Raw genomic sequence first — 144,179 nt, forward strand, 5'->3', positions numbered from 1 at the left:
GGGCGGGGAGGAGTGGGGAGGAGCGGGGAGTGGCAGTGAGGGGCGGAGAGGGGCGGGGAGGAGTGGGGAGGAGCAGGGAGGGGTGGGGAGGATCGGGGAAGGGCGGGGAGGGGCAGTGAGGGGCAGGGAGGGTGCGGTGAGGGGCGGGGAGGTGCGGTGAGGGGCTGGGGAGGAGTGGGGAGGAGCGGGGAGTGGCAGTGAGGGGCGGAGAGGGGGCGGGGAGGGGTGGGGGAGGAGCGGGGAATGGGTGGGGAGGGGCGCGGAGGGCGTGGGGAGGGGCGGTGAGGAGCGGGGAGGGGAGGGGAGCAGCGGGAGGAGTGGGGAGGGGCGGGGAGGGGCAGTGAGGGGCAGGGAGGGGCAGGGAGGTGCGGGGAGGGGCGGGGAGGTGCGGTGAGGGGCGGGGAGGAGTGGGGAGGAGCGGGGAGTGACAGTGAGGGGCGGAGAGGGGCGGGGAGGTGTGGGGAGGAGCAGGGAGGGGCGGGGAGGAGCGGGAATGGGTGGGGAGGGGCGCGGAGGGGTGGGGAGGGGCGGTGAGGAGCGGGGAGGGGAGGGGAGCAGCGGGGGAGGAGTGTGGGAGGGGCGGGGAGGGGCGGGGAGGAGGGGTGAGGTGCGGGGAGGGGCGGGAGGGGCAATGACTGACAGTGGGGGGACATTGCGGGGCAGGGATGGCAGTGGGAATAATTTTCAGCTGCAACACAGGAAGGATGAGGTGTCTCCTTATTGCCTGTTGAAACGCCCGCCTACTTTGGGTCGGGGTGACAACACAGCTCTTCGTTCAGGACGGACCTGTCCAAACAGCTTTTTTACGATAGATTAGATGAAAGCTTTAATCAGGGCCTCATCCATCAGACACTGGGCCGAGATCCAACTCTTGACAATGTTGCCTGGGGCCCCGAATGTCAGGGTAGTCAGTGAGAGCGAATGCATTACTTTTCCCTCCAAGAATCATGACGATCTGGAATAAATTACAGCTTAATTTAGCAAAGGCCGCGTCTGGGATTTTGCCTCAAGATTCCCCAGCCTAGGATTGGCCCTTTTGCAAGCAGTTGGCCTGGTGATCAGGTTCCAGCCTGTGCCCGAACCTTAACCTCACCGAGGGTGTCGGCCGTGGCTCAGGGGGTCTCCCTCTCGCATCCGAGTCAGAAGGTCGTGGATTCGAGACCCCGATTCCAGAGACTCGCGCCCCCGTAATCCAGGCCCGACACTCCCCCGGTGCCAGGACTGAGGGAGCGCCACATTGTCGGAGGGGCGGTACTGAGGGAGCGCCGCACTGTCGGAGGGGCGGCACTGAGGGAGCGCCGCACTGTCGGAGTGGCGATACTGAGGAAGCGCCGCACTGTCGGAGGGGCAGTACTGAGGGAGCGCCGCACTGTCGGAGGGGCGGTACTGAGGGAGGGCTGCACTGTCAGAGGGGCAGTACTGAGGGAGCGCCGCACTGTTGGAGGGGGCGGGGGTACTGAGGGAGCGCCGCACTGTCGGTGGGGCGGTACTGAGGGAGCGCCGCACTGTCGGAGGGGCAGTACTGAGGGAGCGCCACACTGTCAGAGGACGGTACTGAGGGAGCGCCGCACTGTCGGAGGGGCGGGTACTGAGGTAGCGACGCACTGTCAGAGGGGCGGTACTGAGGGAGCGCCGCACTGTCGGGGGGGCGGTACTGAGGGAGCACTGCACTGTCGGGTAGGGGCGGTACTGAGGGGAGCGCCGGCACTGTCGGAGGGGCGGCACTGAGGGAGCGCCGCACTGTCGGAGGGGCAGTACTGAGGGAGCGCCGCACTGACGGAGGGGCGGTACTGAGGGAGCGCCGCACTGTCGGAGGGGCGGGTACTGAGGGAGCGCCGCACTGTCGGGAAGGGGGCAGTACTGAGGGAGCGCCGCACTGTCGGAGGGGCAGTATTGAGGGAGCGCTGCACTGTCGGAGGGGCGGTACTGAGGGAGCGCCGCACTGTCGGAGGGGCAGTACTGAGGGAGCGCTGCACTGTCGGAGGGGCGGTACTGAGGAGCGCCGCACTGTCGGATGGGCGGTACTGAGGGGAGTGCCGCACTGTCGGAGGGGGCGGTACTGAGGGAGCGCCGCACTGTCGGAGGGGCGGTACTGAGGGAGCGCTGCACTGTCGGAGGGGCAGTACTGAGGGAGCGCCGCACTGTCGGAGGGGCAGTACCGAGGGAGCGCCGCACTGTCGGAGGGGCGGTACTGAGGGAGCGCCGCACTGATGGAGGTGCCGTCTTCAGGATGAGACGTTAAACCCGAGGCCCCGTCTGCCCTCTCAGGTGGATGTAAAAGATCCCACGGCCACTATTAGAAGAAGAGCAGGGGGGAGTTCTCCCGGTGTCCTTGGGGCCAATATTTATCCCTCAACCAACATCACGAAAACAGATGATCTGGTCATTTATCACATTGCTGTTTGTGGGAGCTTGCTGTGCGCAAATTGGCTGCCGCGTTTCCTACATTCCAACAGTGACCACATTTCAAAAAAAGTCCTTCATTGGCTGTGAAGGGCTGTGGGACGTCCTGAGGTGGGGAAAGGCGCTGGAGAAATGGGATTTATTCCTGTCTTTCCTTCTTTGTCTTCCTTTCCGTCCTTTCTCTTTCCTTTGTTCTCTCCCTCCCTCCCTGTGCTCGCCATGGAGGGAGTGCAGCGAAGATTCACCAGACTGATACCTGGGATGGCAGGAATGACGTATGAGGAGAGATTGGGTCGATTGGGTTTATACTCGCTGGCGTTTAGCAGAATGAGAGGGGATCTCATTGAAACTTATAAAATTCTAACAGGACTAGATGCAGGAAGGATGTTCCCGATGGTCGGGGAGTCCAGAACCAGGGGTCACAGTCTAAGGATAAGGAGTACGCCATTTAGGACTGAGGTGAGGAGGAATTTCTTCACCCAGAGAGTGGTGAACCTGTGGAATTCTCTACCACAGAAGGCAGTGGAGGCCAATTCATTAAATATATTCAAGAAGGAGTTGGATATATTTCTTAAGGCTAAAGGGACGAAGGGATATGGGGAGAAGGCAGGGACAGGGGACTGAATTTGGACGATCAGCCATGATCTCATTAAATGGCGGAGCAGGCTCGAGGGGGCCGAATGGTCTACTCCTGCTCCTATCTTCTATGTTTCTATGTTTCACCCCTCACTGCAACACTCTGATATACCCCACACCCCTCACTGTAACACTCTGATATACTCCACATCCCTCACTGTAACACTGATATACCCCACACCCCTCACTGTAACACTCTGATATACCCACACCCCTCACTGTAACACTCTGATATACCCCACACCCCTCACTGTAACACTCTGATAACCCCACACCCCTCACTGTAACACTGATATACCCCACACCCCTCACTGTAACACTCTGATATACTCCACATCCCTCACTGTAACACTGATATACCCCACACCCCTCACTGTAACACTCTGATATACCCCACACCCTCACTGTAACACTCTGATATACCCCACCCCCTCACTGTAACACTCTGATATACCCCACACCCCTCACTGTAAACACTCTGATATACCCCACACCGCCTCACTGTAACCACTCTGATATACTCACATCCCTCACTGTAACACTGATATACCCCACACCCCTCACTGTAACACTGATATACCCCACACCCCTCACTGTAACACTCTGATATACTCCACATCCCTCACTGTAACACTGATATACCCACACCCCTCACTGTAACACTCTGATATACCCCACACCCCTCACTGTAACACTCTGAAAGACCCCACACCCCTCACTGTAACACTCTGATATACCCCACACCCCTCACTGTAACACTCTGATATACCCCACACCCCTCACTGTAACACTCAGATATACTCCACACCCCTCACTGTAACACTCTGATATACCCCACACCACTCACTGTAACACACTGATATACCCCACACCCCTCACTGTAACACTCTGATATACCCCACTCCCCTCACTGTAACACTGATATACCCACACCCTCACTGTAACACTCTGATATACCCCACACCTCTCACTGTAACACTGATATACACCACACCCCGCACTGTAACACTCTGATATACCCCACACCCCTCAACTGTAACACTCCTGATATACCCCACACCACTCACTGTAACACTGATATACCCCACACCCCTCACTGTAACACACTGATATACACCACACCCCTCACTGTAACACTCTGATATACCCCACACCCCCTCACTGTAACACTGATATACACCACACCCCTCACTGTAACACACTGATATACACCACACCCCTCACTGTAACACTCTGATATACCCCACACCCCTCACTGTAACACTGATATACACCACACCCCTCACTGTAACACACTGATATGCCCCACACCCCTCACTGTAACACTCTGATATACCCCACTCCCCTCACTGTAACACTGATATACACCACACCCCTCACTGTAACACACTGATATACACCACACCCCTCACTGTAACACTCTGATATACCCCACACCCTCACTGTAACACTCTGATATACCCCACACCCCTCACTGTAACACTCAGATATACTCCACACCCCTCACTGTAACACTCTGATAATACCCACACACCCCTCACTCTAACACCTGATATACACCACACCCCTCACTGTAACACCTTGATATACACCACACCCCTCACTGTAACACTGATATACCCACACCCCCTCACTGTAACACCCCTGATATACACCACACCCCTCACTGTAACACTCTGATATACCCCAACACCCCTCACTGTAACACTCTGATATACCCCACACCCCTCACTGTAACACTCTGATATACCCCACACCCCCTCACTGTAACACCCTGATATACACCACACCCCTCACTGTAACACCCTGATATACGACCACACCCCTCACTGTAACACTGATATACCCCACACCCCCTCACTGTAACACCCTGATATACATCACACCCCTCACTGTAACACTGATATACCCCACACCCCTCACTGTAACACCCTGATATACACACACCCCTCACTATAACACCTGATATACCCCACACCCTCACTGTAACACTCTGATACCCACCCCCTCCTGTAATCGATAACCCCACACCCCTCACTGTAACACTCTGATATACCCCACACCCCTCACTGTAACACTCTGATATACCCCACACCCTTCACTGTAACACTCTGATATACCCCACACCCCTCACTGAACACCCTGATACACCCGACACCCCTCACTGTAATACTCTGATATACCCCACACCGCTCACTGTAACACTCTGATATACCCCACACCCCTCACTGTAACACTCTGATATGACCCCACACACCCTGACTGTAACACTCTGATATACCCCACACCCTTCACTGTAACACGCTGATATACCCCACACCCCTCACTGTAACACTCTGATATACCCCACACCCCTCAGTGTAACACTCTGATATACCCCACACCCCTCACTGTAACACTCTGATATACCCCACACCCCTCACTGTAACACACTGATATACACCACACCCCTCACTGTAACACTCTGATATACCCCACACCCCTCACTGTAACACTGATATACACCACACCCCTCACTGTAACACACTGATATACACCACACCCCTCACTGTAACACTCTGATATACCCCACACCCCTCACTGTAACACTGATATACACCACACCCCTCACTGTAACACACTGATATGCCCCACACCCCTCACTGTAACACTCTGATATACCCCACTCCCCTCACTGTAACACTGATATACACCACACCCCTCACTGTAACACACTGATATACACCACACCCCTCACTGTAACACTCTGATATACCCCACACCCCTCACTGTAACACTCTGATATACCCCACACCCCTCACTGTAACACTCAGATATACTCCACACCCCTCACTGTAACACTCTGATATACCCCACACCCCTCACTCTAACACCCTGATATACACCACACCCCTCACTGTAACACCTTGATATACACCACACCCCTCACTGTAACACTGATATACCCCACACCCCTCACTGTAACACCCTGATATACACCACACCCCTCACTGTAACACTCTGATATACCCCACACCCCTCACTGTAACACTCTGATATACCCCACACCCCTCACTGTAACACTCTGATATACCCCACACCCCCTCACTGTAACACCCTGATATACACCACACCCCTCACTGTAACACCCTGATATACACCACACCCCTCACTGTAACACTGATATACCCCACACCCCTCACTGTAACACCCTGATATACATCACAGCCCCCTCACTGTAACACTGATATACCCCACACCCCTCACTGTAACACCCTGATATACACCACACCCCTCACTATAACACTCTGATATACCCCACACCCCTCACTGTAACACTCTGATATACCCCACACCCCTCACTGTAACACTCTGATATACCCCACACCCCTCACTGTAACACTCTGATATACCCCACACCCTTCACTGTAACACTCTGATATACCCCACACCCCTCACTGTAACACCCTGATACACCCGACACCCCTCACTGTAATACTCTGATATACCCCACACCGCTCACTGTAACACTCTGATATACCCCACACCCCTCACTGTAACACTCTGATATACCCCACAACCCTGACTGTAACACTCTGATATACCCCACACCCTTCACTGTAACACGCTGATATACCCCACACCCCTCACTGTAACACTCTGATATACCCCACACCCCTCAGTGTAACACTCTGATATACACCACACCCCTCACTGTAACACTCTGATATACCCCACACCCCTCACTGTAACACTCTGATATACCCCACACCCCTCACTGTAACACTCTGATATACCCCACACTCCTCACTGTAACACTCTGATATACCCCACACCCCTCACTGTAACACTCTGATATACCCCACACCCCTCACTGTAACACTGATATACCCCACACCCCTCACTGTAACACTCTGATATACCCCACACCCCTCACTGTAACACTCTGATATACCCAACACCCCTCACTGGAACACTCTGATATACCCCACACCCCTCACTGTAACACTCTGATATACCCCACACCCCTCACTGTAACACGCTGATATACCCCACACCCCTCACTGTAACACTCTGATATACCCCACACCCCTCACTGTAACACGCTGATATACCTCACACCCCTCACTGTAACACACTGATATACCCCACACCCCTCACTGTAACACTCTGATATACCCCACACCCCTCACTGTAACACTCTGATATACCCCACACCCCTCACTGTAACACTCTGATATACCCCACACCCCTCACTGTAACACTGATATACCCCACACCGCTCACTGTAACACTCTGATATACCCTACACCCCTCACTGTAACACCCTGATACACCCCACACCCCTCACTGTAACACTCTGATATACCCCACACCCCTCACTGTAACACTCTGATATACCCCACACCCCTCACTGTAACACTGATATACCCCACACCTCTCACTGTAACACTCTGATATACCCCACACCCCTCACTGTAACACTGATATACCCCACACCCCTCACTGTAACACCCTGATACACCCCACACCCCTCACTGTAACACTCTGATATACCCCACACCCCTCACTGTAACACTGATATACCCCACACCCCTCACTGTAACACTCTGATACACCCCACACCTCTCACTGTAACACCCTGATATACCCCACACCCCTCACTGTAACACTGATATACCCCACACCCCTCACTGTAACACTCTGATATACCCCACACCCCTCACTGTAACACTCTGATATACCCCACACCCCTCACTGTAACACTCTGATATACCCCACACCACTCACTGTAACACTGATATACCCCACACCACTCACTGTAACACTCTGATATACCCCACACCCCTCACTGTAACACTCTGATATACCCCACACCCCTCACTGTAACACACTGATATACCCCACACCCCTCACTGTAACACTCTGATATACCCCACACCCCTCACTGTAACACTCTGATATACCCCACACCCCTCACTGTAACACTCTGATATACCCCACACCCCTCACTGTAACACTCTGATATACCCCACACCCCTCACTGTAACACTCTGATATACCCCACACCCCTCACTGTAACACTGATATACCCCACACCCCTCACTGTAACACTCTGATATACCCCACACCCCTCACTGTAACACTGATATACCCCACACCCCTCACTGTAACATTCTGATATACCCCACACCCCTCACTGTAACACTCTGATATACCCCACACCCCTCACTGTAACACTGATATACCCCACACCCCTCACTGTAACACTGATATACCCCACACCCCTCACTGTAACACTCTGATATACCCCACACCCCTCACTTTAACACTCTGATATACCCCACACCCCTCACTGTAACACTCTGATATACCCCACACCCCTCACTGTAACACTGATATACCCCACACCCCTCACTGTAACACTCTGATATACCCCACACCCCTCACTGTAACACTCTGATATACCCCACACCCCTCACTGTAACACTCTGATATACCCCACACCCCTCACTGTAACACACTGATATACCCCACACCCCTCACTGTAACACTCTGATATACCCCACACCCCTCACTGTAACACTCTGATATACCTGACACCCCTCACTGTAACACTCTGATATACCCCACACCCCTCACTGTAACACTCTGATATACCCCACACCCCTCACTGTAACACTCTGATATACCCCACACCCCTCACTGTAACACTGATATACCCCACACCCCTCACTGTAACACTCTGATATACCCCACACCCCTCACTGTAACACTCTGATATACCCCACACCCCTCACTGTAACACTGATATACCCCACACCCCACACTGTAACACTCTGATATACCCCACACCCCTCACTGTAACACTGATATACCCCACACCCCTCACTGTAACACACTGATATACCCCACACCCCTCAGTGTAACACTCTGATATACCCCACACCCCTCACTGTAACACTCTGATATACCCCACACCCCTCACTGTAACACTCTGATATACCCCACACCCCTTACTGTAACACTCTGATATACCCCACACCCCTCACTGTAACACTCTGATATACCCCACACCCCTCACTGTAACACTGTGATATACCCCACACCCCTCACTGTAACACTCTGATATACCCCACACCCCTCACTGTAACACTCTGATATACCCCACACCCCTCACTGTAACACTCTGATATACCCCACACCCCTCACTGTAACACTCTGATATACCCCACACCCCTCACTGTAACACTGATATACCCCACACCCCTTACTGTAACACTGATATACCCCACACCCCTCACTGTAACACTCTGATATACCCCACACCCCTCACTGTAACACTCTCATATACCCCACACCCCTCACTGTAACACTCTGATATACCCCACACCCCTCACTGTAGCACTCTGATATACCCCACACCCCTCACTGTGACACTGATATACCCCACACCCCTCACTGTAACACTGATATACCCCACACCCCTCACTGTAACACTCTGATATACTCCACACCCCTCACTGCAAAACTCTGATATACCCCACACCCCTCACTGTAACACTCTGATATACCCCACACCCCTCACTGTAACACTGATATACTCCACACCCCTCACTATAACACTCTGATATACCCCACACCCCTCACTCTAACTCTCTGATATACCCCACACCCCTCACTGTAACACTGATATACCCCACACCGCTCACTGTAACACTCTGATATACCCCACACCCCTCACTGTAACACTCTGATATACCCCACACCCCTCAGTGTAACACTGATATACCCCACACCGCTCACTGTAACACTCTGATATACCCCACACCCCTCACTGTAACACTCTGATATACCCCACACCCCTCAATGTAACACTGTGATATACCCCACACCCCTCACTGTAACACTCTGATATACCCCAAAGCCCTCACTGTAACACTCTGATATCCCACACCCCTCACTGTAACACTCTGATATACCCCACACCCCTCACTGTAACGCTCTGATATACCCCACACCCCTCACTGTAACACATGGATATACCCCACACCCCTCACTGTAACACTCTGATATACCCCACACCCCTCACTGTAACACTCTGATATACCCCACACCCCTCACTGTAACACTCTGATATACCACACACCCCTCACTGTAACACTCTGATATACCCCACACCCCTCACTGTAACACTCTGATATACCCCACACCCCTCACTCTAACACTCTGATATACCCCACACCCCTCACTCTAACACTCTGATATACCCCACACCACTCACTGTAACACTGATATACCCCACACCCCTCACTGTAACACTCTGATATACCCCACACCCCTCACTGTAACTCGCTGATATACCCCACACCCCTCACTGTAACACCCTGATATACCCCACACCCCTCACTGTAACACTCTGATATACCCCACACCCCTCACTGTAACACTCTGATATACCCCACACCCCTCACTGTAACACCCTGATATACCCCACACCCCTCACTGTAACACTCTGATATACACCACACCCCTCACTGTAACACACTGATATACCCCACACCCCTCACTGTAACACTCTGATATACCCCACACCCCTCACTGTAACACACTGATATACCTCACACCCCTCACTGTAACACTCTGATATACCACACACCCCTCACTGTAACACTCTGATATACCCCACACCCCTCACTGTAACAGACTGATATACCACACACCCCTCACTCTAACACTCTTATATACCCCACACCCCTCACTGTAACACTGATATACCCCACACCCCTCACTGTAACACACTGATATACCCCACTCCCCTCACTGTAACACTGATATACCCCACACCCCTCACTGTAACACTCTGATATACCCCACACCCTCACTGTAACACTGAAATACCCCACACCCCTCACTGTAACACTCTGATATACCCCACACCCCTCACTGTAACACTCTGATATACCCCACACCCCTCACTGTAACACTCTGATATACCCCACACCCCTCACTGTAACACTCTGATATACCCCACACCCCTCACTGTAACACTCTGATATACCCCACACCCCTCACTGTAACACTCTGATATACCCCACACCGCTCACTGTAACACTCTGATATACCCCACACCCCTCACTGTAATACTCTGATATACCCCACACCCCTCACTGTAACACCCTGATATAACCCACACCCCTCACTGTAACTCTCTGATATACCCCACACCCCTCACTGTAACACTGATATACCCCACACCCCTCACTGTAACACTCTGATATACCCCACACCCCTCACTGTAACACTCTGATATACCCCACACCCCTCACTGTAACACTCTGATATACCCCACACCCCTCACTGTAACACTCTGATATACCCCGCACCCCTCACAGTAACACTCTGATATACCCCACACCCCTCACTTTAACACTCTGATATACCCCACACCCCTCACTGTAACACTCTGATATACCCAATACAATACAATACAATACAAATCGCTTTATTGGCATGATAAGGTACATCTTATGTTGCCAAAGCATCAAAATACATTTATGGTTGAACACATAAACGCGGTTCCATTCATACAGTGTATAAACAGGTATATCCCTGAGTTTATAAATATATTTTCGCCTTGTTTATATATATCTTGTCTTAGTTTACTGGTTGTCCCTCTGTTCATGGCAAGCTGTAACATAATGTGCCGCCAGTGTTACACAGCTTCTCTCCTCCCCCAGTAGGAATGGGAGTTTTTGGTTGTCAGTCAGATTTCTGAATTCAGGGCATATTTGTGAGAATTTTTGATAGAAATTCTCTCTGATGCCCTGATATTTTCCACAGGCTGTGAGGAAGTGCATCTCTGTCTCAACCACTCCCTGACTGCAGTGAGAGCATATCCTGTCTTCTCTTGGCAGCCTGGTCTGCCTGTGTCTGCCTTTTTCGATCGCTAGGCTATGTTCGCTAAGTCTGTACCTTGTCAAGGTTCTTCTCAGTTTGTTATCCTTTACCATGGTCAGGTAATCAGCTATGTTGTATTGTCTGTTTCGGGCCAAGTAGCAATTGAGTTTGCTTTGGGTTTTTGTTGTTTCTGCCCAATATGACAGATATTTTTCCTTTTGCTTAGCGACGATTGTGTTGGGTCGAATTCTTTGTGTTACCCTGTCACTGTCCTGGGGCTGGTTATTGTTAGTATTGTTATTAGTTACTTTATTGAGTCCCAGGACTAGTTGACTGAGGGTATTCTTCTTTATGGTCAGCTCTTGGCATTTCAGGGCGTCGTAGTGATAGCATTGGGGATTGCTCATTTGTAGGTGATTCCAAAATTTGGTGGCTCTTTTTTGGATAGTGATTATTAATGGGTATTGGCCTAGTTCCGCCCTGCATGCGTTGTTTACTGTTTTCCTTTGAGTCCGGAGGATACTTTTACAGAATTCCGCATGTAGGATCTCAATTGGGTGTTTGTCCCATTTTGCAAAATCTTGTTGTGTTAGTGGTCCCCAGACCTCACTGCCATAGAGTGCAATTGGTTCAATTACTGATTTGAAAATTTTGAGCCAAATGCTAATTGGGATTTCTATTTGGATTGATTTTTTGATGGCATAGAAAGCCCTTCTTGCTTTCTCTTTCAGTTCATTCACAGCCAGTTTGAAGTTTCCCGTAGAACTGATTTTTAAGCCCAAGTATGTGTAGTGAGTGGTTTGTTCAATTTTGGTTGTTCCTACTGTGAAATTTATTGTGGGTCCATGTTGTTTGGATCTTTGCTGGAACACAAGGACTTTGGTTTTTTGGGGATTTATTGTCAGGGCCCAAGTCTGGCAGTACGACTCCAGCAGGTCCAGGTTCTGCTGTAGACCCTCCTTAGTTGGTGACAGCAGAACCAGGTCGTCGGCATAGAGGAGGAATTTAACCTTGGATTCATATAGGGTGAGGCCGGGTGCTGTAGATTGTTCAAGTAGTTTTGCCAATCCATTAATGTAAATATTAAAGAGTGTCGGTGAGATTGGCGAGCCCTGCGTCACCCCCTGCCCCTGTGGGAAGTATTTTGTTTGTTTGTCTCCAATTTTAACTGCACATTTATTGTTTGTATACATTGATTTAATTACATCATATGTTTTACCTCCTACCCCGCTTTCGATAAGTTTCAGGAATAAACCATCATGCCAGATGGAGTCGAAAGCCTTCTGGAAATCTACAAAGCATGCGTAGATTTTGCTTTTGTTATGGTGAACGTGTTTGTCAATTAGGGTCTGTAGGGTGAAGATATGATCGGATGTTCTATAATTTGGCAGGAATCCAATTTGGCTTTTACTCAAGACATTGTGCTCTTCAAGGAAGTTTATAAGTCTTTTGTTTATGATGCTACAGAATACCTTCCCCAGGTTACTGTTTACACAGATGCCTCGATAGTTGTTTGGGTCGATTTTGTCCCCACTTTTGTATATGGGTGTTATGAGTCCTTTGTTCCAGATGTCAGGGAAATAACCGACACTCAGAACCAAGTTGAAGAGTTTTAGGATAGCCAGTTTCAGTTTGTCGTCTGCGTGTTTAATCATCTCGTTTAGTATGCCGTCTGTCCCGCAAGCTTTTCCTGGTCGCAGGTCCTTGAGTTTTTCAAGAAGTTCTTTTTCTGTTATTATGGCGTCTAGCGGGTTTTGGTTATCTTTTATGGCCATTTCAAGCTTTTCAAGTTTTTTGCGTATTTGGTGTTGCTCTGGTCCTAGTGTGTTTTTCTGGTATAATTTTTCAAAGTGGTTTACCCATGTGTCCCCATTTTGAATGGACAAATCGTCGTGTTGTTTTTTGTGTAGTGTTTTCAAGTTGTCCCAGAAACAATTCGACTCAATGGATTCCTCCATGGAGCTGAGTGTATTCTTAATAAATTGCTCTTTTTTGGTCCTGAGTGTGTTTCTGTATTGTGTTAGCGTCTGACAATAAGTAAGGCGTAATTCCTCGTTTTCTGGATGTCTGTGTTTTTGGTTTGATAGTTTTCTAAGTTTTTTCCTCATGTTATGGCAATCATGGTCAAACCATTTTTCATAGTTTTTTGTTTTGGGTTTGTTCTTGCGAGCTTTCAAGTTTGCATTTGTTGCCAAATTATCAAAAATATTGTTTAGTTTACTAACTGCCCGGTTTACGCCTTCTTTATTGTGAGTGTATATGTTATCCAGAAAGGTGTCTAAGAGAGCTTGAGTTGATGCATTGCTAATTGTTTTCTGGTATTTTTCCGTGTCGTTTTTGGCCCATCTGTACGATTTTTTGGTGTTGTACAGTTTACTGGGTTGTATTTCTATGTTGTTTGTTTCTGTCTTTTTGAGAAACATAGTAATTTGACTGTGATCTGACAGTGTTGTTTGTGGTTTGACTGTGAATGCTCTGAAAGAGGATGGGTCCAAGTCTGTAATCATAAAGTCTACTGTGCTGCAGCCAAGAGGTGAGCAGTAGGTCGATCTTCCTAGGAGGTCTCCTATGAACCTACCATTGACCCAGGTTTGTAACTCTCTGACATACACCACACCTCTCACTGTAACACTGAATGACCCCACATCCCTCACTGTAAACTCTGATGTACCCCACACCCCTCACTGTAACACTCTGATATACCCCACACCCCTCACTGTAACACACTGATATACCCCACACCCCTCACTGTAACACTTTGATATACCCCACACCCCTCACTGTAACACTCTGATATACCCCACACCCCTCACTGTAACACTCTGATATACCCCACACCCCTCAGTGTAATACCCTGATATACCCCACACCCCTCACTGTAACACACTGATATACCCCACACCCCTCACTGTAACACTTTGATATACCCCACACCCCTCACTGTAACACTCTGATATACCCCACACCCCTCACTGTAACACTCTGATATACCCCACACCCCTCAGTGTAATACCCTGATATAACCCACACCCCTCACTGTAACACTCTGATATACCCCACACCCCTCAGTGTAACACCCTGATATACCCCACACCCCTCACTGTAACACTCTGATATACCCCACACCCCTCACTGTAACACTCTGATATACCCCACACCCCTCACTGTAACACGCTGATATACCCCACACCCCTCACTGTAACACTGATATACCCCACACCCCTCACTGTAACACCCTGATATACACCACACCCCTCACTGTAACACTGATATACCCCACACCCCTCACTGTAACACCCTGATATACACCACACCCCTCACTGTAACACTGACACACCCCACACCGTAACACAATGATATACCCCACACCCCTCACTGTAACACTGATATACCCCACACCCCTCACTTTAACACTCTGATATACCCCACACCCCTCACTGTAACACTCTTATATACCCCACACCAGTCACTGTAACACTGATATACCCCACACCCCTCACTGTAACACTCTGATATACCCCACACCCCTCACTGTAAGACTCTGATATACCCCACACCACTCACTGTAACACTCTGATATACCCCACACCACTCACTGTAACACTGATATACCCCACACCCCTCACTGTAACACTCTGATATAGCCCACACCCCTCACTGTAACACTCTGATATACTCCACACCCCTCACTGTAACACAGTGATATACCCCACAACCCTCACTATAACACTCTGATATACCCCACACCCCTCACTCTAACACTCTGATATACCCCACAACCCTTACTGTAACACTCTGATACACACCACACCCCTAACTGTAACACTGATATACCCCACACCCCTCACTGTAACACTGATATACCCCACACCCCTCACTGTAACACTCTGATATACCCCACACCCCTCACTGTAACACTCTGATATACCCCACACCGCTCACTGTAACACTCTGATATACCCCACACCCCTCAATGTAACACTCTGATATACCCCACACCCCTCAGTGTAACACTGATATACCCCACACCGCTCACAGTAACACTCTGATATACCCCACACCCCTCACTGTAACACTCTGATATACCCCACACCCTTCACTGTAACACTGTGATATACTCCACACCCCTCACTGTAACACTCTGATATACCCCACAGCCCTCACTGTAACACTCTGATATACCCCACACCCCTTACTGTAACTCGCTGATATACCCCACACCCCTCACTGTAACACCCTGATATACGCCACACCCCTCACTGTAACACTCTGATATACCCCACACCCCTCACTGTAACACCCTGATATACCCCACACCCCTCACTGTAACACTCTGATATACCCCACACCCCTCACTGTAACACTCTGATATACCCCACATCCCTCACTGTAACACACTGATATAACTCACACCCCTCACTGTAACACTCTGATATACCCCACACCCCTCACTGTAACACTCTGATATACCCCACACCCCTCACTGTAACACACTGATATACCCCACACCCCTCACTGTAACACTCTGATATACCCCACACCCCTCACTGTAACACTGATATACCCCACACCCCTCACTGTAACACTCTGATATACCCCACACCCCTCACTGTAACACTCTGATATACCCCACACCCCTCACTGTAACACTCTGATATACCCCACACCCCTCACTGTAACACACTGATATACCCCACACCCCTCACTGTAACACTCTGATATACCCCACACCCCTCACTGTAACACTCTGATGTACCCCACACCCCTCACTGTAACACTCTGATATACCCCACACCCCTCACTGTAACACTCTGATATACCCCACACCCCTCACTGTAACACTCTGATATACCCCACACCCCCCACTGTAACACTCTGATATACCCCACACCCCTCACTGTAACACTCTGATATACCCCACACCCCTCACTATAACACTCTGATATACCCCACACCCCTCACTGTAACACTCTGATATACCCCACACCGCTCACTGTAACACTCTGATATACCCCACACCCCTCACTGTAATACTCTGATATACCCCACACCCCTCACTGTAACACACTGATATACCCCACACCGCTCACTGTAACACTCTGATATACCCCACACCCCTCACTGTAACACACTGATATACCCCACACCCCTCACAGTAACACGCTGATATACCCCACACCCCTCACTGTAACACTCTGATATACCCCACACCCCTCACTGTAACACTGATATACCCCACACCCCTCACTGTAACACCCTGATATAACCCACACCCCTCACTGTAACACTCTGATATACCCCACACCCCTCACTGTAACACTGATATACCCCACACCCCTCACTGTAACACTCTGATATACCCCACACCCCTCACTGTAACACTCTGATATGCCCCACACCCCTCACTGTAACACTCTGATATACCCCACACCCCTCACTGTAACACTCTGATATACCCCACACCCCTCACTGTAACACTCTGATATACCCCACACCCCTCACTGTAACACTCTGATATACCCCACACCTCTCACTGTAACACTCTGATATACCCCACACACCTCACTGTAACACTCTGATATACCCCACACCCCTCACTGTAACACTCTGATATACCCCACACCCCTCACTGTAACACTCTGATATACCCCACACCCCTCACTGTAACACTCTGATATACCCCACACCCCTCACTATAACACTCTGACATACCCCACACCCCTCACTGTAACACTCTGATATACCCCACACCCCTCACTGTAACACTGATATACCCCACACCCCTCACTGTAACACTCTGATATACCCCACACCCCTCACTGTAACACTCTGATATACCTCACACCACTCACTGTAACACTGATATACCCCACACCCCTCAGTGTAACACTCTGATATACCCCACACCCCTCACTGTAACACACTGATATACCCCACACCCCTCACTGTAACTCTCTGATATACCCCACACCCCTCACTGTAGCACTCTGATATACCCCACACCCCTCACTGTGACACTGATATACCCCACACCCCTCACTGTAACACTGAAATACCCCACACCCCTCATTGTAACACTCTGATATACCCCACACCCCTCGCTGTAACACTCTGATATACCCAACACCCCTCACTGCAAAACTCTGATATACCCCACACCCCTCACTGTAACACTCTGATATACCCCACACCCCTCACTATAACACTCTGATATACCCCACACCCCTCACTCTAACTCTCTGGTATACCCCACAACCCTCACTGTAACACTCTGATATACCCCACACCCCTCACTATAACACTCTGATATACCCCACACCCCTCAATCTAACTCTCTGATATACCCCACACCCCTAACTGTAACACTCTGATATACCCCACACCCCTCACTGTAACACTGATATACCCCACACCCCTCACTGTAACACTGATATACCCCACACCGCTCACTGTAACACTCTGATATACCCCACACCCCTCACTGTAACACTCTGATATACCCCACACCCCTCAGTGTAACACTGATATACCCCACACCCCTCACTGTAACACTCTGATATACCCCAAAGCCCTCACTATAACACTCTGATATACCCCACACCCCTCACTGTAACACACTGATATACCCCACACCCCTCACTGTAACACACTGATATACCCCACACCCCTCACTGTAATACTGATATACCCCACACCCCTCACTGTAACACTCTGATATACCCCACACCCCTCACTGTAACACTCTGATATACCCCACACCCCTCACTGTAACACACTGATATACCCCACACCCCTCACTGTAACACTGATATACCCCACACCCCTCACTGTAACACTGATATACCCCACACCCCTCACTGTAACACTCTGATATACCCCACACCCCTCACTGTAACACTGATATACCCCACACCCCTCACTGTAACACTGATATACCCCACACCCCTCACTGTAACACTCTGATATACCCCACACCCCTCACTGTAACACTCTGATATACCCCACACCCCTCACTGTAACTCGCTGATATACCCCACACCCCTCACTGTAACACCCTGATATACCCCACACCCCTCACTTTAACACTCTGATATACCCCACACCCCTCACTGTAACACTCTGATATACCCCACACCCCTCAGTGTAACACTCTGATATACCCCACACCCCTCACTGTAATACTCTGATATACCCCACACCCCTCACTGTAACACACGGATATACCCCACACCCCTCACTGTAACACTCTGATATACACCACACCCCTCACTGTAACACACTGATATACCCCACACCCCTCACTGTAACACTCTGATATACCCCACACCCCTCACTGTAACACTCTGATATACCCCACACCCCTCACTGTAACACTCTGATATACCCCACACCCCTCACTGTAACACTCTGATATACCCCACACCCCTCACTGTAACACACTGATATACCTCACACCCATCACTGTAAAACTCTGATATACCACACACCCCTCACTGTAACACTCTGATATACCCCACCCCTCACTGTAACACTCTGATATACCCCACACCCCTCACTGTAACAGACTGATATACCCCACACCCCTCACTGTAACACTCTGATATACCCCACACCCCTCACTGTAACACTCTGATATACCCCACACCCCTCACTGTAACAGACTGATATACCCCACACCCCTCACTGTAACACTCTGATATACCCCACACCCCTCACTGTAACACTCTGATATACCCCACACCCCTCACTGTAACACTCTGATATACCCCACACCCCTCACTGTAACACTCTGATATACACCACACCCCTCACTGTAACACACTGATATACCCCACACCCCTCACTGTAACACTCTGATATACCCCACACCGCTCACTGTAACACTCTGATGTACCCCACACACCTCACTGTAACACTGATATGCCCCACACCCCTCACTGTAACACTCTGATATAACCCACACCCCTCACTGTAACACTCTGATATACCCCTCACCCCTCACTGTAACACTCTGATATACCCCACACCCCTCACTGTAACACACTGATATACCCCACACCCCTCACTGTAACACTCTGATATACCCCACACCCCTCACTGTAACACTCTGATATACCACACACCCCTCACTGTAATACTCTGATATACCCCACACCCCTCACTGTAACACACTGATATACCCCACACCCCTCACTGTAACACTCTGATATACCCCACACCCATCACTGTAACACTCTGATATACCCCACACCCCTCACTGTAACAGACTGATATACCCCACACCCCTCACTGTAACACTCTGATATACCCCACACCCCTCACTGTAACACTCTGATATACCCCACACCCCTCACTGTAACACTCTGATATACCCCACACCCCTCACTGTAACACTCTGATGTACCCCACACCCCTCACTCTAACACTCTTATATACCCCACACCCCTCACTGTAACACTGATATACCGCACACCCCTCACTGTAACACTCTGATATACCCCACACCCCTCACTGTAACACTCTGATATACCCCACACCCCTCACTGTAACACTCTGATATACCCCACACCCCTCACTGTAACACTCTGATATACCCCACACCCCTCACTGTAACACTCTGATATACCCCACACCCCTCACTGTAACACTCTGATATACCTCACACCCCTCACTGTAACACTCTGATATACCCCACACCCCTCACTGTAACACTCTGATATACCCCACACCCCTCACTGTAACACTCTGATATACCCCACACCCCTCACTGTAATACTCTGATATACCCCACACCCCTCACTGTAACACTGATATACCTCACACCCCTCACTGTAACACTCTGATATACCCCACACCCCTCACTGTAACACTGATATACCCCACACCCCTCACTGTAACACCCTGATATAACCCACACCCCTCACTGTAACACTCTGATATACCCCACACCCCTCACTGTAACACTGATATACCCCACACCCCTCACTGTAACACTCTGATATACCCCACACCCCTCACTGTAACACTGATATACCCCACACCCCTCACTGTAACACTCTGATATACCCCACACCCCTCACTGTAACACCCTGATATAACCCACACCCCTCACTGTAACTCTCTGATATACCCCACACCCCTCACTGTAACACCCTGATATACCCCGCACCCCTCACTGTAACACTCTGATATACCCCACACCCCTCACTGTAACACTCTGATATACCCCACACCCCTCACTGTAACACTCTGATATACCCACAGCCCTCACTGTAACACTGATATACCCCACACCCCTTACTGTAACACTCTGATATACACCACACCCCTCACTGTAACTCTCTGATATACCCCACACCCCTCACTGTAACTCTCTGATATACCCCACACCCCTCACTGTAACACTCTGATATACCCCGCACCCCTCACTGTAACACTCTGATATACCCCACACCCCTCACTGTAACACTCTGATATACCCCACACCCCTCACTGTAACACTCTGATATACCCCACACCCCTCACTGTAACACTCTGATATACCCACACCCCTCACTGTAACACTGATATACCCCACACCCCTTACTGTAACACTCTGATATACCCCACACCCCTCACTGTAACACTCTGATATACCCCACACCCCTCACTGTAACACTCTGATATACCCCACACCCCTCACTGTAATACCCTGATATAACCCACACCCCTCACTGTAACACTCTGATATACCCCACACCTCTCAGTGTAACACCCTGATATACCCCACACCCCTCACTGTAACACTCTGATATACCCCACACCCCTCACTGTAACACTCTGATAGACCCCACACCCTTCAGTGTAACACTCTGATATACCCCACACCCCTCACTGTAACACTCTGATATACCCCACACCCCTCACTGTAACACTCTGATATACCCCACACCTCTCAGTGTAACACCCTGATATACCCCACACCCCTCACTGTAACACTCTGATATACCCCACACCCCTCACTGTAACACTCTGATAGACACCACACCCTTCAGTGTAACACTCTGATATACCCCACACCCCTCACTGTAACACTCTGATATACCCCACACCCCTCACTGCAACACGCTGATATACCCCACACCCCTCACTGTAGCACTCTGATATACCCCACACCCCTCACTGTAACACTCTGATATACCCCATACCCCTCACTGTAACACTCTGATATACACCACACCCCTCACTGTAACACTGATATACCCCACACCCCTCACTGTAACACTCTGATATACCCCACACCCCTCACTGTAACACACTGATATACCTCACACCCCTCACTGTAACACTCTGATATACCCCACACCCCTCACTGTAACACACTGATATACCCCACACCCCTCACTGTAACACTCTGATATACCCCACACCCCTCACTGTAACACGCTGATATACCCCACACCCCTCACTGTAACACTGATATACCCCACACCCCTCACTGTAACACCCTGATATACACCACACCCCTCACTGTAACACTGATATACCCCTCACCCCTCACTGTAACACCCTGATATACACCACACCCCTCACTGTAACACTGATATACCCCACACCCCTCACTGTAACACTCTGATATACCCCACACCCCTCACTGTAACACTCTGATATACCCCACACACCTCACTGTAACACTCTGATATACCCCACACCCCGCACTGTAACACACTGATATACCCCACACCCCTCACTGTAACACTCTGATATACCCCACACCCCTCACTGTAACACACTGATATACCCCACACCCCTCACTGTAACACACTGATATACCCCACACCCCTCACTGTAACACTAATATACCCCACACCCCTCACTGTAACACACTGATATACCCCACACCCCTCACTGTAACACTCTGATATACCCCACACCCCTCACTGTAACACACTGATATACCCCACACCCCTCACTGTAACACTGATATACCCCACACCCCTCACTGTAACACCCTGATATACACCACACCCCTCACTGTAACACTGATATACCCCACACCCCTCACTGTATCACTCTGATATACACCACACCCCTCACTGTAACACTGATATACCCCACACCCCTCACTGTAACACTCTGATATACCCCACACCCCTCACTGTAACACTCTGATATACCCCACACACCTCACTGTAACACTCTGATATACCCCACACCCCTCACTGTAACACACTGATATACCCCACACCCCTCACTGTAACACTCTGATATACCCCACACCCCTCACTGTAACACTCTGATATACCCCACACCCCTCACTGTAACACGCTGATATACCCCACACCCCTCACTGTAACACTGATATACCCCACACCCCTCACTGTAACACCCTGATATACACCACACCCCTCACTGTAACACTGATATACCCCACACCCCTCACTGTAACACCCTGATATACACCACACCCCTCACTGTAACACTGATATACCCCACACCCCTCACTGTAACACTCTGATATACCCCACACCCCTCACTGTAACACTCTGATGTACCCCACACCCCTCACTGTAACACTCTGATATACCCCACACCCCTCACTGTAACACTCTGATATACCCCACACCCCTCACTGTAACACTCTGATATACCCCACACCCCTCACTGTAACACTCTGATATACAGCACACCCCTCACTATAACACTCTGATATACCCCACACCCCTCACTGTAACACTCTGATATACCCCACACCGCTCACTGTAACACTCTGATATACCCCACACCCCTCACTGTAATACTCTGATATACCCCACACCCCTCACTGTAACACCCTGATATAACCCACACCCCTCACTGTAACACTCTGATATACCCCACACCCCTCACTGTAACACTCTGATATACCCCACACTCCTCACTGTAACACTGATATACCCCACACCCCTCACTGTAACACTCTGATATACCCCACACTCCTCACTGTAACACACTGATATACCCCACACCCCTCACTGTAACACTCTGATATACCCCACACCCCTCACTGTAACACTGATATACCCCACACCCCTCACTGTAACACTCTGATATAATTTTTTACAATTTACAATTTAAATCGCTTTATTGGCATGATAAGTTACATCTTATGTTGCCAAAGCATCAAAATACATTTATGGTTCAGCACATAAACGCAGTTCTATTCATACAGTGTATAAACAGGTATATCCCTGAGTGTATAAATATACATTCGCATTGTTTATATTTTTTTTTTTCTTAGCTTACTGGTTGTCCCTCTGTTCATGGCAAGCTGCAACATAGTGCGCCGCCAGCGTTACACAGCTTCTCTCCTCTCCCAGTAGGAATGGGAGTTTTTGGTTGTCATTCAGATTTCTGAAATCAGGGCATATTTGTGAGAATTTTTGGTAGAAATTCTCCCTGATGCCCTGATATTTTCCACAAGCTGTGAGGAAGTGCATCTCTGTCTCCACCACTCCCTGACTGCAGTGAGAGCATATCCTGTCCTCTCTTGGCAGCCTGGTCTGCCTGTGTCTGCCTTTTTCGATCGCTAGGCTATGTTCGCTAAGTCTGTACCTTGTCAAGGTTCTTCTCAGTTTGTTATCCTTTACCACACCCCTCACTGTAACACTCTGATATACCCCACACCCCTCACTGTAACACTCTGATATACCCCACACCCCTCACTGTAACACTCTGATATACCCCACACCCCTCACTGTAACACTCTGATATACCCCACACCCCTCACTGTAACACTCTGATATACCCCACACCCCTCACTGTAACACTCTGATATACAGCACACCCCTCACTATAACACTCTGATATACCCCACACCCCTCACTGTAACACTCTGATATACCCCACACCCCTCACTGTAACACTCTGATATACTCCACACATCTCACTGTAACACTGATATACCCCACACCCCTCACTGTAACACTCTGATATATCCCACACCCCTCACTGTAACACTCTGATATACCCCACACCCCTCACTGTAACACTGATATACCCCACACCCCTCACTGTAACACCCTGATATACACCACACCCCTCACTGTAACACTCTGATATACCCCACACCCCTCACTGTAACACTCTGATATACCCCACACCCCTCACTGTAACACTCTGATATACCCCACACCCCTCACTGTAACACCCTGATATACCCCACACCCCTCACTGTAACACTCTGATATACCCCACACTCCTCACTGTAACACTCTGATATATCCCACACCCCTCACTGTAACACTCTGATATACCCCACACCCCTCACTGTAACACTCTGATATACCCCACACCCCTCACTGTAACACACTGATATACCCCACACCCCTCACTGTAACACTGATATACCCCACACCCCTCACTGTAACACACTGATATACCCCACACCCCTCACTGTAACACTGATATACACCACACCCCTCACTGTAACACTGATATACCCCACACCCCTCACTGTAACACTCTGATATACCCCACACCCCTCACTGTAACACACTGATATACCCCACACCCCTCACTGTAACACACTGATATACCCCACACCCCTCACTGTAACACACTGATATACCCCACACCCCTCACTGTAACACACTGATATACCCCACACCCCTCACTGTAACACTCTGATATACCCCACACCCCTCACTGTAACACCCTGATACACCCGACACCCCTCACTGTAATACTCTGATATACCCCACACCGCTCACTGTAACACTCTGATATACCCCACACCCCTCACTGTAACACACTGGTATACCCCACACCCCTCACTGTAACACTCTGATATACCCCACACCCCTGACTGTAACACTCTGATATACCCCACACCCCTCACTGTAACACGCTGATATACCCCACACCCCTCACTGTAACACTCTGATATACCCCACACCCCTCAGTGTAACACTCTGATATACCCCACACCCCTCACTGTAACACTCTGATATACCCCACACCCCTCACTGTAACACTCTGATATACCCCACACCCCTCACTGTAACACTCTGATATACCCCACACCCCTCACTGTAACACACTGATATACCCCACACCCCTCACTGTAACACTCTGATATACCCCACACCCCTCACTGTAACACTCTGATATACCCCACACCCCTCACTGTAACACTCTGATATACCCCACACCCCTCACTGTAACACTCTGATATACCCCACACCCCTCACTGTAACACACTGATATACCCCACACCCCTCACTGTAATACTCTGATATACCCCACACCCCTCACTGTAACACTCTGATATACCCCACACCCCTCACTGTAACACACTGATATACCCCACACCCCTCACTGTAACACTCTGATATACCCCACACCCCTCACTGTAACACTCTGATATACCCCACACCGCTCACTGTAACACACTGATATACCCCACACCCCTCACTGTAACACTGATATACCCCACACCCCTCACTGTAACACTGATATACCCCACACCCCTCACTGTAACACCCTGATATACACCACACCCCTCACTGTAACACCCTGATATACACCACACCCCTCACTTTAACACTGATATACCCCACACCCCTCACTGTAACACCCTGATATACACCACACCCCTCACTTTAACACTGATATACCCCACACCCCTCACTGTAACACCCTGATATACACCACACCCCTCACTGTAACACTCTGATATACCCCACACCGCTCACTGTAACACCCTGATATACACCACACCCCTCACTGTAACACTCTGATATACCCCACACCCCTCACTGTAACACCCTGATATACACCACACCCCTCACTGTAACACCCTGATATACTCCACACCTCTCACTGTAACACCCTGATATACACTACACCCCTCACTGTAACACTGATATACCCCACACCCCACACTGTAACACCCTGATATACACCACACCCCTCACTGTTACACTGATATACCCCACACCCCTCACTGTAACACTCTGATATACCCCACACCCCTCACTGTAACACCCTGATATACCCCACACCCCTCACTGTAACACTCTGATATACCCCACACCCCTCACTGTAACACTCTGATATACCCCACACCCCTCACTGTAACACACTGATATACCCCACACCCCTCACTGTAACACTCTGATATACCCCACACCCCTCACTGTAACACTCTGATATACCCCACACCCCTCACTGTAACACCCTGATATACACCACACCCCTCACTGTAACACTCTGATATACCCCACACCCCTCACTGTAACACTCTGATATACCCCACACCCCTCACTGTAACACTGATATACCCCACACCCCTCACTGTAACACTCTGATATACCCCACACCCCTCACTGTAACACTGATATACCCCACACCCCTCACTGTAACACTCTGATATACCCCACACCCCTCACTGTAACACTCTGATATACCCCACACACCTCACTGTAACACTCTGATATACCCCACACCCCTCACTGTAACACTCTGATATACCCCACACCCCTCACTGTAATACCCTGATATAACCCACACCCCTCACTGTAACACTCTGATATACCCCACACCCCTCAGTGTAACACTCTGATATACCCCACACCCCTCACTGTAACACTCTGATATACCCCACACACCTCACTGTAACACTCTGATATACCCCACACCCCTCACTGTAACACTCTGATATACCCCACACCCCTCACTGTAACACTCTGATATACCCCACACCCCTCACTGTAACACTCTGATATACCCCACACCCCTCACTGTAACACTCTGATATACCCCACACCCCTCACTGTAACACTGATATACCCCACACCCCTCACTGTAACACTCTGATATACCCCACACCCCTCACTGTAACACTCTGATATACCCCACACCCCTCACTGTAACACTCTGATATACCCCACACCCCTCACTGTAACACTCTGATATACCCCACACCCCTCACTGTAACACTCTGATATACCCCACACCCCTCACTGTAACACTCTGATATACCCCACACCCCTCACTGTAACACACTGATATACCGCACACCCCTCACTGTAACACTCTGATATACCCCACACCCCTCACTGTAACACTCTGATATCCCCCACACCCCTCACTGTAACACTCTGATATACCCCACACCCCTCACTGTAACACTCTGATATACCCCACACCCCTCACTGTAACACTCTGATATACCCCACACCCCTCACTGTAACACTCTGATATACCCCACACCCCTCACTGTAACACTCTGATATACCCCACACCCCTCACTGTAACACTCTGATATACCCCACACCCCTCACTGTAACACTGATATACCCCACACCCCTCACTGTAACACTCTGATATACCCCACACCCCTCACTGTAACACTCTGATATACCCCACACCCCTCACTGTAACACACTGATATACCTCACACCCCTCACTGTAACAGACTGATATACCACACACCCCTCACTCTAACACTCTTATATACCCCACACCCCTCACTGTAACACTCTGATATACCCGACACCCCTCACTGTAACAGACTGATATACCACACACCCCTCACTCTAACACTCTGATATACCCCACACCCCTCACTGTAACACCCTGATATACCCCACACCCCTCACTGTAACACTCTGATATACCCCACACCCCTCACTGTAACACTCTGATATACCCCACACCCCTCACTGTAACACTCTGATATACCCCACACCCCTCACTGTAACACTCTTATATACCCCACACCCCTCACTGTAACACTCTGATATACCCCACACCCCTCACTGTAACAGACTGATATACCACACACCCCTCACTCTAACACTCTGATATACCCCACACCCCTCACTGTAACACACTGATATACCCCACACCCCTCACTGTAACACTCTGATATACCCCACACCCCTCACTGTAACACTCTGATATACCCCACACCCCTCACTGTAACACTCTGATATACCCCACACCCCTCACTTTAACACTCTGATATACCCCACACCCCTCACTGTAACACTCTGATATACCCCACACCCCTCACTGTAACACTCTGATATACCCCACACCCCTCACTGTAACACTCTGATATACCCCACACCCCTCACTGTAACACTCTGATATACCCCACACCGCTCACTGTAACACTCTGATATACCCCGAACCCCTCACTGTAACACTGTGATATACCCCACACCCCTCACTGTAATACTCTGATATACCCCACACCCCTCACTGTAACACCCTGATATAACCCACACCCCTCACTGTAACTCTCTGATATACCCCACACCCCTCACTGTAACACTGATATACCCCACGCCCCTCACTGTAACACTCTGATATACCCCACACCCCTCACTGAAACACTCTGATATACCCCGCACCCCGCACTGTAACACTCTGATATACCCCACACCCCTCACTGTAACACTCTGATATACCCCACACCACTCACTGTAACACTCTGATATACCCCACACCCCTCACTGTAACACTCTGATATACCCCACACCCCTCACTGTAACACTCTGATATACCCCACACCCCTCACTGTAACACTCTGATATACCCCACACCCCTCACTGTAACACTGATATACCCCACTCCCCTCACTGGAACATTCTGATATACCGCACACCCCTTACTGTAACACTCTGATATACCCCACACCCCTCACTGTAACACTCTGATATACCCCACACCCCTCACTGTAACACTGATATACCCCACACCCCTCACTGTAACACTCTGATATACCCCACACCCCTCACTGTAACACACTGATATACCCCACACCCCTCACTGTAACACTCTGATATACCCCACACCCCTCACTGTAACACTCTGATATACCCCACACCTCTCACTGTAACACTCTGATATACCCCACACCCCTCACTGTAACACTCTGATATAACCCACACCCCTCACTGTAACACTCTGATATACCCCACACCTCTCAGTGTAACACCCTGATATACCCCACACCCCTCACTGTAACACTCTGATATACCCCACACCCCTCACTGTAACACTCTGATATACCCCACACCCCTCACTGTAACACGCTGATATACCCCACACCCCTCACTGTAGCACTCTGATATACCCCACACCCCTCACTGTAACACTCTGATATACCCCATACCCCTCACTGTAACACTCTGATATACACCACACCCCTCACTGTAACACACTGATATACCCCACACCCCTCACTGTAACACACTGATATATCTCACACCCCTCACTGTAACACTCTGATATACCACACACCCCTCACTGTAACAGACTGATATACCGCACACCCCTCACTCTAACACACTTATATACCCCACACCCCTCACTGTAACACTGATATACCCCACACCCCTCACTGTAACACTCTGATATACCCCACACCCCTCACTGTAACTCTCTGATATACCCCACACCCCTCACTGTAACACTCTGATATACCCCACACCCCTCACTGTAACACTCTGATATACCCCGCACCCCTCACTGTAACACTCTGATATACCCCACACCCCTCACTGTAACACTCTGATATACCCCACACCCCTCACTGTAACACTCTGATATACCCCACACCCCTCACTGTAACACACTGATATACCCCGCACCCCTCACTGTAACACTCTGATATACCCCACACCCCTCACTGAAACACTCTGATATACCCCACCCCCCTCACTGTGACACTCTGATAAAGCCCACACCCCTCACTGTAATACTCTGATATACCCCACACCCCTCACTGTAACACCCTGATATAACCCACACCCCTCACTGTAACACTCTGATATACCCCACACCCCTCACTGTAACACTGATATACCCCACACCCCTCACTGTAACACTCTGATATACCCCACACCCCTCACTGTAACACACTGATATACCCCACACCCCTCACTGTAACACTCTGATATACCCCACATCCCTCACTGTCACACTCTGATATACCCCACACCCCTCACTGTAACACTCTGATATACCCCACATCCCTCACTGTCACACTCTGATATACCCCACACCCCTCACTGTAACACACTGATATACCCCACACCCCTCACTGTAACACTCTGATATACCCCACACCCCTCACTCTAACACTCTGATATACCCCACACCCCTCACTGTAACACTCTGATATACCCCGCACCCCTCACTGTAACACTCTGATATACCCCACACCCCTCACTCTAACACTCTGATATACCCCACACCCCTCACTGTAATACTCTGATATACCCCACACCCCTCACTGCAACACTCTGATATACCCCACACCCCTCACTGTAACACTGATATACCCCACACCCCTCACTGTAACACTCTGATATACCCCACACCCCTCACTGTAACACTCTGATATACCCTCACCCCTCACTGTAACACTCTGATATACCCCACACCCCTCACTGTAACACTGATATACCCCACACCCCTCACTGTAACACTCTGATATACCCCACACCCCTCACTGTAACACTCTGATATACCCCACACACCTCACTGTAACACTCTGATATACCCCACACCCCTCACTGTAACACCCTGATATAACCCACACCCCTCACTGTAACACTCTGATATACCCCACACCCCTCACTGTAACACTGATATACCCCACACCCCTCACTGTAACACTCTGATATACCCCACACCCCTCACTGTAACACGCTGATATACCCCACACCCCTCACTGTAACACTCTGATATACCCCACACCCCTCACTGTAACACTGATATACCCCACACCCCTCACTGTAACACTCTGATATACCCCACACCCCTCACTGTAACACTCTGATATACCCCACACACCTCACTGTAACACTCTGATATACCCCACACCCCTCACTGTAACACTCTGATATACCCCACACCCCTCACTGTAACACTCTGATATACCCCACACCCCTCACTGTAACACTCTGATATACCCCACACCCCTCAGTGTAACACCCTGATATACCCCACACCCCTCACTGTAACACTCTGATATACCCCACACCCCTCACTGTAACACTCTGATATACCCCACACCCCTCACTGTAACACTCTGATATACCCCACACCGCTCACTGTAACACTCTGATATACCCCACACAATAATACAATACAATACAAATCGCTTTATTGGCATGATAAGGTACATCTTATGTTGCCAAAGCATCAAAATACATTTATGGTTGAACACATAAACGCGGTTCCATTCATACAGTGTATAAACAGGTATATCCCTGAGTTTATAAATATATTTTCGCCTTGTTTATATATACTCTTGTCTTAGTTTACTGGTTGTCCCTCTGTTCATGGCAAGCTGTAACATAGTGTGCCGCCAGTGTTACACAGCTTCTCTCCTCCCCCAGTAGGAATGGGAGTTTTTGGTTGTCAGTCAGATTTCTGAATTCAGGGCATATTTGTGAGAATTTTTGATAGAAATTCTCTCTGATGCCCTGATACTTTCCACAGGCTGTGAGGAAGTGCATCTCTGTCTCAACTACTCCCTGACTGCAGTGAGAGCATATCCTGTCTTCTCTTGGCAGCCTGGTCTGCCTGTGTCTGCCTTTTTCGATCGCTAGGCTATGTTCGCTAAGTCTGTACCTTGTCAAGGTTCTTCTCAGTTTGTTATCCTTTACCATGGTCAGGTAATCAGCTATGTTGTATTGTCTGTTTAGGGCCAAGTAGCAATTGAGTTTGCTTTGGGTTTTTGTTGTTTCTGCCCAATATGACAGATATTTTTCCTTTTGCTTAGCGACGATTGTGTTGGGTCGAATTCTTTGTGTTACCCTGTCACTGTCCTGGGGCTGGTTATTGTTAGTATTGTTATTAGTTACTTTATTGAGTCCCAGGACTAGTTGACTGAGGGTATTCTTCTTTATGGTCAGCTCTTGGCATTTCAGGGCGTCGTAGTGATAGCATTGGGGGTTGCTCATTTGTAGGTGATTCCAAAATTTGGTGGCTCTTTTTTGGATAGTGATTATTAATGGGTATTGGCCTAGTTCCGCCCTGCATGCGTTGTTTACTGTTTTCCTTTGAGTCCGGAGGATACTTTTACAGAATTCCGCATGTAGGATCTCAATTGGGTGTTTGTCCCATTTTGCAAAATCTTGTTGTGTTAGTGGTCCCCAGACCTCACTGCCATAGAGTGCAATTGGTTCAATTACTGATTTGAAAATTTTGAGCCAAATGCTAATTGGGATTTCTATTTGGATTGATTTTTTGATGGCATAGAAAGCCCTTCTTGCTTTCTCTTTCAGTTCATTCACAGCCAGTTTGAAGTTTCCCGTAGAACTGATTTTTAAGCCCAAGTATGTGTAGTGAGTGGTTTGTTCAATTTTGGTTGTTCCTACTGTGAAATTTATTGTGGGTCCATGTTGTTTGGATCTTTGCTGGAACACAAGGACTTTGGTTTTTTGGGGATTTATTGTCAGGGCCCAAGTCTGGCAGTACGACTCCAGCAGGTCCAGGTTCTGCTGTAGACCCTCCTTAGTTGGTGACAGCAGAACCAGGTCGTCGGCATAGAGGAGGAATTTAACCTTGGATTCATATAGGGTGAGGCCGGGTGCTGTAGATTGTTCAAGTAGTTTTGCCAATCCATTAATGTAAATATTAAAGAGTGTCGGTGAGATTGGCGAGCCCTGCGTCACCCCCCGCCCCTGTGGGAAGTATTTTGTTTGTTTGTCTCCAATTTTAACTGCACATTTATTGTTTGTATACATTGATTTAATTACATCATATGTTTTCCCTCCTACCCCGCTTTCGATAAGTTTCAGGAATAAACCGTCATGCCAGATGGAGTCGAAAGCCTTCTGGAAATCTACAAAGCATGCGTAGATTTTGCTTTTGTTATGGTGAACGTGTTTGTCAATTAGGGTCTGTAGGGTGAAGATATGATCGGATGTTCTATAGTTTGGCAGGAATCCAATTTGGCTTTTACTCAAGACATTGTGCTCTTCAAGGAAGTTTATAAGTCTTTTGTTTATGATGCTACAGAATACCTTCCCCAGGTTACTGTTTACACAGATGCCTCGATAGTTGTTTGGGTCGATTTTGTCCCCACTTTTGTATATGGGTGTTATGAGTCCTTTGTTCCAGATGTCAGGGAAATAACCGACACTCAGAACCAAGTTGAAGAGTTTTAGGATAGCCAGTTTCAGTTTGTCGTCTGCGTGTTTAATCATCTCGTTTAGTATGCCGTCTGTCCCGCAAGCTTTTCCTGGTCGCAGGTCCTTGAGTTTTTCAAGAAGTTCTTTTTCTGTTATTATGGCGTCTAGCGGGTTTTGGTTATCTTTTATGGCCATTTCAAGCTTTTCAAGTTTTTTGCGTATTTGGTGTTGCTCTGGTCCTAGTGTGTTTTTCTGGTATAATTTTTCAAAGTGGTTTACCCATGTGTCCCCATTTTGAATGGACAAATCGTCGTGTTGTTTTTTGTGTAGTGTTTTCAAGTTGTCCCAGAAACAATTCGACTCAATGGATTCCTCCATGGAGCTGAGTGTATTCTTAATAAATTGCTCTTTTTTGGTCCTGAGTGTGTTTCTGTATTGTGTTAGCGTCTGACAATAAGTAAGGCGTAATTCCTCGTTTTCTGGATGTCTGTGTTTTTGGTTTGATAGTTTTCTAAGTTTTTTCCTCATGTTATGGCAATCATGGTCAAACCATTTTTCATAGTTTTTTGTTTTGGGTTTGTTCTTGCGAGCTTTCAAGTTTGCATTTGTTGCCAAATTATCAAAAATATTGTTTAGTTTACTAACTGCCCGGTTTACGCCTTCTTTATTGTGAGTGTATATGTTATCCAGAAAGGTGTCTAAGAGAGCTTGAGTTGATGCATTGCTAATTGTTTTCTGGTATTTTTCCGTGTCGTTTTTGGCCCATCTGTACGATTTTTTGGTGTTGTACAGTTTACTGGGTTGTGTTTCTATGTTGTTTGTTTCTGTCTTTTTGAGAAACATAGTAATTTGACTGTGATCTGACAGTGTTGTTTGTGGTTTGACTGTGAATGCTCTGAAAGAGGATGGGTCCAAGTCTGTAATCATATAGTCTACTGTGCTGCAGCCAAGAGGTGAGCAGTAGGTCGATCTTCCTAGGAGGTCTCCTATGAACCTACCATTGACAATGTACAGACCCAGGTTTCGACAGAGCTGTAGTAGCTGTTTACCGTTGGTATTTGACTGCTTGTCGCAGTTATGCCTGTATGGAAGGGAAGGGATGTCAAAGTGGTTATTCCCGAATACGTAATTGTTTCCCTGATTATTGGTGAAGTCTGGTTCTTCGCCCGTTCTTGAATTGAGGTCCCCACAGATCAACACGTTCCCCTGGGCCTGGTATTGGATAATTTCCCCCTCCATGTTGGAGAAGGTGTCCTCTTTGTAGTACGGGGAATCGATTGGAGGGATATAAAGTGCGCAAATGTAAACATCTTGGGTGTTTGAGATAATCTCCCTCTCAAGTTTGAGCCACATATGGTTTTCGCCCTTTTTTATAAATTTGATGTAATTCTTAAGTTCTGTTTTAAACCAGATCAGTATGCCTCCGGAGTCTCTGCCTTGGGTTACACTTGGTAATTTATTGGAGGGGACCACTAGCTCAGTGTACCCTTGGGGACAGCCGGTGTGTCCTTTTCCTTTATACCAAGTTTCCTGTAAAATGATAATATCTAGATCTTTAGTTTCCTCTATGAACTCTGGGGTCCTACTCTTCACTTCTCGCAGTGAAGAGCGTAGACCTTGGATATTCCAGGTCGAAATATATAAGGATTTCATGTTAAGTTTTATCTTTTTCTATGATAGGTTAAAGAGTGGTACGTGTTTGTCGTGTCTAAGTGTGGGGAAAAAAAAGATCACCCCAGTTGTCTACAAAAGTTAATACAATTTGGTTACAGTTCTTTCTATTAATTAGTCCTTGATCCATAAGGCGGAAGTAGATGCTGCTGCACATCTGCTTATTGTCTCTTAATGGATTGTTTCTGTCTGAGGTATTGCGTACGTCCTGTGCATCTCTCCCTCTGTCTGGCTGGTAGCGGTCCTATTCCCCTGTGGGACAGGAGTGGTGCAGGTCTGATAATGTTGTTTTGCATGGGGATCCTCTCCGGTCTCGGTTGGTGTGGTGGTGGTCTTTGTAGTGTTCCTGATATGTACCCCGCTGATCTCTGGTGGTCGGGGGGGGGGGTCCTCTTGGAGTCTGGGTATGGACCCGGTTAAAAGCGACGTCCTTCAGGGCTTTAGCAAAGATCGATATTTTTTGCCTTTGGATGTGGACGTGGTCGTAAAGACATTCTTCATCGAGGGTGGGGTGTTGGGCCAGGTGTACGTTGTGGTTTGATTCGCATTCTGTTGCTATGCTGGCATTTATCTCATGAATTGTGTTGTTGTTGAAGTCTGTTCTCGGCAATATTGTGGAAACAGTGATTCTAGTGTTTGGAAATGTACTGCTTGCCTTCCTAATCATTGCTCTGAGCGATGTTGCTACCTCTTTCTGTTTGGCCTTTAGGTCATTTGTGCCCGTGTGTATTATTATGTGTTGGGGGGAGCCTAATCTGGCTTTGGTCAGCCATCCCATGGCTCTGTCTGTTGTTGGGCACCAAATCTTTTCTACTTTACTTCTAGGGAAGAGCTTTTTCTCCCATAGAAATTTCCCATTTGAGTCTATGAGTATTACGACGTCAGCCTTGTTTGTGTTTACTGTCTGGTGGCTTTCGCCTGGACTCATAGTGTGTGTGCTGGGCTGGGGTGTCTGGTGTGTGCGTACCTCTTGTGAGCGGCTCGCTTGTGGTTCCATGGTGGTGGGGGAAGATTGCGAGTCAGCATGCTGGTCGGTCTGTGTGGCACCCCTTGTATTGTGTGTCTGTTGCTTTTGTTCCGTGTGGGAGTGCAGCCGTTCCGTCCGGCTCTGTCTTGTCTTATCTCTAGTCTCTGGTTGCTGGTCTAATGGTGTTTTCTCTCCTCTATGGCTCTCTTCTTTTTCCTGCAGCTCTTTCACCTGATTCTTAAGTAGATTCACCTGGTTATCAAGTCTATTCAGCTCTCTCTTGTGTCTCTCCCTCTCCTGCTTTTGTTTGTCATTCAATTTGAGGACCTCCTCTCTAAGTTTAACCATCTCTATCTCGAATTGATAAAATTTATCTTTTGGTTGTATCTGGCTGTGTGATCCCGGGGTATGTGTCTGGTCGGCCCTGGAAGGCTCACTCACTTCCTGGCTAAGCTGGTCAGCCCTGGAAGGCTCACTCACTTCCTGGCTATGCTGCTCTTCTCTTGGTGGGCTGGGAATGGTAGGGGAACTATGTGTGGCTTCCTCCGTGGTAGTTATGCTGGGGTTTGTCAGTTGTATCGTGTGGCTGTGGTTCCCCGGGGTTAGTGTCTGGTTTGAACTGTGTGGCTCGTTCATCCCTTGACCATGCAGATTTTCTCCTGGTAAGTTGTCAATGTTGGGGGGAGTGCGGGCCACTCTGGGGCTGTTCATTCCCCTCGTAGTTGATCTTTTCAGTGTCCTGAAGGCCGTTGCAAATTTGTCGAGGTTGCCTTGCACTAATATTGTTCCGGTATTGTACGCGTTGACAGTCGTGATTGAACTGTCTCCTGGTGTGTTAATTTTCATTATGGACCCATTTGCGGTATTTTTTAGCTTAACACTGGTATAGTGTGATTTTATTGCTCTGATCCAAGCCGCTGGCTGATCTGAGTAGAATATGAGGTTACTTTTTGTCCCATTGTTGTAACAGTCAGTAAAGAGAGTTTCTGGTTTTTCTCTCATCTGAGCATGCTTGATCGCTTTTATAGCTTTTTTTGTGGTGTTGGGGGGAATCTGGAAGCGGGGCTGCTGTGGATCTTCTGATTCGCTCATTTTTGGTAAAGTATTGTTGATCTTAGAATAAGCTTTTCTGGGGCCCCGGGTTTGGTGTTACCCTCTCCCTGTTCGCGAACTTTCCCGGTCCCCCTCTCCGACCCCGTGGTCCCTGGGCCTCGGCTCCTGGGTTCACCCTTCTCAGGTCTGAGTCTGTGAGCCACTGTTTCCCGGTGCCTTCGGGCTGTTCCCCTCCCCCTCAGAGGTCTCTGGGCCTCTGTTTCGGCCTGGCTCCTCGGGCCTTTCCCTGGGCCTCCCTCCCTGGGCCCTGTACTCACGGTCTTGGTTGCGAGCCTTCTGGTTGCTCTCCTTCTCCTCAGAGGTCTCTGTGCCTGCTGGCCTGGCTCCTCGGGCCTTTCCCGTGCTGGATTGTTGGGCTGTGGCCCGAGTCCCCTCGGCTGTGCTGATTGCTGGATTTCCGGGCTGCGTTCCGAATCTCCTCGGCTGTGCCGATTTCTGCGATGCGGCCCGAGTCCTCTCCGCTGTGCCGATTGCCGGGCTGCGTTCCGGATCTCCTCGGCTGTGCCGATTTCTGGGATGCGGCCCGAGTCCCCTCGGCTGTGCCGGTTGCTGGACCGCTGGGCTGCGGCCCGAGTCACCTCGCCTCCTCGAACTCGGTCCCGATGCCGCCGACTCAACCACCGCTGCTGAAGCCCCGTGTGGCTGCCGTTCACTGGTTTGTGTAGTTCTTCTCTTGTTTCTTTTTTTTTTTTTGCTTTGGCTTTTTTTTTCCTCTATTTTCCTCTGGGTTTTTTTTTTTTTGGTAGACTTTCTGGCGGTCTTTTCCTTCTCTACTTTGTCGAGACTAATCTAAACTTAAACTAACCTAAACTAAACTAACTTAACTAGAACTAAATTTAATTTTAAAACCTTTTTTAAAAATTGAAATGAAATGAAACTTTTTTTTCCCCACTTTAGACACTAAAAACACTAAAATCTCAGCAGCCCATCTTCTACACCTCACTGTAACACACTGATATACCCCACACCCCTCACTGTAACACTGTGATATACCCCACACCCCTCACTGTAACACTGTGATATACCCCACACCCCTCACTGTAACACACTGATATACCCCACACCCCTCACTGTAACACTCTGATATACCCCACACCCCTCACTGTAACACTGTGATATACCCCACACCCCTCACTGTAACACTCTGATATACCCCACACCCCTCACTGTAACACACTGATATACCCCACACCCCTCACTGTAACACTGTGATATACCCCACACCCCTCACTGTAACACTGATATACCCCACACCCCTCACTGTAACACTGATATACCCCACACCCCTCACTGTAACACTCTGATATACCCCACACCCCTCACTGTAACACTGATATACCCCACACCCCTCACTGTAACACTCTGATATACCCCACACCCCTCACTGTAACACTCTGATATACCCCACACCCCTCACTGTAACACTCTGATATACCCCACACCCCTCACTGTAACACTCTGATATACCCCACACCCCTCACTGTAACACTCTGATATACCCCACACCCCTCACTGTAACACTCTGATATACCCCACACCCCTCACTGTGACACTCTGATATACCCCACACCCCTCACTGTAACACTCTGATATACCCCACACCCCTCACTGTAACACTCTGATATACCCCACACCCCTCACTGTAACACTCTGATATACCCCACACCCCTCACTGTAACACTCTGATATACCCCACACCCCTCACTGTAACACCCTGATATACCCCACACCCCTCACTGTAACACTCTGATATACCCCACACCCCTCACTGTAACACTCTGATATACCCCACACCCCTCACTGTAACACTCTGATATACCCCACACCCCTCACTGTAACACTCTGATATACCCCACACCTCTCACTGTAACACTGATATACCCCACACCCCTCACTGTAACACTCTGATATACCCCACACCCCTCACTGTAACACTCTGATATACCCCACACCCCTCACTGTAACACACTGATATACCCCACACCTCTCACTGTAACACTGATATACCCCACACCCCTCACTGTAACACACTGATATACCCCACACCCCTCACTGTAACACTCTGATATACCCCACACCCCTCACTGTAACACACTGATATACCCCACACCCCTCACTGTAACACTCTGATATACCCCACACCCCTCACTGTAACACACTGATATACCCCACACCCCTCACTGTAACACTGATATACCCCACACCCCTCACTGTAACACTCTGATATACCCCACACCCCTCACTGTAACACTCTGATATACCCCACACCCCTCACTGTAACACTCTGATATACCCCACACCCCTCACTGTAACACTCAGATATACTCCACACCCCTCACTGTAACACTCTGATATACCCCACACCCCTCACTGTAACACTCTGATATACCCCACACCCCTCACTGTAACACTCTGATATACCCCACACCTCTCACTGTAACACTGATATACCCCACACCCCTCACTGTAACACTCTGATATACCCCACACCCCTCACTGTAACACTCTGATATACCCCACACCCCTCACTGTAACACTCTGATATACCCCACACCTCTCACTGTAACACTGATATACCCCACACCCCTCACTGTAACACTCTGATATACCCCACACCCCTCACTGTAACACTCTGATATACCCCACACCCCTCACTGTAACACACTGATATACCCCACACCTCTCACTGTAACACTGATATACCCCACACCCCTCACTGTAACACACTGATATACCCCACACCCCTCACTGTAACACTCTGATATACCCCACACCCCTCACTGTAACACACTGATATACCCCACACCCCTCACTGTAACACTCTGATATACCCCACACCCCTCACTGTAACACACTGATATACCCCACACCCCTCACTGTAACACTGATATACCCCACACCCCTCACTGTAACACTCTGATATACCCCACACCCCTCACTGTAACACTCTGATATACCCCACACCCCTCACTGTAACACTCTGATATACCCCACACCCCTCACTGTAACACACTGATATACCCCACACCACTCTCTGTAACACTCTGATATACCCCACACCCCTCACTGTAACACTCTGATATACCCCACACCCCTCACTGTAACACACTGATATACCCCACACCCCTCACTGTAACACACTGATATACCCCACACCCCTCACTGTAACACTCTGATATACCCCACAGCCCTCACTGTAACACTCTGATATACCCCACACCCCTCACTGTAACACACTGATATACCCCACACCCCTCACTGTAACACTCTGATATACCCCACACCCCTCACTGTAACACTGTGATATACCCCACACCCCTCACTGTAACACTCTGATATACCCCACACCCCTCACTGTAACACACTGATATACCCCACACCCCTCACTGTAACACTGTGATATACCCCACACCCCTCACTGTAACACTGATATACCCCACACCCCTCACTGTAACACTGATATACCCCACACCCCTCACTGTAACACTCTGATATACCCCACACCCCTCACTGTAACACTGATATACCCCACACCCCTCACTGTAACACTCTGATATACCCCACACCCCTCACTGTAACACTCTGATATACCCCACACCCCTCACTGTAACACTCTGATATACCCCACACCCCTCACTGTAACACTCTGATATACCCCACACCCCTCACTGTAACACTCTGATATACCCCACACCCCTCACTGTAACACTCTGATATACCCCACACCCCTCACTGTGACACTCTGATATACCCCACACCCCTCACTGTAACACTCTGATATACCCCACACCCCTCACTGTAACACTCTGATATACCCCACACCCCTCACTGTAACACTCTGATATACCCCACACCCCTCACTGTAACACTCTGATATACCCCACACCCCTCACTGTAACACCCTGATATACCCCACACCCCTCACTGTAACACTCTGATATACCCCACACCCCTCACTGTAACACTCTGATATACCCCACACCCCTCACTGTAACACTCTGATATACCCCACACCCCTCACTGTAACACTCTGATATACCCCACACCTCTCACTGTAACACTGATATACCCCACACCCCTCACTGTAACACTCTGATATACCCCACACCCCTCACTGTAACACTCTGATATACCCCACACCCCTCACTGTAACACACTGATATACCCCACACCTCTCACTGTAACACTGATATACCCCACACCCCTCACTGTAACACACTGATATACCCCACACCCCTCACTGTAACACTCTGATATACCCCACACCCCTCACTGTAACACACTGATATACCCCACACCCCTCACTGTAACACTCTGATATACCCCACACCCCTCACTGTAACACACTGATATACCCCACACCCCTCACTGTAACACTGATATACCCCACACCCCTCACTGTAACACTCTGATATACCCCACACCCCTCACTGTAACACTCTGATATACCCCACACCCCTCACTGTAACACTCTGATATAGCCCACACCCCTCACTGTAACACTCAGATATACTCCACACCCCTCACTGTAACACTCTGATATACCCCACACCCCTCACTGTAACACTCTGATATACCCCACACCCCTCACTGTAACACTCTGATATACCCCACACCTCTCACTGTAACACTGATATACCCCACACCCCTCACTGTAACACTCTGATATACCCCACACCCCTCACTGTAACACTCTGATATACCCCACACCCCTCACTGTAACACTCTGATATACCCCACACCTCTCACTGTAACACTGATATACCCCACACCCCTCACTGTAACACTCTGATATACCCCACACCCCTCACTGTAACACTCTGATATACCCCACACCCCTCACTGTAACACACTGATATACCCCACACCTCTCACTGTAACACTGATATACCCCACACCCCTCACTGTAACACACTGATATACCCCACACCCCTCACTGTAACACTCTGATATACCCCACACCCCTCACTGTAACACACTGATATACCCCACACCCCTCACTGTAACACTCTGATATACCCCACACCCCTCACTGTAACACACTGATATACCCCACACCCCTCACTGTAACACTCTGATATACCCCACACTCCTCACTGTAACACTCTGATATACCCCACACCCCTCACTGTAACACTCTGATATACCCCACACTCCTCACTGTAACACTCTGATATACGCCACAACCCTCACTGTAACACTCTGATATACCCCACACCCCTCACTGTAACACTCTGATATACCCCACACCCCACACTGTAACACTCTGATATACCCCACACCCCTCACTGTAACACTCTGATATACGCCACACCCCTCACTGTAACACTCTGATACACCCCACACCCCTCACTGTAACACACTGATATACCCCACACCCCTCACTGTAACACTGATATACCCCACACCCCTCACTGTAACACTGATATACCCCACACCCCTCACTGTAACACACTGATATACCCCACACCCCTCACTGTAACACTGATATACCCCACACCCCTCACTGTAACACTCTGATATACCCCACACCCCTCACTGTAACACTCTGATATACCCCACACCCCTCACTGTAACACTCTGATAGACTCCACACCCCTCACTGTAGCACTCTGATACACCCCACACCCCTCACTGTAACACACTGATATACCCCACACCCCTCACTGTAACACTGATATACCCCACACCCCTCACTGTAACACTCTGATATACCCCACACCCCTCACTGTAACACGCTGATATACCCCACACCCCTCACTGTAACACTGATATACCCCACACCCCTCACTGTAACACTCTGATATAGCCCACACCCCTCACTGTGACACTATGATATACCCCACACCCCTCACTGTAACACTCTGATATACCCCACACCCCTCACTGTAACACTCTGATATACCCCACACCCCTCACTGTAACACTGATATACCCCACACCCCTCACTGTAACACTCTGATATACCCCACACCCCTCACTGTAACCCTCTGATATAGCCCACACCCCTCACTGTAACACTCTGATATACCACACACCCCTCACTGTAACACTCTGATATACCCCACACCCCTCACTGTAACACTCTGATATACCCCACACCCCTCACTGTAACACTCTGATATAGCCCACACCCCTCACTGTAACACTCTGATATACCCCACACCCCTCACTGTAACACTCTGATATACCCCACACCCCTCACTGTAACACTCTGCTATACCCCACACCCCTCACTGTAACACACTGATATACCCAACACCCCTCACTGTAACACTCTGATATACCCCACAGCCCTCACTGTAACACTGATATACCCCACACCCCTCACTGTAACACTCTGATATACCCCACACCCCTCACTGTAACACTCTGATATACCCCACACCCCTCACTGTAACACTCTGATATACCCCACTCCCCTCACTGTAACACTGATATACCCCACACCCCTCACTGTAACACTCTGATATACCTCACACCCCTCACTGTAACACTCTGATATACCCCACACCCCTCACTGTAACACTCTGATATACCCCACACCCCTCACTGTAACACTCTGATATACCCCACTCCCCTCACTGTAACACTGATATACCCCACACCCCTCACTGTAACACTCTGATATACCCCACACCCCTCACTGTAACACTCTGATATACCCCACACCCCTCACTGTAACACTCTGATATACCCCACACCCCTCACTGTAACACTCTGATATACCCCACACCCCTCACTGTAACAGACTGTGATATACCCCACACCCCTCACTGTAACACTGATATACCCCACACCCCTCACTGTAACACACTGATATACCCCACACCCCTCACTGTAACACTCTGATATACCGCACACCACTCACTGTAACACTCTGATATACCCCACACCCCTCACTGTAACACTGATATACCCCACACCCCTCACTGTAACACATTGATATACCCCACACCCCTCACTGTAACACTCTGATATACCGCACACCACTCACTGTAACACTCTGATATACCCCACACCCCTCACTGTAACACCCTGATATACCCCACACCCCTCATTGTAACACTCTGATATACCCCACACCCCTCACTGTAACACTGATATACCCCACACCCCTCACTGTAACACACTGATATACCCCACACCCCTCACTGTAACACTCTGATATACCCCACACCCCTCACTGTAACACTCTGATATACCCCACACCCCTCATTGTAACACTGATATACCCCACACCCCTCACTGTAACACTCTGATATACCCCACACCCCTCACTGTAACACTCTGATATACCCCACACCCCTCACTGTAACATCCTGATATACCCCACACCCCTCACTGTAACACACTGATATACCCCACACCCCTCACTGTAACATCCTGATATACCCCACACCCCTCACTGTTACACTCTGATATACCCCACACCCCTCACTGTAACACCCTGATATACCCCATACCCCTCACTGTAACACTCTGATATACCCCACACCCCTCACTGTAACACTCTGATATACCCCACACCCCTCACTTTAACACACTGATATACCTCACACCCCTCACTGTAACACTCGGATATACCACACACCCCTCACTGTAACACTCTGATATACCCCACACCCCTCACTGTAACACACTGATACACCCCACACCCCTCACTGTAACGCTCTGATATACCCCACACCCCTCACTGTAACACTCTGATATGCCCCACACCCCTCACTGTAACACTCGGATATACCACACACCCCTCACTGTAACACTCTGCTATACCCCACACCCCTCACTGTAACACACTGATACACCCCACACCCCTCACTGTAACACTCTGATATACCCCACACCCCTCACTTTAACACACTGATAGACCTCACACCCCTCACTGTAACACTCGGATATACCACACACCCCTCACTGTAACACTCTGATATACCCCACACCCCTCACTGTAACACACTGATACACCCCACACCCCTCACTGTAACACACTGATATACCACACACCCCTTACTGTAACACTCTGATATACCCCACACCCCTCACTGTAACACTCTGATATACCCCACACCCCTCACTGTAACACCCTGATATAACCCACACCCCTCACTGTAACACTCTGATATACCCCACACCCCTCACTGTAACACCCTGATATACCCCACACCCCTCACTGTAACATTCTGATATACCCCACACCTCTCACTGTAACACTCTGATATACCCCACACCCCTCACTGTAACACTCTGATATACCCCACACCCCTCACTGTAACACTGATATACCCCACACCCCTCACTGTAACACTCTGATATACCCCACACCCCTCACTGTAACACTCTGATATACCCCACACCCCTCACTGTAACACTCTGATATACCCCACACCCCTCACTGTAACACTCTGATATACCCCACACCCCTCACTGTAACACTGACATACCCCACACCCCTCACTGTAACGCTCTGATATACCCCACATCCCTCACTGTAACACTCTGATATATCCAACACCCCTCACTGTAACACTCTGATATACCCCACACCTCTCACTGTAACACTCTGATATACCCCACACCCCTCACTGTAACACTCTGATATAACCCACACCCCTCACTGTAACACTCTGATATACCCCACACCTCTCAGTGTAACACCCTGATATACCCCACACCCCTCACTGTAACACTCTGATATACCCCACACCCCTCACTGTAACACTCTGATATACCCCACACCCCTCACTGTAACACGCTGATATACCCCACACCCCTCACTGTAGCACTCTGATATACCCCACACCCCTCACTGTAACACTCTGATATACCCCATACCCCTCACTGTAACACTCTGATATACACCACACCCCTCACTGTAACACACTGATATACCCCACACCCCTCACTGTAACACACTGATATATCTCACACCCCTCACTGTAACACTCTGATATACCACACACCCCTCACTGTAACAGACGGATATACCGCACACCCCTCACTCTAACACACTTATATACCCCACACCCCTCACTGTAACACTGATATACCCCACACCCCTCACTGTAACACTCTGATATACCCCACACCCCTCACTGTAACTCTCTGATATACCCCACACCCCTCACTGTAACACTCTGATATACCCCACACCCCTCACTGTAACACTCTGATATACCCCGCACCCCTCACTGTAACACTCTGATATACCCCACACCCCTCACTGTAACACTCTGATATACCCCACACCCCTCACTGTAACACTCTGATATACCCCACACCCCTCACTGTAACACACTGATATACCCCACACCCCTCACTGTAACACTCTGATATACCCCACACCCCTCACTGAAACACTCTGATATACCCCACCCCCCTCACTGTGACACTCTGATAAAGCCCACACCCCTCACTGTAATACTCTGATATACCCCACACCCCTCACTGTAACACCCTGATATAACCCACACCCCTCACTGTAACACTCTGATATACCCCACACCCCTCACTGTAACACTGATATACCCCACACCCCTCACTGTAACACTCTGATATACCCCACACCCCTCACTGTAACACACTGATATACCCCACACCCCTCACTGTAACACTCTGATATACCCCACATCCCTCACTGTCACACTCTGATATACCCCACACCCCTCACTGTAACACTCTGATATACCCCACATCCCTCACTGTCACACTCTGATATACCCCACACCCCTCACTGTAACACACTGATATACCCCACACCCCTCACTGTAACACTCTGATATACCCCACACCCCTCACTCTAACACTCTGATATACCCCACACCCCTCACTGTAACACTCTGATATACCCCGCACCCCTCACTGTAACACTCTGATATACCCCACACCCCTCACTCTAACACTCTGATATACCCCACACCCCTCACTGTAATACTCTGATATACCCCACACCCCTCACTGCAACACTCTGATATACCCCACACCCCTCACTGTAACACTGATATACCCCACACCCCTCACTGTAACACTCTGATATACCCCACACCCCTCACTGTAACACTCTGATATACCCTCACCCCTCACTGTAACACTCTGATATACCCCACACCCCTCACTGTAACACTGATATACCCCACACCCCTCACTGTAACACTCTGATATACCCCACACCCCTCACTGTAACACTCTGATATACCCCACACACCTCACTGTAACACTCTGATATACCCCACACCCCTCACTGTAACACCCTGATATAACCCACACCCCTCACTGTAACACTCTGATATACCCCACACCCCTCACTGTAACACTGATATACCCCACACCCCTCACTGTAACACTCTGATATACCCCACACCCCTCACTGTAACACGCTGATATACCCCACACCCCTCACTGTAACACTCTGATATACCCCACACCCCTCACTGTAACACTGATATACCCCACACCCCTCACTGTAACACTCTGATATACCCCACACCCCTCACTGTAACACTCTGATATACCCCACACACCTCACTGTAACACTCTGATATACCCCACACCCCTCACTGTAACACTCTGATATACCCCACACCCCTCACTGTAACACTCTGATATACCCCACACCCCTCACTGTAACACTCTGATATACCCCACACCCCTCAGTGTAACACCCTGATATACCCCACACCCCTCACTGTAACACTCTGATATACCCCACACCCCTCACTGTAACACTCTGATATACCCCACACCCCTCACTGTAACACTCTGATATACCCCACACCGCTCACTGTAACACTCTGATATACCCCACACAATAATACAATACAATACAAATCGCTTTATTGGCATGATAAGGTACATCTTATGTTGCCAAAGCATCAAAATACATTTATGGTTGAACACATAAACGCGGTTCCATTCATACAGTGTATAAACAAGTATATCCCTGAGTTTATAAATATATTTTCGCCTTGTTTATATATACTCTTGTCTTAGTTTACTGGTTGTCCCTCTGTTCATGGCAAGCTGTAACATAGTGTGCCGCCAGTGTTACACAGCTTCTCTCCTCCCCCAGTAGGAATGGGAGTTTTTGGTTGTCAGTCAGATTTCTGAATTCAGGGCATATTTGTGAGAATTTTTGATAGAAATTCTCTCTGATGCCCTGATATTTTCCACAGGCTGTGAGGAAGTGCATCTCTGTCTCAACTACTCCCTGACTGCAGTGAGAGCATATCCTGTCTTCTCTTGGCAGCCTGGTCTGCCTGTGTCTGCCTTTTTCGATCGCTAGGCTATGTTCGCTAAGTCTGTACCTTGTCAAGGTTCTTCTCAGTTTGTTATCCTTTACCATGGTCAGGTAATCAGCTATGTTGTATTGTCTGTTTAGGGCCAAGTAGCAATTGAGTTTGCTTTGGGTTTTTGTTGTTTCTGCCCAATATGACAGATATTTTTCCTTTTGCTTAGCGACGATTGTGTTGGGTCGAATTCTTTGTGTTACCCTGTCACTGTCCTGGGGCTGGTTATTGTTAGTATTGTTATTAGTTACTTTATTGAGTCCCAGGACTAGTTGACTGAGGGTATTCTTCTTTATGGTCAGCTCTTGGCATTTCAGGGCGTCGTAGTGATAGCATTGGGGGTTGCTCATTTGTAGGTGATTCCAAAATTTGGTGGCTCTTTTTTGGATAGTGATTATTAATGGGTATTGGCCTAGTTCCGCCCTGCATGCGTTGTTTACTGTTTTCCTTTGAGTCCGGAGGATACTTTTACAGAATTCCGCATGTAGGATCTCAATTGGGTGTTTGTCCCATTTTGCAAAATCTTGTTGTGTTAGTGGTCCCCAGACCTCACTGCCATAGAGTGCAATTGGTTCAATTACTGATTTGAAAATTTTGAGCCAAATGCTAATTGGGATTTCTATTTGGATTGATTTTTTGATGGCATAGAAAGCCCTTCTTGCTTTCTCTTTCAGTTCATTCACAGCCAGTTTGAAGTTTCCCGTAGAACTGATTTTTAAGCCCAAGTATGTGTAGTGAGTGGTTTGTTCAATTTTGGTTGTTCCTACTGTGAAATTTATTGTGGGTCCATGTTGTTTGGATCTTTGCTGGAACACAAGGACTTTGGTTTTTTGGGGATTTATTGTCAGGGCCCAAGTCTGGCAGTACGACTCCAGCAGGTCCAGGTTCTGCTGTAGACCCTCCTTAGTTGGTGACAGCAGAACCAGGTCGTCGGCATAGAGGAGGAATTTAACCTTGGATTCATATAGGGTGAGGCCGGGTGCTGTAGATTGTTCAAGTAGTTTTGCCAATCCATTAATGTAAATATTAAAGAGTGTCGGTGAGATTGGCGAGCCCTGCGTCACCCCCCGCCCCTGTGGGAAGTATTTTGTTTGTTTGTCTCCAATTTTAACTGCACATTTATTGTTTGTATACATTGATTTAATTACATCATATGTTTTCCCTCCTACCCCGCTTTCGATAAGTTTCAGGAATAAACCGTCATGCCAGATGGAGTCGAAAGCCTTCTGGAAATCTACAAAGCATGCGTAGATTTTGCTTTTGTTATGGTGAACGTGTTTGTCAATTAGGGTCTGTAGAGTGAAGATATGATCGGATGTTCTATAGTTTGGCAGGAATCCAATTTGGCTTTTACTCAAGACATTGTGCTCTTCAAGGAAGTTTATAAGTCTTTTGTTTATGATGCTACAGAATACCTTCCCCAGGTTACTGTTTACACAGATGCCTCGATAGTTGTTTGGGTCGATTTTGTCCCCACTTTTGTATATGGGTGTTATGAGTCCTTTGTTCCAGATGTCAGGGAAATAACCGACACTCAGAACCAAGTTGAAGAGTTTTAGGATAGCCAGTTTCAGTTTGTCGTCTGCGTGTTTAATCATCTCGTTTAGTATGCCGTCTGTCCCGCAAGCTTTTCCTGGTCGCAGGTCCTTGAGTTTTTCAAGAAGTTCTTTTTCTGTTATTATGGCGTCTAGCGGGTTTTGGTTATCTTTTATGGCCATTTCAAGCTTTTCAAGTTTTTTGCGTATTTGGTGTTGCTCTGGTCCTAGTGTGTTTTTCTGGTATAATTTTTCAAAGTGGTTTACCCATGTGTCCCCATTTTGAATGGACAAATCGTCGTGTTGTTTTTTGTGTAGTGTTTTCAAGTTGTCCCAGAAACAATTCGACTCAATGGATTCCTCCATGGAGCTGAGTGTATTCTTAATAAATTGCTCTTTTTTGGTCCTGAGTGTGTTTCTGTATTGTGTTAGCGTCTGACAATAAGTAAGGCGTAATTCCTCGTTTTCTGGATGTCTGTGTTTTTGGTTTGATAGTTTTCTAAGTTTTTTCCTCATGTTATGGCAATCATGGTCAAACCATTTTTCATAGTTTTTTGTTTTGGGTTTGTTCTTGCGAGCTTTCAAGTTTGCATTTGTTGCCAAATTATCAAAAATATTGTTTAGTTTACTAACTGCCCGGTTTACGCCTTCTTTATTGTGAGTGTATATGTTATCCAGAAAGGTGTCTAAGAGAGCTTGAGTTGATGCATTGCTAATTGTTTTCTGGTATTTTTCCGTGTCGTTTTTGGCCCATCTGTACGATTTTTTGGTGTTGTACAGTTTACTGGGTTGTGTTTCTATGTTGTTTGTTTCTGTCTTTTTGAGAAACATAGTAATTTGACTGTGATCTGACAGTGTTGTTTGTGGTTTGACTGTGAATGCTCTGAAAGAGGATGGGTCCAAGTCTGTAATCATATAGTCTACTGTGCTGCAGCCAAGAGGTGAGCAGTAGGTCGATCTTCCTAGGAGGTCTCCTATGAACCTACCATTGACAATGTACAGACCCAGGTTTCGACAGAGCTGTAGTAGCTGTTTACCGTTGGTATTTGACTGCTTGTCGCAGTTATGCCTGTATGGAAGGGAAGGGATGTCAAAGTGGTTATTCCCGAATACGTAATTGTTTCCCTGATTATTGGTGAAGTCTGGTTCTTCGCCCGTTCTTGAATTGAGGTCCCCACAGATCAACACGTTCCCCTGGGCCTGGTATTGGATAATTTCCCCCTCCATGTTGGAGAAGGTGTCCTCTTTGTAGTACGGGGAATCGATTGGAGGGATATAAAGTGCGCAAATGTAAACATCTTGGGTGTTTGAGATAATCTCCCTCTCAAGTTTGAGCCACATATGGTTTTCGCCCTTTTTTATAAATTTGATGTAATTCTTAAGTTCTGTTTTAAACCAGATCAGTATGCCTCCGGAGTCTCTGCCTTGGGTTACACTTGGTAATTTATTGGAGGGGACCACTAGCTCAGTGTACCCTTGGGGACAGCCGGTGTGTCCTTTTCCTTTATACCAAGTTTCCTGTAAAATGATAATATCTAGATCTTTAGTTTCCTCTATGAACTCTGGGGTCCTACTCTTCACTTCTCGCAGTGAAGAGCGTAGACCTTGGATATTCCAGGTCGAAATATATAAGGATTTCATGTTAAGTTTTATCTTTTTCTATGATAGGTTAAAGAGTGGTACGTATTTGTCGTGTCTAAGTGTGGGGAAAAAAAAGATCACCCCAGTTGTCTACAAAAGTTAATACAATTTGGTTACAGTTCTTTCTATTAATTAGTCCTTGATCCATAAGGCGGAAGTAGATGCTGCTGCACATCTGCTTATTGTCTCTTAATGGATTGTTTCTGTCTGAGGTATTGCGTACGTCCTGTGCATCTCTCCCTCTGTCTGGCTGGTAGCGGTCCTATTCCCCTGTGGGACAGGAGTGGTGCAGGTCTGATAATGTTGTTTTGCATGGGGATCCTCTCCGGTCTCGGTTGGTGTGGTGGTGGTCTTTGTAGTGTTCCTGATATGTACCCCGCTGATCTCTGGTGGTCGGGGGGGGGTCCTCTTGGAGTCTGGGTATGGACCCGGTTAAAAGCGACGTCCTTCAGGGCTTTAGCAAAGATCGATATTTTTTGCCTTTGGATGTGGACGTGGTCGTAAAGACATTCTTCATCGAGGGTGGGGTGTTGGGCCAGGTGTACGTTGTGGTTTGATTCGCATTCTGTTGCTATGCTGGCATTTATCTCATGAATTGTGTTGTTGTTGAAGTCTGTTCTCGGCAATATTGTGGAAACAGTGATTCTAGTGTTTGGAAATGTACTGCTTGCCTTCCTAATCATTGCTCTGAGCGATGTTGCTACCTCTTTCTGTTTGGCCTTTAGGTCATTTGTGCCCGTGTGTATTATTATGTGTTGGGGGGAGCCTAATCTGGCTTTGGTCAGCCATCCCATGGCTCTGTCTGTTGTTGGGCACCAAATCTTTTCTACTTTACTTCTAGGGAAGAGCTTTTTCTCCCATAGAAATTTCCCATTTGAGTCTATGAGTATTACGACGTCAGCCTTGTTTGTGTTTACTGTCTGGTGGCTTTCGCCTGGACTCATAGTGTGTGTGCTGGGCTGGGGTGTCTGGTGTGTGCGTACCTCTTGTGAGCGGCTCGCTTGTGGTTCCATGGTGGTGGGGGAAGATTGCGAGTCAGCATGCTGGTCGGTCTGTGTGGCACCCCTTGTATTGTGTGTCTGTTGCTTTTGTTCCGTGTGGGAGTGCAGCCGTTCCGTCCGGCTCTGTCTTGTCTTATCTCTAGTCTCTGGTTGCTGGTCTAATGGTGTTTTCTCTCCTCTATGGCTCTCTTCTTTTTCCTGCAGCTCTTTCACCTGATTCTTAAGTAGATTCACCTGGTTATCAAGTCTATTCAGCTCTCTCTTGTGTCTCTCCCTCTCCTGCTTTTGTTTGTCATTCAATTTGAGGACCTCCTCTCTAAGTTTAACCATCTCTATCTCTAATTGATAAAATTTATCTTTTGGTTGTATCTGGCTGTGTGATCCCGGGGTATGTGTCTGGTCGGCCCTGGAAGGCTCACTCACTTCCTGGCTAAGCTGGTCGGCCCTGGAAGGCTCACTCACTTCCTGGCTATGCTGCTCTTCTCTTGGTGGGCTGGGAATGGTAGGGGAACTATGTGTGGCTTCCTCCGTGGTAGTTATGCTGGGGTTTGTCAGTTGTATCGTGTGGCTGTGGTTCCCCGGGGTTAGTGTCTGGTTTGAACTGTGTGGCTCGTTCATCCCTTGACCATGCAGATTTTCTCCTGGTAAGTTGTCAATGTTGGGGGGAGTGCGGGCCACTCTGGGGCTGTTCATTCCCCTCGTAGTTGATCTTTTCAGTGTCCTGAAGGCCGTTGCAAATTTGTCGAGGTTGCCTTGCACTAATATTGTTCCGGTATTGTACGCGTTGACAGTCGTGATTGAACTGTCTCCTGGTGTGTTAATTTTCATTATGGACCCATTTGCGGTATTTTTTAGCTTAACACTGGTATAGTGTGATTTTATTGCTCTGATCCAAGCCGCTGGCTGATCTGAGTAGAATATGAGGTTACTTTTTGTCCCATTGTTGTAACAGTCAGTAAAGAGAGTTTCTGGTTTTTCTCTCATCTGAGCATGCTTGATCGCTTTTATAGCTTTTTTTGTGGTGTTGGGGGGAATCTGGAAGCGGGGCTGCTGTGGATCTTCTGATTCGCTCATTTTTGGTAAAGTATTGTTGATCTTAGAATAAGCTTTTCTGGGGCCCCGGGTTTGGTGTTACCCTCTCCCTGTTCGCGAACTTTCCCGGTCCCCCTCTCCGACCCCGTGGTCCCTGGGCCTCGGCTCCTGGGTTCACCCTTCTCAGGTCTGAGTCTGTGAGCCACTGTTTCCCGGTGCCTTCGGGCTGTTCCCCTCCCCCTCAGAGGTCTCTGGGCCTCTGTTTCGGCCTGGCTCCTCGGGCCTTTCCCTGGGCCTCCCTCCCTGGGCCCTGTACTCACGGTCTTGGTTGCGAGCCTTCTGGTTGCTCTCCTTCTCCTCAGAGGTCTCTGTGCCTGCTGGCCTGGCTCCTCGGGCCTTTCCCGTGCTGGATTGTTGGGCTGTGGCCCGAGTCCCCTCGGCTGTGCTGATTGCTGGATTTCCGGGCTGCGTTCCGAATCTCCTCGGCTGTGCCGATTTCTGCGATGCGGCCCGAGTCCTCTCCGCTGTGCCGATTGCCGGGCTGCGTTCCGGATCTCCTCGGCTGTGCCGATTTCTGGGATGCGGCCCGAGTCCCCTCGGCTGTGCCGGTTGCTGGACCGCTGGGCTGCGGCCCGAGTCACCTCGCCTCCTCGAACTCGGTCCCGATGCCGCCGACTCAACCACCGCTGCTGAAGCCCCGTGTGGCTGCCGTTCACTGGTTTGTGTAGTTCTTCTCTTGTTTCTTTTTTTTTTTTTTGCTTTGGCTTTTTTTTTCCTCTATTTTCCTCTGGGTTTTTTTTTTTTTGGTAGTCTTTCTGGCGGTCTTTTCCTTCTCTACTTTGTCGAGACTAATCTAAACTTAAACTAACCTAAACTAAACTAACTTAACTAGAACTAAATTTAATTTTAAAACCTTTTTTAAAAATTGAAATGAAATGAAACTTTTTTTTCCCCACTTTAGACACTAAAAACACTAAAATCTCAGCAGCCCATCTTCTACACCTCACTGTAACACACTGATATACCCCACACCCCTCACTGTAACACTGTGATATACCCCACACCCCTCACTGTAACACTGTGATATACCCCACACCCCTCACTGTAACACACTGATATAACCCACACCCCTCACTGTAACACTGATATACCCCACACCCCTCACTGTAACACTGTGATATACCCCACACCCCTCACTGTAACACACTGATATACCCCACACCCCTCACTGTAACACTGATATACCCCACACCCCTCACTGTAACACTGTGATATACCCCACACCCCTCACTGTAACACTCTGATATACCCCACACCCCTCACTGTAACACTCTGATATACCCCACACCCCTCACTGTAACACTGATATACCCCACACCCCTCACTGTAACACTCTGATATATCCCACACCCCTCACTGTAACACCCTGATATACCCCACACCCCTCACTGTAACACTCTGATATACCCCACACCCCTCACTGTAACACACTGATATACCCCACACCCCTCACTGTAACACTCTGATATACCCCACACCCCTCACTGTAACACTCTGATATACCCCACACCCCTCACTGTAACACTGATATACCCCACACCCCTCACTGTAACACTCTGATATACCCCACACCTCTCACTGTAACACTGATATACCCACACCCCTCACTGTAACACACTGATATACCCCACACCCCTCACTGTAACACTGATATACTCCACATCCCTCACTGTAACACTCTGATATACCCCACACCCCTCACTGTAACACTCTGATATACCCCACACCCCTCACTGTAACACACTGATATACCCCACACCCCTCACTGTAACACTCTGATATACCCCACACCCCTCACTGTAACACACTGATATACCCCACACCCCTCACTGTAACACTGATATACCCCACACCCCTCACTGTAACACTCTGATATACCCCACACCCCTCACTGTAACACTCTGATATACCCCACACCCCTCACTGTAACACACTGATATACCCCACACCACTCTCTGTAACACTCTGATATACCCCACACCCCTCACTGTAACACTCTGATATACCCCACACCCCTCATTGTAACACTCTGATATACCCCACACCCCTCACTGTAACACAGATATACCCCACACCCCTCACTGTAACACTCTGATATACCCCACACCCCTCATTGTAACACTCTGATATACCCCACACCACTCTCTGTAACACTCTGATATACCCCACACCCCTCACTGTAACACTCTGATATCCCCCACACCCCTCATTGTAACACTCTGATATATCCCACACCCCTCACTGTAACACTCTGATATACCCCACACCCCTCACTGTAACACACTGATATACCCCACACCCCTCACTGTAACACACTGATATACCCCACACCCCTCACTGTAACACTCTGATATACCCCACAGCCCTCACTGTAACACTCTGATATACCCCACACCCCTCACTGTAACACACTGATATACCCCACACCCCTCACTGTAACACACTGATATACCCCACACCCCTCACTGTAACACTCTGATATACCCCACACCCCTCACTGTAACACTCTGATATACCCCACACCCCTCACTGTAACACTCTGATATACCCCACACTCCTCACTGTAACACTCTGATATACGCCACACCCCTCACTGTAACACTCTGATATACCCCACACCCCTCACTGTAACACTCTGATATACCCCACACCCCACACTGTAACACTCTGATATACCCCACACCCCTCACTGTAACACTCTGATATACGCCACACCCCTCACTGTAACACTCTGATACACCCCACACCCCTCACTGTAACACACTGATATACCCCACACCCCTCACTGTAACACTGATATACCCCACACCCCTCACTGTAACACTGATATACCCCACACCCCTCACTGTAACACACTGATATACCCCACACCCCTCACTGTAACACTGATATACCCCACACCCCTCACTGTAACACTCTGATATACCCCACACCCCTCACTGTAACACTCTGATATACCCCACACCCCTCACTGTAACACTCTGAAATACACCACACCCCTCACTGTAGCACTCTGATACACCCCACACCCCTCACTGTAACACACTGATATACCCCACACCCCTCACTGTAACACTGATATACCCCACACCCCTCACTGTAACACTCTGATATACCCCACACCCCTCAATGTAACACGCTGATATACCCCACACCCCTCACTGTAACACTGATATACCCCACACCCCTCACTGTAACACTCTGATATAGCCCACACCCCTCACTGTGACACTATGATATACCCCACACCCCTCACTGTAACACTCTGATATACCCCACACCCCTCACTGTAACACTCTGATATACCCCACACCCCTCACTGTAACACTGATATACCCCACACCCCTCACTGTAACACTCTGATATACCCCACACCCCTCACTGTAACCCTCTGATATAGCCCACACCCCTCACTGTAACACTCTGATATACCACACACCCCTCACTGTAACACTCTGATATACCCCACACCCCTCACTGTAACACTCTGATATACCCCACACCCCTCACTGTAACACTCTGATATAGCCCACACCCCTCACTGTAACACTCTGATATACCACACACCCCTCACTGTAACACTCTGATATACCCCACACCCCTCACTGTAACACTCTGCTATACCCCACACCCCTCACTGTAACACACTGATATACCCAACACCCCTCACTGTAACACTCTGATATACCCCACAGCCCTCACTGTAACACTGATATACCCCACACCCCTCACTGTAACACTCTGATATACCCCACACCCCTCACTGTAACACTCTGATATACCCCACACCCCTCACTGTAACACTCTGATATACCCCACTCCCCTCACTGTAACACTGATATACCCCACACCCCTCACTGTAACACTCTGATATACCTCACACCCCTCACTGTAACACTCTGATATACCCCACACCCCTCACTGTAACACTCTGATATACCCCACACCCCTCACTGTAACACTCTGATATACCCCACTCCCCTCACTGTAACACTGATATACCCCACACCCCTCACTGTAACACTCTGATATACCCCACACCCCTCACTGTAACACTCTGATATACCCCACACCCCTCACTGTAACACTCTGATATACCCCACACCCCTCACTGTAACACTCTGATATACCCCACACCCCTCACTGTAACAGACTGTGATATACCCCACACCCCTCACTGTAACACTGATATACCCCACACCCCTCACTGTAACACACTGATATACCCCACACCCCTCACTGTAACACTCTGATATACCGCACACCACTCACTGTAACACTCTGATATACCCCACACCCCTCACTGTAACACTGATATACCCCACACCCCTCACTGTAACACACTGATATACCCCACACCCCTCACTGTAACACTCTGATATACCGCACACCACTCACTGTAACACTCTGATATACCCCACACCCCTCACTGTAACACCCTGATATACCCCACACCCCTCATTGTAACACTCTGATATACCCCACACCCCTCACTGTAACACTGATATACCCCACACCCCTCACTGTAACACACTGATATACCCCACACCCCTCACTGTAACACTCTGATATACCCCACACCCCTCACTGTAACACTCTGATATACCCCACACCCCTCATTGTAACACTGATATACCCCACACCCCTCACTGTAACACTCTGATATACCCCACACCCCTCACTGTAACACTCTGATATACCCCACACCCCTCACTGTAACATCCTGATATACCCCACACCCCTCACTGTAACGCACTGATATACCCCACACCCCTCACTGTAACATCCTGATATACCCCACACCCCTCACTGTTACACTCTGATATACCCCACACCCCTCACTGTAACACCCTGATATACCCCATACCCCTCACTGTAACACTCTGATATACCCCACACCCCTCACTGTAACACTCTGATATACCCCACACCCCTCACTTTAACACACTGATATACCTCACACCCCTCACTGTAACACTCGGATATACCACACACCCCTCACTGTAACACTCTGATATACCCCACACCCCTCACTGTAACACACTGATACACCCCACACCCCTCACTGTAACGCTCTGATATACCCCACACCCCTCACTGTAACACTCTGATATACCCCACACCCCTCACTGTAACACTCGGATATACCACACACCCCTCACTGTAACACTCTGATATACCCCACACCCCTCACTGTAACACACTGATACACCCCACACCCCTCACTGTAACACTCTGATATACCCCACACCCCTCACTTTAACACACTGATAGACCTCACACCCCTCACTGTAACACTCGGATATACCACACACCCCTCACTGTAACACTCTGATATACCCCACACCCCTCACTGTAACACACTGATACACCCCACACCCCTCACTGTAACACACTGATATACCACACACCCCTTACTGTAACACTCTGATATACCCCACACCCCTCACTGTAACACTCTGATATACCCCACACCCCTCACTATAACACTCTGATATACCCCACACCCCTCACTGTAACACCCTGATATAACCCACACCCCTCACTGTAACACTCTGATATACCCCACACCCCTCACTGTAACACCCTGATATACCCCACACCCCTCACTGTAACATTCTGATATACCCCACACCTCTCACTGTAACACTCTGATATACCCCACACCCCTCACTGTAACACTCTGATATACCCCACACCCCTCACTGTAACACTCTGATATACCCCACACCCCTCACTGTAACACTGACATACCCCACACCCCTCACTGTAACGCTCTGATATACCCCACATCCCTCACTGTAACACTCTGATACACAGCACACCCCTCACTGTAACACTGATATACCCCACACCCCTCACTGTAACACTCTGATATATCCAACACCCCTCACTGTAACACTCTGATATACCCCACACCCCTCACTGTAACACTCTGATATACCCCACACCCCTCACTGTAACACTCTGATATACCCCACACCCCTCACTGTAACACTCTGATATACCCCACACCCCTCACTGTAACACTCTGATATACCCCACACCCCTCACTGTAACACTCTGATATACCCCACACCCCTTACTGTAACACTCTGATATACCCCACACCCCTCACTGTAACACTCTGATATACCCCACACCCCTCACTGTAACACTCTGATATACCCCACACCCCTCACTGTAACACCCTGATATAACCCACACCCCTCACTGTAACACTCTGATATACCCCACACCCCTCACTGTAACACCCTGATATACCCCACACCCCTCACTGTAACATTCTGATATACCCCACACCCCTCAGTGTAACACTGATATACCCCACACCGCTCACTGTAACACTCTGATATACCCCACACCCCTCACTGTAACACTCTGATATACCCCACACCCCTCACTGTAACACTCTGATATACCCCACACCCCTCACTGTAACACTGATATACCCCACACCCCTCACTGTAACACTCTGATATACCCCACACCCCTCACTGTAACACTCTGATATACCCCACACCCCTCACTGTAACACTGTGATATACCCCACACCCCTCACTGTAACACTCTGATATACCCCACAGCCCTCACTGTAACACTCTGATATACCCCACACCCCTCACTGTAACACTGATATACCCCACACCTCTCACTGTAACACTGATATACCCCACACCCCTTACTGTAACTCGCTGATATACCCCACACCCCTCACTGTAACACTCTGATATACCCCACACCCCTTACTGTAACTCGCTGATATACCCCACACCCCTCACTGTAACACCCTGATATACCCGACACCCCTCACTGTAACACTCTGATATACCCCACACCCCTCACTGTAACACCCTGATATACCCCACACCCCTCACTGTAACACTCTGATATACCCCACACCCCTCGCTGTAACACTCTGATATACCCCACACCCCTTACTGTAACACTCTGATATACCCCACACCCCTCACTGTAACACTCTGATATACCCCACACCTCTCACTGTAACACTCTGATATACCCCACACCCCTCACTGTAGCACTCTGATATACCCCACACCCCTCACTGTAACACTGATATACCCCACACCCCTCACTGTAACACTCTGATATACCCCACACCCCTCACCGTAACACTCTGATATACCCCATGCCCCTCACTGTAACACTCTGATATACCCCACACCCCTCACTGTAAAATACTGATATACCTCACACCCCTCACTGTAACACTCTGACATACTCCAAACCCCTCACTGTAACACACTGATATACCCCAAACCCCTCACTGTAACACTCTGATATACACCACACCCCTCACTGTAACACTGATATACCCCACACCCCTCACTGTAACACTCTGATATACCCCACACCCCTCACTGTTACACTGATATACCCCACACCCCTCACTGTAACACTCTGATATACCTCACACCCCTCACTGTAACACTCTGATATACCCCACACCCCTCACTGTAACACTCTGATATACCCCACACCCCTCACTGTAATACTCTGATATACCCCACACCCCTCACTGTAACACTCTGATATACCCCACACCCCTCACTGTAACACTCTGATATACCCCACACCCCTCACTGTAACACTCTGATATACCCCACACCCCTCACTGTAACACTCTGATATACCCCACACCCCTCACTGTAACACTCTGATATACCCCACACCCCTCACTGTAACACTCTGATATACCCCACACCCCTCACTGTAACACTCTGATATACCCCACACCCCTCACTGTAACACTCTGATATACAGCACACCCCTCACTATAACACTCTGATATACCCCACAACCCTCACTGTAACACTCTGATATATCCCACACCCCTCACTGTAACACTCTGATATACCCCACACCCCTCACTGTAACACTGATATACCCCACACTCCTCACTGTAACACTGATATACCCCTCACCCCTCACTGTAACACTGATATACCCCACACCCCTCACTGTAACACTCTGATATACCCCACACCCCTCACTGTAACACTCTGATATACCCCACACCCCTCACTGTAACACTCTGATATACCCCACACCCCTCACTGTAACACTGATATACCCCACACCCCTCACTGTAACACTCTGATATACCCCACACCCCTCACTGTAACACTCTGATATACCCCACACCCCTCACTGTAACACTGATATACCCCACACCCCTCACTGTAACACTCTGATATAACCCACACCCCTCACTGTAACACTCTGATATAACCCACACCCCTCACTGTAACACTGATATACCACACACCCCTCACTGTAACACACTGATATACCCCACACCCCTCACTGTAACACTGATATACCCCACACCCCTCACTGTAACACTCTGATATACCCCGCACCTCTCACTGTAACACTGATATACCCCACACCCCTCACTGTAACACACTGATATACCCCACACCCCTCACTGTAACACTGATATACCCCACACCCCTCACTGTAACACTCTGATATAACCCACACCCCTCACTGTAACACTGATATACCACACACCCCTCACTGTAACACACTGATATACCCCACACCCCTCACTGTAACACTGAAATACCCCACACCCCTCACTGTAACACTCTGATATACCCCACACCCCTCACTGTAACACTGATATACACCACACCCCTCACTGTAACACTCTGATATACCCCACACCCCTCACTGTAACACTCTGATATACCCCACACCCCTCACTGTAACACTCTGATATACCCCACACCCCTCACTGTAACACTCTGATATACCCCACACCCCTCACTGTAACACTCTGATATACCCCACACCCCTCACTGTAACACTCTGATATACCCCACACCCCTCACTGTAACACTCTGATATACCCCACACCCCTCACTGTAACACTCTGATATACCCCACACCCCTCACTGTAACACTCTGATATACCCCACACCCCTCACTGTAACAATCTGATATACCCCACACCCTCACTGTAACACTCTGATATACCCCACACCCCTCACTGTAACACTCTGATATACCCCACACCCCTCACTGTAACACTCTGATATACCCCACACCCCTCACTGTAACACACTGATATACCCCACACCGCTCACTGTAACACTGATATGCTCCACATCCCTCACTGTAACACTCTGATATACCCCACACCCCTCACTGTAACACTCTGATATACCCCACACCCCTCACTGTAACACTGATATACCCCACACCCCTCACTGTAACACTCTGATATACCCCACACCCCTCACTGTAACACTGATATAACCCACACCCCTCACTGTAACACTCTGATATACCCCACACCCCTCACTGTAACACTCTGATATACCCCACACCCCTCACTGTAACACTCTGATATACCCCACACCCCTCACTGTAACACTCTGATATACCCCACACCGCTCACTGTAACACTGATATACCCTACACCCCTCACTGTAACACTCTGATATACCCCACACCCCTCACTGTAACACCCTGATATACACCACACCCCTCACTTTAACACTCTGATATACCCCACACCCCTCACTGTAACACTGATATACCCCACACCCCTCACTGTAACACTCTGATATACCCCACACCCCTCACTGTAACACTGATATACCCCACACCCCTCACTGTAACACTCTGATATACCGCACACCCCTCACTGTAACACTCTGATATACCCCACACCCCTCACTGTAACACTCTGATATACCCCACACCCCTCACTGTAACACTGATATACCCCACACCCCTCACTGTAACACTCTGATATACAGCACACCCCTCACTATAACACTCTGATATACCCCACACCCCTCACTGTAACACTCTGATATACCCCACACCCCTCACTGTAACATCCTGATATACCCCACACCCCTCACTGTAACACTCTGATATACCCCACACCCCTCACTGTAACACTCTGATATACCCCACACCCCTCACTGTAACACTGATATACCCCACACCCCTCACTGTAACACTCTGATATACCCCACACCCCTCACTGTAACACTCTGATATACCCCACACCCCTCACTGTAACACTCTGATATACCCCACACCCCTCACTGTAACACTGATATACCCCACACCCCTCACTGTAACACTCTGATATACCCCACACCCCTCACTGTAACACTCTGATATACCCCACATCCCTCACTGTAACACTCTGATATACAGCACACCCCTCACAATAACACTCTGATATACCCCACACCCCTCACTGTAATGCTCTAATATACCCCACACCGCTCACTGTAACACTCTGATATACCCCACACCCCTCACTGTAACACTCTGATATACTCCACACCCCTCACTGTCACACTCTGATATACCCCACACCCCTCACTGTAACACCCTGATATACCCCACACCCCTCACTGTAACACTCTGATATACTCCACACCCCTCACTGTAACACTCTGATATACCCCACACCCCTCACTGTAACACTCTGATATACCCCACACCCCTCACTGTAACACTCTGATACACAGCACACCCCTCACTGTAACACTGATATACCACACAGCCCTCACTGTAACACTCTGATATACCCCACACCCCTCACTGTAACACTCTGATATACCCCACACCCCTCACTGTAACACTGATATACCCCACACCCCTCACTGTAACACTCTGATATACCCCACACCCCTCACTGTGACACTCTGATATACCCCACACCCCTCACTGTAACACTCTGATATACCCCACACCCCTCACTGTAACACTGATATACCCCACACCCCTCACTGTAACACTCTGATATACCCCACACCCCTTACTGTAACACTCTGATATACCCCACACCCCTCACTGTAACACTCTGATATACCCCACACCCCTCACTGTAACACTCTGATATACCCCACACCCCTCACTGTAACACTGTGATATACCCCACACCCCTCACTGTAACACTGATATACCCCACACCCCTCACTGTAACACTCTGATATACCCCACACCCCTCAGTGTAACACCCTGATATACCCCACACCCCTCACTGTAACACTGTGATATACCACACACCCCTCACTGTAACACTCTGATATACCCCACACCCCTCACTGTAACACCCTGATATACCCCACACCCCTCACTGTAACACTCTGATATACCACACACCCCTCACTGTAACACACCGATATACTCCAAACCCCTCACTGTAACACTCTGATATACCCCACACCCCTTACTGTAACACCCTGATATACCCCACACCCCTCACTGTAACATTCTGATATAGCCCACACCCCTCACTGTAACACTGACATACCCCACACCCCTCACTGTAACACTCTGATATACCCCACACCCCTCACTGTAACACTCTGATATACCCCACACCACTCACTGTAACACTGATATACCCCACACCCCTCACTGTAACACTCTGATATACCCCACACCCCTGACTGTAACTCGCTGATATACCCCACACCCCTCACTGTAACACCCTGATATACCCCACACCCCTCACTGTAACACTCTGATATACCCCACACCCCTCACTGTAACACCCTGATATACCCCACACCCCTCACTGTAACACTCTGATATACCCCACACCCCTCGCTGTAACACTCTGATATACCCCACACCCCTCACTGTAACACTCTGATATACCCCACACCCCTCACTGTAACACACTGATATAACCCACACCCCCCACTGTAACACTCTGATATACCCCACACCCCTCACTGTAACACTCTGATATACCCCACACCCCTCACTGTAACACTCTGATATACCCCACGCCCCTCACTGTAACACTCTGATATACCCCACACACCTCACTGTAATACTCTGATATACCCCACACCCCTCACTGTAACACCCTGATATAACCCACACCCCTCACTGTAACACTCTGATATACCCCACACCCCTCACTGTAACACTCTGATATACCCCACACCCCTCACTGTAACACTCTGATATACCCCACACCGCTCACTGTAACACTCTGATATACCCCACACCCCTCACTGTAATACTCTGATATACCCCACACCCCTCACTGTAACACCCTGATATAACCCACACCCCTCACTGTAACACTCTGATATACCCACACCCCTCACTGTAACACCCTGATATACCCCACACCCCTCACTGTAACACTCTGATATACCCCACACCCCTCACTGTAACACCCTGATATACCCCACACCCCTCACTGTAACACTCTGATATACCCCACACCCCTCACTGTAACACTCTGATATACCCCACACCTCTCACTGTAACACTCTGATATACCCCACACCCCTCACTGTAACACTCTGATATACCCCACACCCCTCACTGTAACACTCTGATATACCCCACACCTCTCACTGTAACACTCTGATATATCCCACACCCCTCACTGTAACACTCTGATATACCCCACACCCCTCACTGTAACACTCTGATATACCCCACACCCCTCACTGTAACACTCTGATATACCCCACACCCCTCACTGTAACACTCTGATATACCCCACACCCCTCACTGTAACACTCTGATATACCCCACACCCCTCACTGTAATACTCTGATATACCCCACACCCCTCACTGTAACACTGATATACCCCACACCCCTCACTGTAACACACTGATATACCCCACACCCCTCACTGTAACACACTGATATACCCCACACCCCTCACTGTAACACTCTGATATACCCCACACCCCTCACTGTAACACTCTGATATACACCACACCCCTCACTGTAACACTGATATACCCCACACCCCTCACTGTAACACACTGATATACCCCACACCCCTCACTGTAACACACTGATATACCCCACACCCCTCACTGTAACACTCTGATATACCCCACACCCCTCACTGTAACACTCTGATATACCCCACACCCCTCACTGTAACACTCTGATATACCCCACACCCCTCACTGTAACACTCTGATATACCCCACACCCCTCACTGTAACACTCTGATATACACCACACCCCTCACTGCAACACTCTGATATACCCCACACCCCTCACTGTAACACTGATATACCCCACACCCCTCACTGTAACACTGATATACCCCACACCCCTCACTGTAACACTCTGATATACCCCACACCCCTCACTGTAACACTCTGATATACCCCACACCCCTCACTGTAACACTCTGATATACCCCACACCCCTCACTGTAACACTCTGATATACCCACACCCCTCACTGTAACACTCTGATATACCCCACACCCCTCACTGTAAAACTCTGATATACCCCACACCCCTCACTGTAACACTCTGATATACCCCACACCCCTCACTGTAACACCCTGATATACCCCACACCCCTCACTGTAACACTCTGATATACCCCACACCCCTCACTGTAACACTCTGATATACCCCACACCTCTCACTGTAACACTCTGATATACCCCACACCCCTCACTGTAACACTCTGATATACCCCACACCCCTCACTGTAACACTCTGATATACCCCACACCCCTCACTGTAACACTCTGATATACCCCACACCCCTCACTGTAACACCCTGATATACCCCACACCCCTCACTGTAACACTCTGATATACTCCACACCCCTCACTGTAACACTCTGATATACCCCACACCCCTCACTGTAACACTCTGATATACCCCACACCCCTCACTGTAACACCCTGATATACCCCACACCCCTCACTGTAACACTCTGATATACCCCACACCCCTCACTGTAACACCCTGATATACCCCACACCCCTCACTGTAACACTCTGATATACCCCACACCCCTCACTATAACACTGTGATATACCCCACACCCCTCACTGTAACACTCTGATATACCCCACACCCCTCACTGTAACAGCCTGATATACCCCACACCCCTCACTGTAACACTCTGATATACCCCACACCCCTCACTGTAACAGCCTGATATACCCCATACCCCTCACTGTAACACTCTGATATACCCCACACCCCTCACTGTAACACACTGATATACCTCACACCCCTCACTGTAACACTGATATACCCCACACCCCTCACTGTAACACACTGATATACCTCACACCCCTCACTGTAACACTGATATACCCCACACCCCTCACTGTAACACTCTGATATACCCCACACCCCTCACTGTAACACTGATATACCCCACACCCCTCACTGTAACACACTGATATACCCCACACCCCTCACTGTAACACACTGATATACCTCACACCCCTCACTGTAACACTGATATACCCCACACCCCTCACTGTAACACACTGATATACCTCACACCCCTCACTGTAACACTCGGATATACCACACACCCCTCACTGTAACACTCTGATATACCCCACACCCCTCACTGTAACACACTGATATACCCCACACCCCTCACTGTAACACTCTGATATACCCCACACCCCTCACTGTAACACTGGTATACCCCACACCCCTCAATTTAACACTCTGATATACCCCACACCCCTCACTGTAACACTCTGATATACCCCACACCCCTCACTGTAACACTCTGATATACCCCACACCACTCACTGTAACACTCTGATATACCCCACACCCCTCACTGTAACACTCTGATATACCCCACACCCCTCACTGTAACACTCTGATATACCCCACACCCCTCACTGTAACACTCTGATATACAGCACACCCCTCACTATAACACTCTGATATACCCCACACCCCTCACTGTAACAGCCTGATATACCCCATACCCCTCACTGTAACACTCTGATATACACCACACCTCTCACTGTAACACACTGATATACCCCACACCCCTCACTGTAACACTGATATACCCCACACCCCTCACTGTAACACTCTGATATACCCCACACCTCTCAATGTAACACTCTGATATACCCCACACCCCTCACTGTAACACTCTGATATACCCCACACCCCTCACTGTAACACTCTGATATACCCCACACCCCTCACTGTAACACTCTGATATACCCCACACCCCTCACTGTAACACCCTGATATACCCCACACCCCTCACTGTAACACTCTGATATACTCCACACCCCTCACTGTAACACTCTGATATACCCCACACCCCTCACTGTAACACTCTGATATACCCCACACCCCTCACTGTAACACCCTGATATACCCCACACCCCTCACTGTAACACTCTGATATACCCCACACCCCTCACTGTAACACCCTGATATACCCCACACCCCTCACTGTAACACTCTGATATACCCCACACCCCTCACTATAACACTGTGATATACCCCACACCCCTCACTGTAACACTCTGATATACCCCACACCCCTCACTGTAACAGCCTGATATACCCCACACCCCTCACTGTAACACTCTGATATACCCCACACCCCTCACTGTAACAGCCTGATATACCCCATACCCCTCACTGTAACACTCTGATATACCCCACACCCCTCACTGTAACACACTGATATACCTCACACCCCTCACTGTAACACTGATATACCCCACACCCCTCACTGTAACACACTGATATACCTCACACCCCTCACTGTAACACTGATATACCCCACACCCCTCACTGTAACACTCTGATATACCCCACACCCCTCACTGTAACACTGATATACCCCACACCCCTCACTGTAACACACTGATATACCCCACACCCCTCACTGTAACACACTGATATACCTCACACCCCTCACTGTAACACTGATATACCCCACACCCCTCACTGTAACACACTGATATACCTCACACCCCTCACTGTAACACTCGGATATACCACACACCCCTCACTGTAACACTCTGATATACCCCACACCCCTCACTGTAACACACTGATATACCCCACACCCCTCACTGTAACACTCTGATATACCCCACACCCCTCACTGTAACACTGGTATACCCCACACCCCTCAATTTAACACTCTGATATACCCCACACCCCTCACTGTAACACTCTGATATACCCCACACCCCTCACTGTAACACTCTGATATACCCCACACCACTCACTGTAACACTCTGATATACCCCACACCCCTCACTGTAACACTCTGATATACCCCACACCCCTCACTGTAACACTCTGATATACCCCACACCCCTCACTGTAACACTCTGATATACAGCACACCCCTCACTATAACACTCTGATATACCCCACACCCCTCACTGTAACAGCCTGATATACCCCATACCCCTCACTGTAACACTCTGATATACACCACACCTCTCACTGTAACACACTGATATACCCCACACCCCTCACTGTAACACTGATATACCCCACACCCCTCACTGTAACACACTGATATACCCCACACCCCTCACTGTAACACACTGATATACCTCACACCCCTCACTGTAACACTGATATACCCCACACCCCTCACTGTAACACACTGATATACCTCACACCCCTCACTGTAACACTCGGATATACCACACACCCCTCACTGTAACACTCTGATATACCCCACACCCCTCACTGTAACACTCTGATATATCCCACACCGCTCACTGTAACACTCTGATATACCCCACACCCCTCACTGTAACACACTGATATACCCCACACCCCTCACTGTAACACTCTGATATACCCCACACGCTTCACTGTCACACTCTGATATACCCCACACCCCTCACTGTAACGCTCTGATATACCCCACATCCCTCACTGTAACACTCTGATACACAGCACACCCCTCACTGTAACACTCTGATATACCCCACACCCCTCACTATAACACTCTGATATACCCCACACCCCTTACTGTAACACTGATATACCACACACCCCTCACTGTAACACTCTGATATATCCCACACCCCTCACTGTAACACTGATATACCCCACACCCCTCACTGTAACACTCTGATATACCCCACACCCCTCACTGTAACACTCTGATATACCCCACACCCCTCACTGTAACACTCTGATATACCCCACACCCCTCACTGTAACACTCTGATATACCCCACACCCCTCACTGTAACACTCTGATATACTCCACACCCCTCACTGTAACACCCTGATATAACCCACACCCCTCACTGTAACACTCTGATATACCCCACACCCCTCACTGTAACACCCTGATATACCCCACACCCCTCACTGTAACATTCTGATATAGCCCACACCCCTCACTGTAACACTCTGATATACCCCACACCCCTCACTGTAACACTCTGATATACCCCACACCCCTCACTGTAACACTCTGATATACTCCACACCCCTCACTTTAACACACTGATATACCCCGCACCCCTCACTGTAACACTGATATACCCCACACCGCTCACTGTAACACTGATATACCCCACACCCCTCACTGTAACACTCTGATATACCCCACACCCCTCACTGTAACACACTGATATACCCCACACCCCGCACTGCAAAACTCTGATATACCCCACACCCCTCACTGTAACACTGATATACCCCACACCCCTCACTGTAACACTCTGATATACCCCACACCCCTTACTGTAACACTCTGATATACCCCACAGCCCTCACTGTAACACTCTGATATACCCCACACCCCTCACTGTAACACTCTGATATACCGCACACCCCTCACTGTAACACTCTGATATCCCCCACACCCCTCCCTGTAACACTCTGATATACCCCACACCCCTCACTGTAACACTCTGATATACCTCACACCCCTCACTGTAACACTGATATACCCCACACCCCTCACTGTAACACTCTGATATACCCCGCACCTCTCACTGTAACACTGATATACCCCACGCCCCTCACTGTAACACTGATATACCCCACACCCCTCACTGTAACACTCTGATATACCCCACACCCCTCACTGTAACACTCTGATATACCCCACACCCCTCACTGTAACACTCTGATATACCCCACACCCCTCACTGTAACACTCTGATATACCCCACACCCCTCACTGTAACACTCTGATATACCCCACACCCCTCACTGTTACACTCTGATATACCCCACACCCCTCACTGTAACACTCTGATATACCCCACACCCCTCACTGTAACACTCTGATATACCCCACACCCCTCACTGTAACACTCTGATATACCCCACACCCCTCACTGTAACACTCTGATATACCCCACACCCCTCACTGTAACACTCTGATATACCCCACACCCCTCACTGTAACACTCTGATATACCCCACACCCCTCACTGTTACACTCTGATATACCCCACACCCCTCACTGTAACACTCTGATATACCCCACACCCCTCACTGTAACACTGATATACCCCACACCCCTCACTGTAACACTCTGATATACCCCACGCCCCTCACTGTAACACTGATATACCCCACACCCCTCACTGTAACACTCTGATATACCCCACAACCCTCACTGTAACACTCTGATATACCCCACACCCCTCACTGTAACACTGATATACCCCACACCCCTCACTGTAACACTCTGATATACCCCACACCCCTCACTGTAACACTCTGATATACCCCACACCCCTCACTGTAACACTCTGATATACCCCACACCCCTCACTGTAACACACTGATATACCCCACACCCCTCACTGTAACACTCTGATATACCCCACACCCCTCACTGTAACACTGATATACCCCACACCCCTCACTGTAACACTCTGATATACCCCACACCCCTCACTGTAACACTCTGATATACCCCACACCCCTCACTGTAACACTGATATACCCCACACCCCTCACTGTAACACTCTTATATACCACACACCCCTCACTGTTACACTCTGATATACCCCACACCCCTCACTGTAACACTCTGATATACCCCACACCCCTCACTGTAACACACTGATATACCCCACACCCCTCACTGTAACACTCTGATATACCCCACACCCCTCACTGTAACACTCTGATATACCCCACACCTCTCACTGTAACACTGATATACCCCACACCCCTCACTGTAACACTCTGATATACCCCACACCCCTCACTGTAACACTGATATACCCCACACCTCTCACTGTAACACTGATATACCCCACACCCCTCACTGTAACACTCTGATATACCCCACACCCCTCACTGTAACACTGATATACCCCACACCTCTCACTGTAACACTGATATACACCACACCCCTCACTGTAACACTCTGATATACCCCACACCCCTCACTGTAACACTCTGATATACCCCACACCTCTCACTGTTACACTGATATACCGCTCACCCCTCACTGTAACACTGATATACCCCACACCCCTCACTGTAACACTCTGATATACCCCACACCTCTCACTGTAACACTGATATACCCCACACCCCTCACTGTAACACTCTGATATACCCCACACCCCTCACTGTAACACTGATATACCCCACACCCCTCACTGTAACACTCTGATATACTCCACACCCCTCACTGTAACACTGATATACCCCACACCCCTCACTGTAACACTCTGATATACCCCACACCCCTCACTGTAACACTCTGATATACCCCACACCCCTCACTGTAACACTGATATACCCCACACCCCTCACTGTAACACACTGATATACCCCACACCCCTCACTGTAACACTCTGATATACCCCACACCCCTCACTGTAACACTCTGATATACCCCACACCCCTCACTGTAACACTCTGATATACCCCACACCCCTCACTGTAACACTCTGATATACCCCACACCCCTCACTGTAACACTCTGATATACCCCACACCCCTCACTGTAACACTGATATACCCCACACCCCTCACTGTAACACTCTGATATACCCCACACCCCTCACTGTAACACTGATATACCCCACACCCCTCACTGTAACACTGATATACAGCACACCCCTCATTGTAACACTCTGATATACCCCACACCCCTCACTGTAACACTCTGATACACCCCACACCCCTCACTGTAACACTCTGATATACCCCACACCCCTCACTGTAACACTCTGATATACCCCACACCCCTCACTGTAACACTCTGATATACCCCACACCCCTCACTGTAACACTCTGATATACCCCACACCCCTCACTGTAACACTGATATACCCCACACCCCTCACTGTAACACTGATATACAGCACACCCCTCACTGTAACACTCTGATATACCCCACACCCCTCACTGTAACACTCTGATATACACCACACCCCCCACTGTAACACTCTGATATACCCCACACCCCTCACTGTAACACTCTGATATACCCCACACCCCTCACTGTAACACTCTGATATACCCCACACCCCTCACTGTAACACTGATATACCCCACACCCGTCACTGTAACACTCTGATATACCCCACACCCCTCACTGTAACACACTGATATACCCCACACCCCTCACTGTAACACTCTGATATACCTCACACCCCTCACTGTAACACTGATATACCCCACACCCCTCACTGTAACACTCTGATATACCCCACACCCCTCACTGTAACACTCTGATATACCCCACACTCCTCACTGTAACACTGATATACCCCACACCCCTCACTGTAACACACTGATATATCCCACACCCCTCACTGTAACACTCTGATATACCCCACACCCCTCACTGTAACACTCTGATATACCCCACACCCCTCACTGTAACACTCTGATATACCCCGCACCCCTCACTGTAACACTCTGATATACAGCACACCCCTCACTGTAACACTCTGATATACCCCACACCCCTCACTGTAACACTGATATACCCCACACCCCTCACTGTAACACTCTGATATACCTCACACCCCTCACTGTAACACTGATATACCCCACACCCCTCACTGTAACACTCTGATATACCCCACACCCCTCACTGTAACACTCTGATATACCCCACAGACCTCACTGTAACACCCTGATATACCCCACACCCCTCACTGTAACACTCTCATATACCCCACACCCCTCACTGTAACACTCTGATATACCCCACACCCCTCACTGTAACTCTCTGATATACCCCACACCCCTCCCTGTAACACTCTGATATACCCCACACCCCTCACTGTAACTCTCTGATATACCCCACACCCCTCACTGTAACACTCTGATATACAGCACACCCCTCACTGTAACACTCTGATATACCCCACACCCCTCACTGTAACTCTCTGATATACCCCACACCCCTCACTGTAACACTCTGATATACCCCACACCCCTCACTGTAACTCTCTGATATACCCCACACGCCTCACTGTAACACTCTGATATACACCACACCCCTCACTGAAACACACTGATGTACCCCACACCCCTCACTGGAACTCTCTGATATACCCCACACCCCTCACTGTAACACTCTGATATACCCCACACCCCTCACTGTAACTCTCTGATATACCCCACACGCCTCACTGTAACACACTGATATACCCCACACCCCTCACTGTAACACTCTGATATACCCCACACCCCTCACTGTAACACTCTGATATAACCCACACCCCTCACTGTAACACTCTGATATACCCCACACCCCTCACTGTAACACTCTGATATACCCCACACCCCTCACTGTAACACTCTGATATACCCCACACCCCTCACTCCTGCTCCTATCTTCTATGTTTCCCTCCATGCAGGCTCCTCTTTAGCTCTCTCCAGTTACCTCTCTCACTGGGCCCGAGGCCCGGTCAGCGGTGGTTGTCCCCGGTAACCAAATCTCCCCCTCTCTTGTCTCCGCTGACTCCAGGAGCTCCACCTGGAACACAACCACATCGAGGAGGTCCCCGGGGGCCTCCTGAACAAGACGCTGGATTTGACCGTCCTGGTGCTGCGCAACAACCGAATTCAGGAGCACCGCATCGCCCCTCGAGCCTGGATCCACTTACGGTGAGTCGGGGGGGGGGCCCGGGTGTGGGGGGGGGCCTGGTCGCTCCCGCTTTGGCAGGCTCGGTCAGCCGCGGGCCAAGCAGTGCATCTTCTCGTGACCTTCGCCCTCTGCTGTCCACCCCCCATGGCCATCTGACCCCCGCCCCCCCAGTCTGTCCAAGAACACCTTGCCTTCCCACAGCACCTTTCGACATTGTTAAAAACGTCCCGACCTGCGTAAATAAGACTCAAATTTGACCCCACGCCACGTCAGCAGATATTAGGGTCCGGCGACCACAAGCTGGGTTAATGAGGTCGGTTTTAAGGAGCGTCTTAAAGGAGGGGGGAGAGGCGGAGAGGTTTTGGGAGGGAATTCCAGAGCTTAGGGCCCAGGCGGCTGAAGGCACGGCCGCCAATGGTGGAGCAAATATAGTGCGAGGATATGCTTCGATTAGCGAAGTGTGGCTCTCGTCTGTCGCAGCTCAGTCACCTCCCTCAACGGGATAAGGATAGGCACGTATAGATGATAAACTCCGCTGTCCCGTGTCCTAACTCGCACCGGGTACCGTTCACCCGTCACCCCGCCCTGTGCTCGCTGACCTACGTTGGCTCCCGGTCCGGCAACGCCTCGATTATAAAATTCTGATCCTTGTTTTCAAATCCCTCCATGGCCTCCTTGCACTTCCCTGTCTCTGCAACCTCCTCCAGCCCCTACTACCCTCCGAGATCTCTGCGCTCCTCAATTCTGGCCTCTCGCGCATCCCCCCCCCGATTTCCATCACTCCACCATTGGCGACCGCGCCAGGGCCCTCGAGCTCTGGAATTCCCTCCCTAAACCTCTCCGCCTCTCTCTCTCCTCCTTTAAGACGCTCCTTAAAACCGACCTCTGTGACCCAGCTTTTGGTCACCTGCCCCCAATATCTCCTTATGTGGCTCGGGGTCAGATTGTGTCTGATTTACGCTCCTGTGAAGCACCTTGGGATGTTTTACTACATCAAAGGCGCTGGACAAAGGCAAGCTGTTATTATTTATCGATATTGTGAACAGTTTGTCAGTACGAATGGATGGTTTATGTGTTTGACAGCGACTGTAACTTGGAATCATAGAAATTTACAGCACAGAAGGAGGCCATTCGGCCCATCGAGTCCGTGCCGGCCTAATCCCACTGTCCAGTTCTCGGTCCGTAGCCCTGTGGGTTACGGCGCTTCAAGTGCGTATCCAAGTACTTTTTAAATGTGATGAGGGTCTCTGCCTCGACCACCCTTTCAGGCAGTGAGTTCCAGACCCCCACCACCCTCTGGGTGAAGAAAGTTCCTCAACTCCCCTCTAATCCTTCTCCCAATGACTTTCAATCTCGGCCCCCCTGGTTATTGACCTCTCTGCTCAGGGAAATAGGTCCTTCCTATCCACTCTATCCAGGGCCCCTCATCATTTTATACACCTCGATTAAATCTCCCCTCATAAGAACATAAGAAACAGAAGCAGGAGTAGGCCAATCGGCCCCTCGAGCCTGCTCCGCCATTCAATAAGATCATGGCTGATCTGATCCTAACCGCCAATCCACTATCACAGAACCATCTCCTGAATCTAACAGAATTAGACACACGAAATAGGAGCAGGATCAGGCTACACGGCCCCTGGGCCCGCTCCGCTACCCACAGGGCCATGACCGATCCGAACCTAGACTCATGTCCAGATTCCTGCCCGCTCCCCGTAACCCTTAATTCCCTTTACTTCTAGGAAACTGTCTATTTCTGTTTTAAATTTATGTAATGATGTAGCTTCTACAGCTTTTTGGGGCAGCATATTCCATGGACCTACCACCCTCTGAGTGAAGTAGTTCCTCCTCATCTCAGTTTTGAAAGAGCAGCCCCTTATTCTAAGACTATGCCCCCTAGTTCTAGTTTCACCCATCATCGGGAACATCTTCCCCGCATCCACCCGATCCAACCCCTTCACAATCTTATATGTTTCAATAAGATCGCCTCTCATTCTTCTGAACTCCAATGAGTAGAGTCCCAATCTACTCAACCTCTCCTCATATGTCCATCCCCTCATCCCCGGGATTAACTGAGTGAACCTTCTTTGTACAACAAAGAAAACAACCCCAGCCTCTCCAATCTTCCCTCATCGCTAAAATTCTCCAGCCCAGGCAACATCCTCGTAAATCTCCTCCGCACCCTCTCCAGAGCGATCACATCCTTCCTGTAATGTGGTGACCAGAACTGCACGCCGTGCTCTAGCTGAGGCCTAACTAGTGTTTTATACAGTTGAAGCATAACCTCCCTGCTCTTGTATTCTGTGCCTATGGACAGTATAAGGGCCCAAAGATAACAGTGTAGGAGGGAAGCCAGTGAGACGAGCACAGTGGAATCTCAGTGACGTACAGAGACTATTTATGACTTAATTATTCAGCAAGACCACGCCGAAGGGTCTGACAGGTCACAGAGGCAAAACAGCACGGAACATTCCGGAGGAGCGGCCAAGACTGTCGGAAGTGCACCCGGCAGATTCCAACTGGACCAGAGCCGGCCAAGAGTTGCTTAAAGAAGGCCCCACTCCAAGCCCGTGCCTGGAGGGGAAAGAGAGGCCGCAGCGCGACACTGCGAACTCAGCTTTTAAGGCAACGAGGACATGAAGGGAAGAAGGGAAGGAGGAAAGGAGGAAAGAACTCGCCTCTCTCCGGCGCCTGTCACCACCTCAGGACGTCCCAAATCGCTTCACAGCCAATGAAGGACTTTTACTGAAGTGTGCTCACTGTTCTAATGAAGGAAACACGGCAGCCAATTTGCGCACAGCAAGCTCCCACAAACAGCAATGAGATAAATGACCAGATCATCTGTTTCAGGTATTGGTTGAGGGATAAATATTGGGGCCAGGACACCGGGGAGAAATCCCACCTGCTCTTCTTCCAATAGTGGCCGTGGGATCTTTTACATCCACCTGAGGGGGCCTCGAGTTCAACGTATCATCCCTCAGTACCGCCCCTCCGACAGTGCGGCGCTCCCTCAGTACCGCCCCGCCGACAGTGCAGTGCTCCCTCAGTACTGCCCCTCCGACAGTGCAGTGCTCCCTCAGTACTGCCCCTCCGACAGTGCGGCGCTCCCTCAGTACCGCCCCTCCGACAGTGCGGCGCTCCCTCAGCACCGCCCCTCCGACAGTGCGGCGCTCCCTCAGCACCGCCCCTCCGACAGTGCGGCGCTCCCTCAGTACCACCCCTCTGACAGTGCGGCGCTCCCTCAGTACCGCCCCTCCGACAGTGCAGTGCTCCCTCAGTACTGCCCCTCCGACAGTGCGGCGCTCCCTCAGTACTGCCCCTCCGACAGTGCGGCGCTCCCTCAGTACCACCCCTCTGACAGTGCGGCGCTCCCTCAGTACCGCCCCTCCGACAGTGCAGTGCTCCCTCAGTACCGCCCCTCCGACAGTGCGGTGCTCCCTCAGTACCGCCCCTCCGACAGTGCAGCGCTCCCTCAGTACCGCCCCTCCGACAGTGCGGCGCTCCCTCAGCACCGCCCCTCCGACAGTGCGGCGCTCCCTCAGTACCGCCCCTCTGACAGTGCGGCGCTCCCTCAGCACCGCCCCTCCGACAGTGTGGCGCTCCCTCAGTACCGCCCGTCCGACAGTGCGGCGCTCCCTCAGTACTGCCCCTCCGACAGTGCAGCGCTCCCTCAGTACTGCCCCTCCGACAGTGCGGCGCTCCCTCAGTGCCGCCCCTCCGACAGTGCGGCGCTCCCTCAGTACCGCCCGTCCGACAGTGCGGCGCTCCCTCAGTACCGCCCCTCCGACAGTGCGGCGCTCCCTCAGCACCGCCCCTCCGACAGTGCAGTGCTCCCTCAGTACCGCCCCTCCGACAGTGCGGTGCTCCCTCAGTACCGCCCCTCCGACAGTGCAGCGCTCCCTCAGTACCGCCCCTCCGACAGTGCGGCGCTCCCTCAGCACCGCCCCTCCGACAGTGCGGCGCTCCCTCAGTACCGCCCCTCTGACAGTGCGGCGCTCCCTCAGCACCGCCCCTCCGACAGTGTGGCGCTCCCTCAGTACCGCCCGTCCGACAGTGCGGCGCTCCCTCAGTACTGCCCCTCCGACAGTGCAGCGCTCCCTCAGTACTGCCCCTCCGACAGTGCGGCGCTCCCTCAGTGCCGCCCCTCCGACAGTGCGGCGCTCCCTCAGTACCGCCCGTCCGACAGTGCGGCGCTCCCTCAGTACCGCCCCTCCGACAGTGCGGCGCTCCCTCAGCACCGCCCCTCCGACAGTGCGGCGCTCCCTCAGTGCCGCCCCTCCGACAGTGCGGCGCTCCCTCAGCACCGCCCCTCCGACAGTGCGGCGCTCCCTCAGTACCACCCCTCTGACAGTGCGGCGCTCCCTCAGTACCGCCCCTCCGACAGTGCAGTGCTCCCTCAGTACTGCCCCTCCGACAGTGCGGCGCTCCCTCAGTACTGCCCCTCCGACAGTGCGGCGCTCCCTCAGCACCGCCCCTCCGACAGTGCGGCGCTCCCTCAGCACCGCCCCTCCGACAGTGCGGCGCTCCCTCAGTACCGCCCCTCCGACAGCGCGGCGCTCCCTCAGCACCGCCCCTCCGACAGTGCGGCGCTCCCTCAGTACCGCCCCTCCGACAGTGCAGTGCTCCCTCAGTACTGCCCCTCCGACAGCGCGGCGCTCCCTCAGTACCGCCCCTCCGACAGTGCGGCGCTCCCTCAGTACCGCCCCTCCGACAGTGCGGCGCTCCCTCAGTAATGGCACCGGGGGAGTGTCGAGCCTGGATTACAGGGCTCGAGTCCCTGGAGTGGGGGCTCGTACCCACGACCTTCTGTCTTGGAGGCGAACGAGGGAATGGGTTTAATAGACGCTGACTGGATTCACACCTTGTTGGGCCTCAGATTGACTTGTATCGGCGCTGCCAGCTATGTTTGTGCCCAGAGGCACGAGCGCCTGACCGTAATTGGAACGAACAGGTTCTGAAAGAGGGAGGAGACCTTGGCCTCGAAGCCGGATTCTCTTTGAATAAAATAAAATATATATCTAGCACTTGAAAATGCAAATTCGCCAGTGTCAGCACTTCCAGCTGCCAAATGAGACAACAAGGATTCCTTATGTTTTTTGCCTTGTACAAACTCAGGAGAAAGAGCCTCAGCAAAATCATATTTTCATCATTCTCAACCCGGTCCCACTTTCGCCTCGGAGTCAGAGGTCGTGTGTTCATGCCCCCCACTCCAGAGACTTGAGTCCCATAATCCAGGCCCAACACTTCCCTCGGTGCCAGTACTGAGGGAGCGCCGCACTGTCGGCGGGGCGGTACTGAGGGAGCGCCACACTGTCGGAGGGGCAGTACTGAGGGAGCGCCGCACTGTCGGACGGGCGGTACTGAGGGAGCGCCACACTGTCGGAGGGGCGGTACTGAGGGAGCGCCGCACTGTCGGAGGGGCGGTACTGAGGGAGCGCCGCACTGTCGGAGGGGCGGTACTGAGGGAGCGCCGCACTGTCGGAGGGGCAGTACTGAGGGAGCGCTGCACTGTCGGAGGGGTGGTACTGAGGGAGCGCCGCACTGTCGGAGGGGCAGTACTGAGGGAGCGCCGCACTGTCGGACGGGCGGTACTGAGGGAGCGCCGCACTGTCGGAGGGGCGGTACTGAGTGAGCTCTGCAGTGTCGGACAGTCGGTACTGAGGGAGCGCCGCAGTGTCGGAGGGGCGGTACTGAGGGAGCGCTGCACTGTCGGCGGGACGGTACTGAGGGAGCGCCGCACTGTTTGAGGGGCGGTACTGAGGGAGCGCCGCACTGTCGGAGGGGCAGTACTGAGGGAGCGCCGCACTGTCGGAGGGGCAGTACTGAGGGAGCGCCGCACTGTTTGAGGGGTGGTACTGAGGGAGCGCCGCACTGTCGGAGGGGCAGTACTGAGGGAGCGCCGCACTGTCGGAGGGGCGGTACTGAGGGAGCGCCGCACTGTCGGAGGGGCAGTACTGAGGGAGCGCCGCACTGTCGGAGGGGCAGTACTGAGGGAGCGCCGCACTGTTTGAGGGGCGGTACTGAGGGAGCGCCGCACTGTCGGAGGGGCAGTACTGAGGGAGCGCCGCACTGTCGGAGGGGCGGTACTGAGTGAGCTCTGCAGTGTCGGACAGTCGGTACTGAGGGAGCGCCGCAGTGTCGGAGGGGCGGTACTGAGGGAGCGCTGCACTGTCGGCGGGACAGTACTGAGGGAGCGCCGCACTGTTTGAGGTGCGGTACTGAGGGAGCGCCGCACTGTCGGAGGGGCAGTACTGAGGGAGCGCCGCACTGTTTGAGGTGCGGTACTGAGGGAGCGCCGCACTGTCGGAGGGGCAGTACTGAGGGAGCGCCGCACTGTTTGAGGGGCGGTACTGAGGGAACGCCGCACTGTCGGAGGGGCAGTACTGAGGGAGCGCCGCCCCGTCGGAGGGGCGGTACTGAGGGAGCGCCGCACTGTCGGAGGGGGCGGTACTGAGTGAGCTCTGCAGTGTCGGACAGTCGGTACTGAGGGAGCGCCGCAGTGTCGGAGGGGCGGTACTGAGGGAGCGCTGCACTGTCGGAGGGGCAGTACTGAGGGAGCGCCGCACTGTTTGAGGGGCGGTACTGAGGGAGCGCCGCACTGTCGGAGGGGCAGTACTGAGGGAGCGCCGCACTGTCGGAGGGGCGGTACTGAGGGAGCGCCGCACTGTCAGAGGGGCAGCACTGAGGGAGCGCCGCACTGTCGGAGGGGCGGTACTGAGGGAGCGCCGCACTGTCGGAGGGGCGGTACTGAGGGAGCGCCGCACTGTCGGCGTGTCGTCTTTCGGGATGAGACGTTAAACCCGAGGCCCCGTCTGCCCTCTCAGGTGGATGTAAAAGATCCCACGGCCACTATTGGAAGCAGAGCAGGGGGGAGTTCTCCCCGGTGTCCTGGGGGCAATATTTATCCCTCAACCAACATCACTAAAAACAGAAATAACAACAGGTCAGTCATCATCCGTGGAGAGAAATTTGAGTTGACGTTTCGGGTCGAACCCTTCTTCAAAACTGGAAAGAAAATAAAAAAGGATTGAAGGCAGGGCTGCGATTGGACAAAAGAAGTGAAAGAGACAAAAGAAGTAAAAGAGACAATAAAAGGTATTCGAAGCTAGACGAGATGGTAATAGGCTGGGATTAGGTGTGAAGTGTACTGGCAGGGCAAGAGATAGCTGCCAGGTGTGAGAGAGAAACAAAAGGAATGGTGGGGGGCGGAGGCAAGGAGTGGAAAAATTACAAGTAAAAAAGTAATAGGGGCCGAGGTTATGATCTGAAATTGTTGAACTCGATATTGAGTCCGGAAGGCTGCAGAGTGCCTAATCGGAAGATGAGTTGCTGTTCCTCGAGTTTACGTTGAGCTTCCGTGGAACAATACAAGAGGCCAAGGACGGTGAGGTCCGAGTGGGAATGGAGCGGTGAATTAAAATGACAGGCGACCGGAAGCTCGGGGTCACCCTTACGGACTGAACGGAGGTGTTCCGCAAAGCGGTCACCCAATCTGTGTTTGGTCTCCCCAATGTAGAGGAGACCGCATCGTGAGCAGCGAATACAGTATACTAGATTGCGAGAAGTACAAGTAAATCGCTGTTTCACCTGGAAGGGGTGTTTGGGGCCCTGGACAGTGGGAAGGGGGGAGGTATAAGGGCAGGTGTTACATCTCCTCTGCTTGCACGGGAAGGTGCCAGGCGAAGGGGAAGGGCTGTTTGGGGTGATAGAGGAGTGGACTAGGGTGTCTCGGAGGGAGCGGTCCCTACGGAATGCTGAAAGGGGAGGGGAGGGGAAGATACGTTTGGTGGTGGGATCACTTTGGAGGTAGCGGAAATGCCGGAGGATGATCCGTTGAATGTGGAGGCTGGTGGGGTGAAAGGTGAGGACAAGGGGAACCCTATCGTGGTTCCGGGAGAGAGGGGCAGGGGTGAGGGCAGAAGTGCGGGAGATAGAACTGACACGGTCGAGGGCAGTGTCAACCACGGTAGAGGGGAATCCTCGGTTGCGGAAAAAGGAAGACATGTCTGAAGCACTGGTGTGGAATGTGGCATCGTCAGAGCCGATACGGCGGAGACGGAGAAACTGGGAGAATGGAATAGAGTCCTTACAGGAGGTGGGGTGGGAGGAAGTGTAGTCCAGGTAGCTGTGGGAGTCAGTGGGCTTGTAGTGAATATTGGTCGATAACCTATCCCCAGAGATGGAGACGGAGAAGTCGAGGAAGGGAAGGGAAGAGTCAGCGATGGACCATGTGAAGGTGAGGGAAGGGTGGAAATTGGAGGCAAAGTGAATGAAATTGTCAAGTTCGGGGCGAGAGCAGGAAACGGCACCGATACAGTCATCAATGTATCGGAAAAAGAGGTGAGGGAGGGGACCCGAGTAGGACTGGAACAAAGAGTGTTCCACATAGCCCACGAAAAGGCAGGCATAGCTAGGACCCATGCGGGTACCCATGGCAACGCCTTTGATTTGGAGGAAATGAGTGGAGTTAAAGGAGAAGTTGTTCAATGTGAGAACAAGTTCAGCCAGGCGGAGGAGGGTGGTGGTGGATGGGGACTGGTCGGGCCTCTGTTCAAGGAAGAAGCGGAGCGCCCTCAGGCCATCCGGGTGGGGGATGGAGGTGTAGAGGGATTGTACGTCCATGGTGAAAAGGAAGCGGTTGGGGCCAGGAAACTGGAAACTGTTAAAGTGGCGGAGGGCGTCCGAAGAGTCGCGGATGTAGGTGGGAAGAGACTGGACAAGGGGAGAAAAGATAGAGTCAAGATAGGAAGAGATAAGTTCCGTGGGGCAAGGACAGGCTGAAACGATGGGTCTACCAGGGCAGTCCTGTTTGTGGATCTTGGGAAGGAGGTAGAAGCGGGCTGTGCGGGGTTGGGGAACTATGAGGTTGGTGGCAGCGGGGGGAAGATCTCCAGAGGAGATGAGGTCAGTGACGGTCTTGGAAACGGTGGTTTGATGTTCGGTAGTGGGGTCATGGTCCAGGTGGAGGTTGGAGGAGGTGTCGGAGAGTTGGCGTTCAGCTTCCGCTAGGTAGAGGTCAGTACGCCAAACAACAACAGCACCACCCTTGTCAGCGGGTCTGGAGGGGACAGAAGGGTGGGGGTGTTTTTGGCAGCAGATGAGCTGAGGCAGGAGCGGAGACAGGCGAAGTTAGGGAGTCACGGGCATATCTTTCCCCGCTCGCCCCCCCCCCCAAAAAAAAGCAAACCCAATCACCTCAGCTTTTCCCCCCCGTCGATCGGGTCTTTCAGCAAAAGAAAAGCAAATGGGGAAGGCAAGTTGATTCAGTCCGTTGACGGGGAGCCCAATGTATAAAAAACAACTCTCAGATTGGAAATCTTGACTAATTCTGGCATTTCCTGCCATCTGGCTCGGTCAGCCTGCCAGATGAAACAACTGCATTGGGGATCTGCCGATTCGTAATGGAGGAAGAATGATAAACTTAGCACACGGCTACTGAGGAGCGGGTCACGTGACGGGCAAAGATGACATCATTATCGAATGGCCTCCCTCTGCGCTGTAACGTTCCATGATTCTGTGATTGGTTGGGTGACACCAAGGAGGCCAAAGGGTGGGGTAGGGAGGGGCAAACGTGTCATAAAACAAAATCCGATACCGAACCACGAGACGTTAAACCCGAGGCCTCTCGTCTGCCCTCTCAGGTGGATGTAAAAGATCCCACGGCCACTATTGGAAGAAGAGCAGGGGGGGAGTTCTCCCCGGTGTCCTGGGGCCAATATTTATCCCTCAACCAACATCACCAAAAACAGACGATCTTGTCATTTATCGCATTGCCGTTTGTGGGAGCTTGCTGTGCGCAAATTGGCTGCCGCATTTCCCACATTACAACAGTGACCACACTTCAATAAAAGTACTTCATTGGCTGGGTGAAGCGCTTTGGGACGTCCTGAGGTGGGGAAAGGCGCTGGAGAGGTGCGAGTCTTTTTGGAGGAGCACAGAGTTGAGTTCCCTAGTCCCGATCACCAGCAGTGACTGAGGTCAGCCCAGTTCCTGCCCGTCAAGGCTCCTGCAGCAATAATGAACACCACAGAATGTTAAGTGGTTCAGTACCTGTGTCGAGTTAATGTGGTGCTAATGCAACAACAACAACAACTTGTATTTATATAGCGCCTGTAACGTAGTAAAACGTCCCAAGGTGCTTCACAGGAGCGTAAATCAGACAAAATTTGACCCCGAGCCACATCAGGAGATATTACGGACCGGTGAGCAAAAGCTTGCCCAAAGAGGTGGGTTTTCAGGAGTGTCTTAAAGGAGGAGAAGGAGGCGGAGAGGTTTAGGGAGGGAATTCCGGAGCTCGGGGCCCTGCCGCGGTCGCCAGTGGTGGAGCGATGGAAATCGGGGGGATGCGCGAGAGGCCAGAATTGGAGGAGCGCAGAGATCGCGGAGGGTTGTAGGGGCTGGAGCAGGTTACAGAGTTATGGAGGGGGGCAAGGAGGCCACAGAGAGATTTGAACACAAGGATGAGAATTTTAAAATTGAGGCGTTGCTTAACCGGTAGCTAATGTAGGTCAGCGAGCACAGGGGGGATGGGTGAACGGAACTTGGGGCGAGTTAGGACACGGGGCAGCCGAGTTTTGGATGAGCTCAATTTTACATAGGGTGGAATGTGGGAGGCCGGCCAGGAGTGCGTTGGAATAGTCAAGTCTAGAGGTGACAAAGGCAGGGATGAGGGTTTCAGCAGCGGATCAGCTGAGTCCACCCGAGAGAGCTGATGGGGGTCTTGAGTTTAATGTCTCATCTGCAAGACCTCTGACAGTGTGGCGCACCCTCAGTACCGCCCCTCCGACAGTGCGGCGCTCCCTCAGTACCGCCCCTCCGATAGTGCGGCGCTCCCTCAGTACTGCCTCTCCGACAGTGCGGTGCTCCCTCAGTACCGCCCCTCCGATAGTGCGGCACTCCCTCAGTACCGCCTCTCCGACAGTGCGGTGCTCCCTCAGTACTGCCCCTCCGACAGTGCGGCACTCCCTCAGTACCGCCCCTCCGACAGTGCGGCGCTCCCTCAGTACTGCCCCTTCAACAGTGCGGCACTCCCTCAGTACCGCCCCTCCGACAGTGTGGCGCTCCCTCAGTACTGCCACTCCGACAGTGCGGTGCTCCCTCAGTACCGCCCCTCCGACAGTGCGGCGCTCCCTCAGTACCGCCCGTCCGACAGTGCAGCATTCCCTCAGTACCGCCCCACCGACAGTGCGGCGCTCCCTCAGTACCGCCCCTCCGACAGTGTGGCACTCCCTCAGTCCCGCCCCTCCGACAGTGCGGCGCTCCCTCAGTACTGTCCCTCCGACAGTGCGGCACTCCCTCAGTCCCGCCCCTCCGACAGTGCGGCGCTCCCTCAGTACTGTCCCTCCGACAGTGCGGCACTCCCTCAGTCCTGGCACCGGGGGAGTGTCGGGCCTGGATGACGGGGCTCGAGTCTCTGGAGCGTGGGCTCGAACCCACGACCTTCTGACTCAGAGGTGGGAGAGTGGAAGTGATAAGCAGGCGATCAGGAGAAGGATGGGGGTTGCTGGGGGGGTGACACGAGGCAAGAGGGGGCCTGGTCGCCTGCTACACGTTGATACTGATATCCAGTTGGAACCAGCTGCAGGGAATGGCCTCTCAGCTGTGGGAGAGATTCGAGACGTCGGTACAGACTGTCTGTCCTTCACCCTGGCTTCACAAAGCCAGCAGAGATTAGGACGCGCCTTGAGGTGGCTCGATCGTATCTGGGATCTTTGACGTGCTCCAGCCTGCTCCCTGACAAGCATCCCTTCCAACCCGCCTGGGCGTTTTCGTCTGCATGTTTCGGATGCTCCCTCTTCTCCTTGGCTGCCTCTTATCAGCTCGCCCTGGTCTGTATCACAAACAGAAGCAATAATGTCAAGTGAGAGGTTATAACTTACCAGGAAAGGCTGGAACTGGCTCTTTGCTCTAGAAAAGAGAAGGCTGAGGGGTGACCTGATAGAGGTCTTTAAGATTATGAAGGGGTTTCGATAGGGTAGACGTAGAGAAGATGTCTCCTCTTGTGGAGGAGACCAGAACTCGGGGCTGTCAATATAAGAGAGTCACTAATAAATCCAACCGGGAATTCAGGAGAAACTTCGTTCCCCCAGAGAGTGGTGAGAATGTGGAACTCGCTACCACAGGGAGTGGTCGAGGCGAATAGCGTGGATGCGTTTAAGGGGAAGCTGGATAAACACATGAGGGAGAAAGGAATAGAAGGACGGTGGCATAGTGGTTAGCACTGTTGCCTCACAGCGCCAGGGACCCGGGTTCGAATCCAGCCTCGGGCGACTGTCTGTGTGGAGTTTGCACATTCTCCCCGTGTTTGCGTGGGTTTACTCCGGGTGCTCCGGTTTCCTCCCACAGTCCAAAGATGTGCAGGTTAGGTTGATTGGCTATGATAAATTGACCCTTAGTGTTAGGGGGGATTAAATACGTGGGGTTACGGGGATAGGGTGGGATATGTGTTGGTGTAGGGGTTACGGGGATCGGGTGGTATATGTGTCGGTGCAGGCTCGATGGGCCGAAATGGCCTCTATCTGCACTGTGGGGTTTCTGTGATTTCTGTGATATGGTGATGGGGTGAGATGAAGAGGGGGCGGGAGGAGGCTGGTGTGGAGCAGAAACACCGGCACGGAGCAGAGGGGCCGAATGGCCTGTTCCTGTGCTGTATGTTCGATGGACTATGTAAAAGTGCTGGTTTTACTTCAATCCCCACATCGTGTGGAATTTTCTTCCCCGCACACTATGGTTTCTCCTTTACTCCCTGTCGATTTTACCTCGGGCTTGCCCACCGACAGATCCTGTCTGCCCAGCTTGGACGCTCCCATTCTACCCCTTCCGAGGGGGGAGCGCCGCACTGTCGGAGGGGCGGTACTGAGGGAGCGCCGCACTGTCGGAGGGGCGGTACTGAGGGAGCGCCGCACTGTCGGAGGGTCGGTACTGATGGAGCGCTGCACTGTCGGAGGGGCGGTACTGAGGGAGCGCCGCACTGTGTGAGGGGCGGTACTGAGGGAGCGCCGCACTGTCGGAGGGGCAGTACTGAAGGAGCGCCGCACTGTTGGAGGGGCGGTACTGAGGGAGCGCCGCACTGTCGGAGGGGCGGTACTGAGGGAGCGCCGCACTGTGTGAGGGGCGGTACTGAGGGAGCGCCGCACTGTCGGAGGGGCAGTACTGAAGGAGCGCCGCACTGTTGGAGGGGCGGTACTGAGGGAGCGCCGCACTGTCGGAGGGGCGGTACTGAGGGAGCGCCGCACTGTGTGAGGGGCGGTACTGAGGAAGCGCCGCACTGTCGGAGGGGCGGTACTGAGGGAGCGCCGCACTGTCGGAGGGGCGGTACTGAGGGAGCGCTGCACTGAGGGAGGGGCAGTACTGAGGGAGCGCCGCACTGTCGGAGGGGCAGTACTGAGGGAGCGCCGCACTGTCGGAGGTGCATTCGTTCGGGGTGAGATTTTAAACCGAGGCCCCCGTCTGCCCTCTCAAGTGGATGTAAAAGATCCCACGGCCAATATTGGAAGAAGAGCAGGGGGGAGTTCTCCCCGGTGTCCTGGGGCCCAATATCTATCCCTAAACCAACATCACTAAAAACAGATGATCTGGTCATTTATCACATTGCTGTTTGTGGGAGCTTGCTGTGCGCTAATTGGCTGCCGCGTTTCCTACATTACAACAGTGACCACACTTCAGAAAAAGTCCTTCATTGGCTGTGAAGCGCTTTGGGACGTCCTGAGGTGGTGAAAGGCGCTGGAGAAATGGGAGTCTTTCCTCCCTCTCTCTGTCTCTCTCTCTGTCTCTCTCTTTCTTTCTCTCTCTTTCTTCTCTCATTCTATCCTTCTTTCTTTCTCTCTCTTTCTTTCTCTTTCTCCGTTCTTTCTCTCTCTCCCCCAGCACCCGGTCACGCCCTCTGTGGACGACCATCTATCCAAAGTGCACTGTACAATCCTAGGTGCTGGTGCTACTTCCCGTTGCCGTGGCCACACGAGAAAGACTGGGGTTGGTGGGGGAGTGGGGCGGGGGGTGGGGGCGGCGGTCAGCCTCGCGGAACCCGCCGCAGGCTCCGCGGCAACGGCCCGAGGCCTCGCGCGGCAACCCATCCTCAGGAAAATCCAGCGTCGTGGTTACGGGGACCCGCCCCATTGCTGATTGGCCGTGGCCCTGGTTGCCTTGAAAGCCGAGCCGCTCACCACGTGGTCCCCTCTACATTGGGGAGACCAAACGCAGATTGGGCGACTGCTTTGCGGAACACCTCCGTTCAGTCTGTAAGGGTGACCCCGAGCTTCCGTTCGCCTGTCACTTTAATTCTCCGCTCCACTCCCGCTCTGACCTCTCCGTCCTCGGCCTCTTGCATTGTTCACAGAATCACAGAAATCACAGAATCACAGAAACCCCACAGTGAAGATAGAGGCCATTTCGGCCCATCGAGCCTGCACCGACACATAACCCACCCGATCCCCGTAACCCCTACACCAACACATAACCCACCCTATCCCCGTAACCCCACGTATTTAATCCCCCTAACACTAAGGGTCAATTTCTCATAGCCAATCATCCTAACCCGCACATCTTTGGTCTGTGGGAGGAAACCGGAGCACCCGGAGGAAACCCACGCAAACACGGGGAGAATGTGCAAACTCCACACAGACAGTCACCCGAGGCCGGATTCGAACCCGGGTCCCTGGCGCTGTGAGGCAACAGTGCTAACCACTCTGCCACCGTGCTGCCCCGGAAGCTCAGCGTAAGCTCGAGGAACAGCACCTCATCTTTCGATTAGGCACTTTACAGTCTTCAGGACTCAACAGCGAGTTCAACAATCTCAGATCATAACCTCGGCCCCTATCATATATATATTTTTTATCCACACTTTTTGTTTGTGTTTTTTTTCCTTCCCTCTCACATGGCAGCTGTCTTTCATTCTGCCTGCGCAATTCATACTCCATCGAAACTCAAAAGGTTAGTATGCAGGTGCAGCAAGTGATTAAGAAGGCCAATGGAATGTTGGCTTTCATTGCTAGGGGGATAGAATATAAAAACAGGGAGGTATTGCTTCAGTTGTACAAGGTATTGGTGAGACCGCACCTGGAATACTGCGTACAGTTTTGGTGTCCATACTTAAGAAAGGACATACTTGCTCTCGAGTCAGTACAAAGAAGGTTCACTCGGCTAATCCCGGGGATGAGGGGATGGACATATGAGGAGAGGTTGAGTAGATTGGGACTCTACTCATTGGAGTTCAGAAGAATGAGAGGCGATCTTATTGAAACATATAAGATTGTGAAGGGGTTGGATCGGGTGGATGCGGGGAGGATGTTCCCGATGATGGGTGAAACTAGAACTAGGGGGCATAGTCTTAGAATAAGGGGCTGCTCTTTCAAAACTGAGATGAGGAGGAACTACTTCACTCAGAGGGTGGTAGGTCCATGGAATATGCTGCCCCAAAAAGCTGTAGAAGCTACATCATTACATAAATTTAAAACAGAAATAGACAGTTTCCTAGAAGTAAAGGGAATTAAGGGTTACGGGGAGCGGGCAGGAATTTGGACATGAGTCTAGGTTCGGATCAGACATGGCCCTGTGGGTAGCGGAGCGGGCCCAGGGGCCGTGTAGCCTGATCCTGCTCCTATTTCGTGTGTCTAATTCTGTTAGATTCAGGAGATGGTTCTGTGATAGTAGATTGGCGGTTAGGATCAGATCAGCCATGATCTTATTGAATGGCGGAGCAGGCTCGAGGGGCCGATTGGCCTACTCCTGCTCCTATTTCTTATGTTCTTATGTTCTTATCAAGAGCCATCCTTTGTCTCTTAACCTGTCCCATTACCATCTAGTCTCGCCTTGAATATCTCTCAATGCCTCTTTACCTCTCCTGCCTTCCATCCTATCACAGACCTTCCCTTTTGTTCTTTCATCCCCTCCCCCTTTCCCCAGCCCCTAAACTTGCTTTCAAATCTGTTCCTTTTCCCGCTTTTTTCCAGTTCTGACGAAAGGGGCTGGATTTTCATTGAGGAGTCGGGTAGGAGGCGGGACTACAACTTTCGGGGTTGTAGTCCCGCCTCCATCGAGTTCTAGCCAACCCACGTGATTTTGACTTGATTGACCTTGTTGAGCCCGCCCAGCGGGCTCAGCAGGCCAATTAAGGGCCACCCGGTTACAGGTGACGTCAGGGATTGACATTTCATCTGTCAAGAGCTTTTGACAGATGAAATATCAGCGTTCCACAGCTCTGTGAAGCTGTCAAACACTGACAATCTGTACTCTAAGTTAATTCCTTCCTGTCAGGATGATTTAGAGATCTCTCCAGAACAGAAAGCTGAATGCTGCAACTTTTGACAGCTGGCGGCCATTCTGCTTTCTGTGCCGGTGAGATGCGGGACTCCCGAGACCTGAAGGAAAGAAGCCTGTAAAGGTCAGTAAAACTTCTTCAAACACTTTACACACACCAAACACACTTACCTCTGCACTCATGCACCCATCACTCACCTGAACACCGGACATCTCGAACCCTCCAAGCCCTTCATCCCGACGGGCCGCCTCGCTAACTTGGCGTGGTTTGGAGCCGTCGGGAATCCCACACTTCAGGAATAAAAATAGGGATTAGGCTAAAAACTGCCTGTTAACTGTTAACAGGCAGTTAATTAGCACTAATCCCCTTCCCACCTCGGGGACGCAGGTCCCAGCGCGGGTCGGGTACCCGCCTCCTGGGAAACGGGCATGGAGGCGGGTTGGGGGCGGGATGGGTTCGTGCCCCCCGATTTCGAGATTTTAATACCCCCCCCACACGCCTCCAATCCCGCCTCCATGGCCCAATGAAAATCCTGCCCCATGGTCTTCGACCTGAAACGTCGACTCTGTTTCTCTCTCCACGGATGCTGCCTGGCCTGCCGAGTTTTTCCAGCGTTTTCTGTTGTTATTTCCGATTTCCAGCATCCGCAGTATTTGGCCATCGAAAGCCAAGCGTTGCCTGAAAGAGAGGGAGTGTGAAATAAATCAAACTCTTGTAACATTCTTCAACAGAAACCATTATGAAAACCACAGAATCCACAAGGCCCTTGGCTCCTTTTTCTGAGTGGGGAATTTACGAGGTAGTTTGTCTTGGCCCAGCCCTCCGCCTCTAAACGGGGGAGTGTGCTTTGCTGAATTGCTGAAACATAGAAACATAGAAGATAGGAGCAGGAGTAGGCCATTCGGCCCCTTGAGCCTGCTCCGCCATTCAATGAGATCATGGCTGATCATCCAAATTCAGTACCCTGTCCCTGCCTTCTCCCCATATCCCTTGATCCCTTTAGCCTTAAGAAATATATCCAACTCCTTCTTGAATACATTTAATGAATTGGCCTCCACTGCCTTCTGTGGTAGAGAATTCCACAGGTTCAATAAGATCATGACTGATCTTCGACCTCAACTCCACTTTGACTTGATTCCCCTCGAGTCCAAAAATCTCTCGATCTCAGCCTTGAATATACTCAACGACTGAGCCTCCACAGCCCTCTGGGGCAGAGAATTCCAAAGATTCACCGCCCTCTGAGTGAAGAAATTCCTCCTCATCTCAGTCCGAAATGGCCGACCCCTTATCCTGAGACTGTGACCCCTGGTTCTAGACTCTCCAGCCAGGGGGAAACAGCCTCTCAGCATCGACCCTGTCAATCCCCCCTCAGAATCTTATATGTTTCAATAAGATCACCTCTCATTCTTCTAAACTCCAGAGAGTATCGGCCCATTCTACACAATCTCTCATCATAGGACAATCCCCCCATCCCAGGAGTCAATCGAGAGAGAATCAGAATCCACGTCACAGCGTAGCGCGCCGGGGAATAAGAACATAAGAACATAAGAAATAGGAGCAGGATCAGGCTACACGGCCCCTGGGCCCACTCCGCTACCCAGAGGGCCATGACCGATCCGAACCTAGACTCATGTCCAAATTCCTGCCCGCTCCCCGTAACCCTTAATTCCCTTTACTTCTAGGAAACTGTCTATTTCTGTTTTAAATTTATGTAATGATGTAGCTTCTACAGCTTTTTGGGGCAGCATATTCCATGGACCTACCACCCTCTGAGTGAAGTAGTTCCTCCTCATCTCAGTTTTGAAAGAGCAGCCCCTTATTCTAAGACTATGCCCCCTAGTTCTAGTTTCACCCATCATCGGGAACATCCTCCCCGCATCCACCCGATCCAACCCCTTCACAATCTTATATGTTTCAATAAGATCGCCTCTCATTCTTCTGAACTCCAATGAGTAGAGTCCCAATCTACTCAACCTCTCCTCATATGTCCATCCCCTCATCCCCGGGATTAACCGAGTGAACCTTCTTTGTACTGACTCGAGAGCAAGTATGTCCTTTCTTAAGTATGGGCACCAAAACTGTACGCAGTATTCCAGGTGCGGTCTCACCAATACCTTGTACAACTGAAGCAATACCTCCCTATTTTTATATTCTATCCCCCTAGCAATGAAAGCCAACATTCCATTGGCCTTCTTAATCACTTGCTGCACCTGCATACTAACCTTTTGAGTTTCGTGCACCAGGACCCCCAGATCCCTTTGTACTTCAGTACTTTCCAGTTTCTTGCCATTAAGATAATAACTTGCTCTGCGATTTTTCCTGCCAAAGTGCATAACCTCACACTTTCCAGTATTGTATTCCATCTGCCAAATCTCTGCCCACTTACTTAGCCTGTCTATGTCCCCTTGCAGGTTTTTTATGTCCTCCTCACTCACTACTTTCTCTCCCATCTTAGTATCATCTGCAAACTTTGATATGTTATACTCGGTCCCCTCCTCCAAATCGTTAATATAGGTTGTAAAGAGTTGGGGACCCAGCACTGACCCCTGCGGAACACCACTAGTTACTGATTGCCAGTCTGAGAATGAACCATTTATCCCCACTCTCTGCCTTCTGTTAGATAGCCAATCCTCTATCCATGCCAGAATATTACCCCCAATCCCGTGATTTTTTATCTTAAGCAATAATCTTTTGTGTGGCACCTTGTCAAATGCCTTTTGGAAGTCTAAATACACTACGTCCACTGGTTCCCCTTTATCCACCCTAAATGTTACTTCCTCAAAGAACTCCAGCAAATTTGTCAAACATGACTTCCCCTTCATAAAACCATGCTGACTTTGTCCTATTAAATTATGATTATCCAAATGTCCTGTTACTGTCTCCTTAATAATGGACTCCAAAATGTTACCTACCACAGATGTTAGGCTAACCGGTCTATAGTTTCCAGCCTTCTGTCTACTGCCCTTTTTAAATAAGGGTGTTACATTAGCAGTTTTCCAGTCTGCCGGGACCTTTGCCGAGTCCAGGGAGTTTTGGAAAATTATTACCAATGCATCCACAATCCCTACCGCCACTTCCCTCAAGACCCTAGGATGTAAGCCATCAGGTCCAGGTGATTTATCCGCCTTGAGTCCCATTATTTTACCGAGTACCACTTCCTTCGTGATTTTGATCGTGTTTAGCTCCCCCCCCCCCCCTTTAGCCCCCTGTTTGTCCAGTGTTGGGATATTCTTAGTGTCTTCTACTGTAAAGACTGATATAAAATATTCATATCATAGAAACATAGAAGATAGGAGCAGGAGTAGGCCATTCGGCCCCTCGAGCCTGTTCCGCCATTCAATGAGATCATGGCTGATCATCCAAATTCAGTACCCTGTCCCTGCCTTCTCCCCATATACCTTGATCCCTTTAGCCTTAAGAAATATATCTAACTCCTTCTTGAATATATTTAATGAATTGGCCTCTACTGCCTTGTGTGGTAGAGAATTCCACAGGTTCACCACTCTCTGGGTGAAGAAATTCCTCCTCATCTCTGTCCTAAATGGCTTACTCCTTATCCTTAGACTGTGACCCCTGGTTCTGGACTCCCCGACCATCGGGAACATCCTTCCTGCATCTAGTCTGTCTAGTCCTGTTAGAATTTTATAAGTTTCAATGAGATCCCCTCTCATTCTTCTAAACTCCAGCAAGTATAAGCCCAATCGACCCAATCTCTCCTCATACATCATTCCTGCCATCCCAGGTATCAGCCTGGTGAATCTTCGCTGCACTCCCTCCATGGCAAGAACATCCTTCCTCAGATAAGGCGATCAACGTGATTGAAAAGCAAGTCCTATCTCGAACTCAGGGCAGTCCTTCCCCCCCTTAATCCAAGGAAGGACTGATACAGGAGTCATAGAGTCACAGAGTTATACAGCACAGAAAGAGGCCCTTCGGCCCATCGTGTCCGCGCCAGCCATCAAGCCCTGTCTATTCTAATCCCATTTCCCAGCACTTGGTCCGTAGCCTTGTATGCTGTGGCGTTTCAAGTGCTCATCTAAATGCTTCTTGAATGTTGTGAGGGTTCCTGCCTCTACCACCCTTTCAGGCAGTGAGTTCCAGATTCCAACCACCCTCTGGGTGAAAAAGTTTTTCCTCAAATCCCCTCTAAACCTCCTGCCCCTTACCTTGAAACTATGCCCCCTGGTTATTGACCCCTGTACTAAGGGGAAAGGTTCCTTTCTATCTACCCTATCTATGCCCCTCATCATTTTGTACACCTCAATCAGGTCCCCCCTCAGCCTTCTCTGCTCTAAGGAAAACAACCCCAGCCTGTCCAGTCTCTCTTCATAGCTGAAGCGCTCCAGCCCAGGTAACACCCTGGTGAATCTCCTCTGCACCCTCTCCAATGCAATCACATCCTTCCTATAGTGTGGCGACCAGAACTGCACACAGTATTCCAGCTGTGGCCTAACTAGCGTTTTGTACAGCTCCATCATAACCTCCCTGCTCTTATATTCTATGCCTCGGCTAATGAAGGCAAGTATCCCATATGCCTTTTTAACCACCTTATCCACCTGTTCTGCTGCCTTCAGGGATCTATGTACATGCACACCAAGGTCCCTCTGACCCTCTGTACTTCCTAGGGTCCCACCATTCATTGTGTATTCCCTTGCCTTGTTAGTCCTCCCAAAATGCATCACCTCACACTTTTCAGGGTTCAATTCCATTTGCCACTGTTCCGCCCATCTGACCAACCCGTCTATATCGTCCTGTAGCCTGAGGCTTCCCTCCTCGCTATTTACCACCCTCTTTTCTCCAGCTGAGAGATTCAACAGATAGAGGCCTGTAAAATTATGAAAGGACGTTCGACAGGGAAGATCGGGAGACAATGTTTCCGCGCGTGGGGCCCCGAAACTACAGGCCTTCTATCTAAGATAGAAAGAAAGACTTACATTTATATAGCGCCTTTCATGACCACCGGACATCTCAAAGTGCTTTACAGCCAATGAAGGACTTTTTTTGAAGTGTGGTCACTGTGGGAAACGAGGCAGCCAATTTGTGCACAGCAAACTCCCACGAACAGCAATGTGATAAATGACCAGATCATCTGTTTTTTTGTTATGTTGGTTGAGGGATAAATATTGGCCCCAGGACACCAGGGAGAACTCCCCCCTGCTCTTCTTCCAATAGTGGCCGTGGGATCTTTTACGTCCCAACTGACAGGGCAGACGTGGCTCGGTTTAACATCTCATCCGAAAGACGGCACCTCCGACAGTGCGGCACTCCCTCAGCACTGCCCCACCCACAGTGCGGTGCTCCCTCAGCACTGCCCCTCCCACAGTGCGGTGCTCCCTCAGCACTGCCCCTCCGACAGTACGGAGCTCCCTCAGTACCGCCCCTCCGACAGTGAGGCGCTTCCTCAGTACCGCCCCTTCGACAGTGCGGCGCTCCCTCAGTACCGCCCCTCCGACAGTGCGGCGCTCCCTCAGTACCGACCCTCCGACAGTGCAGAGCTCCCTCAGTACCGCCGCTCCGACAGTGCGGCGCTCCCTCAGTACCGCCCCTCTGACAGTGTGCCGCTCCCTCAGTACTGCCCCTCCGACAGCGTGGAGCTCCCTCAGTACCGCCCCTCCGACAGTGCGGCGCTCCCTTAGTACTGCCCCTCCAACAGTGTGGCGCTCCCTCAGTACTGCCCCTCCGACAGTGCGGCGCTCCCTCAGTACTGCCCCTCCGACAGTGAGGCGCTCCCTCAGTACCGCCCCTCCGACAGTGCGGCGCTCCCTCAGTACCGCCCCTCCGACAGTGAGGCGCTCCCTCTGCACTGCCCCTCCGACAGTGCAGCGCTCCTTCAGGGGCTGAATGGCCTCCTCCTGTTCCTGTGTAACAGGCTCGAGGGGCTGAAATGCCTCCTCCTGTTCCTAATGTAACAGGCTCGAGGGGGCTGAACGGGCCTCCTCCTGTTCCTAATGTAACAGGCTCGAGGGGGCTGAACGGGCCTCCTCCTGTTCCTAATGTAACAGGCTTGAGGGGCTGAATGGGCCTCCTGTTCCTAATGTAACAGGCTCGAGGGACTGAATGGCCTCCTGTTCCTGTGTAACAGGCTCGAGGGGCTGAACGGCCTCCTCCTGTTCCTAATATAACAGGCTCGACGGGGCTGAATGGGCCTCCTCCTGTTCCTATGTTGCAACATAACACCATCAGACGGGGGTATGAGGAGGCGGAGGAGGATGGAGAGGGGAGCTGGCAACATTATTATTTTCTTCCAAGGAATCAAGGCGTTTACATAACTGATGATAATCAGCGGGAGTGTCAGGACACAGGATGAGGCTTGCTGGGTGATGATGAACCAGCATCGAGTTGAATTCCTGAGGGACACACCCAACATTAATCTTCAGTCCACCTCATACCTTTCACCACCTCAGGACGTCCGAAAGCTCTTCACAGCCAGTGAAGGACTTTTTTTGAAGTGTAGTCACTGTTGTAATGTGGGAAACGCGGAAGCCAATTTGAGCACAGCAAGCTCCCACAAACAGCAATGTGATAAATGACCAGATCATCTGTTTTAGTGATGTTGGTTGAGGGATAAATATTGGGCCCCAGGACACCGGGGAGAACTCCCCCCTGCTCTTCTTCCAATAGTGGCCGTGGGATCTTTTACATCCACCTGAGAGGGCAGAAGGGGGCCTTGGATTTAACATCTTATCCTGAAAGACTCCCTCAGTACTGCCCCTCCGACAGTCCAGCGCTCCCTCAGTACCGCCCCTCTGACAGTGCGGCGTTCCCTCAGTACCGCCCCTTCGACAGTGCAGCGCTCCCTCAGTACTGCCCCTCCGACAGTGCGGCGTTCCCTCAGTACCGGACCCTCCGACAGTGCTGCGCTCCCTCAGTACCGCCCCTCCGACAGTGAGGCGTTCCCTCAGTACTGCCCCTCCGACAGTCCAGCGCTCCCTCAGTACCGCCCCTCTGACAGTGCGGCGTTCCCTCAGTACCGCCCCTTCGACAGTGCAGCGCTCCCTCAGTACTGCCCCTCCGACAGTGCAGCGTTCCCTCAGTACCGGACCCTCCGACAGTGCTGCGCTCCCTCAGTACCGCCCCTCTGACAGTGCGGCGCTCCCTCAGTACTGCCCCTCCGACAGTGCGGCGTTCCCTCAGTACCGGCCCCTCCGACAGTGCGGCACTCCCTCAGTACCGCCCCTCCGACAGTGCGGCGCTCCCTCAGTATCGCCCCTCCGACAGTGCGGTGCTCCCTCAGTACCGCCCCTCCGACAGTGCGGAGCTCCCTCAGCACTGGCACTGGGGGAGTGTCGGGCCTGGATTACGGGGCTCGCGTCTCTGGAGCGGGGGCTCGAACCCACGACCTTCTGACTCCGAGGCGAGAGAGTGAGACCGACTGAGCCGCAGATAAGACGTTGCAATGTGACTTGGGACCACACATGCCTTGTAATTAGTTTAGGGACAGAATGCCAGGGAGAGGGGCAAGAGGCAGCAGATGGGTCTGCCATTGATGGTAGGGCGAGAAAATGGGAGGGCCATGAGAGTCCACCGTTGAAGGATTGTAGGAAACTGGAGATGGTCGTAAGGCTGGAGAAGGGTGCAAGGATAGGGCGAGGAGGCATTTGGAGAGAAGGACCATGATTTTAAATCTAGTGCTTTGGGGGGAAAAGTAATCAGTGTAGGTCAAGCAAGACTTATTGCGGGACGGGGGATGGAGATTTGGACATCTCCTGGAGGTGAAAGGTCACAATTTGACCCTTGGCTGCACCCAGTCTGCCAACGGATCTCATCAGCAACTTACGTCCAGTCTTGGCAGCAACAACTTCCATTTAGCCAGCGTCTTTAATTTAGTTTCACAGCAGTATTATCGGAGAAAAATTCAACACTGACCCACATAAGGAGAAATTTAGGACAAATGACCGAAAGCTTGGCCAACGAGGTCGGTTTTAAGGAGGAGAGAGAGAGCTGGAGAGGTTTAGGGAGGAGATTCCAGAGCTCGGGGCCCTGGCGCGGTCGCCAATGGCGCAGCAATGGAATTCGGGGGATGCGCGAGAGGCCAGAATTGGAGGAGCGCAAAGAGCTGTCGGCACGGCCTCCTACGGTTGGGGGGTGGCGGGAAGGGAGTGTGGGAGGCGGCAAGGGGGCAGATCGACAGTCTTCCCCGGCGGCCTAGTATGCAGATGACGCTTGCGTCTGCGCACACTCGGAGGTCGAACTCCAAACCATCGTCGACGCCTTCACCGAAGCGTACGAGAGCATGGGCCTTACACTAAACATCCGTAAGACAAAGGTCCTCTACCAACCTGCTCCCGCCACACAGTACTGCCCCCCGATTATCAAAATCCATGACGAGGCCTTGGACAACGTGGACTACTTTTCATACCTCGGGAGCCTACTATCAACAAGGGCAGGCGTCGACGACGAAGTCCAACACCGCCTTCAGTGTGCCAGTGCAGCCTTCAGTCGCCTGAGGAAGAGAGTGTTTGAAGACCAGGACCTCAAACCCGGCACTAAGCTCATGGTCTACAGGGCAGCAGTGATACCCGCCCTGCTGTATGCCTCAGAGACATGGACCATGTACAGCAGGCACCTCAAAGCACTGGAGAGGTCCCACCAACGCTGCCTCCGCAAGATCCTGCAAATCCATTGGCAGGATAGGCACACCAACGTCAGTGTTCTCGCTCAGGCCAACATCCCCAGCATTGAAGCTTTGACCACGCTCGATCAGCTCTGATGGACGGGTCACATTGTCCGCATGCCCGATACGAGACTCCCAAAACAAGCGCTCTACTCGGAGCTCCGGCACGGCAAGAGAGCCCCAGGTGGGCAGAGGAAACACTTCAAGGACACCCTCAAAGCCTCCTTGGAAAAAGTGCAACATTCCCACCGACGCCTGGGAATCCCTGGCCCGAGACCGCACAAAGTGGAGGAGAAGCATCCGGGAAGGCGCCGAACACCTCGAGTCTCTTCGCCGGGAGCAAGCGGAAGCCAAGCGCAGGCAGCGCAAGGAGCGCACGTCAACCCAAACACCCCACCCACCCGCCCCTTCAACCACCGCCTGCCCCACCTGTGACAGAGACTGTCGGTCCCGCATTGGATTCATCAGTCACCTGAGAACTCATTGTTAGTGTGGAAGCAAGTCATCCTCGGTTCCGAGGGACTGCCCAAGACGAGAAGAAGAGACGAGTACCAACGAACGAGAGCGGCTGGTCACTCTGTTGCCGGGATTTAATTGACCTTCAAACACCTCGAGGGATCGGCATAAACACCGGGGCGGTTGGCTTCGGCCCAACGAGCTGTGGGGATCTGCCCAGGCCACGCCAGGCAGCCTGTCCTCCAAACCCGAATGCTTTGCTTCCACCGAGCATCAATTTCCGATGCCAACTCACAGTTGGTTGTGCTTCAGCTGGGGGGGGGGTGGTCGAGTGCCAGTTTGGTACAATTCTACGCCTCAGGGTTGGTGGCGGAGCGGGTGGAGGGAGCAGGCAGTGGCTTTGGCTAGTACAAGGCAATAAAACTGACGAACACCATACACGCCCCAAGGACAGCCTTTGATGTGCCTTCAGTAACACCAAGCCCACGAGTGACAGGCAGCATCTGCTCCTGATCAGCGTAATCAGAATAGGATGGGAGCGAACGGAACAAGACAGGGTTGTGAAACACAGGGCTGATTTTCTGTGCAGAGCCTGGCAGGGAGTGGATCCTACCTCACAGCTAACTCATTCCAGATCTCACCCACAACGTGCGCTTTACTCTGAATCTAACCCCGTGCTGTCCCTGCCCTGGGAGTGTTTGATGGGACAGTGTAGAGGGAGCTTTACTCTGTATCTAACCCGTGCTGTACCTGCCCTGGGAGTGTTTGATGGGGACAGTGTAGAGGGAGCTTTACTCTGTATCTAACCCCGTGCTGTCCCTGCCCTGGGAGTGTTTGATGGGACAGTGTAGAGGGAGCTTTACTCTGTATCTAACCCGTGCTGTACCTGCCCTGGGAGTGTTTGATGGGACAGCGTAGAGGGAGCTTTACTCTGTATCTAACCCGTGCTGTACCTGCCCTGGGAGTGTTTGATGGGGACAGTGTAGAGGGAGCTTTACTCTGTATCTAACCCCGTGCTGTCCCTGCCCTGGGAGTGTTTGATGGGACAGTGTAGAGGGAGCTTTACTCTGTATCTAACCCGTGCCGTACCTGCCCTGGGAGTGTTTGATGGGGACAGTGTAGAGGGAGCTTTACTCTGTATCTAACCCGTGCTGTACCTGCCCTGGGAGTGTTTGATGGGGACAGTGTAGAGGGAGCTTTACTCTTTATCTAACCCGTGCTGTACCTGCCCTGGGAGTGTTTGATGGGACAGTGTAGAGGGAGCTTTACTCTGTATCTAACCCGTGCTGTACCTGCCCTGGGAGTGTTTGATGGGGACAGTGTAGAGGGAGCTTTACTCAGTATCTAACCCGTGCTGTACCTGCCCTGGGGGTGTTTGATGGGACAGTGTAGAGGGAGCTTTACTCTGTATCTAACCCGTGCTGTACCTGCCCTGGGAGTATTGCCATTAACGTCTCATTGCCGTTAACGTCTTTAACCGGGTGTATTTCAGGAAGTTGGAGTCCCTGGACTTGTCCCACAATAGGATGGTCCACGTGCCCTCGTTCCTGCCGACGGGCCTGAAGCAGCTGTTGCTCCACCACAACCAGATCGAGCGGATCCCCGGCTACGTCTTCGCCCACCTGCGGCCGGGCCTGGAGTTCCTCCACCTCTCCTACAACCGCCTGCGCGACGACGGCATCCACGGCATCTCCTTCCTCGGCCTCTACCGCTCCCTGCAGGAGCTGCTGCTGGACCACAACAGCCTGCGGGCCGTCCCGCGAGGCCTCCTCAAACTGCGCTCCCTGCAGGTCCTCCGCCTCAGCGACAACCAGATCAGGTGAGGAGGCTCCCGCTCCCAGTCAGTGAATCGAATCCGACAGCACAGGAGGAGGCCATTCGGCCCGTCGTGCCTGTGCCGGATCGTTGAACGAGCTCTCCAATCAGTCCCACTCCCCCCTGCTCTTTCCCCACAGCCCGGCACATTTTTCCCCTTCAAGTATTTCTCCAATTCCTCCTTTTGAAAGTTACTATTGAATCTGCTCCCACCGCCCTTTCAGGCAGCGCGTTCCAGATCACAACAACTCGCTGCGTAAAGAAATTCAGTTTCATGCAGAGACTGGAGAAGCTGGGGTTGTTCTCCTTAGAGCAGAGAAGGTTAAGGGGAGATTGACCAGAATGGTACCGGGGATGAGGGACTTCAGTGATGTGGAGAGACTGGAGAAGCTGGGGTTGTTCTCCTTAGAGCAGAGAAGGCTAAGGGGAGATTGACCAGAATGGTACCAGTGATGAGGGACTTCAGTGATGCGGAGAGACTGGAGAAGCTGGGGTTGTTCTCCTTAGAGCAGAGAAGGTTAAGGGGAGATTGACCAGAATGGTACCAGGGATGAGGGACTTCAGTGATGTGGAGAGACTGGAGAAGCTGGGGTTGTTCTCCTTGGAGCAGAGAAGGTTAAGGGGAGATTGATCAGAATGGTACCAGGGATGAGGGACTTCAGTGATGTGGAGAGACTGGAGAAGCTGGGATTGTTCTCCTTGGAGCAGAGAAGGTTAAGGGGAGATTGACCAGAATGGTACCAGGGATGAGGGATTACAGTTACGTGGAGAGACTGGAGAAACTGGGGTTGTTCTCCTTAGAGCAGAGAAGGTTAAAGAGGAGATTGACCAGAATGGTACCAGGGATGAGGGACTTCAGTGATGTGGAGAGACTGGAGAAGCTGGGGTTGTTCTCCTTAGAGCAGAGAAGGTTAAGGGGAGATTTAAGAGAGTTGTTCAAAATCCTGAAGGGTTTTGATAGAGTAAATAAGGAGAAACTGTTTCCAGTGGCAGGTGGGTCGGTAACCAGAGGACACAGATTGAAGATAATCGTCAAAAGAACCAGCGGGGAGATGAGGACATCAAGGCAGCATTTGACCGAGTGTGGCATCAGGGAGCCCTAGTAAAACTGAAGTCAATGGGAATCAGGGGGAAAATGCTCCACTGGCTGGAGTCATACCTAGCACAAAGGAAGATGGTTGTGATGGTTGAAGGTCAATAATCACAGCCCCAGGACATCGCTGCAGGAGTTCCTCAGGGCAGTGTCCTAGGCCCAACCATCTTCAGCTGCTTCATCAATGATCTTCCCTCCAACATAAGGTCAGAAATGGGGATGTTCGCTGATGACTTCACAGTGTTCAGTGCCAATCGCAACTCCTCAGATAATGAAGCAGTCCGTGCCCGCATGCAACAAGACCTGGACGACGTTCAGGCTTGGGTTGATATGTGGCAGGTAACATTCGCGCCACACAAGTGCCAGGCAATGACTATCTCCAACAAGCGAGAGTCTAACCACCTCCCCTTGACATTCAACGTCATTACCATCGCCGAATCCCCCACCATCAACATCCTGGGGGTCACCATTGACCAGAAATTTAACTGGACCAGCCACATAAATACTGTGGCAACAAGAGCAGGTCAGAGGCTGGGTATTCTGTGGCGAGTGTCTCACCTCCTGACTCCCCAAAGCCTTTCCACCATCTACAAGGCACAAGTCAGGAGTGTGATGGAATACTCTCCACTTGCCTGGATGAGTGCAGCTCCGACAACACTCGAGAAGCTCGACACCATCCAGGACAAAGCAGCCCGCTTGATCGGCACCCCGTCCACCACCTTAAACATTCACTCCCTCCACCACCGGCGCACCGTGGCTGCAGTGTGGACCATCTACAAGATGCACTGCAGCAACTCGCCAAGGCTTCTTCGGCAGCACCTCCCAAACCCGCCACCTCTTCCACCTAGAAGGACAAGGGCAGCAGGCGCACGGGAACACCGCCATCTCCAAGTTCCCCTCCCCGTCACACACACCATCCTGACTTGGAAATATATCGGCCGTTCCTTCATCGTCGCTGGGTCAAAATCCTGGAACTCCCTCCCTAACAGCGCTGTGGGAGCACCTTCACCACACGGACTGCAGCGGTTCAAGAAGGCGGTTCACCACCACCTTCTCAAGGGCGATTAGGGATGGGCAATAAATGCTGGGCCTTGCCAGCGACGCCCACATCCCAGAAACGAATATAAAAAAAAGGAGAATTAATTTTCTGCAGCGAGTTGTTGTGATCTGGAATGCGCTGCCTGAAAGGGCGGTGGGAGCAGATTCAATAGTAACTTTCAAAAGGGGAATTTTGAAAAGTTAAACTGCAATGTGATAAGGACCAGATGTCAGTTGAGGAATAAATATTGGCCCCAGGACACCGGGGAGAACTCCCCCCTGCTCTTCTTCCAAACGGAGGCCTCGGGTTTGAGGTCTCATCCCGAAAGACGTCTGACAGTGCGGCGCTCCCTCAGTACTGCCCCTCCGACAGTGCGGCGCACCCTCAGTACCGCCCCGCCGACAGTGCGGCGCTCCCTCAGTACCGCCCCTCCGACAGTGCGGCGCTCCCTCAGTAACACCCCTCCGACAGTGTGGTGCTCCCTCAGTACTGCCCCTCCGACAGTGCGGCGCTCCCTCAGTACCGCCCCTCCGACAGTGCGGCGCTCCCTCAGTACTGCCCCTCCGACAGTGCGGCACTCCCTCAGTACTGCCCCTCCGACAGTGCGGCGCTCCCTCAGTACTGCCCCTCCGACAGTGCGGCGCTCCCTCAGTACTGCCCCTCCGACAGTGCGGCGCTCCCTCAGTACCGCCCCTCCGACAGTGCGGCGCTCCCTCAGTACTGCCCCTCCGACAGTGCGGCGCTCCCTCAGTATCGCCCCTCCGACAGTGCGGCGCTCCCTCAGTACTGCCCCTCCGACAGTGCGGCGCTCCCTCAGTACCGCCCCTCCGACAGTGCGGCGCTCCCTCAGTACCGCCCCTCCGACAGTGCGGTGCTCCCTCAGTACTGCCCCTCCAACAGTGCGGCGCTCCCTCAGTACTGCCCCTCCGACAGTGCGGCGCTCCCTCAGTACCGCCCCTCCGACAGTGCGGCGCTCCCTCAGTACCGCCCCTCCGACAGTGCGGCGCTCCCTCAGCACTGACCCTCCGACAGTGCGGCGCTCCCTCAGTACCGCCCCTCCGACAGTGCGGCGCTCCCTCAGTACCGCCCCTCCGACAGTGCGGCACTCCCTCAGTACCGCCCCTCCGACAGTGCGGCGCTCCCTCAGTACTGACCCTCCGACAGTGCGGCGCTCCCTCAGTACCGCCCCTCCGACAGTGCGGCGCTCCCTCAGTACCGCCCCTCCGACAGTGCGGCGCTCCCTCAGTACCGCCCCTCCGACAGTGCGGCGCTCCCTCAGTACCGCCCCTCCGACAGTGCGGCGCTCCCTCAGTACCGCCCCTCCGACAGTGCGGCGCTCCCTCAGTACTGCCCCTCCGACAGTGCGGCGCTCCTTCAGTACTGGCACTGGGGGAGTGTCGGGTCTGGGTTACGGGGCTCGAGTCTGTGGAGTGGGGGCTCGAACCCACGACCTTCTGACTCAGAGGGGAGAGTGAGACCCAGTGAGCCACGGCCGACAAGTAATTCTAGCTGGAACGTTTGGAATTGTTTCGTGTTCGAGACTTGCTTATTGTAACTTTTGATGTTTCAACTGCGTTTTCCAATCCTTTTCCCACCCCACCAATCCAAGGTACGTTCCCTTGGACTCCGTCTGCGACACCCGGATCAGCGAGGACTCCAACCTGGTCTCAATTCACCTGGAGAACAACCTGATTGATCGGCGATTGATCCCACCCACCGCCTTCTCCTGCATCCGGTCCTACCAGAGCATCGTTCTGCGTCCACAGCGGTTCGAAGACTAAAGTTCCCCCTCCCCCACAGCCCCCCTTCCTCCCCCTCCCCACCCCGCATTGTGTCTCCCATCGCAACGACCCAATCAGCAGCTGTTGACCAATCGAGAGGTGCGTTACTAACTTGGCCTCAGGCTGCTCCAAGGAAAATGGCGGAACGCGCGCACGGGCGGAATGCAACCTCAGGCCTGGGGCGGATTAGGAATCAGGCGACCAAACGCAGATTGGGGGACCGCTTTGTGGAACACCTCCGTTCAGTCCGTAAGGGTGGACCCCGAGCTTCCGGTCGCCTGTCACTTCAATTCACCGCTCCACTCCCACTCGGACCTCACCGTCCTCGGCCTCTTGCATTGTTCCACGGAAGCTCACCGTAAACTCGAGGAACAGCACCTCATCTTCCGATTCGGCACTTCACAGCCTTCCGGACTCAATATCGAGTTCAACAACTTCAGATCATAACCTCGGCCCCTATTATATTTTTATATTTTATCCACACCTTTGGTTTGTAACTTTTCCTTTTTTCTCTCTCTCTCCGACATGGCAGCTATCTCTCACTCTGCCAGCGCGTTTCACACTTCACCTAGAACCATTGTTTGTTTCTATACCTGTCCTATTACAATCTCGTCTTGCCTTGAATATCTCTTAATGGGGGAGAAATTCAGTATCGTCCCATTTGGGGCGCCATTATCGGCCGTGCGCAAGGTTTAGCGCCTGGCGCTAATTATCGCCTCCGACGGCAAGCCTGGCTTTTATCGCCCCTGGAGGTGATTGGAGCGCTAAATCAGGCGCTTCACACCTCTCTTAAGGGGCAAAGGCCGAGGAGCGAGGCGCTACCTCAGAGCGCTGGCGAAGCAAGGAAGGGCAAATCAAAATGAACCTGCAAAGTGTTGCTCAGTACTCAAAACTCCTTCACACAGCGTTGAATCTCTCCAGAAGTCTCTCTCTCTCTCTCTCAGAATGCGTGGTGCAAAAATGTCACCGACAAAAAAAGGCAGGACGCGGCCGCCTTTAAATAGCGCTCCCCTAGTCCCTTCCCGACTGCAAAACGCTCCCCTCAACCTGTCGTTGCTAGCGGCAGGCGGTAAGGCAGGGGGCGCCACTCAATATCCGGTCCGGGGCGCTACCGGGGCGTTGCGCACTCGACTGACGTCACGATCTGCCGGCGCAGGAGATCGTGGCGGGAGTGTTTAGCGCCGCCGCAAAATGTCTCGTGAATTTCGCGAGCGGCGCAAACATCGCCGCGCCCGGGCGCGAGTTGCTTTGCGCCCCATTAGCGCTCTCTTAAGGCGCTAACGGGAGGCGCCAACAACTGAATTTCCCCCCCAATATCTCTTCTTTCACCCCCTCCCCCATTTCCCAGCACCCAAACTGCCTTTTAATCTGTTTCATTCCCTGCCTTTTTCTCTCAGTCCTGACGAAGGGTGTCGACCCGAAACGCTGACTCCGTTTCTCTCTCCATGGATGCCGCCCTGGCCTGCTGAGTTTTTCCAGCCTTTTCTGTTGTTGTTTAGGAACAGGAGGAGGCTGTTCGAGCCCGTTTGCCCCTCCCCATTCATTTAGATCACAGCCGGCCTGCTCCTTAACTCCATCTACCCCGCCTTGGTTGCGCAGCCCTTAATCCTCTTGCCCAACAAAAAGCTGGCATCACGTCGAAATCACAGCGAGCAAGCAGGCCGCTCGGCCCATCCATGCCATGCTGTTCCTTGTCCACCACACGAGCAGCAGTTCGAACCCCATGCGCCCACTCTGCTCCCGTTATCCTTTCCTCCACGTTCCTTCAACCTTCGATCGAACCCATTCCTTCAGTGTTGATACGGTCTCCCATACAGTCACTAATTCCACAACCCACAGCCTCCACACACTTTCTGTAAAATGAATTATTCTGCTCCCTCTAACTAACCCCGTGCTGTACCTGCCCTGGGAGTGTTTGATGGGGACAGTGTAGAGGGAGCTTTACTCTGTATCTAACCCGTGCTGTACCTGCCCTGGGAGTGTTTGATGGGGACAGTGTAGAGGGAGCTTTACTCTGTATCTAACCCGTGCTGTACCTGCCCTGGGAGTGGTTGATGGGGACAGTGTAGAGGGAGCTTTACTCTGTATCTAACCCGTGCTGTACCTGCCCTGGGAGTGTTTGATGGGGACAGTGTAGAGGGAGCTTTGCTCTGTATCTAACCCATGCTGTACCTGCCCTGGGAGTGTTTGATGGGGACAGTGTAGAGGGAGCTTCACTCTGTATCTAACCCCGTGCTGTACCTGCCCTGGGAGTGTTTGATGGGACAGTGTAGAGGGAGCTTTACTCTGTATCTAACCCGTGCTGTACCTGCCCTGGGAGTGTTTGATGGGACAGTGTAGAGGGAGCTTTACTCTGTATCTAACCCGTGCTGTACCTTCCCTGGGAGTGTTTGATGGGACAGTGTAGAGGGAGCTTTACTCTGTATCTAACCCGTGCTGTACCTGCCCTGGGAGTGTTTGATGGGACAGTGTAGAGGGAGCTTTACTCTGTATCTAACACGTGCTGTACCTGCCCTGGGAGTGTTTGATGGGGACAGTGTAGAGGGAGCTTTACTCTGTATCTAACCCCGTGCTGTACATGCCCTGGGAGTGTTTGATGGGGACAGTGTAGAGGGAGCTTTACTCTGTATCTAAACCGTGCTGTACCTGCCCTGGGAGTGTTTGATGGGGACAGTGTAGAGGGAGCTTTACTCTGTATCTAAACCGTGCTGTACCTGCCCTGGGAGTGTTTGATGGGACAGTGCAGAGGGAGCTTTACTCTGTATCTAAACCATGCTGTACCTGCCCTGGGAGTGTTTGATGGGGCAGTGTAGAGGGGGCTTTACTCTGTATCTAACCCGTGCTGTACCTGCCCTGGGAGTGTTTGATGGGACAGTGTAGAGGGAGCTTAACTCTGTATCTAACCCGTGCTGCACCTGCCCTGGGAGTGTTTGATGGGGACAGTGTAGAGGGAGCTTTACTCTGTATCTAACCCGTGCTGTACCTGCCCTGGGAGTGTTTGATGGGGACAGTGTAGAGGGAGCTTTACTCTGTATCTATCCCGTGCTGTACCTGCCCTGGGAGTGTTTGATGGGGACAGTGTAGAGGGAGCTTTACTCTGTATCTAACCCGTGCTGTACCTGCCCTGGGAGTGCTGATGGGGACAGTGTAGAGGGAGCTTTGCTCTGTATCTAACCCATGCTGTACCTGCCCTGGGAGTGTTTGATGGGGACAGTGTAGAGGGAGCTTCACTCTGTATCTAACCCCGTGCTGTACCTGCCCTGGGAGTGTTTGATGGGACAGTGTAGAGGGAGCTTTACTCTGTATCTAACCCGTGCTGTACCTGCCCTGGGAGTGTTTGATGGGACAGTGTAGAGGGAGCTTTACTCTGTATCTAACCCGTGCTGTACCTTCCCTGGGAGTGTTTGATGGGACAGTGTAGAGGGAGCTTTACTCTGTATCTAACCCGTGCTGTACCTGCCCTGGGAGTGTTTGATGGGGACAGTGTAGAGGGAGCTTTACTCTGTATCTAACCCCGTGCTGTACATGCCCTGGGAGTGTTTGATGGGGACAGTGTAGAGGGAGCTTTACTCTGTATCTAAACCGTGCTGTACCTGCCCTGGGAGTGTTTGATGGGGACAGTGTAGAGGGAGCTTTACTCTGTATCTAAACCGTGCTGTACCTGCCCTGGGAGTGTTTGATGGGACAGTGCAGAGGGAGCTTTACTCTGTATCTAAACCATGCTGTACCTGCCCTGGGAGTGTTTGATGGGGCAGTGTAGAGGGGGCTTTACTCTGTATCTAACCCGTGCTGTACCTGCCCTGGGAGTGTTTGATGGGACAGTGTAGAGGGAGCTTAACTCTGTATCTAACCCGTGCTGCACCTGCCCTGGGAGTGTTTGATGGGGGCAGTGTAGAGGGAGCTTTACTCTGTATCTAACCCGTGTTGTACCTGCCCCGGGAGTGTTTGATGGGACAGTGTAGAGGGAGCTTTACTCTGTATCTAACCTGTGTTGTACCTGCCCCGGGAGTGTTTGATGGGACAGTGTAGAGGGAGCTTTACTCTGTATCTAACCCGTGCTGTACCTGCCCTGTGAGTGTTTGATGGGACAGTGTAGAGGGAGCTTTACTCTGTATCTAACCCGTGCTGTACCTGCCCCGGGAGTGTTTGATGCGACAGTGTAGAGGGAGCTTTACTCTGTATCTAACCCGTGCTGTACCTGCCCTGGGAGTGTTTGATGGGGACAGTGTAGAGGGAGCTTTACTCTGTATCTAACCCGTGTTGTACCTGCCCCGGGAGTGTTTGATGGGACAGTGTAGAGGGAGCTTTACTCTGTATCTAACCCGTGCTGTACCTGCCCTGTGAGTGTTTGATGGGACAGTGTAGAGGGAGCTTTACTCTGTATCTAACCCGTACTGTACCTGCCCCGGGAGTGTTTGATGCGACAGTGTAGAGGGAGCTTTACTCTGTATCTAACCCGTGTTGTACCTGCCCCGGGAGTGTTTGATGGGACAGTGTAGAGGGAGCTTTACTCTGTATCTAACCCGTGCTGTACCTGCCCTGGGAGCGTTTGATGTGACAGTGTAGAGGGAGCTTTACTCTGTATCTAACCCGTGCTGTACCTGCCCTGGGAGTGTTTGATGGGGACAGTGTAGAGGGAGCTTTACTCTGTATCTAACCCGTGCTGTACCTGCCCTGGGAGTGTTTGATGGGGACAGTGTAGAGGGAGCTTTACTCTGTATCTAACCCGTGCTGTACCTGCCCTGGGAGTGTTTGATGGGGCAGTGTAGAGGGAGCTTTACTCTGTATCTAACCCGTGCTGTACCTGCCCTGGGAGTGTTTGATGGGGACAGTGTAGAGGGAGCTTTACTCTGTACCTAACCCGTGCTGTACCTGCCCTGGGAGTGTTTGATGGGACAGTGTAGAGGGAGCTTTACTCTGTATCTAACCCGTGCTGTACCTGCCCTGGGAGTGTTTGATGGGACAGTGTAGAGGGAGCTTTACTCTGTATCTAACCCGTGCTGTACCTGACCCGGGAGTGTTTGATGGGACAGTGTAGAGGGAGCTTTACTCTGTATCTAACCTGTGCTGTACCTGCTCTGGGAATGTTTGATGGGGACAGTGCAGAGGGAGCTTTACTCTGTATCTAACCCGTGCTGTGCCTGCCCTGGGAGTGTTTGATGGGACAGTGTAGAGGGAGCTTTACTCTGTATCTAACCCGTGCTGTCCCTGCCCTGGGAGTGTTTGATCGGACAGTGTAGAGGGACCTTTACTCTGTATCTACCCCATGCTGTACCAGCCCTGGGAGTGATTGATGGGGACAGTGTAGAGGGAGCTTTACTCTCTATCTAACCCGTGCGGTACCTGCCCTGGGAGTGTTTGATGGGACAGTGTAGAGGAAGCTTTACTCTGTATCTAACCCCGTCCTGTGCCTGCCCTGGGAGTGTTTGATGGGACAGTGTAGAGGGAGCTTTACTCTGTATCTAACCCATGCTGTACCTGCCCTGGGACTGTTTGATAGGACAGTGTAGAGGGAGCTTTACTCTGTATCTAACCCGTGCTGTACCTGCCCTGGGAGTGTTTGATGGGGACAGTGTAGAGGGAGGTTTATTCTGTATCTAACCCGTGCTGTGCCTGCCCTGGGAGTGTTTGATGTGACAGTGTAGAGGCAGCTTTACTCTGTATCGAACCCCGTGCTGTACCTGCCCTGGGAGTGTTTGATGGGGACAGTGTAGAGGGAGCTTTACTCTCTATCTAACACGTGCGGTACCTGCCCTGGGAGTGTTTGATGGGACAGTGTAGAGGAAGGTTTACTCTGTATCTAACCACGTCCTGTGCCTGCCCTGCGAGTGTTTGATGGGACAGTGTAGAGGGAGCTTTACTCTGTATCTAACCCGTGCTGTACCTGCCCTGGGAGTGTTTGATGGGACAGTGTAGAGGGAGCTTTACTCTGTATTTAACCCCGTGCTGTACCTGACCTGGGACTGTTTGATACGACAGTGTAGAGGGAGCTTTACTCTGTATCTAACCCGTGCTGTGCCTGCCCTGGGAGTTTTTCATGGGACAGTGTAGAGGGAGCATTACTGTGTATCTAACCTGTGCTGTACCTGCTCTGGGAATGTTTGATGGGGACAGTGCAGAGGGAGCTTTACTCTGTATCTAACCCGTGCTGTGCCTGCCCTGGGAGTGTTTGATGGGACAGTGTAGAGGGAGCTTTACTCTGTATCTAACCCGTGCTGTCCCTGCCCTGGGAGTGTTTGATCGGACAGTGTAGAGGGACCTTTACTCTGTATCTACCCCATGCTGTACCAGCCCTGGGAGTGATTGATGGGGACAGTGTAGAGGGAGCTTTACTCTCTATCTAACCCGTGCGGTACCTGCCCTGGGAGTGTTTGATGGGACAGTGTAGAGGAAGCTTTACTCTGTATCTAACCCCGTCCTGTGCCTGCCCTGGGAGTGTTTGATGGGACAGTGTAGAGGGAGCTTTACTCTGTATCTAACCCATGCTGTACCTGCCCTGGGACTGTTTGATAGGACAGTGTAGAGGGAGCTTTACTCTGTATCTAACCCGTGCTGTACCTGCCCTGGGAGTGTTTGATGGGGACAGTGTAGAGGGAGGTTTATTCTGTATCTAACCCGTGCTGTGCCTGCCCTGGGAGTGTTTGATGTGACAGTGTAGAGGCAGCTTTACTCTGTATCGAACCCCGTGCTGTACCTGCCCTGGGAGTGTTTGATGGGGACAGTGTAGAGGGAGCTTTACTCTCTATCTAACACGTGCGGTACCTGCCCTGGGAGTGTTTGATGGGACAGTGTAGAGGAAGGTTTACTCTGTATCTAACCACGTCCTGTGCCTGCCCTGCGAGTGTTTGATGGGACAGTGTAGAGGGAGCTTTACTCTGTATCTAACCCGTGCTGTACCTGCCCTGGGAGTGTTTGATGGGACAGTGTAGAGGGAGCTTTACTCTGTATTTAACCCCGTGCTGTACCTGACCTGGGACTGTTTGATACGACAGTGTAGAGGGAGCTTTACTCTGTATCTAACCCGTGCTGTGCCTGCCCTGGGAGTGTTTGATGGGGACAGTGTAGAGGGAGCTTTACTCTGTATCGAACCCGTGCTGTACCTGCCCCGTGAGTGTTTGATGGGACAGTGTAGAGGGAGCTTTACTCTGTATCTAACCCCGTGCTGCACCTGCCCTGGGAGTGTTTGATGGGGACAGTGTAGAGGGAGCTTTACTCTGTATCTAACCCGTGCTGTACCTGCCCTGGGAGTGTTTGATGGGACAGTGTTGAGTGAGCTTTACTCTGTATCTAACCCGTGCTGTACCTGCCCTGGGAGTGTTTGATGGGACAATGTAGAGGGAGCTTTACTCTGTATCTAACCCGTGCTGTACCTGCCCTGGGAGTGTTTGATGGGACAGTGTAGAGGGAGCTTTACTCTGTATCTAACCCGTGCTGTACCTGCCCTGGGAGTGTTTGATGGGACAGTGTAGAGGGAGCTTTACTCTGTATCTAACCCGTGCTGTACCTGCCCTGGGAGTGTTTGATGGGACAGTGTCGAGGGACCTTTACTCTGTATCTAAGCCGTGCTGTACTTGCCCCGGGAGTGTTTGATGGGGACAGTGTAGAGGGAGCTTTACTCTGTATCTAACCCATGCTGTACCTGCCCTGGGAGTGTTTGATGGGACAGTGTAGAGGGAGCTTTACTCTGTATCTAACCTGTGCTGTACCTGCCCTGGGAGTGTCTGATGGGATAGTGTAGAGGGAGCTTTACTCTGTATCTAACCCGTGCTGTACCTGCCCTGGGAGTGTTTGATGGGGACAGTGTAGAGGAAGCTTTACTCTGTATCTAACCCGTGCTGTACCTGCCCTGGGAGTGTTTGATGGGGCAGTGTAGAGGGAGCTTTACTCTGTACCTAACCCGTGCTGTACCTGCCCTGGGAGTGTTTGATGGGGACAGTGTAGAGGGAGATTTACTCTGTATCTAACCCGTGCTGTACCTGCCCTGGGAGTGTTTGATGGGACAGTGTAGATGGAGCTTTACTCTGTATCTAACCCGTGCTGTACCTGCCCTGGGAGAGTTTGATGGGGACAGTGTAGAGGGAGCTTTACTCTGTATCTAACCCGTGCTGTACCTGCCGTGGGAGTGTTTGATGGGACAGTGTAGAGGGAGCTTTACTCTGTATCTAACCCGTGCTGTACCTGCCGTGGGAGAGTGTGATGTCTGAAATTTGAACGATTCCGTTCCCTTACAGTAATACCCCACATCTCATTGAGCACAAAGTCCCGTAGTAAAAGGGGACTCTAATTTTGTATACCATTGTTCGGGAGCCTGTATGCTCCCTCCCTGTGATACCGTAGCTGACCATTGCCCCTGATGTTTTGAAAATGCCTGCAGTCCAATAAAGATTTGCTTTTATTTATAAAAGTTAAGCCCTGTTGTCACCTTACAATTCTCCAAGGCTTGGGGTAACATCATCGATGAATGGAAATCAGCCTGGCCGATTGATGCTCCAGTTGTGGTGCCTTCATGTCAGGGCCTCGGGCTTCAATCAGTAAGTACTATGATCAGTAAGTTGGCAGATGACACGAAAATTGGCGGTGTGGTAAATAGCGAGGAGGGAAGCCTCAGGCTACAGGACATTACAGACGGGATGGTTAGATGGACAGAACAGTGGCAAATGGATTTAACCCTGAAAAGTGTGAGGGGATGCATTTTGGGAGGACTAACAAGGCAAGGGAATACACAATGAATGGTATGACCCTAGGAAGGACAGAGGATCAGAGGGACCATGGTGTGCATGTACATAGATCCCTGAAGGCAGCAGGACAGGTTGATAAGGTGGTTAAGAAGGCATATGGGATACTTGCCTTCATTAGCCGAGGCATAGAATATAAGAGCAGGGAGGTTATGATGGAGCTGTACAAAACGCTAGTTAGGCCACAGCTGGAATACTGTGTGCAGTTCTGGTCGCCACACTATAGGAAGGATGTGATTGCATTGGAGAGGGTGCAGAGGAGATTCACCAGGATGTTACCTGGGCTGGAGCGCTTCAGCTATGAAGAGAGACTGGACAGGCTGGGGTTGTTTTCCTTAGAGCAGAGAAGGCTGAGGGGGGACCTGATTGAGGTGTACAAAATTATGAGGGGCATAGATAGGGTGGATAGAAAGGAACTTTTCCCCATAGTAGAGGGGTCAGTAACCAGGGGGCATAGTTTCAAGGTAAGGGGCAGGAGGTTTAGAGGGGATTTGAGGAAAAACTTTTTCACCCAGAGGGTGGTTGGAATCTGGAACCCACTGCCTGAAAGGGTGGTAGAGGCAGGAACCCTCACAACATTCAAGAAGCATTTAGATGAGCACTTGAAACACCATAGCATACAAGGCTACGGACCAAGTGCTGGAAAATGGGATTAGAATAGACAGGGCTTGATGGCCGGTGCGGACACGATGGGCCGAAGGGCCTCTTTCTGTGCTGTATAACTCTACGACTATGACTCTATAAATCGGACCCACCGTCCTCGAAATTGATTTCGGCCCGCTTTTGGGCGAAGAGCGAGATGGAGGTCCGAGCATCACCCAGAACTGGGCCCAGGACCAATTCGGGACAACAGTAACCCTCAGGTGAGTCCTGGGAGGCGTACGGGAGATAAGGGCGGGTGGGGAGGCTTGAACAGGCTGGCACTCGGGAGCAACACTCCTGCTCTTCCCAGCTCCAACAACATCTACAACCTGCATTTATCCGGCACCTTTAACCTAGTAAAACGTCCCAAGGTGCTTCACAGGAGCGATTATCAAACAATATTTGACCCCGAGCCACATAAGGAGATATTAGGGGCAGGTGACCAAAAGCTGGGTCACAGAGGTCGGTTTTAAGGAGCGTCTTAAAGGAAGCGAGAGAGAGGCGGAGAGGTTTAGGGAGGGAATTCCAGAGCTCGGGGCCCTGGCGCGGTCGCCAATGTCGGAGCGATGGAAATCGGGGGATGCGCGAGAGGCCAGAATCCGGAGATCTGGGAGGGTTGTAGGGGCTGGAGGAGGTTACAGAGATAGGGAGAGGGGAGTGAGGCCACGGAGGGATTTGAAAACAAGGATAAGAATTTTAAAACCGAGGCTTCCCCTGAACGGGAGCCAGTGTAGGTCAGCGAGCATAGGGGGTGATGGGTGAATGGGACTCGGTGCAAGTTAGGACACGGGGCAGCGAGAATTGGATGAGTTCACATTTACGGAGGGTGGAAGATGCGAGGCTGGCCAGGAGAGCGTTGGAATAGTCGAGTCTAGAGGCAATAAATGCATGGATGAGGGTTTCAGCAGCAGATGAGCTGAGGCAAGGGCGGAGACTGGCGATGTTACGGAGGGGGAAGTAGGCGGTCTTTATTTTCATTAATTTATTGGATGTGGGCGTCGCTGGCAAGGCCAGCATTTATTGCCCATCCCTAATCGCCCCTTGAGAAGGTGGTGGTGAGCCGCCTTCTTGAACCGCTGCAGTCCGTGTGGTGAAGGTGCTCCCACAGCGCTGTTAGGGAGGGAGTTCCAGGATTTTGACCCAGCGACGATGAAGGAACGGCCGATATATTTCCAAGTCAGGATGGTGTGTGTGACTCGGAGGGGAACTTGGAGGTGGTGGTGTTCCCGTGCGCCTGCTGCCCTTGTCCTTCTAGGTGGAAGAGGTCACGGGTTTGGGAGGTGCTGCTGAAGAAGCCTTGGCAAGTTGCTGCAGTGCATCTTGTAGATGGTCCACACTGCAGCCACGGTGCGCCGGTGGTGGAGGGAGTGAATGTTTAAGGTGGTGGACGGGATGCCGATCAAGCGGGCTGCTTTGTCCTGGATGGTGTCGAGCTTCTCGAGTGTTGTTGGAGCTGCAACTCATCCAGGCAAGTGGAGAGTATTCCATCACACTCCTTACTTGTGCCTTGTAGATGGTGGAAAGGCTTCGGGGAGTCAGGAGGTGAGACACTCGCCGCAGAATTCCCAGCCTCTGACCTGCTCTTGTTGCCACAGTATTTATGTGGCTGGTCCAGTTAAGTTTGTGGTCAATGGTGACCCCCAGGATGTTGATGGGGAGGTGGTTAGGTTCTCGCTTGTTGGAGATAGTCATTGCCTGGCACTTCTGTGGCGCGAATGTTACCTGCCACTTATCAGCCCAAGCCTGAACGTCGTCCAGGTCTTGTTGCATCCGGTCATGGACTGCTTCATTATCTGAGGAGTTGCGTATGGCGCTGAACACTGCAGTCATCAGCGAACATCCCCATTTCTGACCTTATGTTGGAGGGAAGGTCATTGATGAAGCAGCTGAAGATGGTTGGGCCTTGGACACTGCCCTGAGGAACTCCTGCAGCGATGTCCTGGGGCTGTGATGATTGACCTTCAACCACCACAACCATCTTCCTTTGTGCTAGGTATGACTCCAGTCAGTGGAGCGCTTTCCCCCTTATTCCCACTGACTTCCGTTTTACTAGGGCTCCTTGATGCCACACTCGGTCAAATGCTGCCTCGAGGTCAAGGGCAGTCACTCTCACCTCACCTCTGGAATTCAGCTCTTTTGTCCATGTTTGGACCAAGGCTGTAATGAGGTCGGGAGCCGAGTGGTCTTGGCGGAACCCAAATTGGGCATCGGTGAGCAGGTTATTGGTGAGTAAGTGGCACTTGATAGCACTGTCAATGACACCTTCCATCACTTTGCTGATGATTGAGAGTAGACTGATGGGGCAGTAATTGGCCGGGTTGGAATTGTCCCGCTTTTTGTGGACAAGACATAACTGAACAGTTTTCCACATTGTCGGATAGATGCCAGTGTTGTAGCTGTACTGGAACAGGGGGTCCCCGGGAGTGTTTCAGTATTTACAGGGGGTCCCCGGGGAATGTGTCAGTATTTACAGGGGGTCCCCGGGAGAGTGTCAGTAATTGCAGGGGGTCCCCAGGAGTGTGTCAGTATTTACAGGGGGTCCGCGAGAGTCTGTCAGTATTTACAGGGGGTCCCCGGGAGTGAGCAAGTATTTACAGGGTGTCCCCGGGAGTGTGTCAGTGTTTACAGGGGGGTCTCGGGGAGTGCGTCAGTATTTAACGGGGGTCCCAAGGAGAGTGTCAGTATTTACAGGGGATCCCCGGGAGTGTGTCAGTATTTACAGGGTGTCCCCGGGAGTGTGTCAGTATTTACAGGGGAGCCCCAGAAGTGTGTCAGTATTTACAGGGGTTCCCGGGGAATGTGTCAGTATTTACAGGGGTCCCCGGGTCTGTATTTACAGGGGGTCCCCAGGAGTGTGTCAGTATTTACAGGGGGTCCCCGGGAGTGTGTCAGTATTTACAGGGGGCCCCTGGGAGTGTGTGAGTATTTACTGGGGGTCTTGGGGAGTGTGTCAGTATTTACAGGGGGATCCCCGGGAGTGTGTCAGTATTTACAGGGGGTCCCCAGGAGTGTTTCAGTATTTACAGGGTGTCCCCGGGAATGTGTCAGTATTTACAAGGCGTCCCCGGGAGTGTGTCAGTATCTACAGGGGGTCCCCGGGTGTGTGTCAATATTTACAGGGGGTCCCCGGGAGTGTGTCAGTATTTACAGGGGGTCCCCGGGAGTGTGTCAGTATTTACAGGGGGTCCCCGGGAGTGTGTCAGTATTTACGGGGGACCCGGGAGTGTGTCAGTATTTACAGGGAGTACCCGGGAGTGTGTCAGTATTTACAGGGGGTCCCTGGGAGTGTGTCAGTATTTACAGAGGGTCCCCGGGAGTGTGTCAGTATTTACAAGGGGTCCCCGGGAGTGTGTCAGTATTTACAGGGGGTCCCCGGGAGTGTGTCAGTATTTACAGGGGGTCCCCGGGAGTGTGTCAGTATTTACGGGGGACCCGGGAGTGTGTCAGTATTTACAGGGGGTCCCCGGGAGTGTGTCAGTATTTACAGGGAGTACCCGGGAGTGTGTCAGTATTTACAGAGGGTCCCCGGGAGTGTGTCAGTATTTACAGGGGGTCCCCGGGAGTGTGTCAGTAGTTACAGGGGGTCCCCGGCAGTGTGTCAATATTTACAGGGGTGTCCCCGGGAGTGTGTCAGTATTTACACGGAGGCCCCGGGAGTGTGTCAATATTTACAGGGAGTCCTCAGGAATGTGTCAGTATTTACAGGGGTCCCCGGGAGTGTGTCAATATTTACAGGGGGTCCTGGGGAGTGTGTCAGTATTTACAGGGTGTCCCTGGGATTGTGTCATTATTACGAGGGGTCCCCGGGAGTGTGTCAGTATTTACAGGGGATCCCCAGGAGTGTGTCAGTATTTACAGGGGGTCCCTGGGAATGTGTCAGTATTTACAGGGGATCCCCAGGAGTGTGTCAGTATTTACAGGGGGTCCCCAGGAGTGTGTCAGTATTTACAGGGGCTCTCCGGGAGTGTGTCAGTATTTACAGGGGGTCCCCGGGAGTGTGTCAGTATTTACAGGGGATCCCCAGGAGTATGTTAGTATTTACAGGGGGGTCCCCGGGAGTGTGTCAGTATTTACAGGGGGTCCCCGGGAGTGTGTCGATATTAACAAGGGGTCCCCGGGTGTGTGTCAGTATTTACAGGGGGTTTCGTGGAGTGTGTCAGTATTTACATGGGGTCCCCGGGAGAGTGTCAGTATTTACAGTGGGTTCCCGGGAGTGTGTCAGTATTTACAGGGGGTCCCCGGGGAGTGTGTCAGTCTTTAGAGGGGGTCCCTGGGAGTGTGTCAGTATTTACAGGGGGTTCCCGGGAGTGTGTCAGTATTTACAGGGGGTCCCCGGGAGTTTGTCAGTATTTACAGGGGGGTCCCCGGGAGTGTGTCAGTATTTACAGGGGGCCCCCAGAAGTGTGTCAGTATTTACAGGGGGTCCCCGGGAGTTTGTCAGTATTTACAGGGGGTCCCCGGGAGTGTGTCAGTATTTACAGGGGGTCCCCAGGAGTGTGTCAGTATTTACAGGGGGTCCCCGGGAGTGTGTCAGTATTTACAGGGGATCCCCAGGAGTATGTTAGTATTTACAGGGGGGTCCCCGGGAGTGTGTCAGTATTTACAGGGGGTCCCCGGGAGTGTGTCGATATTAACAAGGGGTCCCCGGGTGTGTGTCAGTATTTACAGGGGGTCTCCGGCAGTGTGGCAGTATTTACAGGGGGTCCCCAGGAGTGTGTGAGTATTTACAGGGGTTCCCCAGGGAGTGTGTCAGTATTTACAGGGGGTCCCCGGAGTGTGTCAGTATTTACAGGGGTTCCCCAGGAGTGTGTCAGTATTTACAGGGGGTTCCCGGGAGTGTGTCAGTATTTACAGGGGTCCCCGGGGAGTGTGTCAGTATTTACAGGGGGTTCCCGGGAGTGTGTCAGTATTTACAGGGGGTCCCCAGGAGTGTGGGAGTATTTACAGGGGGTCCCCGGCAGTGTGTCAGTATGTACAGGGGATCCCTGGGAGTATGTCCGTATTTACAGGGGGTCCCCGGGGAGTATGTCAGTATTTACAGGGGGTCCCTGGGAGTGTGTCAGTATTTACAGGGGGTCCCCAGGAGTGTGTGAGTATTTACAGGGGGTCCCCAGGAGTGTGTCAGTATTTACAGGGGGGTCCACGGGAGTGTGTCAGTTTTTACACGGAGTCCCCGGGAGTGTGTCAATATTTACCGGGCATTCCTGGGGAGTGTGTCAGTATTTACAGGGGGTCCCCGGGAGTGTGTTAATATTTACAGGGTGTCCCCGGGAGTGTGTCAGTATTTACAGGGGGTCACCGGGAGTGTGTCAGTATTTACAGGGGGTCCCCGGGGAGTGTGTCAGTATTTACAGGGAGCCCCCGGGAGTCAGCCAGTATTTACAGGGGATCAGCAGGTGTGTGTCAGTATTTACAGGGGTCCCCGGGAGTGTGTCAGTATTTACAGGGGGATCCCCGGAAGTTTGTCTGTATTTACAGGGGGTCCCCGAGAGTGTGTCAGTATTTACAGGGGGATCCCCGGAAGTGTGTCTGTATTTACAGGGGGTCCCCGGGAGTGTGTCAGTATTTACAGGGGGTCCCCGGGAGCGTGTCATTATTTACAGCGGGTCCCCGGGTGTGTGACAGTATTTACAGGGGGTCCCCGGGAGTGTGCCAGTATTTGCACGGGGTCCCCAGGAGTGTGTCAGTATTTACAGGGGTTCCCCAGGGAGTGTGTCAGTATTTACAGGGGGTCCCCGGAGTGTGTCAGTATTTACAGGGGTTCCCCAGGAGTGTGTCAGTATTTACAGGGGGTCCCCAGGAGTGTGTCAGTATTTACAGGGGGTCCGCAGGCGTGTGTCAGTATTTACAGCGGGTCCCCAGGAGTGTGTCAGTATTTACAGGGTGTCCCCGGGAGTGTGTCAGTATTTACAGGGGGTCCCCGGGAGTGTGTCAGTATTTTCAGGGGGTCCCCGGGAGTGGGTCAGTTTTTACAGGGTGTCCCCGGGAGTGTGTCAGTATTTACAGGGGTTCCCCGGGAGTGTGTCAGTATTTACAGGGGGTCCCCGGGAGAGTGTCAGTATTTACAGGGTGTCCCTGGGAGTGTGTCAGTATTTACAGGGGGTCCCCGGGAGTGTGTCAGTATTTACAGGGGGGTCCCCGGGAGTGTGTCAGTATTTACAGGGGGTCCCCGGGAGTGTGTCAGTATTTACAGGGGATCCCCGGGAGTGTGTCCGTATTTACAGGGGGTCCCCGGGAGTGTGTCAGTATTTACAGGGGGTCCCCGGGAGTGTGTCAGTATTTACAGGGGGTTCCCGGGATTGTGTCAGTATTTACAGAGTGTCCCTGGGAGTGTGTCAGTATTTACAGGGGGTTCCCGGGAGTGTGTCAGTATTTACAGAGGGTCCCCGGGAGTGTGTTATTATTTACAGGGGGTCCCCGGGAGTGTGTCAGTATGTACGGGGGGTCCCCGGGGAGTGTGCCAGTATTTACAGGGGGTTCCCGGTAGTGTGTCATTATTTACAGGGGGACCCTGGGTGTCTGTCAGTATTTACAGGGGGTCCCCGGGAGTGCGTCAGTATTTACAGGGGGTCCCCGGGAGAGTGTCACTATTTACAGTGGGTCCCCGGGAGTGTGTCAGTATTTACAGAGGGTCCCCGGGAGTGTGTTATTATTTACAGGGGGTCCCCGGGAGTGTGTCAGTATTTACAGGGGGTCCCCGGGAGTGTGTCAGTATTTACAGGGGGTCCCCGGGAGTGTGTCAGTATTTACAGGGGGTTCCCGGGATTGTGTCATTATTTACAGGGGGACCCTGGGTGTGTGTCAGTATTTACAGGGGGTCCCCGGGAGAGTGTCACTATTTACAGGGGGTCCCCGGGAGTGTGTCAGTATTTACAGAGGGTCCCCGGGAGTGTGTTATTATTTACAGGGGGTCCCCGGGATTGTGTCAGTATGTACGGGGTGTCCCCGGGGAGTGTGCCAGTATTTACAGGGGGTTCCCGGGAGTGTGTCAGTATTTACAGGGGGTCCCCGGGAGTGTGTCAGTATTTACAGGGGGTCCCCGGGAGTGTGTCAGTATTTACAGGCGGCCCTCGGGAGTGTGTTATTATTTACAGGGGATCCCCGGGAGTGTGTCAGTATTTACAGGGGGTCCCCGGGAGTGTGTCAGTATTTACAGGGGGGTCCCCGGGAGTGTGTCAGTATTTACAGGGTGTCCCCGGGAGTGTGTCAGTATTTACAGGGGGTCCCCGGGGAGTGTGTCAGTATTTACAGGGGGTCCCTGGGAGTGTGTCAGTATTTACAGGGGGTCCCCGGGAGTGTGTCAGTATTTACAGGGGGTCCCCGGGGAGTGTGTCATTATTTACAGGGGATCCCCGGGAGTGTGTCAGTATTTACAGGGGGTTCCCGGGAGTGTGTCAGTATTTACAGGGGCTTCCCTGGGAGTGTGTCAGTATTTACAGGGGGTCCCCGGGAGTGTGTCAGTATTTACAGGGGGTCCCCGGGAGTGTGTCAGTATTTACAGGGGGTCCCCGGCAGTGTGTCCGTATTTACAGGGGGTCCCCGGGAGTGTGTCCGTATTTACAGGGGGTCCCCGGGAGTGTGTCAGTATTTACAGGGGGTCCCCGGGAGTGCGTCAGTATTTACAGGGGGTCCCCGTGAGTGTGTCAGTATTTACAGGGGATTCCCGGGAGTGTGTCATTATTTACAGGGGGACCCCGGGAGTGTGTCAGTATTTACAGGGGGTCGCCGGGAGTTTGTCAGTATTTACAGAGGGGCCCCGGGAGTGTGTTATTATTTACAGGGGGTCCCCGGGAGTGTGTCAGTATTTACGGGGGGTCCCCGGGAGTGTGTCAGTATTTACAGGGGTCCCCGGGAGTGTGTCAGTATTTACAGGGGGTCCCCGGGAGTGTGTCAGTATTTACAGGGGGTCCCCGGGAGTGTGTCAGTATTTACATGCGGCCCTCGGGAGTGTGTTATTATTTACAGGGGGTCCCCGGGAGTGTGTCAGTATCTACAGGGGGTCCCCTGGGAGTGTGTCAGTATTTACAGAGTCTCCCCGGGAGTGTGTCAGTATTTACAGGGGGTCCCCGGGAGTGTGTCAGTATTTACAGGGGATCCCCAGGAGTATGTTAGTATTTACAGGGGGGTCCCCGGGAGTGTGTCAGTATTTACAGGGGGTCCCCGGGAGTGTGTCGATATTAACAAGGGGTCCCCGGGTGTGTGTCAGTATTTACAGAGGGTCTCGTGGAGTGTGTCAGTATTTATGGGGGGTCCCCGGGAGTGTGTCAGTATTTACATGGGGTCCCCGGGAGAGTGTCAGTATTTACAGTGGGTTCCCGGGAGTGTGTCAGTATTTACAGGGGGTCCCCGGGAGTGTGTCAGTATTTACAGGGGGTCCCCGGGGAGTGTGTCAGTATTTACAGAGGGTCCCTGGGAGTGTGTCAGTATTTACAGGGTGTCCCCGGGGAGTGTATCAGTATTTACAGGGGGTCTCCGGCAGTGTGGCAGTATTTGCAGGGGGTCCCCAGGAGTGTGTGAGTATTTACAGGGGTTCCCCAGGAGTGTGTCAGTATTTACAGGGGGTTCCCGGGAGTGTGTCAGTATTTACAGGGGTCCCCGGGGAGTGTGTCAGTATTTACAGGGGGTTCCCGGGAGTGTGGGAGTATTTACAGGGGGTCCCCGGCAGTGTGTCAGTATGTACAGGGGATCCCTGGGAGTGTGTCAGTATTTACAGGGGGTCCCCGGGAGTGTGTCAGTATTTACAGGGGGTCCCCGGGAGTGTGTCAGTATTTACAGGGGGTTCCCGGGATTGTGTCAGTATTTACAGAGTGTCCCTGGGAGTGTGTCAGTATTTACAGGGGGTTCCCGGGAGTGTGTCATTATTTACAGTGGGACCCTGGGTGTGTGTCAGTATTTACAGGGGGTCCCCGGGAGTGCGTCAGTATTTACAGGGGGTCCCCGGGAGAGTGTCACTATTTACAGGGGGTTCCCGGGAGTGTGTCAGTATTTACAGAGGGTCCCCGGGAGTGTGTTATTATTTACAGGGGGTCCCCGGGAGTGTGTCAGTATGTACGGGGGGTCCCCGGGGAGTGTGCCAGTATTTACAGGGGGTTCCCGGGTGTGTGTCATTATTTACAGGGGGACCCTGGGTGTGTGTCAGTATTTACAGGGGGTCCCCGGGAGTGCGTCAGTATTTACAGGGGGTCCCCGGGAGAGTGTCACTATTTACAGTGTGTCCCCGGGAGTGTGTCAGTATTTACAGAGGGTCCCCGGGAGTGTGTTATTATTTACAGGGGGTCCCCGGGAGTGTGTCAGTATTTACAGGGGGTCCCCGGGAGTGTGTCAGTATTTACAGGGGGTCCCCGGGAGTGTGTCAGTATTTACAGGGGGTTCCCGGGATTGTGTCAGTATTTACCGAGTGTCCCTGGGAGTGTGTCAGTATTTACAGGGGGTTCCCGGGAGTGTGTCATTATTTACAGGGGGACCCTGGGTGTGTGTCAGTATTTACAGGGGGCCCCCGGGAGTGCGTCAGTATTTACAGAGGTCCCCGGGAGAGTGTCACTATTTACAGGGGGTCCCCGGGAGTGTGTCAGTATTTACAGAGGGTCCCCGGGAGTGTGTTATTATTTACAGGGGATCCCCGGGAGTGTGTCAGTATGTACGGGGGGTCCCCGGGGAGTGTGCCAGTATTTACAGGGGGTTCCCGGGAGTGTGTCAGTATTTACAGGGGGTCCCCGGGAGTGTGTCAGTATTTACAGGGGGTCCCCGGGAGTGTGTCAGTATTTACAGGCGGCCCTCGGGAGTGTGTTATTATTTACAGGGGGTCCCCGGGAGTGTGTCAGTATTTACAGGGGGTCCCCGGGAGTGTGTCAGTATTTACAGGGGGGTCCCCGGGAGTGTGTCAGTATTTACAGGGTGTCCCCGGGAGTGTGTCAGTATTTACAGGGGGTCCCCGGGAGTGTGTCAGTATTTACAGGGGGTCCCCGGGGAGTGTGTCAGTATTTACAGGGGATCCCCGGGAGTGTGTCAGTATTTACAGGGGGTTCCCGGGAGTGTGTCAGTATTTACAGGGGCTTCCCTGGGAGTGTGACAGTATTTACAGGGGGTCCCCGGGAGTGTGTCAGTATTTACAGGGGGTCCCCGGGAGTGTGTCAGTATTTACAGGGGGTCCCCGGCAGTGTGTCCGTATTTACAGGGGGTCCCCGGGAGTGTGTCCGTATTTACAGGGGGTCCCCGGGAGTGTGTCAGTATTTACAGGGGGTCCCCGGGAGTGCGTCAGTATTTACAGGGGGTCCCCGTGAGTGTGTCAGTATTTACAGGGGGTTCCCGGGAGTGTGTCATTATTTACAGGGGGACCCCGGGAGTGTGTCAGTATTTACAGGGGGTCCCCGGAGTGTGTCAGTATTTACAGGGGGTCCCCGGAGTGTGTCAGTATTTACAGGGGTTCCCCAGGAGTGTGTCAGTATTTACAGGGGGTTCCCGGGAGTGTGTCAGTATTTACAGGGGTCCCCGGGGAGTGTGTCAGTATTTACAGGGGGTTCCCGGGAGTGTGGGAGTATTTACAGGGGGTCCCCGGCAGTGTGTCAGTATGTACAGGGGATCCCTGGGAGTGTGTCAGTATTTACAGGGAGTCCCCGGGAGTGTGTCAGTATTTACAGGGGGTCCCCGGGAGTGTGTCAGTATTTACAGGGGGTTCCCGGGATTGTGTCAGTATTTACAGAGTGTCCCTGGGAGTGTGTCAGTATTTACAGGGGGTTCCCGGGAGTGTGTCATTATTTACAGGGGGACCCTGGGTGTGTGTCAGTATTTACAGGGGGTCCCCGGGAGTGCGTCAGTATTTACAGGGGGTCCCCGGGAGAGTGTCACTATTTACAGGGGGTCCCCGGGAGTGTGTCAGTATTTACAGAGGGTCCCCGGGAGTGTGTCAGTATTTACAGAGGGGCCCCGGGAGTGTGTCATTATTTACAGGGGGACCCCGGGAGTGTGTCAGTATTTACAGGGGGTCCCCGGGAGTGTGTCAGTATTTACAGAGGGGCCCCGGGAGTGTGTTATTATTTACAGGGGGTCCCCGGGAGTGTGTCAGTATTTACGGGGGGTCCCCGGGAGTGTGTCAGTATTTACAGGGGGTTCCCGGGAGTGTGTCAGTATTTACAGGGGCTTCCCTGGGAGTGTGACAGTATTTACAGGGGGTCCCCGGGAGTGTGTCAGTATTTACAGGGGGTCCCCGGGAGTGTGTCAGTATTTACAGGGGGTCCCCGGCAGTGTGTCCGTATTTACAGGGGGTCCCCGGGAGTGTGTCCGTATTTACAGGGGGTCCCCGGGAGTGTGTCAGTATTTACAGGGGGTCCCCGGGAGTGCGTCAGTATTTACAGGGGGTCCCCGTGAGTGTGTCAGTATTTACAGGGGGTTCCCGGGAGTGTGTCATTATTTACAGGGGGACCCCGGGAGTGTGTCAGTATTTACAGGGGGTCCCCGGAGTGTGTCAGTATTTACAGGGGGTCCCCGGAGTGTGTCAGTATTTACAGGGGTTCCCCAGGAGTGTGTCAGTATTTACAGGGGGTTCCCGGGAGTGTGTCAGTATTTACAGGGGTCCCCGGGGAGTGTGTCAGTATTTACAGGGGGTTCCCGGGAGTGTGTCAGTATTTACAGGGGGTCTCCGGCAGTGTGGCAGTATTTGCAGGGGGTCCCCAGGAGCATGTGAGTATTTACAGGGGTTCCCCAGGAGTGTGTCAGTATTTACAGGGGTCCCCGAGGAGTGTGTCAGTATTTACAGGGGGTTCCCGGGAGTGTGGGAGTATTTACAGGGGGTCCCCGGCAGTGTGTCAGTATTTACAGGGGGTCCCTGGGAGTGTGTCAGTATTTACAGGGGGTCCCTGGGAGTGTGTCAGTATTTACAGGGGGTCCCTGGGAGTGTGTCAGTATTTACAGGGGGTCCCCAGGAGTGTGTGAGTATTTACAGGGGGTCCCCAGGAGTGTGTCAGTATTTACAGGGGGGTCCACGGGAGTGTGTCAGTTTTTACACGGAGTCCCCGGGAGTGTGTCAATATTTACCGTGCATTCCTGGGGAGTGTGTCAGTATTTACAGGGGGTCCCCGGGAGTGTGTCAGTATTTACAGGGGGTCCCCGGGAGTGTGTCAGTATTTACACGGGGTCCCCGGGAGTGTGTCAGTATTTACAGGGGGATCCCCGGAAGTTTGTCTGTATTTACAGGGGGTCCCCGAGAGTGTGTCAGTATTTACAGGGGGATCCCCGGAAGTGTGTCTGTATTTACAGGGGGTCCCCGGTAGTGCGTCAGTATTTACAGGGTGTCCCCGGGAGTGTGTCAGTATTTACAGGGGGTCCCCGGGAGTGTGTCAGTATTTTCAGGGGGTCCCCGGGAGAGTGTCAGTTTTTACAGGGTGTCCCCGGGAGTGTGTCAGTATTTACAGGGGTCCCCCGGGAGTGTGTCAGTATTTACAGGGGGTCCCCGGGGAGTGTGTCAGTATTTACAGGGGGTCCCCGGGAGAGTGTCAGTATTTACAGGGTGTCCCTGGGAGTGTGTCAGTATTTACAGGGGGTCCCCGGGAGTGTGTCAGTATTTACAGGGGGGTCCCCGGGAGTGTGTCAGTATTTACAGGGGGGCCCCCGGGAGTGTGTCAGTATTTACAGGGGGTCCCCGGGAGTGTGTCCGTATTTACAGGGGGTCCCCAGGAGTGTGTCAGTATTTACAGGGGATCCCCGGGAGTGTGTCAGTATTTACAGGGGGGTCCCCGGGAGTGTGTCAGTATTTACAGGGGGTTCCCGGGAGTGTGTCAGTATTTACAGGGGGTTCCCGGGAGTGTGTCAGTATTTACAAGGGGTCCCCGGGAGTGTGTCATTATTTCCAGGGGGTCCCCGGGAGTGTGTCAGTATTTACAGGGGGTTCCCGGGAGTGTGTCAGTATATACAGGGGGTCCCAGGAGTGTGTCAGTATTTACAGGGGGTTCCCGGGAGTGTGTCAGTATTTACAGGGGGTTCCCGGGAGTGTGTCAGTATTTACAGGGGGTCCCCAGGAGTGTGTGAGTATTTACAGGGGGTCCCCAGGAGTGTGTCAGTATTTACAGGGGGTCCCCAGGAGTGTGTCACTATTTACAGGGGGGTCCACGCGAGTGGTCAGTTTTTACACGGAGTCCCCGGGAGTGTGTCAATATTTGCCGGGCTTTCCTGGGGAGTGTGTCAGTATTTACAGGGTGTCCCCGGGGTGTGTGTCAGTATTTACAGGGATCCCCGGGAGTGTATCCATATTTACAGGGGGTTCCCGGGAGTGTGTCATTATTTACAGGGGGTCCGCGGGAGTGTGTCAGTATTTACAGGGGTCCCCGGGAGTGTGTCAGTATTTACAGGGGGTCCCCGGGAGTGTGTCCGTATTTACAGGGGGTCCCCGGGAGTGTGTCAGTATTTACAGGGGGTCCCCGGGAGTGTGTCAGTATTTACAGGGGGTTCCCGGGAGTGTGTCAGTATTTACAGGGGGTTCCCGGGAGTGTGTCAGTATTTACAGGGGGTCCCCGGGAGTGTGTCAGTATTTACAGGGGTTGCCACACACACTGGCTTGTTCCAATGCTGCGTTAGATGTTTAGCTCCTGCGCCTGTTGGAGAGTGTTCGGGCCACAGCCAGATGGCCCTAGTGCCTCAATGTCTGGACCATTGACAGTTCTTTGATTGTCTTCAGGGAGATTGGCTGAGGGAGCATTGAAAGCTGTTGCATGGGAGACTGGCTCCCAGCTGGCAACTCTCACCAATTTCTTAGCCCACCTAAAGCAACTGGACACCTTTCCCTCACACGTTCCCGGACCTTTTCAGCCAGTAACTCCTGAGCTACCTTGTTGTCAGCTCTGGGCTCTTTGTCAGCCCATGTCGAGCTCTTGTGCTGAACTGCAGGGAGACAGGAAAATCTCCGTGAAGACTCCAAGATACCTCGTCCATCGTTCTTCCACCAAGTTGTCCAACCTCCTTTGCCAAAGTTGTCCAAACTCCTTGTACCAAGTTGTCCATGGTTCTTCTACTGAGTTGTCCAACCTCCTTCGGTCAAGTTGTCCAACCTCCTTGTACCAAGTTGTCCATGGTTCTTCTACCGAGTTGTCCAACCTCCTTCGGTTAAGTTGTCCAACCTCCTTGTACCAAGTTGTCCATGGTCCTTCTGCAAAGTTGTCCAACCTCCTTCGGTCACGTTGTCCAACCTCCTTGTACTGTACCAAGTTGTCCATGGTCCTTCTGCAAAGTTGTCCAACCTCCTTCGGTCAAGTTGTCCAACCTCCTTGTACCAAGTTGTCCATGGTCCTTCTGCAAAGTTGTCCAACCTCCTTCGGTTAAGTTGTCCAACCTCCTTGTACCAAGTTGTCCATGGTCCTTCTGCAAAGTTGTCCAACCTCCTTCGGTCAAGTTGTCCAACCTCCTTGTACCAAGTTGCCCATGGTCCTTCTGCAAAGTTGTCCAACCTCCTTCGGTCAAGTTGTCCAGCCTCCTTGTACCAAGTTGTCCATGGTCCTTCTGCAAACTTGTCCAACCTCCTTCGGTAATGTTGTCCAACCTCCTCCTGTTTTGTCCATGGGCCCTTCTGTCGAGTTGTCCATGTTCCTTCTGCCAAGTTCTCCACGGTCCTTCTGCCACGCTGGCCGATCTGCCATGGCATTGAGCTCCTGTCCGCGGAGCCTGGCAGTTGCCAACTGTTGCTCAACAAGGGTCTGGATGGTGGCTCGACTCGACGGGCGAAGGATTGGAGTCTTCCTTGGACAGCATTCATGTTGCAGAGACTGCAAGCAAGTAAACATGGGAGATGCCAAGAACATTCGAGAACAGCACTACAGGCCTTGCACAACACAAGAGCTGGAAAAAGGAATAAAAGACCGCTAAATTTCATGCAGAACAAGCAAATAAGTCTCTGTATTTGGTGAGCCAATGTGTTACGTCTTTACTCTGTTAAAAGTCCAGTGGGAAATAACAATAGGGTTGGTTTTGGAATTGGCTGGTGGAACTTGGAATCTCTGAATCTAAATGCAGAATAAATTTCTATCAGCTCTGCAAGAGTGTTAAGATACAGCGTAAAGGTCGTTCTACACTGTCCCATCAAACAGTCCCAGGACACGTACAGCCCGGGGTTACATATAGAGTAAAGCTCCCTCTACACTGTCCCATCAAACACTCCCAGGGCAGGTACATCACGGGTTAGATACAGAGTAAAGCTCCCTCTACACTGTCCCATCAAACACTCCCAGGACAGGTACACGACGGGTTAGATACAGAGTAAAGCTCCCTCTACACTGTCCCATCAAACACTTCCAGGGCAGGTACAGCATGGGTTAGATACAGAGTAAAGCTCCCTCTACACTGTACCATCAAACACTCCCAGGGAAGGTACAACATGGGTTAGATACAGAGTAAAGCTCCCTCGACACTGTCCCATCAAACATTACTAGGGCAGATACGTCACGGGTTAGATACAGAGTAAAGCTCCCCCTACACTGTCCCCATCAAACACTCCCAGGGCAGCTACAGCACGTCTTAGATACAGAGTAAAGCTCCCTCTAAACTGTCCCAATCCAACACTCCCAGGGCAAGTACAGCACAGGTTAGATACAGAGTAAAGCTCCCTCTACACTGTCCCATCAAAGACTCCCAGGGCAGGTACAGCATGGGTTAGATACAGAGTAAAGCTCCCTCTACACTGTCCCATCAAACACTCAAAGGGCAGGTACAGCATAGGTTAGATACAGAGTAAAGCTTCCTCTACACTGTCCAATCAAACACTCCCAGGGCTGGTACAGCACGGCTTAGCTACAGAGTAAAGCTCCCTCTACACTGTCCCCATCAAACACTCCCAGGGCAAGTACAGCACAGGTTAGATACAGAGTAAAGCTCCCTCTACACTGTCCCATCAAACACTCCCAGGGCAGGTACAGCTTGGGTTAGATACAGAGTAAAGCTCCCTCTACACTGTCCCATCAAACACTCCCAGGGCAGGTACAGCATGGGTTTGATACGGAGTAAAGCTCCCTCTTCACTGTCCCATCAAACACTCCCAGGGCAGGTACAGGACTGGTCAGATACAGAGTAAAGCTCCCTCTACACTCTCCCAATCAAACACTCCCAGGGCAGGTACAGCACGGGTTAGATACAGAGTAATGCTCCCTCTACACCGTCCCATCAAACACTCCCAGGGCAGGTACAGCATGGGTTAGATACAGAGTAAAGCTCCCTCTACACTGTCCAATCAAACACTCCCAGGGCTGGTACAGCACGGGTTAGCTACAGAGCAAAGCTCCCTCTACACTGTCCCCATCAAACACTCCCAGGGCAGGTACAGCTTGGGTTAGATACAGAGTAAAGCTCCCTCTGCACTGTCCCATCAAACACTCCCAGGGCAGGTACAGCATGGGTTAGATACAGAGTAAAGCTCCCTCTACACTGTCCAATCAAACACTCCCAGGGCAGGTAAAGCGCCGGTTAGATACGGAGTAAAGCTCCCTCTACACTGTCCCATCAAACACTCCCAGGGCAGGTGCAGCACGGGTTAGATATAGCGTAAAGGTCCTTCTACACTGTCCCATCAAACACTCCCAGGGCAGGTACAGCACGGGTTAGATACAGGGTGATGTGCCTCAATAAATCCGAGACTCGATGTTAGCGAAACAAAACAAGGCTTTTATTGACTTAGAAGGTAACACACAGAGGAGAATGTATCTTCCATCCAGAGGTCTGCCGTACTGGATGTGCTGCAGGCTGGGCCAGCTTACATAGGAGCCAGGTATGGGCGGAGCCCTACACACAGTACAATACAATGGAAATGAAACTGAAACCAACCACAGTCACAGGCAGAGAAATACTGATGAGTGATGAATGGAATATTTCATCACATTCACCCCTTCTATAGATTTAGTCTGTTCGGGGGTTTGATAGTCCTTTGCGACCGACGTGGCTGTTGTGGTGCCGCGGGAGTCGGCTTGGTGTCCCCGGTGGCCTCCTGGGTCTCTGCCGGGGGTGCCGCCAGGGTTGTTGAAGGGGTAGTTGGTGGGGGTACCGTTGGTCGATGTTCTCCCGGGGGTGATGAAAGAGTAGTGGGTGGGTAAGAGTTGCTGTGGTCGTTGTTGCTGCTGTTGTCGTGGTTGTTGTCGTTACCGGCTGGGGCGACGTCTTTTATGGACACGGTGTCCTCCCTTCCGTCGGCGTGCCGGACATACGCGTATTGGGGGTTGGCGTGGAGTAGGTGCACTGACTCCATGAGAGGGTCCGTCTTGTGGCCCCTCACATGCCTTCGCACGAATACCGGACCTGGGGTGGAGAGCCATGACGGCATGGATACGCCTGAGGTGGATTTCCGGGGAAAGACAAACATTCGCTCGTGAGGCGTGGCATTAGTGGCAGTACACAATAGCGACCGTATCGAATGGAGCACATCTGGGAGGACTTCCTGCCAGCGGGAGATAGGGAGGCCTTTGGTCCTTAGAGCTAGAGTGACTGCTTTCCATACTGTCCCGTTCTCTCGCTCCACTTGACTGTTACCCCGGGGGTTGTAGCTGGTGGTACGGCTCGTGGCGATCCCCCTGGACAGCATGTACTGGCGTAGCTCTTCACTCATGAAGGACGCCCCCCTATCCGTATGGATGTAGCTCGGCATACCGAACAGGCAGAACAGGCTGTTGAGGCATTTAATGACCGTGGCGCTGGTTATGTCTGGGCAGGGGAAGGCGAATGGGAAACGAGAGTATTCTTCCACAATGTTCAGGAAGTAAACATTGCGGTCGACGGACGGGAGGGGGCCCTTGAAATCTAAGCTGAGCCGCTCAAAGGGCCGTGTAGCTTTGATTAAGTGGGCTCTATCTGGGCGGTAGAACCGAGGCTTGCACTCAGCGCAAGTGCGACAGTTCCTGGTCAGGGACCGAACTTCCTCAATCGAGTAGGGTAAGTTGCGGGGCTTTATGAAGTGGAACAGCCGCGTGACCCCTGGGTGGCAGAGGTCATTGTGGAGGGTCTGTAGCCGATCCCCGGTGGCGCTGGCACACATCCCTCGTGAGAGGGCGTCGGGGGATTCGTTAAGGGCCCCTGGCCGGTAAATGATGTCATAATCGAAGGTGGAGAGCTCGATCCGCCACCTAAGAATCTTATCATTTTTAATCTTCCCCCTCTGTTTATTATTGAACATAAACGCTACCGACCGCTGGTCGGTAAGTAGGGTGAAGTGTTTGCCGGCTAGGTAGTGGCGCCAGTGGCGCACTGCCTCCACGATGGCTTGGGCCTCCTTTTCTACGGAGGAGTGTCTGATCTCGGGCCCTTGGAGGGTCCTCGAGAAGAAAGCTACGGGCCGCCCCGCCTGGTTGAGGGTGGCCGCCAAGGCAAAGTCAGACGCATCACTTTCCACTTGAAAGGGAGTGTTCTCGTCCACTGCCTGTAGCGTGGCCCGCTCAATATCCTGCTTAATGCTTTTGAAGGCGGCATGGGCCTCAGCAGAGAGCGGAAAAGAGGATGCTTTCAAGAGGGGGCGGGCTTTGTCGGAGTAGTTGGGGACCCATTGGGAATAATAAGAAAATAACCCCAGGCACCTTTTCAGGGCTTTGGGAGTGTTGGGCAGGGGCAGCTCCCGTAGGGGGCGCAATCGGTCGGGGTCTGGTCCGATTTCCCCATTCTCCACCACGCTGCCTAGTATGCAGAGGCGCGTGGTGTTGTAAACGCACTTGTCCTCGTTGTAGGTGAGGTTGAGTTTTTGTGTGGTTTTCAGGAACCTCTCGAGGTTCGAGTCGTGATCCTGCTGGTTGTGACCGCAGATGGTGATGTTGTCGAGGTAGGGGAAGGTTGCCTGCAAGTGGTGGTCATTGACCATGCGGTCCATCTCCCTCTGGAAGACTGAGACCCCATTCGTCACCCCAAAGGGGACTCTGAGGAATTGGTAGAGGCGTCCGTTCGCCTCGAAGGCGGTGTATGGGCGGTCCTCTGGTCTGATAGGGAGCTGGTGGTACGCTGACTTGAGGTCGATGGTGGAGAACACCCGGTATTGGGCGATTTGGTTCACCATTTCTGATATGCGGGGTAGCGGGTAGGCGTCTAGTTGGGTGTACCTGTTGATCGTTTGGCTATAGTCGATCACCATCCGTTTCTTCTCGCTACCCCTTACCACCACCACTTGGGCGCGCCACGGGCTATTGCTGCGTTCAATAATGCGCTCTTTCAGGAGCCTGTCTACCTCGGTCGCGATAAACCGCCTGTCCTCCCAGCTGTACCTCCTGCTTTTGGTTGCTATTGGCCGGCAGTTAGGGGTAAGGTTCGCGAATAGCGAAGGCGGCTTTACCTTCAGGGTAGCCAGACCGCACACTGTGAGGGGCAGCTGGGACCCACCGTAATTGAGCGTGATGCTTTGGTGGTAGCACTGGAAATCCAGGCCCAAGATCACGCTCGCACATAGATTCTTCATGATTAATACTTTAAAATTATCGTATACAGTTCCGTTAACGGACAATTGTACCGTGCAGTAACCCATAATGGTCGATGTCTGGGTTTTATCAGCCATAGAGAATGGTACCCCGAGTAGGGACCACCTTTAGGGAGAGTTGTTGTACCAGTTCAGGGTGGATAAAACTCTCCGTGCTTCCACTGTCAATTAAACATTTAACCCTGCACCCGTTTACCTCGATGTCCACCATTGATTTGGATAGCGGGTGCGGCCTGGTCTGGTCCACTGTGACCGATGCCACTGTAGGGCCCTGATCGAGACAAGATGGCGTCCACGCTGTCTGCTCACAAGATGGCGGACCCCACGAGGTCGGGCAAGATGGCGTCCAAGATGGCCGCTCCCACGGCGCACACGCGGCGGTGGCGGGTTTTCCGGCGGGGTTCCCTCTGCACACTTTCCCGAAGTGCCCCTTCTTACCGCACTTAAAGCAGGTGGTGCCTTTCGCTGGGCACAGGTTTCTGGTGTGCTTCGGCTGCCCGCAGAAGTAGCAGTTGGGTCCCCGACGCGTCGCGGCTGTCGTAGGGCTTCTGGAGGTATAGCGGGGCCCCGACGGTGTCGGGCTGCTGGGCGGGGAAGATGCCTTCCAAGATGGCGGCACCCTTGGTTCGCACGTGGCGGCGTGGACGGCGCGGGCTGAAGAGTAGGCGTCCGAGTTTCTCTGGGCCACATCCAGGGATCGTGCTGTGTCTGCAGCCTGTTTCAGGTCCAATCCCGTTTTTGCCAGCAGTCTCTGCCGGATGTAAGTGGAGCTGAGGCCTGTGATAAAGGCATCGCGAACAAGCTCGTCAGTGTACACTGCGGCTTTTACATCTTGGCACTTGCAGTCTTTGCCAAGCGTTTTCAGGGTGCCTAGGAACTCCTCCACCGATTCCCCAGGTCGCTGTGCGCGAGTAGCGAGCAGATGCCTAGCATACACCTCATTCGTAGGCTGCTGGTAATGCGCCTTTAAGATGTCGCAGGCGGCCGGGTACGTGTCGGCGTCTTGGATGAGGGGGTAAACCCGGTGGCTTACCCAATTCCGCAGAATTCCGAGTTTCATACTCGCAGCGTCCGTAGCGTCTTTGACGGCTGCGGAATTGTCCAGGAAGAATTCCATACACATAAACCAGTGTCCGAAGCGTGCCGATGCGTCCGAAGCATGCTGGTCCAAATCCAAACGTTCGGGTTTCAAGAGTTGATCCATTGTGTTGAAAATGAAGTCAATAAAATTGATGTGCCTCAATAAATCCGAGACTCGATGTTAGCGAAAAAAACAAGGCTTTTATTGACTTAGAAGGTAACACACAGAGGAGAATGTATCTTCCATCCAGAGGTCTGCCGTACTGGATGTGCTGCAGGCTGGGCCAGCTTACATAGGAGCCAGGTATGGGCGGAGCCCTACACACAGTATAATACAATGGAAATGAAACTGAAACCAACCACAGCCACAGGCAGAGAAATACTGATGAGTGATGAATGGAATATTTCATCACACAGAGTAAAGCTCCCTCTACACTGTCCCAATCCAACACTCCCAGGGCAGGTACAGCACAGGTTAGATACAGAGTAAAGCTCCCTCTGCACTGTCATATCAAACGCTCCCAGGGCAGGTATAGCACAGGTTAGATACAGATTAAAGCTCCCTCTACACTGTCCCCATCAAACACTCCCAGGGCAGCTACAGCACGTGTTAGATACAGAGTAAAGCCCCCTCTACACTGTCCCAATCCAACACTCCCAGGGCAGGTACAGCACAGGTTAGATACAGAGTAAAGCTCCCTCAACACTGCCCCATCAAACGCTCCCAGGGCAGCTACAGTACGGGTTAGATACAGAGGAAAGCTCCCTCTACACAGTCCCATCAAACACGACCAGGGCATGTACAGCACGGGTTAGATACAGAGTAAAGCTCCCTCTACACTGTCCCATTAAACACTCCCAGGGCAGGTACAGCACGGGTTAGATACAGAGTAAAGGTCCTTCTACACTGTCCCATCAAACACTCCCAGGGCCGGTACAGCACAGGTTAGATACAGAATAAAGCTCCCTCTACACCGTCCCATCAAACACTCCCAGGGCAGGTACAGCATGGGTTAGATACAGAGTAAAGCTCCCTCTACACTGTCCAATCAAACACTCCCAGGGCTGGTACAGCACGGGTTAGCTACAGAGTAAAGCTCCCTCTACACTGTCCCATCAAACACTCCCAGGGCAGGTTAAGCACGGGTTAGATACAGAGTAAAGCTCCCTCTACACTGTCCCATCAAACACTCCCAGGGCAGGTACAGCACGGGTTAGATGCAGAGTAAAGCTCCCTCTACACTGTCCCATCAAACACTCCCAGGGCAGGTACAGCATGGGTTAGATACAGAGTAATGCTTCCTCTACACTGTCCCATCAAGAACTCCCAGGGCAGGTACAGCATGGGTTAGATACAGAGTAAAGCTCCCTCTACACAGTCCCATCAAACACTGCCAGGGCAGGTACAGCACGGGTTAGATACAGAGTAAAGGTCCTTCTACACTGTCCCATCAAACACTCCCAGGGCAGGTACAGCACGGGTTAGATACAGAGTAAAGGTCCTTCTACACTGTCCCATCAACTCTCCCAGGGCAGGTAAAGCACGGGTTAGGTACAGAGTAAAGGTCCTTCTACACTGTCCCATCAAACACTCCCAGGGCCGGTACAGCACAGGTTAGATACAGAGTAAAGCTCCCTCTACACAGTCCCATCAAACACTCCCAGGGCAGGTACAGCATGGGTTAGATACAGAGTAATGCTCCCTCTACACTGTCCAATCAAACACTCCCAGGGCTGGTACAGCACGGGTTAGCTACAGAGTAAAGCTCCCTCTACACTGTCCCCATCAAATACTCCCAGGGCAGGTACAGCACGGGTTAGATAGAGAGTAAAGCTCCCTCTTCACTGTCCCATCAAATACTCCCGGGGCAGGTACAGCACGGGTAAGACACAGAGTAAAGCACCCTCTGCACTGTCCCATCAAACACTCCCAGGGCAGGTTAAGCACGGGTTAGATACAGAGTAAAGCTCCCTCTACACTGTCCCCATCAAACACTCCCAGGGCAGGTACAGCACGGGTTAGATACAGATTAAAATTACCTCTACACTGTCCCCATCAAACACTCCCAGGGCAGGTACAGCACGGGTTAGATACAGAGCAAATCTCCCTCTACACTGTCCCCATCAAACACTCCCAGGGCAGGTACAGCACGGGTTAGATACAGAGTAAAGCTCCCTCTACACTGCCCCATCAAACACTCCCAGGGCAGGTACAGCACGGGTTAGATAGAGAGTAAAGCTCCCTCTACACTGTCCCATCAATCTATCCCAGGGCAGGTACAGCACGGGTTAGATGCAAAGTAAAGCTCCCTCTACACTGTCCCATCAAACTCTCCCAGGGCAGGTGCAGCACGGTTTAGATACAGAGTAAAGCTCCCTCTACACTGTCCCCATCAAACACTCCCAGGGCAGGTACAGCACGGGTTAGATACAGAGCAAAGCTCCCTCTACATTGTCTCCATCAAACACTCCCAGTGCAGGTACAGCACAGGTTAGATACAGAGTAAAGCTCCCTCTACACTGCCCCATCAAACTCTCCCAGGGCAGGTACAGCACGGGTTAGATACAGAGTGATGTAAGAAAAAGGAGACTTACCATCAAGTAACTTTAAAGTAAGCTTTAACTAACTTATAAACACACTATATACAAGAGAGGTCTTTACCATGCCTCTGGTAGAAGCCTCTTACAATACTGAACAGACCAGTATTTATACCAGTCCAACAGGAAGTGACATATGACAGGAAGTGAGGTATGTACACAGTTCATAGTTCACAGGAAGTGATGACATAACTTCCCGGAAGTTAGCATTTTTATCACATTCTTCCCTCCTGCAGGATTAGAAGGCTGTGGTCTACCTTTTGGTCCGCAGCCGCCGAACAAGGAAGAGTCGCACCCGTTTGGATTCCCGTCGTAGAGGGTCGCTGGTCCGCTTACATGCGGTTGGCCATTGGTCAGAGTCTGTGTGGCCTGGATTGCCCTGTGAAGGGTCGGGGAGATCATGGCTTCGAGTACGAGCCCCAATAGGTTCAAAGTCGGACTGCCTCTGTTCAGAGGGAGGTGCAGAGCTGGTCTGTGGCGGATCAGTACTTTCATGCGCGGTACTGGGAGGGTCGCAACCTTGAGCACGGGGTTCTACCGGCACCAAGCTAGTTGGTGTCCGATCAGGATCCTGGAGAGGGGTACCCGATAGGTCCCAAGAGTTTCCTGGTGAAATGCCATCACCCGATGTCCCACTAGGTCCTGGTGGGCAGGGAGCCAGATCCCGTAATGATACGGTAGATTCTCGGCCGTCGGAATATCGTATGTTTGCATAGGTGGGGTTGGCATCGGTTAGTTCAACCTCGTCTACGAGAGGGTCATTTTTAGACGTCTGAACGTATCTTCGGAGTAATACAGGTCCAGGAGTAGTTAGCCATGACGGGAGTGATGTCCCATGAGATGAGCGACGCTGGAATCCAAAGAACCGCTCATGAGGTGTAGTATTTGTGGCTGTAGAAAGCAGGGACCGTATAGAGTGCAATGCATCCGGAAGCACTGTTTCCCATTGCTGGTCTGGTAGGCCCCGAGATCTTAAAGCGAGACGTACGGAATTCCAGATGATACCGTTATACCTCTCTACCTGCCCATTTCCGATGGGATGGTATGGTGTTGTTTTGCTTGTCGCAATTCCCCGTTCTGAGAGGTAGTCCTTGAGTTCCCTTGACATAAAGGATGGACCCCGATCTGAGTGAATATAAGCCGGCATGCCACAGAGAGAAAATACCTGCTCAAGGCAGCAGATTACTGTGGACGCCAGCATATTGGAGCAGGGGAAGGCAAACGGAAAACGTGAATATTCGTCGATCATGGTGAGCAAATATGTGTTCCGAGTTGAAGAGGGCACTGGGCCCTTAAAATCGATGCTAAGTCGTTGCATCGGTTGGGTTGCATGTATGAGTATACCAGCTGAGGGGCGGAAGAACTGAGGTTTTAATTCCGCACAAAGCCGGCATTCTGAGCATATTTTCTTTACATCTCCAGTGGAAAAAGGGAGATTCCGTGATCGTACGAAATGTAGCATGCGCGTAACGCCAGGATGACACAAACCATTGTGGACATCCATGAGAGTGGAGGATGACATAGTGGAGCAGAATGCCCGTGTGAGGGTGTCCGGGGCCACATTCTCCTTGCCAGGCCGATAGAGAATGGTATAACCAAAAGAGGCCAGTTCCATCCTCCAAAGTTGTATTTTATTATTCTTAATTTTGGTTCGTTTTCGATTATCGAGCATGAAGGCGACTGATCGTTGGTCCGTGATCAATGTAAAGTGCTGGCGAGCTAGAAAATGGTTCCACTTCCGTACTGCCTCTATGATGGCTGTGGCTTCTTTCTCAACCGGAGGATAATGTAGCTCAGCACCTTGTAAGGTCCTGGACATAAATGCTACAGGACGACCTTCCTGATTCAGAGTAGCCGAGATCGCCACCTCCGAGGCATCACATTCAACCACGAAAGGGAGATTCTCATCGATGGAGTGAAGAGCCGCTTTCTCCAACTGTTTTTTGAGAAGGTTAAAGGCTGCAACAGCCGCTGTTCCCAGTGGAAATGATCTAGCATGCAGCAAGGGTTGGATTTTGTCCGAAAAATGAGGAATCCATTTAGCGTAGTATGCAAACAGACCGAGAGCCCGACGTAAAGAAGCCGGATTCTTAGGTGACGGGAGCTCTTGGAGCGGGCGAAGTCTTTCTGGGTCTGGCTTAATGATACCATTGCCTACGCAGTAGCCAAGGATGTTGATGGTCGGTTGCGACTCAACAGATTTGGATTCATTCAGGGTCAAATTACGGCGATGGAGGGCATCCCGAAATTTTTGGAGGTTGGAGTCGTGTTCCTGTTGATCGTGACCTGCAATGGTAATGTTATCAAGATAGGGAAAAGTGTCCCTTAGGTTTTCCTGCTTAACCAGGCCATCCATTGCCCGTTGAAAGGCAGCCACTCCATTAGTAACCCCGAATGGGAGGCGACGAAATTGGTACAGCCGTCCATTAGCCTCAAAGGCTGTGTACTGCTTATCTGAGACCTTCAAGGGTAACTGATGATAGGCACTTTTTAAATCGTAAGTTGAGAACACTTTGTATTCGGCCAGTTTATTAACCATATCATCAATGCGTGGCAATGGGTAGGCGTCCAAGTCGGTATATTGATTGATGGTTTGCGAATAATCGATGCATAGTCGCTGTTTGTGAGGTTTTAGAGGGTTCTTGACAATGACGACTTGAGCCCGCCAGGGCGACGAACATGGTTCAATGATATCCTCTGCTAGAAGTCGAGAGATTTCAGCCGCAATAAAAGATTGGTCTTCCTGATTAAAGCGCCGCGATTTCGTTATTATCGGTTGGCATTGAGGCGGAATACTGGCAAATAATGAGGGTTCATTAAGTGAAGCTGCTGATAATGCACAAAAAGGTAATTTAGATGGTATATTAGAAATAGTAAGTCCGGGTTTGGATCCACCAAACTCAATGGTGAGTTTCTTATGCTGTTTTTGGAAGTCCAGCCCTAAGAGGAGATCACTACATAAGTCTTTGAGCACCGAAAGTCGGGTGGAGGGATACATACGACCATGAAGTGTCATATCAACAACACAAAAGCCGGAGATTCTGGTATTAAGTGATGACTGGGCCATCGCAATTGCCTGGTCCGATGGGAAGACATGTAGTTTCAATTTCGCAACAATCTGTTCCTTAATGAAACTATCAGTACTTCCTGAGTCAATTAAGGCATCTAAGGTATGCCCTTTAATTGAAATTTTTGTGGCTGCCTGAGACAGGTTCTGTGGGCAAGCAGCTGTAATTGGTGTCGTTGCACAGAGAGTGGCTAAAACTCTCGGTGTGCTTCTTCGGGAGAGAGCTCGAGAGGAAGCTTGATAGGTCCTAGCTGGAGCATCTTGATAGGCCCTAATTGGGGCAGTTCGGTAGGTCTTAGCTGGATTGGCCCTCGTAGAGGCCCTTGATAGGCAAACTTTAGCAAAGTGTCCTTTTTTCCCGCAATAACTGCAGATTGCATTGCGAGCAGGGCAGGTTTTCCTAGGGTGAAAAGCATCTCCACAAAAGAAGCATTCCTTCCTAGATTGCCAAGAGGCTGCTAAAGTGGGGTCGTCCTCCTCTTCTTCATCAGAATTATCAGAATTAGATTCCCCCATGATAGGGTTCACCTGAGACCGCTTGAATTGTCTGGTTGCAGCTACAGCAGCAGATCGAGATCTGGGCAGCTGATAGAGGTCTGCATTTCTCTTTGCCAAATCCAGTGAACAAGCTAGGTCAAAAGCTTTTTGTAGCTCAAGTGTTTTACTTTCTAGTAGACGCTGGCGTATAAATGGAGAGGCAATCCCGCAGATGAAAGCATCACGAATCATTTCTTGGCGGTACAGCTCAGCTGAGGCTGCCTGAAAGTTACAATCTACGCTGAGCCTGCGAAGTTCTTGCAGGAATTCGTCAATTGATTCCCCTGGCCCTTGTCGGGCTGTGGCCAGTAGATGTCTAGCATAGACCTCATTTGGGGTCTTCGCATACAGTTTCTTAAGTGCCCGAATCACCTCTTCGTAATTATCCCAGTCATCAATATATTCGAACACTTTTGGGGTCACATAATTGACAAGTATCTTCAATTTAGCAGGAGCATCCACTTTACATTCATCCAGAAAATTCTCAAAAGTACGATACCAATGCTTCCATACCCTGCCAGCTGCTGGTGTATTCGGGTCCAAGTCCAGACGAATAGGTCTAAGGATTTTCTCCATGATGGGTGGTTCCCTGGATCCTTAACTTCCGAGTTTGTCTGAAGGTCTAGTATTTGTCAGTGTAAATACTAAGTTACTTAAATTGATGTAAGAAAAAGGAGACTTACCATCAAGTAACTTTAAAGTAGGCTTTAAGTAACTTCTAAACACACTATATACAAGAGAGGTCTTTACCATGCCTCTGGTAGAAGCCTCTTACAATACTGAACAGACCAGTATTTATACCAGTCCAACAGGAAGTGACATATGACAGGAAGTGAGGTATGTACACAGTTCA

General features: G+C 51.4%; 1 protein-coding gene across 1 annotated transcript; it reads left to right on the forward strand.

Annotated features, from left to right (window-relative positions):
• The first annotated feature begins 14,487 nt into the window (after positions 1 to 14,487).
• LOC147086815 (extracellular matrix protein 2-like) lies at positions 14,488 to 114,672 on the forward strand. Its single transcript, XM_085978325.1, has 4 exons — positions 14,488 to 14,508; positions 76,084 to 76,223; positions 103,018 to 103,344; positions 107,082 to 114,672. The coding sequence occupies exons 1-4, from the start codon at positions 14,488 to 14,490 to the stop codon at positions 107,251 to 107,253; spliced, it is 660 nt and encodes a 219-aa protein (XP_085834451.1). The 3' UTR covers positions 107,254 to 114,672.
• The last annotated feature ends 29,507 nt before the right edge of the window (positions 114,673 to 144,179 follow it).

This window comes from Somniosus microcephalus, unplaced genomic scaffold (genome assembly GCF_052327205.1).
Source record: "Somniosus microcephalus isolate GS21.2 unplaced genomic scaffold, FLI_Smic_1.0 unresolved_chr7, whole genome shotgun sequence".
Taxonomy (NCBI): Eukaryota; Metazoa; Chordata; class Chondrichthyes; order Squaliformes; family Somniosidae; genus Somniosus; species Somniosus microcephalus.

Bases quoted from the DNA above. Each gene is read 5' to 3' on its own strand.
- LOC147086815 (XM_085978325.1), top strand. From the start codon at position 14,488: ATGAACCTACCATTGACCCAG. The intron at 14,509-76,083 runs GTTTGTAACTCT...CGCTGACTCCAG, and splicing joins TGAACCTACCATTGACCCAG to GAGCTCCACCTGGAACACAA. The intron at 103,345-107,081 runs GTGAGGAGGCTC...CACCAATCCAAG, and splicing joins CTCAGCGACAACCAGATCAG to GTACGTTCCCTTGGACTCCG.